We start from the raw sequence: 138,575 nt of genomic DNA, 5'->3' as shown, positions 1-138,575 counted from the left end.
TGAGCTCCTTGTGCCAGGCAATTCCCTGCCCTGCCTGCCAGTGCTGCCAGTTAAGCAGCAGATTCCCACCTCAGGCACCCACCCATGCACTGTCAGGGGCCTCCAGTCTCTCCTCCCTGTTCCCCTGACACATCACCCCATCTCTGCCCACCGCCCTGGCAGTGGTGCTGAGCCTGGCACTGCTGCCTGGAGAGGGGCAGGGAACCCCAGCCTTCATTCTGACCACCCCACTGGGGGTTGTTCCTCACAAAGGGAAGGGGTCAGTAGTGTTGCAGGGGTGAAACAACCAGCAGCAAACCTGCTGGAGTTGTTTTCAGGATGCAGCTTTCCATGGGAATGAGAATGGGAAGAAGCAAGTCCCAAGGAGGGAAGCACAGTGCTGGGTACAGCTTGTCCCTTGGGATCATTCAGTGCTCCTCAGCTCCTGCACTCTGAGAAACCCCAGAAGGATTTGGGTTGGAAGGGACCTTAAAGATCATCTTTTTCCACTCCTACACCTTCCACTAGCCCAGGTTGCTCCAAGCCCCATCCAACCTGGCCTTGGACACTTCCAGGGCTGGGGCAGCCACAGCTTCTCTGGGCAACCTGTGCCAGTGTCTCCCCACCCTCCCAGGGAACAATTTCTTCCTTGTATCCAACCTAAACTGACCTCGTTCAGTTTAAAACCATTCCCCCTTGTCCTCCAGTAACTAAAAAGTTTGTCCCCATCTTTCTTACAGTCCCCCTTCAAATGCCCCCACAGCACAGTCCAGAGCTGGCCTTGGCCTGGCCTTCATCCTGTTTTTCTTCCTAAGGTAAAAAAATGCTTTTTCTCAGTGTTTATTTCCCCCCCCCCCCGCAGCTATAGATCAGATTTGGCAACTCTGAGGTTGGGAAAGCACCACCACATTGTCTTGTGATTTCTCTTCAGTCCTGTGTTTTCCAGGCTAGGAAGCTGCTGCAGGCAGCTCGTGGACATGCAAGGAGCAGCATCCCAGGGAAGGACAGCCCAGCCCAGCACCAGGTTGTGTCCCAGGAGATGGTTCTGGACTGGGGGACCACATGGAGAGGTGAAAATCCACAGGGAGGTGTACCCTGAGTGGGGCTTCCCAGTGAAACATGGGAGCAGAGTGGTCCCTGCATGGGGGGTGGATGGACAGGAGCAGGCAAAGAGCCCGGGATGGGGGTGCTGGGGGTCTCCTTTACCCCTGAGACCTTCCTGACCCCCAGTTTGGTGCTGCAGGAGCCCCAAATAGTCCTGCTAACGGGACCCTGTGTGCTGAGAGGGGGTGGAGGATGGATGACTGGGAGAAAGGGAATTCAGGGGGTGTCTGGGGTTTATCCCAGGCCCAGGCTGGAGAGGCTGGAGGACTCTGTGCTGCAGAGCTGGCTCCTCTCCAGACAGTCCCTGGCCGTGTGCCCAGGCACTCATGGGAATTTCCCTCTCCAGCCTTTCTGGTTTTGGTTTCCAAGTGGTGAACTCAGAGGGCTTTTCCTTCAGTACCTGCCGTGGCAGAGGCACCAGAAGGTCTGGAGACCCTCATGGTGCCATGGGCAAAGCACTGGGTGGTCTGGTTCTCTCTGGTCTATTTGAGAGCAGGAATCTGTGGCTCTCCCCTCCCTCCCAGCTTCACTTGGAGAAGCCCTGGGAAGAGAGAGGAGCCGTGGAGACCCTCAGACCCAACATCTGCATTGTCTCCCTGCTGGTCCCTGCTCCCAAATCCATCAGGAACATCCTGACAAGGCCTCCCTCTGCCACTCTTGGGCAGCTGATGGTTTGGACTTGGCCTCAGCCTCTCTGATTTCTGTCTTTCTAACCTGCGCTGGTCACAGTCCAGCAGCTCCACATCCCTCAAGAATCCTTTCTCCTAAACCCACCCATTTATATGTCCCAACACTGGTACTTCCCTGTGGAAAGTGGGGGCTGGATGGAGCAGTGCTAAGCACAAACATGGGCTGTGTGGCTGCCAAGCTCCTGATGGGAACTTGTCTCTCTGCTTCAGTCTTGTTTCTCTCCTTGTTGCTGCCCTCCCTTCCCAATCCTGCTCTGCTCCTGGTGAATTCACCTGGAATCACAGAATCATTCAGGTTGGGAAAGACCTCTAGGATAGTTGAGTCCAACTGTTCCCCCAGCTCTGCCAAGGCCACCACTGACCCATGTCCCCAAGTGCCACATCCACAAGTCTGTTAAACCCCTGCAGGGATGGGGACTCCACCACTGCCCTGGGCAGCTGTGCCTGACACCCCTTTTTGTGCAGAACCTCTGTCCTTGGGTTGTTTTTTTCTCTCCTGGAGGAAGACAGGCTCGTGATGGACCTGGAATGCCTGAGGAACAGGCTGATTCACATCCCCTTGGCAGAAGTTTTGCAGGAAGCACGTGAAGGACTGTTTGTACCCCCCCAGCAGGTGCAGCAGATCTGTGGGGATGGGCTCCTGCACGGGCAGGAAGCCTTTGGCTCTGCCCCATAAATCCTTCTCTGTCTTGGCACCAAGAGTGGGACAGGCTGGGGTGTTATCTGGGATTGGCCATGGCTCAGTCCTGGAGAGGAGAGACGACTTCCAGTGGTGAGGAGATGGCTGAGAAGGACCTTCCCACACTGATGATGGGGTGAGCCCTGTGGAGGGAGGATGAGGGGGTGTTCCCAGTGTCCTGTGGGGTGCAGGACCCCAGCACAGGTGAGGAAGATCTCCCAGCTGAGCTCAGTGTGCAGCAGGGCAGCACCCAGACAGTGCCTGCCCAGGGGCCACCAACCACAGGCTCCACAGTGGCCACTGGGGTCTGTGGTCTGTGGCCCTTCTCCTCCCTGCTGGAGCCACCAGAGAGTTGAGGCAGAGCCTGGTCTGACCAGGGACCCTCTCTGGTGTCCCAGCACCTCCCCTGGGTTGGCTGTCTCACCCCAGACAGAGATCACACAGAGGACACTCCCCAGCCCTGGTGCATTCCTCCCCCACCATGAGTTTTTCCAGTGTTGTTTCTCCACCACCAGGAGAACCACCAGGTCTGCCCTGCCCCTGGCTCTGGCTGGGTGAAGGCATCTGTGAATTTTTTGAGGATGTGCTTCCATGACCACCCCTGCCTGGTCCCCCAGTGCTCTGGGAGCTCAAGGCTAGCCCAGGTACTTCCAAAGGAACTATTTTGGTGTCATGGGCTGATTTCCTCTTGTTTGTGAGCAGCAAAGTGGGACCTGTGGCCCTCATTGGGGGGTGCTGGTCCCCTCAGCCCCTCTGACCCAACCTGACCCTGCAAAGGTGGCCTCATGCCTCAGTTTTCCCCCTATAATTGAGGGGTAGCTGTGCTTAAAAGCTCTCTGTGAAGTGCTCAAATAGCCACGGTGTGAAAACAAACCAACACCAGCACTGGCTGATTATTTTCCTGCTCAGGGAGATGTGGCTGATCCCTTCCCTGCTTCCCTCCACAGCACTGCCAGGCTGTGTCCCAGGGTCCCCTCTGCCACAGAGCTGCTTTGTAGGGATGTAAAATAGAAGCTTGACCCTCTCCCCTCCCTCTGAGCTCCCACCCTGCCCACCCTGCAGGCCTTGGGTCCTGCCAGAAATAAGAGACTTTGAGGCTCTTAAAAAGGAACTGCATCAGGAAATGCTGCTTAATTAACAGCAGAACTGGTGATGAGCAAGGAGAGATCAGGAGACAGCCTGAACATCTTCAGACCATCGTGGTACCAACAGGGCTTGGGGTTGTTTTGTGGACATTTTATCTCCTGCTGGTTTGCTTGGCCCTAATTGAGGGGGGTCATTTATTGCTGGCAACGAGGAGGGCCTGAGGAAACAGAGGTTTGATGGAGTGGAAAAGGGTTGAAAATGTCCTGGGAGGTGAAGACTTGACCTGCACAAGCTGCCAGGTGGGACAATCTTGGCCAAGGGGTGATACAAAAACTTCTGGGCTTTTGCTTCAGCCAAACTCTGATGGAGACAACCCCAAACAGTCCCCGTGGCCCTGCAGAGCCCCAGCAGAGGGAGGGGGGACCGGCAGTTTCGTTCTCTACCCACAAAGTTATCAGCCAGTTCTAAATGGCAACCACAGGCTGATAAAGTGCCTTTGTTGGTTTTACTTGGTGCAAAACGTCTCTTGTGCTTTTTTAAACCGAATTCAGGCTTCCTACCCCAAGAAGCTGCAGAACAAAAGGGAATTGGTGCCTGCCTTGAAATGAAACACTAATGGAGCATCGTCCCCAGAGCTGAGCCTGGCTCAGGCTGCATTCCCAGAGGAGCCTGTGCTGGGGGTGTGGTCCTGGCTGGAAAGCAGTGGGAAAGCCCCACCAGCTCCCAGCCTTGGCTATGATATGGTGGAAAGGAAAGGGGAAGGGCTGGGGGAAAGTTCTGTCTCCACATCAGAGCAGGGGCTGGGAAGGGACAGTGCTGGGAGGTGCTGTGATGGTGCTGCTCCAAGAGCAGGAGGCCAGGCAGAAGGGAAGGCTTTCAGGGCTAAGGAGGCTGAGGCACTTCCAGCTGGGAAGTTGGGGTTCTTCCCCTGCCTCTCCCCATATAGTTGTAGTGGGGTCCTACTGGCCCCATTTTCCAAGCAGGAGGGGAACAACCAGAGCTGAGACAGAGAGAAAACAACTTTATTCTTTGGCATTGGCAAGAGACAGAGGTTTGAGAACAAGGCTGAACATTGTGGTTCCACAACAAGCATCCTGTAAGTAACCAGGGTACCACTTCCTCCCCCAGGGAGACAGATCTTACCCACAGCATCTACTGAGCCATGACAAAACTCACCCGGCTTTAGAACTCAGCCTGGGTTTAGCTGACAGCTCTCAGACCTAATTCCAACAGACCACTACCCACAAAGAGCTCTGGGGGTGAAATTCCCCTCTCATTCTAGCAGTGGAGGCACAAGGGGGGCTCAGTTTAGCCACAGGTCACCCAGCAGGGGACACCAAGATGGGTCTGCAAGGGCAGGAGGTCCCCAGCAGCACAGCTGTTCAAGGGGGGCTGAATCCTCGTGGATAAATGACCCCTTTGCAAGGCAAAAGGAACTTCAGGGGTTCCAAGGTGGCTCAGCAGGTGCTGGTGCTCAGCAGCAGCATTTCTAAGTGTGTTCCAAGCTCTGCCAGGTGGACTGGCAGGAATTGTGAGCTCCCAGGGCTCAGTGCAGCTCCAGGCTGTCCACGTATTCCTTCACCCACCTGGCACCAGGGTTGGCACAGACTTCTCGGTTCTTCTGGGTGATGAACCTGCCAAGGCAGAAAAGGGATCATGAGGGACCTGGGTCACCTCTTTGGATCATCTCCCACAAAGCCCCAAGCATCAGGGAGCTGCTAAAACCCAGGGGGTAGGCGGGGATCAAGGCCCCTTGGGAGAACCCCTCATTCTTGGATGTTCCAATGCAGAGATGAGCCTGGATGCAGCGTGGAACGATCTGTGCATTGGGCTCATCACCACTGCAAAGTCCTGCTGGCTCCTGACCTCCTTCCCACGCCTTATTCCCAGCACCAGGACGGTCCAGGGAGACCAAGGGACCACTTATGTCTCAGCTGAGGAGGGTGAGGGCTCACACACTGCACAGGGGACCTGGGTGGCTGCTCCATTCCCTTCCTCCAGGTGTGGGATCTCACCCCACCCTGCTCCTGCTCCCATTGGATGGGAAGCCCCAAGGTTGGCAGAAGCTTCCCTGAGAGCCCAGAGCAGGAGTTGGTACTCACACAACTGCTGGCTGAGGGCACTTGCTGCTGGTGTAGAAATATTCCTTCACATGATTCTGGGGCAGCTTCCGTGGGGTGTAGCCAAAGCAGCAGATAGTGGTGTCAGACCCCACTGGAAGAGATCAGGAAATCCAGCCTGAGACCACCACTCAATAAATGAACATTCCCCAGCTGAGAGCATGGGCAAACCCCTTAATCACCTGGGTAGCCACTTCTCCTCCTCCTATTTCCCCAGAAAATCAGCAAGAAATTGCTGTGAACACCAAAGCTTCATTAATGCCGTTGCTGGGACAGGTTCTTAAATGTCTTATACTTAATTCCCATGATAAAAATCTCTTTGGTTACCCTGGGATCAATTTTAAAGTCCAGCAAAAAAATCAGGGGAGATGAAACCTGAAAACTTTGATACCAGTAAAATCCATCCCTAAGGTAAAAGGATGCTAGACAGGACAACCAGTGCCACTAAAGCAGGGGAAAATATCCACACAGGTTTCCAACCTTCGCAGCTGAATTTTTTCCAGTTCTGCTTCAAAATTACAGGCAGTCAGAGCAAAAATCCACCCCAAGAGAGCAGAGGGATGCTGTACTCACATGGAGCAGGAGACACCTGAGACAGGAGGGCAGCGACGAGGATGATGGAGAGGCAAAGGGTGGAGACCTTCATCCTGGACAGAGGTGAGCTGCAGGGGCAGAGGCAGGACCAGAGCAGGTTCCTCCTGTGCCTGGTGTGAGGTACTGGTTCAGCTCTTGCTTTTATAGGGCCAGTGGCCAGCCCTGTCAGTCAGATATCAAATCAAACACTCGGAATTTCCAAGAGCTGATGTCATGGCACCTTTGCCTCCAAAATGCTGAAAAAAAGAGGAAGCAGCTGGTCTAGAAAGTACCAGAATAGCCTTGGTGTGAGGGGAGGTAAGTCTGAGAAAATCAGCAACCACTGACTAAGACAGGATATGAAATCAGCCTCGAGCAGCAGGTTCACACTTCGATCATCCAACAGGAGAGCTGAGCTTATCAAACTGATCTCAGCATCCTCCCTGGAGCACCTGGAGGACCTCGGCTCAGTCAGGCACCCAGGCAGGGAGGACAAGGGTGCTGAGACCTTCAAAATGGCCTGTGGACAGTGCAGGTCCAGCCAGGGGGTCCCTGCTCCAGTGGTGTGGATGTGTCCAAGGTGGATGCAGGGGGACAGCGTGGGCAGCAGGAACACTCAGTTGTGCTGCCTGTGCAGGCAGTAAGGGTGGCTGGCACCCTGGAGACTGGCTGTACATCTAGGCTGACAATCTTGGCACCATAAAGCACAAATCCCTCAATGTTGAGCTTCCAATGTGGAGCTCAGGGCACCCAACCCCTTCCTAACACCCCCACTGAGGGAAGTGCCTGGGAATCCCAACTCCAAGGGCTGGCTCTACAAATTGCATCTTCTCCAAGTGCCAGTGTGGGTTTGGTACAGGGTGGGGTGCAGAGGGAAGAGCAGGAGCTTCCCCTGCCTGGGGAGTGGAGAGGGACCAGCTCTTGTGCCAGAGACCTCAGTCCCTTGTGCCCAGTCATGGTGTGTCTGCCCAGAGGCCCCTGGCACTGCCTTGGCCATGACGAGATGGGTTCCCCTGGATGTCCCAGGGAACATTTCCCCTTTTGCCACCTCTCTCTTCTTGGCAACAGGCCCCCAGTTTGCCAGCTCACTGTGATTCCTTGGGGTGTTTTCCTGCCCAGTGCCAGCCCAGCTGCTGCTCACGAGGCACCACGAGCTCGTGTTCCCGGGATTTCCTCGCTGCCCCGAGGCCCCAGGGCTGTACCAGGGACTGCAGGGCTGCTCTGCTCCCACCCTCCTCCCCAACACACCTCGTGGGTCTGTGTGGGGCACTCAGACACCTCCCAGTGTCTGGGTGTGTTGGATCTGCCTCCCCACAGTGTCCCCCTCCCTGTGGTGTCCCCGTGGGGTGCTGCAGGAGGGTCTCCAGGGCTGTGCCAGGGACCCTCTGGCAGGAACAAATGCCCATGGCTTTTCTAACTCATCCTCCCAGGGCTGGGGCTGGGGCTGGGGCTGGGGCTGGTGGTGTCCTGGGGACACTGAGGGCTCCGGCCCTCAGAAGCAGGAGCTGGAGATGAACCTGCCTGACACCACAAAGTTGTCACAGATATCTGGTGGTGGCACTTGGGAGCAGCACAGCAACAGGCTGCAGGTGCTCAGGCTTTGCAAGGGACTTAAAGCTCAGCTGGAATTTGCCAAGGGATTCTCCCACTGTTGGAGATGGGGAGAGGGGTTATTTAGTGCTACTCCCATGTTGCACATACTCCAGAACTGCAATTATCCTGTTGGACTGGCTAATTTGTTGATGCTCCACACCCATGTAGGGGTGCAAAGCAAGCCCACAGGTCTCCCCCTCATCTCCTCACCACAGCAGCAATTGCATTTGAAGCTGAGCCTTGTCCCTGCTGCCCCAAGGCTCATCCTGGGGCTAGGACTTCTCTTTCCAAGGAGCAGTGCCTGTAGAAAGTGAGTTTTTATGTGATCCCCACCTGCCTCAGCACGTGGCCCACATACTCCCGGGCTCCAACACGCAGCTCCTGGGCTGTGTCACCTCCTGGTTGCATTTGGTGGGTGGCAGTGGCTCCCCTCCCATCCCAGACAGAGACTGTCCTGCCGTGGGACACGGGAACTAACCTGTTTGCTGCGCCCAGATCTGCCGGCAGACGGAGGAACTGCCTGTGACATAACATCTGACAGGGCCCCATCGAGATCTAAGAAACCACAGAGAGACACAAACGCTCCCCCGACCGCAGCTCAGCTCTGTCACGGCTCCGAAAGGCAACTGAAACCGTGACATCGGATTGCGGCTGTGAAAGCGCGGAGCGACCGCACCTCAACTCAGCTCAGCTCAGCTCAGCCCGGCCCAGCCCGGCCCAGCCCGGCCCAGCCCGGCCCAGCCCATCTCAGCCCAGCCCAGCCCATCTCAGCCCAGCCCAGCCCAGCCCAGCCCAGCCCAGCTCAGCCCAGCCCAGCCCAGCTCAGCCCAGCCCAGCCCAGCCCAGCCCAGCTCAGCCCAGCCCAGCTCAGCTCAGCCCAGCCCAGCCCAGCTCAGCCCAGCCCAGCTCAGCCCAGCCCAGCCCAGCCCAGCCCAGCCCAGCCCAGCTCAGCCCAGCCCAGCCCAGTCCAGCCCAGCCCAGTTCAGCTCAGCCCAGCCCAGCTCAGTTCATCTCAGCCCAGCCCAGCCCAGCCCAGCCCAGCTCAGCCCAGCACATCTCCCTCCTGCCGCTCCCGACATTCCTGAGGGATGGCACAGTCCCCCTGCCCCTCACTCGGGAGAGGGTGGGTGAGTTTGCCCCGTTCAGGGTTTTTTTGGAGGCTCATTCTTCAAGCCCTGACCCTCGCGGCAGAGATACCCGAGCTTTGGAAATGTGTCAGACCATCCACCGTGGCTCTGTCCTTGCTCCAGGCCGGCTCGTGTGGGAGGGTGACCCTCCTCCCCGCTCTCCTCCTCCTCATCCTACTCTGCACTCCCCCAAAGCTGCCACGGCTTCCCTTTGCCCTCTCCTGCTCCCTGCGCTGCAGCTCCCCAGGGAAAGGTGTTGGCAAAGGTGGCAGCTGGGATCCACCAGGCACTGCAGGGAAACCTGGGAAGAGACCAGGGAGCGGGATGCCAGAGATCCCACTGGGACCCCAGAGCAGGTCGTGGAAGGGCTGCGGGAGGGGGAACCATGGTGGGGTTTAGCCTCGAATGGAGAGAGGAGCTACACTGGCCGTTTTTTGGCAGCGTCACGGGACAAGGCAGGGCACGGGGGAGGTTTCCCCACTCTGTGAAAACCGGAGGGATTTTTTTCTCTGTCCGTTTACTTCCCCTCCCAGCCACGCACGAGCATCCGAGGAGCACCGAGCCCTCTGCCGTCCTGCTCGGGAAGCGTTCCTGGAGCCTTTCCACTCACCTTCACTTCATCCACCTGCTGAGGAGCCCTGCCCCGGGAACATCCCCACTGGAGACCCCCCGTGCTCCCCTCTGGGGGTCTCCTCCCTGCACACAGCCCGCGGGGCAGGGACAGGTGGCACCTGTACTGTCCCCTTGAGCCTTGGGCTCTCCCTTGGGCTCCTTGTCCTGGGCAGGGATCTGGGGCTCTGCAGTGCCCTGTCTGCTGCCCATGCTGGTACCAAATCCCTGGGGAGCTGGGGGGCCATTTCCAGCCCCTTCCACCTTCCTGTTCATCAGGAAACCTCTTTATTTTCCTTCTGTGGGCTAAAGGAAGGCAGAAGTCCTTGCTCCCTCCAAAAACTCTCTGGAAACCAGGATCACCTACTGATCACCTGCTCCTCACAGCTCCTGATTATATACCAAAAGATGGTCCCAACCTGCTGCTTTCTCCTGGAAAAACAAGCTGCCAACATTGTTACCTCAAAACCAGCAGGAATGGGGACTCCAGACACACTCCCAGCCCAGTGCCAGGGCTCAGACCTGTTTCCCTCACCCAGGGAAGGCTCTGCTGACAGTCATTCTGCACCTACACATTGTTTTCCTCCCGAGGTGACTTTGGGGAAGCACTGGGACTGCACTGGGAGTCAGGATTGTTGTGAACATGGTACTGGATCACCTGTGCCTGGTGTGTGTGTGTCACATGAGCCTGGCAATGTAGAGCAGCACCAAGGGAGTCCATGATCCAGCAGCAGCAGGACTGAACCTCCCTGGTGAACCCCCAGAGGATGCTACGTCTTTTCTTGAGCCATTTGCCATCACTGCCTTCCCCAAAACTGCCTTTGGTGGTGGTCAGTCCCAGCATAACCACCTCCTGCTTCCCAGGCCTGCAGAGGTGGGACCAAGTGTCCCTGTCCCTTCAGGGCTTGCTTGGTGCTACCAGCAGGTCATCCTGTTGGTGGCCACTCATCCCTGGTGGTGGCCACTGATCCTTGTCGGTGGTAATTCATCCCTGGTCACCACCCATCCCTGGTGGTCTAGTGGTCAGGATTTGGCACTCTCACTGCCACGGCCTGGGTTCGATTCCCAGCCAGGGAAGGGACTTCTGCAGGTCCCAGTCTTTTCTTGGATATCTGCACAGCCCTGGAGCAGCTCCTGGGGTTCAGTTCAGCACGAGGTTCAGGAGCTCCCACACCCAGGACATGGGGCTGGGTCAGGGTGGGATTAATTTTGGGGGTTGGCAGGAGCCTCCTGTCCTCCCAGTGCCTTCAGACTGCACCTCCAAGTGGAAAAACACCCCGGAGAAGGGCAGCCATGAGCCTGTGGTGAGTTGTAGGGAGTAGAGTGACACTGCCATAGGGAGCAGGGTGACATGGATGTAGGGAGCAGGGTGACATGGATGTGGGAGCAGGGTGACATGGATGTGGGAGCAGGGTGACATGGATGTAGGGAGCAGGGTGACATGGATGGGGGAGCAGGGTGACACTGCCATAGGGAGCAGAGTGACACGGATGTAGAGAGCAGTAAAGAGTTGCATGGGTTCTACATATTCTGGCTTATGTGGGAATGCCCTGACACCTCCCCTGGGGAGGAGTTTTACACTCTCTGACACTGTGGAAATGAGTCTGGGGGTGCTTTTGGGGTCTTTGATGGCTTATGGAGCCTCTTCTAATGCCATGATGCTGTTTGTCCCTGTTTGGCCCTCTTTTGGTCCCTATTTTGTTGTGCCAGTCCGGTGTCATCATCATGGGAAGGGAGGGAGTTGTCACGACAAAAAAAATTACCTCATCTCCACAGGATCTGCTTCTTATTGGCCTTCCCCCTTATCTCTCTAAAACACTGTGTTTAAGACATTAGTGTCAGGCCATCAGGAACACGATAAATCACAGGGCTGGAGCAGTTTGTTTAAACAAAGTTTAGTCTGTCACAGCAGGGTGACACAGCTGTGGGAAGCAGGGAAGCCGTGGGAAGAGGGTGACAGAGCTGCAGGGAGCAGGTGACACTGTTGTAAGGAGCAGGTGACACTGTAGGGAACAGGGTGTGACATATGTAGGGAGCAGGGTGTGGGCTGTGGGAAGAAGGGTGATACACCTGTAGGGAGCAAATGTAGGGAGCAACTGTTGGGAGCAGGTGACACATCTATAGGGAAAAGGGTGATGTGGCTGTAAGGAGCAGGGTGACACATCTACAGGGAACAGGGTGACACATCTATAAGGAGCAGGGTGACACCTATAGGGACGAGGGTCACACAACTGTAGGGAGGAGGGTGACACATCTATAGGGAGCAGGGTGACACATCTGTGGGGAGTAAGTGACACATCTACAGGGAGCAGGTGACACATATGTAGGGATCAGGGTGTGGCCCATGGGAGGAAGGGTGACACAGCTGTAGGGAGCAGGGTCCCATGGCTGTAGGGAGCAGGGTCTATAGGGAACAGGGTGAGACGTATGTAGGGAGCAGGGCTGTGGGAAGAAGGGTGATACAACTGTAGGGAGGAACTGTAGGGAGCAGGTGACACATCTATAGGGAAAAGGGTGATGTGGCTGTAAGGAGGAGGGTGACGCATCTATAGGGAACAGGGTGAGATATGTAGGGAATAGGGTGACACAACTGTAGGGAGCAGGGTGACACATCTATAGGGAACAGGGTGACACTTGTATAGGGAACAGGGTGACACATCTATAAGGAGCAGGGTGACACATCTATAGGGACGAGGGTGACACAACTGTAGGGACGAGGGTGACACAACTGTAGGGAGGAGGGTGACACATTGATAGGGAACAGGGTGACACATCTATAGGAAACAATGTGAGACATATGTAGTGAGCAGGATGACACATCTGTAGGGAACAGGGTATGGCCTGTGGGAGGAAGGGTGACACAGCTGTAGGGAGCAGGGTCCCATGGCTGTAGGGAGCAGGGTGATGGTCTATAGGGAACAGGGTGAGACATCTGTAGGGAGGAGGGTGACACATTGATAAGGAACAGTGTTACACATCTATAGGGAACAATGTGAGACATATGTAGGGAGCAGGGTGACATATCTGTAGGGAGCAGGGTGATGGTCTATAGGGAACAGGGTGAAACATCTGTAGGGAGCAGGGTATGGGCTGTGGGAGGAAGGGTGACACAGCTGTCATGGCAGGGTGACACAGTTGTAGTGAACGAGGTGACACAGGTGTAAGGAGCAGGGTGACACATCTACAGGGAGAAGGGTGACACACAAGTGTAGGCAGGAGGGTGACAGGGCTGTGTGGGGTGGACATGCCATTGCAGGATTTCTTCCTGTGATAAGAAGAGCTGCTCCCCTGAACACTACCTGGTGGCCTGACATCACCTAAAAGTAAAGGGTGCCTGGGAGCTCAGGGCCAGGGCCAGAGTGGGAATACAGTGTCCCTCGAGGAGGGGTGACAGCTCTGTGTCCCTCTGTCCCTCCTGGCAGTAAAACTCCCGCTGTGAGCAGGACTTGAACCTGCGCAGGGAAACCCTATTGGATTTCAAGTCCAACGCCTTCACCACTCGGCCATCACAGCAGCTGGCACAGCGTGTCCCTGCAGGAGCCCCTGGCTGTCACCCGGCCCCAGGGGACACCACAGGACCTGCTCCCACCCTGGATGGGGGCTCTGCCATCCAGCACCCCCAGCACAGGTGCTGCTGTCCCTGCACAGAGCCAAGGCTGACACGTTGTCCCAGCAGTGCTGGCAACAGGAACGGGGCACCGACCACAGCACCAGTGGTGGCAACACTGGGTGGACATGGTGGGAGGTCTATGTCCCATCTCATCTCCTTGTATCCAACAGGAAACTTGTCCCTGGACGACCATCCCCAATCTCCTGAGAACATCCCAGCCTCCTCCATGCCCTCTCTCCCAAAATACCTACATTTGCCTCTGTCACAACATGTCCAGATGTTGCTGTTGGAGGCAGCCTGAGCCAGGGGCCCTCGGGTTCTGTCCTGCAGCTGGCAGGAGATGTTTCAGACTTGTGTGGTTCTCACCAGGTTGCTGCCTTTGGGCTTTTGGAACAGAGGAATGGGTAGAGCAGGGAAAAGGTGGGTGTTGAGAAGGAATCCTTGCTGAGCAAGGCCTCCTCTTTGGAGCGTAAATATCCTATTTGGAGGACAGTCCTAGAAGCACTATCCTTGGTTTGGTGGCAGCTGGCTCTGGGAACTCATCCAAAGCCCTCTTTGAATTCCCAGAGTTGTGTCCAAGAACTAGGAAAGTGCTTTGATATGTCACTGGCACCCCATGTCCCTCCTGTGAGGATTTACCATCAGGGACCTGCACGTTTCCAGACCCCAAAACGACATCTCTGGGGGGGTCCACAGGGCCTATGGAAAGGATGGGATGGGTCCAGACCCCAATGGAAGGACCTGGAGAGAACCAGAGTAGGAGTAGAGGGACCTGGAGAGCAGTGGTACCCTAATGGAGGGGCTTGGAGGGGAGCAGAGCTTGAAAGAGTGATTTGAAGAGGTTAAGGAGGGTGAAAGGTGTGGTCTGGAGAGCTCCAACAGAAGGGTCTGTAGGAGACTGGAGGACACTGTATCCCCAATTGGTTTTGCAGCCTGGCTGGACTCCCATTTTCATTACACTGGTCAGAATTTACTTCTCTAATCTTGTGTCATTGGCAGAGAACCTACAATTCCTGTGATATTTACAGACAAAACAATCTTGCCTGGTAGAAGGAACGGGATGTGTTTATAGAAAAGTCGGAGTTCAACAGAGAGCTGACAGCTCTTCTCTTGTAATAAATGACACTTTGCAGTGTTATGCAATATAGAAAACCACAAGGTGTGTCAGGAGACAGAGCTTCTTCCTCAACAAAAGGTTCAGACTCTCGTTTTCACTCTTTGTTCTTTTGAGTTTCAGAGAACAGGGACAGCCCTGCCCGAGCAGCGGCTTTGCTGGACCCAGCACACAGTGTTACAACTGGAGACAAGAGGAACCAGCTTCCAGCTGTGCCAGGGGTGGTTTAGGTTGGATATTGGAAAAAATTTCTGGTCAGGCACTAGAACAGTTTGCCCAGGGCAGTGGTGGAGTCCCTATCCCTGGAAGTATTTAAAAGCTGTGAAGATGTGGCACTTGGGGACATCATCAATGGTGGCCTTGGCAGTGCTGGGGGAATGGTTGGACCTGATGGTCTTAAAGTGTTTTTCCAGTGTAAATGATTCTGTGATTCCATGATCCACTGCTACATCCCATCACTTGGTGCCATGGTAAAGACGCTTTGCCCTCCCCATAAACCAGCACGTCCCTGGTTGCCATACAATGGCATAGGATGATCCAGAGGATTCACATGAGGATCAACATTTATGCCTTGGGAATACCAGTGAACCCTTGCAAGCTCTGTCCATACAGACATTCCTTCACAGGGGCCACCTTCTGCTTTGGCTTTGAAATTCTCTTTAGAGGAGAAATACTGCCTTTGAATGTTCACCTTCTGAAAACCCGGCCACCACGCGTCCTCTTTTTTTTGTTTTATTCAGATTTAAAATGGTGTCTTTTCAGTGGCAGCTTCCTTTCTCATATATTCTTTTTTATTTATTTATTTTGGGTTAATAAGAGCTGTGAAAATATTTAAACAGTAGGAAGGACTGGCTCCCTAATACTGAGAGATTTACAAGGCTGACTGTCAGTAAGAATCCAGCATTGTCTTTTGTTATCAGCCTCTCTGATGTCCCAAGGATTATGGGATTTCTGCTGCCTTCCCGTTAGTCCACTGAAGTACTACCCCTTTTCCTCCTGTATATCATTGAATCACTTGTTTGGGTTGGAAGGGACCTTAAAGATCATCTTGTTCCACCCCCTGCCATGGGCAGGGACACCTCCCACTCTCCCAGGTTGCTCCAACCTGGCCTTGGACACTTGCAGGGATGGGGCAGCCACAGCTTCTCTGGGCAACCTGTGCCAGGGCCTCCCCACCCTCACAGCCAGGAATTCCTTCCTAACCACCCTGTCATAATTCACATTGAAGTGCTCAGCACTTTGTTCCTTTCTGGGCATTGGCACAGTTGGAACTTTGGGATTGTCCATATTTCTGTTCACAGGATTTTCCTGGAGACCTCTCGGTCCTGCAGCTGCCTCGTTCTTTGTCCAGCCTTTGTCACCATCACTAATCAGCAGTTCCAATCAGACAACCAACAGGGAAAAAGAAGTCCCATTCCACCATTATCTTTTACCATCATAAAGTTAAGCTCATCTCTCAACTGCAGGTAAGAAATGAGTGTCTTTATCCTTCTTTTACTGATTTTTCAAAAAGGAAGTCAAGGTTTACTCAGAAGGAACGGAGAAGTGGGCACTTTTCAGCTTATTCCAGGAAAGCAAACCAGCAGATATTTCCTCTTGGCTCGCTGTGGTCCCAGTTTCTCCCTTTTTGGCCACGCCCAGGTCAGACCCAGCTCATTTCTGCCCTGGTGCAGGTGTATAAAGGTCTGACTTGTTTCCCAGCCCTGCCAGTGCTGCAGAGATGGCAGGTAAGATCAATGCCTTTTCATTTTATATCTGTATCTGATATTTCTGGTGTGGATATTGGTGCATTCCAGGGCTCCATCTCCCAAGGAGATGGGAGGCAGAGTAGAGCATGAGGAGCTGCTGGTCCTTCATAATTGCTTCTCCCCTGATATTTATTGAATTTATTGGGAGAAGTGAGCAAAGACAGCTTCCCTGCCTCGTGCAGCAATACCCTGCAATATCAAATTGCAAGAAATAAGCAGCTTTCAATCCCCGGGAAGATGGTTGAAGAATTTCCAAAAAAAAAAAATATAAGATAACCTTCCCCACTGCGAGAAAATCATTAGTTCTTCCAAATTTTGTTTGTCTTCCCTGATCCAAACAGGGTTTGACTGAATTACTTAAGCTAGATCTAATGGCAACGTTTTGGCTAAAAATCCCCTTTGAGGGAAGGCACTGGTGAGAGACCCTGAGGAGGACAGATTTCTGGTGTTTATGAGGGAAAGGAATAGAGACAAATTTCAGGGAGCAGCAGGAAGGCTGAGAGGGGAGGCTGGAGGCTGGAGGACTGGTGATAGGTGTGGTAACTTTTGTTCAGTAGCAAGACAGAGGGGGCAGAGAGGGATGTGTGGGGTCAATCTCCTTTCCAACAGCCACTTGTGGACATTCCCAAAGTCAGGCCAGCAGGACACTTCCCTCTTCCATCACAACTTCCCAACATTCTCCATCACTGAAGCTGGACTGAACTTGGCTGCCTCCTCTTTGGCAGCTCCTCAGCCCAGTTTCCTGAAGGTCCCACACCACAGGGATGTCCTTGTGTGCTGCCAACACCTCTGTAGGTCCTGCTGACGGAGCTGGAGAGAGGGCAACGGGATTTTATTCCTGGATCCTGAAAGAGATACTCAAACCAAACCTCTCCTGAAGCTTCAGTGAAGCCCTGCCCATCCAGAGGATTTGTGTTGCATTTCTCTCCAGGCATAAACCCAAGAATGACTCTCTTAGGATCCATCATCACCCTCTGCTTGGTCGGGGCCACGGAGTCCTCAATGAATGGTGAGTTTGTGTTTGTCCTTTGGCTGCTACTGTGCTGGGAAGGGTGTGAATGGAAACTCAGCCTGAGTTCCCAGTGAGATACAGCTCCAACTGCAGTATCCTGGGGATTGACCCACTGACACTGAAGTCAACACCTAAGAAACTTCCCAAAGGAAATTCCCTATTTAACCAACAGCTTTTCCAAGCGTATGATCATCCTTTAGTGACAGGAGCAGCTGAGGGAGCTGGGGGGGCTCAGCCTGGAGAAAAGGAGGCTCAGGGGGGACCCTCTGGCTCTGCAACTCCCTCACAGGAGGGGGGAGCTGGGGGGGGTCAGGCTCTGCTTCCATGAAATGAGGGACAAGATGAGAGGAAACGGCCTCAAGTTGTGCCAGGGAAGGTTTAGGTTGGATATGAGGGACAATTTCTTCATGGAAAGCATTGGAACAGTCTGCCCAGGGCAGTGGTGGAGTCACCATCCCTGGAAGTGCTCAAAAAGCCTGTGGATGTGGCACTGGTGGTTGCCTTGGCAGTGCTGGGTTAATAGTTGTACTCCATGGTCTCAGAGGTCTTTTCCAGCCTTACAGAGTCTGTGCTTCTAGTAGCTTCAGGGGAAAAAAGGATGAAAAATAGCTCCCTAAAAGCCTCCAAAAGCCACCAGAACAAGGACTGTGACTATCGGGACCTCAGCAATGAGACAGATGAGCAGGAGAACCACAGACAAGGGTGTGCAGGTGTCACTGAACACCCGTGGGAACAGCATGGGAGGCGGATCAGAGCACCACAACACCCAGCAAAGGTGTGGGAGCTGCTGCTCCTGGGGTACATTACATGGTACCCTCAAGTTCTGCTTTTTCTTCTCTTTTTTTCCTGAACAGAGGTCTCAGAGGTACTGTCAGACTCGTCTCTTCTGAGCCTCATCAGTGAGGCCAGGCAGCTGGTGGACACAGCATATTTACAGGCCCGAAGGAGGTGAGTCCCTTTTGCATGAGAGCCCCCATATTATAAGGAAATAGGATCAAATATATGTGTGTTTCTTCTCTTTTCCAATGCATGTTTCTTATGGAGAAGCCTTTGTTCCAGGGCTCTCCTTGGCAGAGTGGGAGGGATCCTTTTGCCCAGTTTGGCTGCATTCTAGTGTTCTGTCTCAGTCCCAGGGCCACTTATCATCCCCCTCAGTTATTACTTCCTCATCTAGACCACCATGGGCACCTCTCACTAGTCCATAGTGGAATGGACATTCCAGGTATGTGAGTCCTCTCCTGGCTGCTGGAGTTCTGCCCCTCTCCAGAAGGACCACAACTGTGTAGATGGACATCTTGTCACAAATAAGTGTCAGAGAAAGTCAGAGCTCAGGTGTCTTCTGTGTATTGTCCCAAAAGGCTGCTTCCAGGCAGCAGGATGGTTTGGGAAGGAGCCTCTCTCCACCTACCCTATGGAAGCAGCAAGACAAAGCCATGGGACCAGGAAGAGATGGAACAGGAGCGAGGTTGTCCCTCTGCTCACAGAACACATCTTGCAACACACTTAATGTAAAGGCTTATGCAGTCACAGTTCATTGGTCTGGATTTCCACTTGATATAACAAAATTTATTGTGACAAGGCAGTAATGCAGGCTCAGAGTTGGGCATCACAGTGATTTGTTTGCCCAGATTGTCTGAGCTGACGTGCTGATGCACAGACAGTTTGTCCCACGTGGGCAGAGCCTGCCTGTGAACCAGCAGTGCTGTCACGACTAATTACACCCAGCCCAGCCTGACAAAGGAGGTCTGATTTCAGAGAAAGCACTTCATGGGACTCTTTTGTGTTCAGCTTAAAGAAAAAACTGGAGGAAAAGCTTGCCAACCCAATGGATTTCCTGAAGCACCTTAAGGACCCTGTGGGAAGAACCAGGTCTGCAGTCCGGGCTGCTGACTACATGGAAACTACTTTGAAACTCCTCAAAAGGAAGCTGCATCTCTCTGGGGAGCAGAGATTCAATGTCACAGGTAATGTGGTTTAAACCAAAATGTTTTACAAGCAGCTGAGAGCAGAAAATGTGCCACAGCAGGAGTGTCAGGGAGCAGCTCTACCATGACCCAAATAACTGGGGATAAAACCCTTCCCCCTGACAGCCCCGGGGGAATAGAGGCAGAGCAGAGCCCTGGGTGTTTTATTCATCACCTTTGGCATCATCTCCTATCTTTGATGATAAAAACAGGCTCACAATAAGTGTGATAAACCTGGGACAAAATCCTCTGACTACCAGGAGACTCTGACCACTGAGAACCATCCATGGTTCACTTCTGGCCCTCACACCTGGGTTGTACCACTCTCCAAACTCATCATTTTGCTCCCAGCCTAGGATAAACCCTTGCTGGTGATGGTGCTCCCCATATTCCCCTGGAAAGCTGTTCCATGCCCACCCAGTTTCCCTAGTCCAGAGGTGAAAGCTGATCCACAAAAGGGTTTAGACTCCAAATTAACAGTTCAAACCCAGATGTTGGATACCTACAGCTCTGATTCAGCTGATTCAAAGGTTCACCTGGAACACTAAGAAGCTAAAACAACAAAAAAAGAGTGAGATCAGATGTTACTTTCCATGGTTCCTCTTGCAGACCTGCTAAGCAGAAAGCAGAAGGAGATGATTTTCAGAGGCACTGGTTGTTACTCTCAGACTCGTCCCATTAAATGCCCAAAGCAGGACATTTATCGGACCATCACCGGGGAGTGCAACAACAGGTGGGATTTGTGTGTGGACAAGGAGGGTCTTAAATCACTACCTGACCCAGGGGAGGTGGCTTAGGATCATTTGTGAAAGGGCAAGAAGGGTGCCCACTGCTGATGGCCCTGCTGTGAAGCTGATTTTGTGGGGGACAGAGATGCTACAGAGATTTAAATGCCAAGTAAAATTAATGTAGAAATAAATACGAAATAAAATTTATATAACGGCATGAGGAATGTTGGGGTTTTTTAAATGTCAAAATGGTTAATTTTTCTCTGCAGTAATTAACATTGGTGCAATTTTCTTCTTAGTATTTTCCTGCTCTCACCTGTGTGACCAGAGTGATCAGACATGGAGTAAAGGGCTGTGAAATGTTAGTCTGTACAAACCTTTTGTGTTTGAAATGATAACAGTGTTTGCTTTCCCGGTGATGCTGCAGAAGACACCCTCACCTGGGGTCCTCCAACCGTGGGTTTGCCCGCTGGCTCCCGGCAGTGTACGAGGACGGAGTGTCTGTTCCCAGAGGAGCAAGTGAAGGAAGGCACTACAATGGATTCCCACTCCCCCTGGTGAGAGCCTTACCCTAATCCAGCTCTCAGGATGGACACTGCCCTCACTGCACCCATCTGAAGGGAAACAGTGGTAACATCTAGAGTGGGAACTGTTGATTTTTGAGCTCAGGAGCTGCTCTGAGGCTGGTTTTCTAGAACTGAGTTACGGCTTGGGGTGATATTTTTTGTTGGAGACAGACATGGGCAAAAAGGTGGGGAACACTTCACCAAGTGATTTCCAAAGTGCACAGCCCAGGGATTGCTGCAGGCAGCACCTGCAGCTCAGGTACACAGGACACTTGTACAAACCACAAGGCCGGGGTGTTCCTCAGCCATCTCCTTGACTTCCTGGATGTGTGCACGAGGAAGTTCCAGCCATAACAGGCTTTCCATGAAACCAGGTTTGGCTGAAGGACTGAGGAGTTAAGAGGGTTCCTACCTATAACACCTGTTTGGATAGAGTTGGGAATGACATGGATCTGTTCAATGCCATAATTAACTCTTATGAGCTTATCTAAGATCATCTCGTGCATGATCTACAGCTGCCAGAAAGGAGGTCGTGGAGAGGTAGGAACTGGCCTCTTCTCTCAGGTGACAAGTGACAGGACAAGGGGAAAAGACCTCAAGTTGCACCAGGGGATGTTTAGATTGTATATCAGGAAAAAATTCTCCCTGAAAGAGTGGTTAAGCATTGGAACAGGATCCCCAGGGAGGTGGTGGAGTCACCATCCCTGGAAGTGTTCAAAAACCAGGCAGACATGGCAGCACTTTGACAGGGTTTAGTGGGCATGGGGATACTCGATCCAAGGTTGGACTTGATGATCTTGGAGGTCTTTTCCAACCCAAGTGACTCTGATTCAGTGATTCTGTGGTCTCACAGTGGGTGTTTGAGGGGTGAATTCACCATGGCAGAGACAGTCACACGTATTTTCCCTCCTGCAGGTTCGGAAAGTGTCCAACGAAATCGCTCACACGGCCAACGAGAACGTCACTGCAGACCAGGAGCTCTCTCTGGTCTTCATGCACTGGGGCCAGTGGGTCAACCACGACATAGACCTGGCCCCTGCCAGCGGGGAAGGAGCCAGCCTGGAGCTCCTGTGCCACACTGACTGTGCCTTCAAGCCCCCCTGCTTCCCCATTAAGGTACTGACCCTCTCTCCACCGCACGCTCTCCTAAGGCAACAGAAATAAAGGCACAGGACTTCCTGAGGCACCACTGTTAGACACCAGAGGAGTAATTATTGGGTCAGAACCACCTTGTGGGGGTGTATGTGGAGGGGGAAGGGATGGGTTCAACCTCAAGGAGATGGGGTGGCCTCATGTCCCTCATGGCAGCCCATGGAGAAGCCCTGGAGTACTGCCACTCACAAACAGGCCCAGAAAATCGTAACACCCCACAGCTCCTGGAGCACCTGACCTGGCTCAGATTGGCAGGGACAGTGAGGACACTGTCCTATAACACCCCACAGCTCCTGGAACCCCTGACCTGGCTCAGATTGGCAGGGACAGTGAGGACACTGCCCCTCACCCTGCCCTGGAACCCCGGAGTGGCCAGTGGGACCTGGAGGGTCTGGCCATAGGGACTAGAGCAGATGAAACCAAAGGCACATGTTTGCCACATGTCCCTGCCATCTGGACAGGTGAGAGCTGGTCTGCCACGAGGTTCCAATGGCAGCTCCATGATCTGTTTCTCTCTCTTTCTCCTTCTCTCTTCTTGCTCCCTCTGCTTCTCTTTCCTTGCTCCTTCCTTGATGCTTTGGGTCGCTTGGAGCTGGAGGGGTTGGATCTTCACTTAAGTGTCATGGAGGGACTGGATTCTGACTTTAATGTTGCGGATTAATAATGTGCTGAGTCAGTATTGTGGTGGAACATTTTTTGCCCAGCTTGTGTGGTGTCCCTTTGGACTTTTGCCAAGTTCCCCAGTCAATAAAAGACACCCCTTGGGAACAAGTCCGTGGCTTATTTTCTTAACCCTATCTTGAGGTGTGAAAAACCCCTATTTATATTTATATTTATATTTATATTTATATTTATATTTATATTTATATTTATATTTATATTTATATTTATATTTATATTTATATTTATATTTATATTTATATTTATATTTATATTTATATTTTTGTATTTATATTTACATTAATATTTATATTTATAGGTTTGATTATATTTATTGATAATTATTTTATATTTATATTTATATTTATATTTATATTTTATTTATATTTAAATTTATATTTATTGATATTAATTTATATTTATTTTATATTTATAATGATAATTATTTTATATTTATATCATGTTTATATTCATAATTTTATTTATGTATATTTATTTTATATTTATATATTTGTATTTATATTTACATTAATATTTATATGTTTATTTATATTTATTGGTAATTATTTTATATTGATATTTATTTTATATTTATACTTTTATTTATATTTATTTTTATTTATATTTTTATATTTATTTCATAATTATATTGATATTTATTTTATATTTATATTGTATTTATATTTATTTTTTTATTTGTTTATATTTATATTTTATTTATTTATATTTATACTATATTTCCATTTCTATTTTTATGTATAAAATATATATTTATAATTTTTATATATAAATATATATAAATAAATATATATTAAAAATATATATATTTAAGTAAGACTCCTGGCTAAGCCACTTATGATTTTTTGTGTAGTTCCCCCCCGATGACCCACGGGTGGTGAGGCCTGACACCTGCATGCCCTTTGTCCAGTCGGCCCCCGTGTGCAATCCCAGGGCGTTCTCCCGGGAGCAGCTCAACGCCGCCACCTCCTTCATCGATGCCAGCACCTTGTACGGCAGCGACGGCGCCCTGGCCAGGAGCCTGAGGAACCTCACCAGCCAGCTGGGCCTCATGGCCGTGAACCAGGATTTCACGGACGCGGGGCTGGAACTGCTGCCCTTTGAGAACGTGACAAAGAGCGTCTGTGTCCTCACCAACCTGGGCGCCAACATCCCCTGCTTTAAAGCAGGTAAAAGTGCAGATCTGGGGTGTGTCCTCAGAGTCTGAAGGGATTATCATGGTTGGGTGGATGAGGTGTGATATGGTTTGAAGCTGGCTCCCTGCCAAGTCTCCAAACCTTACCACAAGAAGCCCCCCCCTCCCAAACCTCAGGGAGAAGAGGGAGAAAAAAACAACCAAGAAAACCGAAATGAGAGAGAGACAACTAAAGCAATATATATAAATATATTTACACTTATGTTGCAGTTATATATAATTGAAATATATATACAATTTCACAAGGGAAAGGGAAGGGGGAAGGAAAAAAGGAACAAAACCAAAATAAAACATATATATATCCCAATTAGTAGCCCAATATCTAGCAACTAAAAGAATTGGCAAAAAAAACTATCTTACTACTCTCCTTGGGACAACGGAGAGTCGCTCTGGAACGATCACCGGCAACCTCCGCCTCCCAAGGTCGACAAGGCCTTACCAGGCCTCGCTCCCCGACACGGCAGACTCAACACTAGGGAACCTGCACCTCCAAGCTGCCAGAAGGAAAGAGAGCCAAGGTCTTTCCTCCTTTCTTCTTATAGTCTGGCTTACGTAAAAATCGTAGGGAATACTGGGTAAATCTGGGCCCTTCCTTGGTTACAAACTGGTCACCAAGGAAGGCCCAGACCAAACTACCACATGTGCTTCAAGACTCGATTGTGTGAGGTGGAAGACAAGGAGCTGCCTCCCAAACTAAAAAGAGAAAAATCAAGAAATAATCGATTAATTAAACATAACATTATTGTAATTTTCCAAAAGTTACAACAAAGCCTCCTCCTTTTTTAAAAGTCTTCTCAAAGGCAGGAGAATTTTTCAATAGAAATTTTCAACAGAATAACCACCAGTGCTTAAAACTTCTCAGGGACTTTTTTTTTGTCCTACCTAGAATTCACCATTCATTAATTGGATGTCAGTTGTCAGCCTGAGAAAGTTGGGGCTGTTCAACCTGGAGAAGGGAAGGTTGTATGGAAACCTCTGCAGCCTTCCAAGATCTGAAGGGGCTACAAAGAAGCTGGAGAGGGACTGTTTGCCAGAAACTGGAGGACAAGGAGTAGTGGGTTCAAACAGAAAGAGGGGAAGTTAAGACTAGATATACAGAAGAAATTCTTCCCTGTGGGGGTGGTGAGGGCCTGGCATGGGTTGCCCAGAGAATATTTTTATTTGTAGGGGATAAACGTGTGACTGAAAACCTGGGACTTTCTACCATGCACACGATCTTTCTCCGAGAGCACAATCGCCTGGTCAAGGAGCTGAGGGAATTAAATCCCCACTGGGATGGGGAAAAGCTGTACCAGGAGAGTCGAAAGATTGTGATTGCCATAAACCAGGTATGGTCACTGCGGGATGTTTAAACTCAGGAATGTGTTTTTCCCTCCAGGATTCTGCTTTGCGGAATCAGTGGAGTTGTTCATGGGAGCTGGAAATTGTGAATAAGGATGATCCATCTGAGACAGCATGGATACCCAGAGAGCTTTCTTATCCTTTATTTAATGAACTTACCAGCTACATATTATATTAAATGTATCAATTATTTATTTGATTTATTAATTCTGCATTTAAAAATAATTTTATTATATCATGCCACTGCTACATCTGTTTTTGTGAAGATCCTAATGAATTCTGCCACAGAGAGTCCACATTCGTGCTCTGATTTTTATGGCATTTCTGCTACAGCTTCTGGCAACTTACTCTGCTTTTGTGCTCTTTCAGATAATAACATACAGGGATTACCTCCCACTTCTGCTGGCTGAGGAGACCAGCAAGTGGATCCCTCAGTACCGTGGTTATGATGAGGAGGTGGATCCCAGAGCCTCAAACGTTTTTTCCCTGGCTTTCCGATTCGGCCACACCTCAGTGCAGCCCTTTGTGTCCCGCTTGGATGAGGGTTTCCAGCCTTTGGGTTCCTTCTCCCATGTCCCTCTTCATCTGACCTTCTGTGCTACTTGGAGAATTATAACGGAAGGTAGGAATTGGTGGGGGGAGGTGGGGACGGTCCTGGTCTGGTCCTGAGGCTCACGTGGAGGTCAGACAAAGAGTCACAGAATCATTAAGCCTGGAAAAGACCTCCAAGATCATCCAATCCAAACTTTGACCCATCCCCACCTGGACACCCAGCCCAGAGCACTGAGTGCCACATCCAGTCCTTCCTTGAATTGCTCCCAGCTCAGCGAGACCCGACAGGGTGAGTGTTGTACATCCATTGAGATGGTGCAGCTGCTCCTGTGCCAAGTGTCAGCCACCAAAATTTAGGTCAATTAAAGCTGTTTTATCCCCCTCTAGTTAGGAGGCATCTCCAGAGGGTGATGCACCCCATTTAACTGAGCTGAGACACCTTTGTCCCTTCCTTGTGGTGTCCGTCTCTCTTCATGGCTCTAAATGGAGCTGTGAGGTCCTGCTATTACACAGCTTAGGTCTCCCAACATGGGTTTTTCCAAGGAGGACAAATGTCTCTTCCAAAATGGGTTAATTATCTAATCATGGAAAACGTACCAAAATACAGATGTGCAGCCCATTTTCCTGTGTTTTAATTCTACTGTTTCCTTAATGGTTACAAAACAGACACAGACAATCAGACATGAGTTGATTCTATCGTTGCATTTAGTGTTTTAATAAATATCTGTCAATTAATAGCAAATTATAAAACGAATTCCATTGCAAAGCCTAAACCTTGACAGACCCCCGTGTATCGGGACATGCTGAGGACTGGTGGGCTGAGGAGCAGAAGAAAAGGACTTGGAGATCCTGGTGGACAACAAGTGGATTTAGGGCTGTGGAAAGAAAGGCTGAGGGATGGGGAGGGATAAGGAATTTAGTTGCTGTGTTAGGCCTCATCTGCTGGCATATGCAGACATGTACAGATCCATACACGTGCCTCTGTGAGGGGGGTGAGGCCCTAGCACAGGTTGCCCCATCCCTGGAAATGTTCAAGGGCAGGTTGAATGGGGCTGGGAACAAGCTGGTCTAGTGGAAGATGTCCCTGCCCACGGCAGGGGGGTGGAACTCAACCATCTTAAAGGTCCCTTCCAACCCAAACCATTTTGTGGCTCTATGATTCCACAAACACATGTCGAAATCTGGAGCTGGGAAAACCCCACCCAGCCCAAGTAAACTCTTCCAGCTGCGCAAAAGGGACCACCCAAAGCTGCAACTTGGCACAAAAAGCCTTTCCTTGGTTCGCAATGGCTGCAGGAGGCATCGACCCCCTGGTCCGGGGCATGGTGGTGGATCACGCGAAGAAGATGGAACAGAACCAGCTGATGGTGGAGGAGCTCCAGAACCACCTCTTTGAACAGCTGGAGGTCATGGGGCTGGATTTAGCAGCCATGAACATGCAACGGGGAAGAGACCACGGCCTGCCAGGTAAGGAGGCACAAATCCACCCCTGCTCTGAACAATACTCTGTTCTCTTCTGCTGTTTATAGCAGTTCCATGAATGTATTGAGCTTTTCCCATGCCAGTGGGAAGAAAGAGTGCCTTGATTTGAGGGTGAAGGGTGGGTACACAGGCAAACTCAGGGAATAAAAGGTCTCTGCATTATAAAATTTTAAGACAAGGACAAAAGGCTTGGAAATAAAAAATGATAGTTGGGACAAAGTAGTAAAGAGGGGGAGATACAGTGGTGTATTGCAAAGTGGGGATGTGGGATACAGAAGGTACCAAGTGACCAAGTTCAGCTTTCACGTGGCCTTAGACAGGCCACCAGTACTTTGTTCTTTGCCCATCAGTGCTGATTTGGTGCCTCCTGACAGCCCTGGGCTCTGAGCAGAAGTGACTTCAGGTATGAGGTGCTGCAGAAGAACAAGTACTCTTGGGTGAAGCACAACCAAATGCTGCTCTTTTCTAGGACTTCAACCCCCAAAATTTTGCCTCCCAGAGCTGCAAGGACTGGTGCACTCACCCTCAGCACCAGGGAGCTGTAACCAACAGGAGAGCTCTAACCTGTAGTCACGAGGACAACCCAAATTGTTAGTTTAGTGTGTAGACACAGAAAGGACCTTTGAAAACATTGTGACTTCCTAGCCAAGAGCAGCTTCCAGCTCCTTTAATGCCATGAGAAGAAGCAGATGTTGCCCACGGGCCAAGGGGTCCTGAGCCAAGGCAGGTGGTGGGGCCACGGGGTGGTGGGTTCTGCTCAGCTGCTGCTCCTGCTCTTGCAGGTTACAACGCCTGGAGGGGCTTCTGTGGGCTCTCCCAACCCCAAACTGTGGAAGAATTCTCTGAGGTGCTTGGCAATCCCAAACTGGCCAAGAAGTTCCTGGATGTGTACGGGACACCGGACAACATCGACCTGTGGATCGGGGCGGTCGCAGAGCCTGTGGTTCCCCAGGGCAGGGTGGGACCCCTCCTGTCCTGCATCATTGGCACCCAGTTCAGGAACCTGCGGGATGGGGACAGGTGAGAGCCAACATTCCCTGGGGCATTTATCAGGGGGGAAAACGCTGACATTGATCCAACCTAGTGCTCCCAGCAAGGCTCACATCTTGATTTTAGTCCAGTGGCCAAAGGACTCGTTTTTGCAGCCCAGATCCATGAGGCTGAGGAGCAGCAGCCCCAGACCATGGGGGATCTGCACTAATCTCTGCCTGAGGTGACATTTGCTCTCGGGGCACAAAGGGGAGGATAAATCACTGAATCCCAGCAGCCTGGAGCTGCTGTGTGGAAGATCTGGCCATGCTGGAGACACCTCTTCCCAAAAGCCTGTGCCTTCTGCCTGGTGGATCAGGGTGGATCTGAGCAGAGACTCACCTTGGTCAGGTCCCGTCTTGGCAGGTAACCAGAGACCACAAACTGCTTCTGAAAATATCCTTGCAGGTTCTGGTGGGAGAACCCAGGAGTTTTCACTCCACAACAGCTGCAAGCACTGAGAAAAATCACCCTGTCAAAGGTGTTCTGTGACACCACTCGTATCCAGAAGATACCCAGGGATGTGTTCAGGATCAACAGTTACCCCGAGGACTTCACTGACTGCCAGGAGATCGACGGGCTCGACCTCTCACCCTGGAAAGATGAACCTGAGGGTGGCACAAAAGGTACCAGTGGTCTGAGGCCTGTCAAAAATAATAAATGCCCTACAATGTCTCCTCCACACCTAAAAAATTAAGGTTTCTATGGTGACTCTGCCCCCAAAAAGAGGACTGTGCATTCAGCTGCACTCAGACAGCACCGGAGGCAGAGGTGCTGTTGGCTGGGTCTCTGTGTGATCCATCCCTTTCATCATCCTTTATTAACCTGCCACTTCCTGTTCAAGCAGGTGGAAAATCCCTGAAAATCCAGTCTGTTCTGGCCCTTTTGAATGTGTCTTTCTCTAATAAATGCCAGGATAACCATAGTCTTACCTCACAGGAAGGGTGTTCATGAAAAAATCAACTGGAATTGGTCAGCCTGCTCCAAATTCTTACTCTGCTGCTCCAAGTCCCTGCCCTCCCCTTGCTTTCCCTAAAGTTTTAAAGCATTTTAAGGTATATCTGGAGTAGCTTTGACACACCAGCAGTTTAACACACCCAGTCAGAGATGATGATGGGTCTTCATCTGAGAGATGTGGACACTCACTGTGCCCTCCTACAATTACACCTCTGGCACAGGCTCTCCCAGCTGAAAATTATGTGGGAGAACAAAGACTTGCAGAGTGGATTAGGTTTTTTTTCCTTCTGGAAACCCATTTATAGATGATGACAATCCCTGGGAATCCCCTGCTCTGTCCTTCTGCAAGGCACAGACCATGAAGTTCCTGTATTCAGTTTGACTAACTATTTGAGGGAAACACTGTTGTTTAAAACAGATATTTGCACTTGATGTAAAGGCTAAATTTTGGTGACTTCACCCCATTCTTTAGGAGCTGAGTCCAACTTACCTTCTCTCCAAACAATGTTGTCTCATTTCTTTTATTATCATAGTCTTATGGTCACTAAAATATGCTGAGCTGCTTCCTGTGGCTCTTTTATCACCAGTCCAGGAGGAAGTTGAAGTGTTTTCATAACCTGTTTTCATAACCCAGAGAGAGTGAAATTCCAGGGTGTCAAAAGCAGCTGATAAAAGTTTAACCTTTTCAAGCACCAAGAAATTGCCCTCAACCCCCCCATCCTAAGGGCTCTCTGATATCACCTGTTGACAAGGCTGGAAGCACCTCGGCCTCAGAGCTGCAAGGATACAGGGGTGACAAAAATGTAGGGGGAAACAGAGTGCCCAGGAAGGGCTTTCTGCCTCTCAGCAGCTTTTCCTGTTTCATTGGCAGATTCTAGTCCTGCTGCTCAAACCAGTGTTGGAAACCCCTGATGGTGGCCCTGAGCTGCTCCTGGGAAATTCCTGCCTGGCCATCGGGCTCCAGTGGCTGCTGTCGACTGAACCTCAGCACGTGGTTTCCCAGAGGGGAGCTCAAGGCTATGGCAACTGTTTTATTTCCTGTAGTGTGATTTTAATACTATTTATTTCTAAAAATTTCCGGTAATGTAAGCCTCCAAATGGAAGGGCAATGAAGTGTTATTTTATACTGCTCTAAAAAAAATTGATCAGAGGTTTTGTGACTCTCTAAAAACATAATTAAGACAAATTTTTTACTTTCCATCCTGAATGGGTGTCAAACCTGGAGGTTTGGCATGCTTGCATTTCAAAATCAAATTCCTTTTCCTTTGTACCTACTCAGAAATGACCAAGTTCATGTCACCTTTATCTAAACCTTCCTAATCTCGTTTTGCGCAAGAGCAAAAGCTGTTTTGGCTGTTTTTCATCAGCAAGATCAAAAGTCTCTGAAGACACTGGAGTCTTGAAGCCTAGAGACAAATTTATTTGAATTCTACAGTGGACCTGTATGGTTTGGCTGTTCTGGGCAGTAATAAAACCCATCTTGTGCATTCATCTCCATCTGGCATCAATGACAGGCTGGGGCAGAGTGGTTGGAAAGCTGGAAAAGGACCTGAGACTGCTGCTCAGCAGAGGCTGAACATGAGCCCAGGTGTGTCCAGGTGTGTGGGCAAAAAAGCCAAGGGCATCTGGCTTGGATCAGAACTAGTGTGGCCAGCAGGACTAGGGAAGTGGTTGTCCTTCTGTACTTGGCACTGCTGAGGCCACACCTCAAATTCCGTGTCCAGTTTTGGGCTCCTCATTACAAGAAAGACATGGAGGGGCTGGAGTGTGTCCAGGGAAGGGAACGGAGCTGGGGAAGGGGCTGGAGCAGCAGGAGCAGCTGAGGGAGCTGGGGGGTCTCAACCTGGAGAAAAGGAGGCTCAGGGGGGACCTTCTGGCTCTGCAACCCCCTGACAGGAGGGGGGAGCTGGGGGGGGGTCGGGCTCTGCTCCCAGGGAACAAGGGGCAGGAGGAGAGGGAACGGCCTCCAGCTGTGCCAGGGGAGGGTCAGGTTGGGCATCAGGAGGAATTTCTCCATGGAAAGGGTGGTCAGGCACTGGAAGGGGCTGCCCAGGGAAGTGGTAGAGTCCCCATCCCTGGAGGTGTCCAAGGAAGGACTGGAGGTGGCACTCAGTGCTCTGGGCTGGGGGACAGGGTGGGGATGGGGCACAGGGTGGACTTGATGATCCTGGAGATCTTTTCCAACCTTAACAAACCTGTGATTCTGTGTTTGTCCAACTTGAGTGCAAAACATTCTTTGGCTGTGGTTCATAGCTCAACATTTCAGCATAAAGCAGCAAACCATAAACTGGCTTATGTGTGTAAACCACAAGAATTAGGGCTAAAAATTCATCACCTGGCCGGGATGGTCACTCCAGGACACTGCAAGTCAATAAATACCAAAGATGCAAAAATCATATTAAGTTTCCATTTTTCCTTGGCATGACTGGGAGGGAAGGAGGGGACTGGGAGCAAGAAGGCAGCAGCATAAGGCAGAGTTATGAGTGAAGCTTGTGAGTGTAACGGGAGCCTCTGTGGTGAAGAATAGTGAAGGAGATGCTTGGTAGAACCCCAGGGCTGCAGCAACAGCATATGAGCTTTGCCATGGGATGTGCTACCAAGTCATGTCCATCTCAACCCCGTGCCCCACTGCCCACCCACGGCCTGGGGCACCCACAGGAGCTGCCTGGAGCTGCCAGGGCCCCGGGGGAAATGATGGGATTTGGGGACTGTGCAGCTCCACAAGTCCCCAGTGTGTGGGGAGCGGGGAAAGGCTGTGGTGGCCTTGGCAGAGGAAGGCAAGACATGACACTGTGAAGCCAGGGCAGAACCAGGCAGGATTCAGAAATCAGGAGCTGCAGCTCCCAGAGTGTGTTTGAGCTGAAAAATACACAGGTTGTGTTAAAAATCAGGAGATTATCACAGAATTATCACAGAATCATTCAGGTTGGGAAAGCCCTCTAAGATCAAGTCCATTAGTCCAGCACTACCAGGTCCACCACTAAACCATGCCCAAAAGCACAACATCCACATGTTTTTTGAATACTTCCAGGGATGGCGATTCCATCAGGGCATGGGAAGGATATTAGGCAACATATTCCTGCTGTTTGCCTCTGCTTTCTGAGTCCCCAGGCATGTTCCTCTCACACTTTCAAGATCTGGCCAACCACTGAAGGCAAAATCTTGTTTTGCTTGAAAGGAAGGCTAAAAAACCCAAAGAGACCACCAGGCCCTGCAGACATGTAAGGGCTTTAATTCCCCTCTCCCAAAGCTGCCTTGGCTTCCTCCCAAATCCTCCCCACGGAAAAGGTGGGAGATAGTGCCTTCTCCTGACTGTGTTTCCAGGGGAGTGGGGCAGCCCTCCAACCCCAAGGCAGCCGCTTCCTCAGGCAGGATGGCCACAGGCTTGGGATAAATGTCTCCACCTTGTTGGCTCTGAATAGGAAAAGGCGATGATAAGCAGGCACTGATGATCCCAGGAAGGGTCCAGCTCTGCCTGGAGTCCAGCTGGAGAGATGTTCCCATGGTTATGAGGGCAGGAATGTCCAGCTGCCCGTGGTGTGTCTGTCCATGCAGGTGGCACAGTTCCCTGGAAGGGACATGGCAAAACCCTCTCACTACCACCTACGCTTGGAAGCTTCTCCTCCTTGGTGGATGTTTAGCCCGTCTCTGGTACGTCAGGGTTGCAATCCAAGGCCGTCTCTGCTGCCAGACCTTCCTGTGGTTGCCATGGCCTCAGCTGTGGCACACACAGCTGGGGCTGGGAGAGGGGATCACTGATGGGAAGCTCCGTTCGTCATTCCTGATATCCCCTGGTAGATGGTGAGCATGGAGTCACGGACCTGCTCGGTGAGCTTGGGGACATCGTCCGGGCCCAGGCCGAGAGTCTCCACTTCTGGCAGGACCTGGATGATGAGTTTTCCTGGAAGAGCGAGGCAGGAGGGTGAGAGAGAAGGGGAAGGGAACGTGTGAGTGGTGTAGAGAGAGCAAGAGAAGATGCAGCAGGAGGATTGGTGCCAGTCAAGGAACAGGAGAGAAAAGAAGGGAAATGCCCTCATTCACACACTGAGAGTGGTGTGGGGACCCAGCTGTGGCCCAGGAGCACACAGCAAAAACCCACACCATGCTTTTCCCACCCACAAGAATCAAAAGTATGGAAATAGGTGAATCTCTGCTCAAATCCAATGCCATGTTTCACGTAGAATGGGTTTGCACAGTGGAAAGACCTCAGGGCCTGTCTAGATGGTGGCAGGGAGAAGGAGATGTGAGCGCACCTGAACTGGCCATGCTCTGATCTGTGCATAACAAATCTAGCAGAGTCCCTCCTTCCAGAAACAGGCTTTGGAATGAGGGAAATTGTGCCCAGGACTCCCTGGTGTGTCAGATTCCTCTGGGGAAGCAGCCAAGCGATGGACTGGTGCAAACTGGAAGAATATACTGAGGAGGTGTCATCGTGTGCTTCTGCTCTGGCACCAGAGGCCCTTCTTCTGGCCAGCAGAGACAAGACAGTGCCTGCACAGACACCAGACACCCACCTGGGGATCTGGGGAGTGTCTGTGGTGTTCTCTAATGTTCTTGCATGTCTTTACATGTGCATTGAAATAAGATCCAGCAGTGCTGGAAGCAGAGTCACGTGAAGGAGGCAAAAACAAGCATAGAGAGTTTCACAACAGAAAAGAGTATGTCAGGTTGGACGGGGCTTGGAGCAACCTGGGCTAGTGGAAGGTGTCCCTGCCCATGGCAGGGGGTGGAACAAGATCATCTTAAAGTCTCTTCCAACTCAAACACTTCTGTGATTCTGTGATTGTGTGCTCCCTGCCTGCACATCTCACACCCAAAGCCAGGCTGGCTCCTCACTGCACTTGGCCCTACAGAAAGGGCTGAGTGACAACAGGTCTGTGCTGAAAATTCAGATCTGTTGGGGCAGAAGAGACTTCCAGCAAACACCAAACGTGCTCCATGCATGGCAGTGTCAACACCAGGCACGGAGTGTGGCCTTCCAGAGGCTCATCAGCACACCCAGAGCCTCTGTGGACACAGTGAGCTGGCCTGGCCTGAGGACCAGCCTGCTCCACGTGCAGGAATCTTGACCACGTGTAGCACATCTTCAGGATCAGCCCTGGCAAAACTCGTGGGAGGGAAAAGTGGGAATGTGCAAGAAAAACTGACTGGGGTTCTGTCTCCAGCAGCGAAGGTCCTACCTGTTCAACAGCCACTTGGGAAAGGACTCAGGGGTCAGTAAAACATGGGATTAGAGGTCCAATAACCACGGGATTAGAGGTCAGTTATCCATGGGATCAGAGATCAGCTAACTATGAACTCCCAGGGGGAGGGAAGTTCTTACAAAGGCAAATGTTCATGCAACAGCAAAAAGTCTTTCCTAAAAAAGCTGAGGGAATTTGTGGAATCTCCATCCTTGGAGTTAATCCAGACTTGTCTGGACAAGGCACAAAGCAAATTCAACTGTCTTTAAGTTGGCCTTGCTTTAAGCAAAAGGTTCAACTGCTTCAGAGACCCCTCCCCACCTTGTTATTGTCTGACTTCCTAGAGCAGGGCTCTGAGCAGGGATGTGGTGGGGAGGAATCCTTGCTCTTGGTCCTATCAACCCCCAAGTGGGGGAACATTTCCAGTCCCCAAAGGTTTTTGTGTGTGAGGAACAGAGAGAGGACAGGCCCAGCAGGTGAATGGTGAGTGGAAGCAGCCAGTGCAGTGTTTAACATTCTCCCTTCCAGCTGTCTGCCTGCGAGGGAATGACTACACCCAGGCACAACAATGGGAGGGATGAGGATCCCAGATGCAAATCCTCCCCTTAGGAAACAGCAGGGCTGGCCTGGGGAAGGGTGGGAAGTGGTAGAAACCCAGTTTGGGGTAGGCAGCAGCAAAGGGAGCGCAGGAACAGGATGGAATGCTTTCCTCTCTTGGAATTTGTAACATTTTTTTCTGCATTTTCCTTCTGAAACCCAAGACTTCTGTCATTTTTTTCCCCCCATAACATTCTATCAGTGAGCAGCAGAAATTCTTGGATGAAACATGGTAACTGGGGGGACACATTCTCAGGGTGACTTCTGCTGGAGCTCCATGATTGTTTTTGTTTCCCAATTCCCCAAGAACCTGAGGGCAGAGTGATGGGGCCAGGACAGGACCTGCCCCAGGACTCTGCTGCTTCTCCAGGTTCCCTCACATTTTCCAAGAAATCCAAGGGGAGAGGCAAAAGTGATGCCTGAAATCTCCCTTTTCCCACCAAGAAGACACAAAGTGCTGTTGTTTGGCTGCTGTCTCCACATCACGGATCTGCCCACCCACCTCATGTCTCCAAGGACTGTGCTCTGCCAACACCCAGCCCCTTCTTTGCCCCAGGTCATCCTCACCTGGGGTGAATCTCTTCTCCTTCTGGTTGTAGAAGCTGTTGTAGGATGAGAACACTACAGGAATAATGGGGACCTGGAAGGGAGACAATCTATAGTGAACATACACATTTACAGTGAATATTCACATTTACAGTGAATTTTCATGTTTCCCCATGCCTCCTCCAAAATGCAGCTGCTGTTTTCAGGTCAGTTCTGCACCTTGCTGATAATCATCACCATCAGCTTCACAGCAGATACTCAGGGGGTTATTGGGATATTTAGATCATTTAATTGTATCACCCCACATCCTCACCATTGGCTTTTACATTTTCATCTCTGTATTTAAGCCAACAATTGCGGATTGGCAAATTAGGATGTGCCTGGGCAGGTCCAGGGCTCTTGTCAAGACCCTCCCCACACTTTTTTTTCCCCAACCTGTCAGGAAGGTTTTCCACTTTCCCCAGAAACAGCCCCATCCTGTGCCACCCACAAACTCCTCGTGGGCTCCTGGGTGCGTGTTGGATCCACGGGGAAACCAGGGACCAGCAGCCTGCTTTGCTGGTGGACCATGGCAAGGCAAAGCCCACCCCAAGGGGCAGGAGGCAGGTGGTCTCACCTGGGCTTTCACAGCCAGCTGGAAGGCCCCACGTTTGAAGGGCAGCATGGAGCCTCCGTGGTTGCGAGTTCCCTCGGGGAAGATCAAGACGCGCAACTGCAGCGGGAGGGAGAGGACGTTGAGATGGAGGCACCTCCAGGTGCTGCTCTGAGCCACCACGATCCCCTGGGACTGCTCTGTGTGCTCCTGACCTCCCCTCCACGGACACACAACGCACTGAACCCACCAGGGATGCTCTCACTCTGCTCTGCTCAGCGCCCAGCCCAGAGACAGCGATCCCTTTCCACCCACGCCAAGGCTTGTGTTTTCCAGAGGCTCCTCCCCAGACTCACATTGTCCTTGTGCAGGGATTGTGCCACCTCTGTCAGGGTGTTGATGGAGCCCTCCCTGTCCTTGCGGTCGATGAAGATGGTCCCCACCAGCCAGCAGGCCAGGCCGAAGGTGCCCATGTACAGGATCTCCTTCTTGGCAATGGGCACACAGCGGTCTGGCAGGATCTCCATCAGTGCTGCAAGGGGACAATGAGGGCAGGGCAAGTCGTCATCTGCACTCAGAGTTGCCCTAGATACTGGGTTACAGCCCTCTGCCCTGGGAGATGCCATCCCTGCAGCTTCATTGACCCTTAGAATCCCTGGGAATGGGATCCTGGGGGTCTCCAGACCAACCACAGGGTTAGAGGAGGACTATTGCTGGTACTGAAGGAGAGCAGCTATGACACAACTGTGGTCAGCTGAGAGTCTTGCCCTCATTCCTTGGGTGAAGCTGATGCAGCTTGAAAGTATCTCTAATACCCTGGAGATCAGACCTGCCTCCAATACCCTGGAGATCAAACCTGCCTCTAACACCCTGGAGATCAAACCTGCCTCAATACCATGAAAATCAGCCCTGCCTCTAATACCCTGGAGACCAGCCCTGGTTCCAATACTCTGGAGATCAAACCTTCCTTTAATACTCTGCAGATGAGACCTGCCTTTAATACCCTGGAGATCAAACCTGCCTCTAATACTTTGGAGATCAAACCTGTCTTTAATACTCTGGAGATCAAACCTGTCTTTAATACTCTGGAGATCAAACCTGTCTTTAATACTCTGGAGATCAAACCTGTCTTTAATACTCTGGAGATCAAACCTGTCTTTAATACTCTAGAGATCAAACCTACCTTTAGTACTCTGGAGATCAAATCTGCCTCTGATACTTTGGAGATCAGACCTGCCTTTAGTACCCTGGAGATCAAACCTGCCTCTAACACCCTGGAGATCAGCCCTGGCTTGGGTCTGGCTGGTCAAGGACTGTGTAACAGCCACTCCTGCCCCTCTGCCTGTGGCACTTGGGAGCTGGTACAACCCACCCCTCCAAACACCTGGGGCCAGGAGCAGGAGGCAGGATCAGCACATACCCAGAATGTCAAGGGAGGTCTGGTGGTTCAGCACCAGCACGAAAGGTTTCTTAGTCCTGAGGTTCTCCTTGCCCTTCACCACTATCTGCATACCAAAGATGTATTTGAGTGGCAGGGCCAATGTGCGAAAAAACCTGGAAAAGAGGAGCCAAAGAGATGCTGAAATTTGAATAAAACACTGCTCATCCAAACCATCCCACGTCAGGCAGTGCTCCTGTTTCTCCACAGACCCAGATTTGACCCAGAACTTGGAGAAGAGCAATTAGTGTGCCTCTGCAGCTTATCATTTCATTAGACAACATGGATCCAGCTATCAGGTTTCCTTCCAGCCGTGCAAGACCAATGGTTCAGCAACCACAGCTACAGAAATTCCATGGATCAACCAAATATCCCAATTCACAGCACACCTTCATACTCTGTTTCCCTGTACACCTTGCTGGATCAAACACAGGCTGCAATAAGCTGTGCCTAACTCTGCTATTGCCCAGGTTGTGCAAAGAGAGAGGTTTGCCTCTAGCTGCAATTCTAGGAGCCATATTTTAAGAAGTATTGGTAAAATGAAATAAAAAAAATAATAAAAGTTGGGCACCAAAGTAAAGAAGTGAAGCAAATTTTTCAAAGCAAGGGGCTGATGCTCTGTGAGGAGATCTGGATTCCTACTGGAGCACAGGACAGTGGAGCAGTAAATCCTGCCTCTGCAGCACTTCAGAAGGGCACAAGAATTACAGTGACATGCAGCAGAGTCAACTTCTCCTGCCCACTCAGCACACACCTCACCCTGCTGATGACACCTGTACCCTCACCAGGCAGCCCCCAGGGGAGTCTGCAGCTCGTTGTGGAGCCTGGAGAGAGGGGATGGGCAGCAAGGGGATGGGGCTGAGGGACTGCCAGACTTGGGGACACTGCTGCCATTGCAGTGGTGGGGACACCAGTGACAGTGCAGGTGCCAGCACTGCACTGTGGCAGTGTCTGCTCATGCCCACTCAGGTGGGCACTGGCTCACAAGGGAGTTAAGGAAGAGAAGAGCACCTGCAGTGGCTTTCACAACACAGCTTGGGAAGGGGAGCTCAGCTCAGCCACGGGGAGGGAAATACAGCTCCAAAGACCAGATAAAAAAGTTTTAATAAAAACAGCAACTTATTTTGCCTGTGCATTTCATGCAGGTAGTTGGCATTACCTACTTTGGTAAATCAATGTCACCTTTTCCATCCTTTCCTTCTGTAATTTGTTCTTTGTTCTATCAACCCAAACCCAGTATTGAAACTCACACCCCTCCACCGAGTTACAGGGTCTGTCATCTCCCCACACCACCACACAACTAATTCCTCCCTCCCACCCCCCAGCTCCCAGGACCCTCCAAAACAAAGCACTGGAGAGAGTGGACTCTATCAATGCCCCGAGCAGAAAGAAGCCATGGACCACTCACGTCGTGTTCTCCACGTTCCGTCCACGAGGAATACTGAGGATGACAACCCCAATGCTTATGGTGAAGAACCACAGCTTGTAGAAGGTCATCTTGCAGAAGAATCTGAATGCAGGTTTCACCTGGTAAAGGACCAGAAATGCGACGAACAGGCAAGTGAATGGGTAGTGAAGGAGGAAAAGCTCCATCCTTCCAGCCCGGAGCGTGCTCACCGAGCAGGGAATGAGTCACCAGCTCCTGGTGTTGTGGAGCAGAGTTGAGACTCCTTGGATCAGCTACATGTGGGTGGTGCACAGCTGGAAGGAGGTTTGGGAGCGATGCTGCAGCAGGGCTGTGCTCCCTGCTCAGAGCTCAGCTCACCGTGGGAAGCTGGTTTAGCAAGGACACACCAGCAGCTCTGAGTAGGAGTTGGGTGGCAGGAGGGGCAAACATGCAATAGCAAAGCTGCCTGGGGGCAAGGGCTGGGTGAATCTGGGCTGGAATGTGCCTTCAGAGCCAGCCCCCCTTCTGGGGGGCTCTGGGCATAGGAACCCTGAGGACTTCTAAGAAAATCTCTAGTGGGAGGGAGCGGGATGTGTCGGACAGCAGAGACCCTGCCCAGAGGCACTGTGGGTTTAGATGGGATATTGGGAAGAAATTCATCCCTGTGAGGGTGGAGAGGCCCTGGCACAGGTTGCCCCGAGAAGCTCTGGCTGCCCATGGATTCCTGAAAGTATCCAAGGATGGGGCTCGGAGCAACCTGGGCTAGTGGAAGGTGTCTCTGCCCATGGTAGGGGGTGGAATGAGATGAGCTTTAATGTCTCATCCAACTCAAAGCATTCCATGATTTTGTGATTCTATGACCCCAGGCTGTCTCACCTGAACTTCACCAACTGAGCTGGCTGCAAGATGTCCAGGAAATCAGAAACTGCTATTATGGAGGAGACAGAAAGGGAAAACCAGTGATGCAAGCACCACACATTCAGAAGGCATCGAAGGGACCAAGCTGAGCAACTGGACATTCTGCATGTAGAGTGGGAAAAGTGGGAAAAGTGCCACAAATCGAGACCAGAAGATAAACAAAGCAAGAGCAGCTCCTCCAAAGGTTTTCATGGCCAGAGGCAGGCAGATGTTCAGGTAGCATCTGCATAAGGAGGGAGTGAAGCAGGAAAACGCAAATTTAACCTGAGACTGCTCCAACTGCATTTCATCTCCTAAAACCACTGCCTGAAAAGGGTCTTTACAATGGATGGGACGACTGGGCTGGAAAAGAAACCTCGTGTGATACATCATCTGCATGACAGGCCTTGCTCTAGCACTTCAGAAGAGCAACAATATTAAATAACTGATATTTAATGGCATTGAATTCCAGCCAGGACTGAAAGCTGCAGATTCTAAAAAGGAAATGCTCCGAGGACCCATGAAACCACGTTGACCATCACCTGCAACCTAAAGAGCAAGGTCAAACCCCCCAGGACAATAAACTGGGCAAGAATGTGTGATATTTCATTAAGAAACACGATAATAAAAAAAGGCATTGTCTGTGCCCTCTGCTCCTGTGGCTAATCCAGGGACCATTCTTCTGTCTTTCATGGACAAACTGGAGAGGAGTAACTGCAGCCTCACTGCTCAGCTCTCCCAGGGCTTCCCTGCAACCACAGCAGAGGCAGCCAAAGGTTTTCCCACAGCCTCTGCACTGTCCCTGCCCCAGTACATGGAAAAGACAAGCATCCCACGTCCCACATGGGATCATGGCACTAGGACCCTCTGTACTGGTGCTGCAGAGACCAGCTCCTTTTGGAATTGGTTTATAGAGACCAACCACAGCTGCTTCGGGCTTCTCCAAGGTCTGATCCAGCAAAGAGTTCCCTTCCTAATGCCTGTTAACCTCTCCTATATCTCATCACTATAAATTATGGCCTTTTGCAATTGGGGGAAGGTTGATTTGCTCACAACTGGTTCATCCTGACCTGCCAGGAGAGAGGTTCCTAAAATGTAACCCCAGTGAAAGGAGTGCAGTGACTGTCCTGCAGGGATGGATGTGGCTCCCAAACCAAGCTGTGTTCAGGTTCCTGCTGCAGAAAAACCTCTGACACAACCCTGCACAGCCAAACCCACCCAGAATGTCTATGGACAAGGGAGTGTGTGAGTTCACAAACCACTGAAAAGCTTTTTTGAAGTCACTGATAGCAATTTTGAAAGACTTTCACAGAATCACAGAATCATTTTGGTTGGAAAAGACCTCCAGGATCATCGAGTCCAACCTGTGACCAATCCCCACTTTGTCAACCAGCCCAGAGCACTGAGTGCCACCTCCTGTTGTCCCTTGGACACCCACAGGGATGGGGACTCCACCACCTCCCTGGGCAGCCCCTTCCAGTACCTGACAACCCTTTCCATGAAGAAATTTTCCCAATATCCAACCTAAACCTCCCCTGGTGCAGCTTGAAGTCATTTCTTCTCCTCCTGTCCCTTGTTCCCTGGTAGCAGAGCCTGTCCCCACCCCCAGCTCCCCCCTCCTGTCAGGGAGTTGGAGGGAGCAAAGAACTGTGATCTGGGGCTTCCAAGAGCTGGTGAGTGTCTCTGATGGGAAAAGCCAAGGACACAAAGCAATAATAAAAACCGTGCCATTCCCAATTCACCACGGAGAGATCGTGAGCTCAGCTCTGACACAACATTTAGGCTCCAAAGCCACAGACGCCAAAATCCTCCGCTGTAATTTTGCTCTGTCGCAAACATCCCCAGCACCTGGATCCACCCCACTTCCATTTCAAAAGCAGGCAGCTCTTGCCTAACCTGCAAGGTGTTTTCTCAAACTCCAGCTCTAACGTAGTTCCCAGTTCCCAGACTAAGTGTATCCGTGCCCAGTTAACTCCCTTTCGCCCCTGGGTCTTTGCACCTTTTCCACAATCTGGTTTAAGTGAAGCTGAGATAGGGAGAGGAGGGACTTGCTCATACCCTCAGCTTTCATCACTCAGGTTTAATGACTCTCCTACTCTCCAGCTCTGCTCAGCCACACATTGGCCAGAAGAGAGAGGAGGAGGCAGGGAAAGGGATCTAATCTGATGGGAAAAGGCAAAGAAAATTGTCTTGTTCACCATAAGCAAATGAAGGCTCAAAACAAAATGTCCCTGGGAGAAGGTGCTGAGTGGGATGGACTCGGGATGGACATCCAGCTTTGAGCTGCAACAGCTGCAGGTGGGAAAGAAAGTGAATGAGAGGCCCTGACAGAGCCAGGAGGGAGAACTGCACTTCTGAAACCTTCAGCAGAGGCTGAGCAGGACAAACAATCCCACCCCAGCTCCTGCAGGATGAATCCCCCACCTCAGCAGCTCCACCAGCCTGGGCAGGGATGTGCCGGGCATCCCGTGGCACAGCCCCCCTCCTGCTGCACCAGCATTTCATGGCCTTGATCAGGCAGTTTGATCAAGTTGATAAACCAGATCAAAGTGCCCAGATTTCATCTTTGTGCTTGGCTAAAACCGGGAAAATTGGCTCCTTGTGCTTCGTGCACACAGGGGGATCGGGGGTGGGTTTGAGCCACTTCCTCCCCCACAGGGGAGTTGCTGAAGTCAGCAGGTAATGAGCGAGACTTTCTCTGTTCCTGAGGGGCTGAGCAGACACAGGTGGGTGTTATTTGACAACTGAGAGGGGAAAACCAAAGCTGGAGAGCCCAGGACACCCCCCACGCAGTCGGGCACCCCACACCCATCACTGTTGACTCCCTTGTAGCTCCGGCACCAGGAGCTCACCCAGGGGACAGAGGGGACTTCTGCCCTCTCCAGGGCATGGCTGGTGCCTTTTGCTTTCCAAACGTGCCCTGGATGGTGTTTCCCAGACTACACCACCCTCAGCCCCTCCACCCTGACCGGCAGCAGTTGGTCTCCATCCCTCTTCTTCCTCTCCAAGGTTCTCACAGAGACTCTCCCCATTTTGGGAATGATAAAGAGGAATTGTTGCCAAGTATTTGTTGGGACTACCTCCTGCCCTGGCCCTTCCGTAGTTCCATGTCACACAGGAGGTGGGGTCAGAGATTTCTGCAAGAAATTCTTTCTTTCATTGACAAAAGACAGGTTCTGGAGCTGTCTTTTCCCAGCATTCCCATAGAAATCCTACCACCATCCTCCACTCACCTGTGGCTACTACACCTCTTACAAAGTGCAAGGAACATTTTGGCCTCAGCCCAAAACTGCGGTTTATTGAGCAACAACAGGAATATAACAGGCTATAGAGGGAGGAGAAAATGGGTTTCATCCCTTTCAGGAAAAGATATTGAGAGGACAAAGCTGGAGTGAAACCAGAGTAGCTTTTACTTTCTTGTGTGTTTAGATTGTTCTTATCTTTGCCAGGACACATCCCACCTGCTCCATAGCCCAGGGATAAGTCACTCTGGCTCGTGCCAAGCTGCAGGAATAACTTGTCACAGATTTCTGTCTTAATGCCTTGGGTATTCTGGACTAAGGGCACAAAAATGATGAGAAAACAGCTCTCTCCACGTGGACAATTCCTTAATTCCATATTGGAGCAAAACCTGACATGGGGTATTTTAGACAAGCCTGGTTTGGGGTGAAGGACAGTTGCTTCTGCTTCCCTCAGGGGCACCCTGACATTAGGAGATTTTCTCTGGAAACTAAAAGATGTCTTATTTTAAACAAAAAAAAGTTGGAGAGCAAGAATCAGCTGCCATTCCAATGCCCTGGATATTTCTGGTGGGGGTTGCAAAATTTGAAAGTAGGGTCCAAACCATGTGCTGGTAAAACAGTGTGTGGTTCTATGGACCAAACCAGCAGCTGGTGTGATTTGGAATCAGCCTCTGGAGAACTCATTTCACTTGGCTTTGTGATATTGAGTGATTTCCCAGATCTGGGATATCTACTCATGAAGTTTTTTCTTGCTGGGCTCCATCCCACTGGAAAGGCTTCGTGCAAACTAAGCTGAGTAAATGACAGCAACAGTGCAGGCAGTAAAAGCACAAAGCCAGTAAAAAATAATAACAAATCCCACCATCTTCCCAAGTCCAAACTTCTGGGGAGTCCTCAGTGTTCAGCATTTAAAGTCACCAGAATTTTCTTCTAGAGGAGATAAAAAACAGTGTGTTAACAGAGAAGGACCTGCCATAGCTATGGATTCATTTCCATGGGTTAAGCTGGAAAAGAGGGATTGATAACTGGAATTACAAGAGCGTGACAGGGCCTGACTGTCAGCAAAGGAAGGATGATGTTCTGTTAGGAAAAGGCATGGCACTGGAGCAGTCTGCCTTTCCCAGGGGAGAACCACCCTTCCCTACGTCTACTTCCCAGGGACTTCAGAGAATTTGGAAGGAAAGCATTAAAGATCAAAACTTTACAAATCCTGAAGGCAGAGGGAAATAATGGAAATACAGGCAAAAGCTATACAAGCAGAGATCAAATTCCAAGATCTCTTCCATAGAGTGGGAATCTCTGTTCCAATGAAGAGCTGCTTTTGGCCTGACCAGGATGTGCTGACAGACAGCTCAGAGCTGTGCTATAAGAGAGGCCAGCTGGACAGACAGACAGACCAGCCTTCCCAATTTGGACATTGCTTTCCATGCAGAAGAACATGGGAATCAACAGCAAAGACCTAAACTGGAAGGTCTTCTAGTCAGAAAACATCACACAATCCCAGGGTGGGTCAGGCTGGAAGGGACCCCAGTGGGTCACTGGTGCCACCTCCCTGCTCAGGCAGGGCCAGCCCAGAGCACAGGGCACAGGATTGTGTCCAGAGGGCTCTGGAATATCCCCAGGGAGGAGACTCCAGCCCCTCCCTGGGCAGCCTGTTCAGAGCTGGGGCACTGCCCAGGGAAGAAGTTCTTCCTCCTGTCCAGCTGGAGCTTCCTGGGCATCAGTTCCTGCCCGTTCCTGCTGGGCCATTGCTGGGCCCCCCGAGCAGAGCCTGCTCCATCCTCTGCCCCCTCCCTGCAGCCCCTGACACACAGTGGGAGGGCCCCTCTCAGGGTCTGCTCTGGAGGCTGAACAGCCCCAGCTCCCTCAGCCTTTCCTCAGAATCCCAGAACAGGGCACTTGGCTTGGTCTTGCACTGCCAGGGCTGCAAAATCTGCACTTTGGAGGAGCCACTCCCAGTGCACCTGATAAAATGGAGAGTCCAAACATGTCCCAGGGGTCTACTTGGCACACAGGTCCAGAGCCCCATCAGGCAGCTCTGGTTGAAGCCCCTGGCTCTGGTTCTCTCCTGTGCCTGCAGGCAGGAGCTCTGGGAAGCTCTTACCTTGCTCCTTGGTGCACGGCGACTTCCAGGGTCTGAGGTCCAGCTTTGGGATCTGACTGCAGCTCACAAAGTGCTTGGGGTACCTGTTAGCCCTGAAGATGTGCCTTGAAACTTTAGTGATGCCGGTGTTGTCACAAATTATTCGTGACAGGGAGATTTTGGCCAGTGCACGGCGTTGCTGAGGAGTGAAAACCCCGGGGTTCTCCCACCAAAACCTGCAGGAGAAACAAGTACACACAACAGATTTTTGCCTTCTGGCTTCTTCACATTCAGGACTCCCACATTAACACCAATAACACAGTTCTGTTGCCAAGAACAAATTCAAATTTCTGTCATTTAAATCAAGAGCCCTGACTCACCAGCTGGATAATTTAATTTGCCTTTTTTTTTTTTTTTTTTTTTTTTGCCCATGGACTTATAATAAAGCTGCAATTGAATTAATTGCCCTGTGTTCCCTCAGATGAGGCACAGGCTCCTCTTTCAAATAGGAAAGGCTGCACAGGCTCTGGTTACAGCCACATGATTACCGTGCTGGAACCAGCCCTGTAATTACCCATTTTTTTAAAAAAAGCACTTGTTTCCTGCCATAAGAAGAGGATTTCTAGATGTGCAATGGACTGTTTGTCTCTATACTCCCAATACTGGGGTCTGAGCTCGTCCTAAGTCTTTCTAGGCAGAACTGTTTCCCAGAAACAGGGGTTGTGATGCCATTTTCAGGCAATATTGCTGGCAGGTACAGGGATCTTGCTTCAGAAATGCAGCTTAACATGGGGCACTGCTGCACCTGATGACCCTGAGCAACCTCAAGGAGGAAGAGGAATTCAGGGATGTTCAGAGCTCAGTGCTGCTGAAGGGATTTTGGTTGACAAGGAAACCCCAACCCACATCTTGGTGCAAGCAAAGACCAAACCCTGCTACACATCAGATCACGGGGTTCCAGCTCAGAACTGGAAAGAAGAAACAGTGAGAAATCACCTCCAAGACCCCTGAGAAGTACAGAAGACACTGAGATGGACAAAAATGTGTATTGCAAGCTCAGAATTTGGGAGGTGAGCAGGTGTTTGAGTTTTACAGGTACAGCAGGGAGGGGACAGGGATGCTGCCAGTGCTGGGGGAGCAGCTTGGGCTGAGCTGGGACCCAACCAAGAGAGAACATTTCACCTCTTTTACTCCTTAAAAAGCCTGGAAGTGTGTCAGTCCTTCAGCACCATCCCTTGGTCTGCAGGTGAATTTTCAAAGCTCGCCAAAGTAGGAACCACCACCTCAGCAGATGCTGAGCAGTTGCTTCCAGCACAATATGTTTGGACCTGACAGATCTTGCTCCAATTGGACGAAGTCAATCCATCCAGATCCTGGTTTTCCCACCTTTAGAGCTGTACCTGTTTCTCTTGCTAAGATTTTTGAATGTTCCCCTTCCTGCTGGAGGGAGTTGCTGGTTGAAGACACAGTAAAACCTTGAGAGCACCGATCTGAGGGAGGAAAAGGGCTCCAACATTCCCACATGGAGAAGGGCAACCCAGTTTGCACAAGTAATGACTGGTAGTGAACAGGCTGAGAGTGAAAACACTCAGCTGGGAAGGGATCTTAGCTCAGGATCTCAACCATTAGACAGGGAATATCATCAGAAAGGGAAAGAAATGTTTGGAGTTGTAGTGAAAAGAAGAGCAATAAACAGCTGGAAGTTTCCAAATCTGCCTAAAGAAATCTCCATAAACTCCAGCCTCCCTGTCCTTTGGGGTTGGGATTACCAGCTCCCCCTCTTACCTGTCCCCATCACGGATGTTCCTGAACTGGGTGCCAATGAGACAAGCCATGAGAGGCCCAACTCTGCCTCCCTCCACAAAGGGCTCTGCAAGGGCCCCAATCCAGATGTCAATATTATTGGGGGTCCCATAGAGCTGTAGGAACTTCCTGGCCAGATCCCGATTCCTCAACACTCGACCAAGGGACTTCACTCCAGAAGGCTGTGAGAGCCCACAGAATCTTCTCCAGGAGTTGTAACCTGTGAGTGGTTGGGTATCAGAGACAGATCAGTAATGTGTTACCACCCCCTGGAAAGACCTTATCCTCTCTTTCCCAAAGCTGGGACACAGGAAGGGCCCCAAAATGTTTAAAGCATTTTTTTTTATGTTTCTGCTAATGCCATTGACTTCCCATTCCTCCAGAGCCAGTTCCTCCTGCCTGGCCTTTCAATGCTGTTTTGGGAGGGCCGTGACTTTGCAGGTGATCTTTGCTGGTGGGAGATGTTCCACCACCTTCCAGTCACATTCTGTTCCATTCAGCAGGGATGCAGCTGATGTTGCCTTCAACCTGGACAAGATGCTGATGGTCCCTCCTTCTGAACAACAGGACAGTGGCCAAGTGCTTCCCCACAGCTGGTCCCTGTATAGTCACAGGGACAAGCCATCCCACACCACACAGCCCAAGTTACTTCAGCCATCAGACTTTGCCAGCTGCATTAATTTTTCCTGTACTGCAACCAACCAAAAATCCACTGGGCCACAACTGGTGCATAATTCTGCTCCTTGGTGGACAAAAAACCTCTGCTGTGAGCACAGAATGGTTTGAGTTGGAAGCCAAAACACTACAGCCCATCTTGTTCCACCCCCTGCCATGGGCAGGGACATCTTCCACTAGCCCAGGTTGCTCCAACCTGGCCTTGGACACTTCCAGGGGTGGGCCAGCCACAGCTTCTCTGGGCAACCTGTGCCAGGGCCTCACCACCTGAACAGGGAACAATTCCTTCCTAATATTCCATCTAAGCCTACTGTCCTGTGTCTAAAAACTGGGGAGAATTTGGAGAAGAAGACACAGCTTATGGTGCCTGGATGACACCACTATCAAATAATTCCAGGAGACTGAGAATTTTCTTCATCCAAAAATCAATTAGGAAGGTTGTTTTGACCTTGCTGTGCCATCACCACCTTCGTGGTTGACTAATACCAGGAGTACAGTAGAACTCAGGGTGGCTGAGACCCAAAGCTAACCCCACGTTCACCAATTCAGAAACTCACTAATTCACAAATTCAGAAATACATGTGACTTCCACTAGAGCAGGTCTGGAGTCAGAGCTAGAAACTCAGGATTTGTGGTTCAGAAGAGGTTCTGCACAATGATGTTCCTAACTTAAAGCATGGAAAAATCACAGCCTTCTGTTTCAGCCAAGGCAGAGCAATCCTGTGTGACCTGGCCATGCCCCTGGATGTGCTGCAAAGCCTCCGACTGGGCTTCAAACCTGTGGATCCAGCTCACTTTTCATCACAGTTTCAAAGGATTTACTGACACAGCAGCTCCAGGCCCTTACATCAGACTAATAACAGTGTTGGGCAACAACCCACCAGGAGCCAGCTGTGGAGTCCCACCAACAATCTATTTCTCAAGAGCATCTTGCAATGCCATTACACTGGTTCTGCCCCTTGCAGAGCCCTGAGAGTGGTTCTGACATGCCTTTTGTTCTGGGACATGGTCTTTGTAGAGAAATTACCATGAGGTTTTCCTCACATATTGGAATCTGCTCTTCCAGTCACATGTGGCTGGGCTGGACCACTACAGATGCTTGGAGAGAAACCACGGGGGACTTCTGGCCCCAATTCCACTCCTGCAAACTTGTTGCTGAAATACTTCACCAACTTTTCTATTTGAAAAACACGAGTCAGTCCCTGAACGGCAAACTTTGGTCTGTGCAATGCCCCGTGTTCTGCCTCATGTGTCTCCTCCAGCTTCATCCAGGCTCTGCCTGCATTGCCCGACCTCCACCCACTTACCCGTGGTCGTCCAGAAACAAGGAAAAGGTTTGGGAAAGAGCATCAGGGAATCACAGACTATCCTGAGTTGGAAGGCGCCCACAAGGATCAGATCCAGCGCCGAGGTAATTTCAGTCAGCCATGGGCTGGAGTTGTTTCTCAGTGCCCAAGCAGAAGTGCCTGATTTCCACGTCCTTGGGCAGCCCTGCTCCCACAGCAGCTCACCCGGCAGGCCGTGGTCTCTGCTCCGCTGCATGTTGAGCGCGGCCAAGTCAAAGCCAATCCTCTCCACCTGCTCGAAGAGCCGGTCCCGCAGCTCATCCACCACCATCTGCTGCTGCGTCATCAGCTTGGCCTGACCGGCCATCAGGTTCCGCAGGTAGGGATCGATCCCACCTGGAATGGTGACACAGGGACGCGTGAGCAGCGCGGGGAGACCGGCGGGTGTGTAACAGGCTCGAGAGAGCTGAGCACGGCTTGTATTTAATGATAAGCTTCTGCTATGTGAGAATCAGTTTTCCTGCCCTCAAAGAATTAGAAAGTGCTTTGAATAATGTTCTCGGAGGCGACAGCAATTAAGGGATCAAACCATGAGCTCCGTAACATGATGGGCTGCACTTGACTGCAGGGAACAGCTCTGTTGGGAAAACTCTGGCTGGTTGAAGAGGTCATTTAATACCAAATACATTTAATACAAAGTGCTTTTAAATTTGGCTGAAGCAGGAGCTCATCCAGAGAGGGCAGAAAAGGCTGGGTGGCATAAACTCACTGCAGGAAAGGCTTTACCTTCCTGAAGGATCCTCCAGACAGCAAAGAAGGAGGTTCCAAGTCGAATTTCGGGTGTTATGGGCTTGTAACTCTCGTTTAGGCGACCCACAGTGGGGGGAACTGAAGCGTGGGCGAAGCGAAAGGCCAGGGTGAAGACGTTGGATATCCGAGGATCCACAAACTCATTGTAGCCCCCGTAATGAGGAATCAGATGCCGGAACCTGCATCCCAACAGGAGAGGCAGGTAGTCCCTGTAGGTTATGATCTAGGGGGAAACAAGGAGAGGATGAACCATCAGTGTCTTGGCTGTCAGGTTCTGCAGAAGCAAAGTTGTTGTTCGTGTTGTCAAACGACAGGAGCTGTCATATGGAGCTGCTCTGATGGGATTGATGGACCACCCCAGGGCCAACCTGCCTTTCACCTCACCACACCTTCACCCAGCTGCTCTGGCAGCCCAGTGGGGATCCTCCCTGCCACTGTGGAGGGACATTTTTGTTTCTCCACAAAACCTCTTCTGCAGCTGCCCATGTGCAGCTCCAGACACGGACACAGGCACTGCAGGGCACTGCCCACACTCCTGCTTTCTCCGGCCAGGCATGGAGGGATCTCCACACCCTCTAACACTGAGGGGCTTTGCATGAACATGCAGGGAGCTGGGTGAAAACACAGCATGGACACCCCAGGACCACCAGGGAGCACGGACACTGCTCGTGCCTGATCCACACACACCCTCTGCCCCCTGATGCTCAGCACTCCGGCGTCCCCAGACACGGCCTCCGTTCCTCAACGCTTTGATAGGTCAGAGCAAGATAATAATTGGTTGGACTCAATGATCCGAGAGATCTTTTCCAACCTAATTGATTCTGAGAATGCCAAACCCTCCCAAATATTGTCTCCCATCAGCCAGGCAGAACTGCACCCTGAGATGGCACAGATAATGTTGGCAGCGTTGGCACATGGGATGACACCACCCACGGGCAGCCCCGAGAGCCCTCCCATAGCAGAGGACTCCAACCCTGCCCTCAGGTCTCTCTGAGATATTGAGGAAGTGCCACAATACAATTTAAAAAAAAAATAAAATTCTGTGCCAGGAGGAGAAGATGGATTAATTTTCTGGAAACTGCAGGAAAATGAAACCACTGATGTCAACACAGTGATGGAGATGATGCTTTTAGGACAACCCTTTGAGTCTCTCCACATTGCCTTACCTAATGTGTTTATCCAAAAATACTATAATATTTAAATTGACAGTTAAAAAAACTCAAACATTTTGATATTCCTGGTTTTTATTGCTTGTTAAGTCAGCTAAGAAGACAAGTTTCCAGCTAGGTCTGACTAAGCACTGCCTTTGGGAACTCCATGTCTCCCTCTCATAAGAACCAGCCTTTTGTGTTGCCTGTGAAACCTCATCGGGCTTTGAAGCTGGTCCTGCTCCAAACTGGAGGTTGCACGAGAGACCTTGAGAGGTCCTCCCCAAGCACAGAAATATTTTTGTGACCCTCAGGTCTTGTTCAGGGTGAAGTCTGGGGTGCAGCACAGTCCCAAGGGGCTCTTTGCCCCAGAGGACAGAGGAACACCGTGACAGGCTGCACCCACCAGCACATGGGGTTTCTTCATAGGATCCCAGAATGGTTTGGGTTGGAAGGCACATGAAAGATCATCTCATTCTAGCCCCCTGCCATGGGCAGGGAACCACTGAGACGAGGAGACTGCCAACCCAGAGGAATTTTAATCTGAATTTCCAGCACCATTTTTATCAGGTACCAAACAAACACTGGTTAGAAAAACTTTTCCTCTGACTGCTCTGCCTGTTTCTCTAACAAAAAAGTGCAGTTAGAAACCACCAAGCAATTTTTGAATTTAACAGCAAAGGGACATCCCAGATCTGGGGGGGACCCCTCTGTGCTTGTTATTTCAGGGATCTCCATGTGATTTTGCCTTGGTTGAAAGGGGCTGTTGGAAAGAATTTGGGCCTTTGCACCCCAAAAACCTCACACCCTTTGGCCACCCCATCCCAACAGAGCCTCTCACGTTAATGCTGTGAGACTGCAGGCAGAGCCAGGCTGTGTGAGATGGTACCTGGATCATGGCTCCCAGGATCTTTCGTGCCTCCTGGTAGAGTGTCTCATCATCCCAGTGGGGATTGAGCCTCTTCAGCTGCCCGGCCAGGCGGTTGTGCTCCCGCACGAAGAGCGTGTGCATGCAGGCCAGCTCCAGCATCTCGCTGGCTCTGGTGTCACCTAGGAGGGTCACAGCTGAGTGGCAGTGCCCTGTGCCTGGCTGCTTCCCACTGGAATGGGAATATCCCACTGGGAAGTGTGCACAGAGCAATTTTTAGATGTGTGGAGACCTGTGCTGTGGAGAAAACGGGGGAGAAACACAGAGGAGGAGGAGGAGGAGAAGGAAAGCGAGGTCGGAGTGCCCAGGATTGGGCAGCACCAGGGAAAAGCCAAATTCCTGCTGAGGCAGCAAAAGCCAAGATGCCACCATGGTTGGGCTCAGCATCGCAGAGAGATGGGGAAGGGGAAGATTTGTTTCAATTAAGGGCTGGAGCATTTACTTAAGGAGTTAAATACAAGTAGGTGTTATCCAGGCTCCCATATCAGACAGACATCAGAGCTCTCACAGTTAAGAGAGAAATGTAAAATGGGCAGAGGGAAGCCAGGAGGGCTCTGAAAGTCAGAAGGTCTCCTTCAAACAGGCCGAAACTGCGACCAAAGCAAGATGACAGTCCCAAACAAGCTCCCTGGGGAGGAAAAGTGAAAGCTAAATGAGTCACAACTCGAAGGAAGAAATTACAAACAGCAGCACAATGAAACATCAAATCCTTCTTCAAACATCTGGGGCAGGAAACCCAAGAGCAAGCAGGTGATGGGAGGATAAAGAAGCACTCAGAGAAAAGCAAATATGTCGCGTTCAGTGCCCTTGTCCCCTAGTAAATAGAGGGATTTACTCCTGCTCCCAGCACAGAGCCCTTTTCATCCACTGTCAAAGGCTCCCTGTGAGGGGCTGCGGAAGGACAAACAAAAGCAGCTCTGTGAGGTTTCCATGAGCAGAATTCACCCAGCCAGGGCTTCCAACAGAGCTCCAGGAGGCAACGCTGAGCCCTGGTAGGCGACAGCACATGTGAAATTCCCCCAGTTCTCAGGGACCGGAAAAGTCCCAAATAAGACACTGAATTTTCAAAGACACTTCTGAACCAGCCATGAATGCATTGATGGGAATGTTCCAGCTATGGAACAGGAACTGCCCCTGCAGTCCAGAGGGCTGGAAAGTACCTGATATTTCCACCTTGGAAAGTATCTGATATTCCTGCTCTGCTCCTCACTGGGCATCTGCCTTTGGCCACAGGTCCCACGTGGTCTTCACCAAGGGGAGCAGGTGAAGACATGGAACAACAGATGGGTCAGACACAGAGGTGTGAGAGGCTGGAGGGAGCACAAAACACCAAAAACTTCACAGGAGGAGCTGGAGGATGGCATCAAGCAGAGGTGTCCCACCGGTCCCACCACCAGGTCCTGATGGTATCCAAGGACCTTGGGGATGCTGCACAGGGGATCTTGGACAAGATATACAGGGGGCCAAGGGAATAGAAAGCAGCTCCACAGCTGATGAGATCTGCTGTGCCCTCAAGTTTTTTCCAGCAGTGCCAGAGCTGCTCAGCCTGGCAGAGCCAGCAGAGCCAGGAGGTCCTGCTTCCAAAAGAAAAAAACCAGAGAGCGAGACACTAATCCACAAAGCGTGTGAGAAACGTCCCTGTTGGGGTTCCCCAGGCTTGGATCCTCACCAGCAGGGCCAGGGAGAAGGGAGCAATGCCCAGGGTCCGAGGGGTCACTTCTCTCTCTGTGAGCTGGGGACAGGAGAAGATGGCAAAGGGCAGCAGGTGGGAAGGGGGTGGTGGCTGTGCAGTGATGTGGCTGGAAGGGGGACACGGATCTGGGAGGCTGTTTGGATTTTGGAGCCCGTGCCCAGGATCAAAGGAGTTCTTTTGGGTTGAAGAAGTGATCAAGGGGATACCAAAATCATGACAAAGGTTAAATGAAGCCAGAGCCTGTCCTGATGGACTGTCCTGGCTCCCAGTGCACCCCCAGCCTTCTCAGTGGTGGGGACACATGTTAGAAGGTCACCATGGTCTGGAGTTGGCCTCATTCTCATTCCATCTGGGATCTCAGCTCCTCTCACAGTGCAGCAGGAACTCTGATGTGCAGCAACACAAGCAAATGCTTCCAGGAGCTGACCCAGCCCAGCACCTACACACCTGTCCCCATCCTGCCGGAATAGAGATGGCCATGGAATGACAAATATGGACAAACCATTGCCTCCAGGCTGGGTTGCCACTGCTGTGCCTGTTTGGTTGCACCATGGCACTGGTTCCCAGGGCACTCTGGACCCTTCTCTGGAGCACAAATGGGACAGATTCACTCCAGGCCTATTGTCACAAAGAAGACTTGGAGGTGGTGAAGACCTTTCTCCTGCCTAGCACAGCCTGTCTCAGCCTTTCATGACTTGCTACACTCAGTTTCCTCCTTCAATAAGAAAAACATTAAAGAAAATAGGAAGAAGAAGAAAAAGAAGGAGAGGGAAAGGGAGAAGAGAGAGAGAAAGAGGGAGAGAAAGAGAAGATGAAGACAAGAAACAGGAGAGGAAGGGAAAGAGAAAGGGAAAGAGGAAGGGAAAGAGGAAGGGAAAGAGGAAGGGAAAGAGGAAGGGAAAGAGGAAGGGAAAGAGGAAGGGAAAGAGGAAGGGAAAGAGGAAGGGAAAGAGGAAGGGAAAGAGGAAGGGAAAGAGGAAGGGAAAGAGGAAGGGAAAGAGGAAGGGAAAGAGGAAGGGAAGAACAAATAAGAAAAACCTGAAGAACCAACCGAAGCCAGTGGAATTGTTCGCTCTGGTTTTCAGGTCAAGGGTGAAAACACCCAATTTACCTGCAAAAAAGCAAGGGATTCGAGCTGCCCCACTGGCCTTGAGACAGGGCTCCTTCCTCATGGGCCCAAAGGGCATGTAGGCCCTGCCCCTGTCGGTGAAGTTCTGGTTCACAGCCAGCAGGCCCAGCCCGCGGCTCCGGTCCCGCAGCCGGTTGGCCACGGCCACCTCGCTGCCGTACACCACACTGCCATCCAGGAACGAGGTGAGGGCATTGACCTGCTCCCGGACCCCCCTGCCAGGGGTGCAGGCAGGGGCGGAGCGGAAGAAAGGCAGGCAATCCCTCCTGTTGGTGATTCGGGGGTCGTTGGGTGGGATCTGAGGGAAGAGAACGGGAGAATCCGTCAGCACAGTTGTGGTGCACAGCATGGTGATGCACAGCCATGGCTGAGCCACCTCACAGGTAGGGTGGAGATCAGTCATTAAGCCTGATATGGAGGGTCAGATGGACAGCAGAGGTGCTGCTTTAGGACTTCAAGTCCCAAACAGCCTGGAGACACCTAGATTTCCATACAGTCCTATGGATTCCTAAAGTTTTTCCCTATGACTTATATATATATTGGATTGAATCATAGAATATGCTGGGTTGGAAGGGACCCACAAGGATCGTTGAGTCCAACCCTCAGCCCTGCACAGGCCCATCCCCAGAAGTCCTGAGAGTATCTTTGTGACTGTGCCTGACACCCAGGGACAGTGCCCAGTGCTCAGCACAGAGGGTGTTCCAACCCCCTTGGCCAGCTCTGGGAGGATGTTCCCCCATGGCCAAGGGACTGGGAGAGCCACCACCATCTCCTGCTTGGAAGTCAGATACCCTCTCCCTGTCTCCACCATCTCCTGCTTGGAAGGCAGATGCCCTCTCCCCGTGTCCCCTGGAAGGGGAAGCTGGAAGGGGAAGCTGGCTGTACCTGGATGGGGAAGCAAGGAGGCCTCTTGGCACAGCTGGTGTCACAGTCTATCTCACCATGAAAGCTGAACCTGGCTGGGGTTTCTGGACTGAAATCCAGGTCGTGGTCAATGAACTGCCCCCACTGCATGAACATGAGGGACCTGCGCTGGTCCAGCCGGAGCCGCTCCGGCGGGAAGCGAACGATCTCGTTGGACACCCGCCGGACCTGCAGGGATGGAGGCAGGACACGTGTGTGGGGAAATGACCTGGACAAAGGGGGGCACCAGGTCCTGGGGTCGTCAGCAAAATTCCACAGGGCATTTCTTGTGCTTCACAGACAAAAAACCCCCCAAATCTGTCAGCGCTGGAAGGTGTCACCGAGTGTCCCTTCACTGGGCACTGCACTGGTCTGGCTCCAGGTGGGGTTCTGAGCCTCTAGGCCCAGACTATCCCCTGATGGACTTAAGGAAGCAGCTAAGCAAGCCTGACAAAGGGAGACAAAACAAATTGTAAAAGACATTTCTGAAATAGAAGTGTGGAAAAAACAGTCAGTGAGAATTTCTTAAATTATTCCAAGGCTGCCTTCCCTTCTTATCTTTTCCCCCACCCATCACAATTCTCATACCGGTTCTTGCTTCATTTATTACTGCACAAAAGTGGGCACTGTGCTGTGCCCTGGAAGAGGGTTAGGAAGTACAGTGGACATATGAGCATGAGGCACAACTCAGAAAGGCATAGAGCTCCTCATTAGTGCCCTTGTTGCATCAAATCCAAGTGACCAGAAGGCACATAATAATGTCCCTGCTCCCACTCAGGTGCCACCAGAGCCACACACCCAGATCACCCACGCAGGGACCCCCCCCACAGAATTTCTGGTCAGATATTTTTAATTCTGGGGGTTCCCTTGCTCATTTTGTCCCCTGGCATGTTGCTTTTCAGGAGACAACCTGCTGCCACAAACCAAATCAAAAAACAGGTGAGCGAAATAATTTGGCTTAAGTGCACTCAAAGAAGGCATTGCATGATTCTTCATCTCGTGCTTCTGCATAATCAGGTTGATTTTCCTTTGCTTTTCCTGAAGGCTAGAGAGCCCTTCTGGTGGATCCCCCTGGATGTTCTCATCGGATCGCTCTGCAGCTGGTGAATCCAAGTTCCTCCTCCAATCCCCCAATCCAGCTGGTGGGTGAACACTTTGCTGCCTGTGATCTGCCCAAGAACTGACAATCCCCAGGCCCTGACTGTGCATTCTCAGGTGACTGTTACAAACATTACCAGGGGAAGAGGGAATCCATAGAAGCGCCTTCCCTCTGTCCACCCAGGGGGGATGGACACGCCGTCCTCATACTGTGCTGGCAGCCACCTGGCCAGGGCTCTGTTAGAGGCTCCTAGGGATGGGTGCCTCCTGCCAGAGGGAATGGAAGAAGAGCAAACAATTAGTGTCATCAGGATCATGGCAGAGCCAAGAGCTCATGGGTGTGGAGAGACGTGGACCTTGGAATGGGACCGGACAACGATCCGGGAGCTGCTGCATCAATAAACCTCAGGATTAATAATGATAACAACAGTGATCATAGAATTGTTTAGGTATGAAAAGACCTTTAACAATCCACCCCAAGCCTCAGTTTCTCCCAGGCAAGAAGTCAGGTGACCCTTGATGTCATCTGGCCTGAAGAAGAGCCCTCAGAGTGTGGAAACTAAAGCTGGAGACTTAATGCCAGGGAAAAGGGCCAGAGGCTTCTGAATGGCATTTCCAGTGACCTTGAATAGAAATTGGGGGATTTGGATTGGGAGTGTTCCTGTGCTGTGTGGTTCTTTTGAAGGCCATCACTGAATGGTAATTACTGGATGGTGACTCCACCATCCGGGCAGCCCCTTCCAATGTCTGACAACTCTTTCCATGAAGAAATTCCTCCTGATGTCCAACCTGAACTTCTCCTGGCTCAGCCTGAGGCCATTTCCTCGTGTCCTGTTGCCCCCCAGCCCTCCAGCTCAGCCCCTCACCTGTTGTTGCACTCGCCGGTGATCGTTCGGTAGCGGGAAGAGGCACAATTTATTTTCTTATCCTGCTGGTCACATCCACTGGCCTTGAAAATCATCCCCAGCTGAGCTGGAGTCAGCAAATCTGCCAGGGAACAAGGGGAAACAAGCCCTCAGGAACACACTGGCCCAGGGTCAGGGAAAAGTTTTCCTTCTTGTACCCTTGGGATGGTTTGTTGTCACAGCATCACCTGTACGACCACAACGTGCTGTTGTTTAAGACCTTCCTGCTCAAAGAGGTGCTGAGGAGCAACAAAGCTGCTTTTCCTGGCTTGGAAAGCATCAAACCCAGCAAAGCTGTGGTTGAATCTCATTTATAATTACACATGAGGCCTGCAGCAGAATGATTTTCTAGCATTATATTTTCCTTCCCCTCCTCACCCTTTTTTTCTCCACCATAAAATGCAAACAGCTCCAGCCATCCCAGCAGGGTGGTACAAGTTTTTCCCCCGGGAAGCATCACCAGTGAGTGTCACCACTGCTCTGAGCTTGGAGAAGAACCATTCCATGGCTGGGCACACCAGGAGACTTTGCCTTTGTGTTTCCACTGTGGAGATTTCCCCTTGCCTGGGAGTTCAGTGGCTGAGTTCAGCCAGCAAAGCCTTAATCACAGAATCCCAGAATGGTTTGGGTTGGAAAGGATCTTAAAGCTCATTTTATCTCACCCCCTGCCATGGGCAGGGACACCTTCCACTAGCCCAGGTTGCTCCAACCTGGCCTTGGACACTTCCAGGGCTGGGGCAGCCACAGCTTCTCTGAGCAACCTGTGCCAGAGCCTCCCCACCCTCACAGAGAACAATTTATTCCTAACATCTGATCTAAATCTCTCCCTTTTTAGTTTAAAATTTAATTCCTCCTTGCCCTTTCACTGTCTGACAGTGTAAAAAGTCTCTCTCCTTCCTCTATAAGCCCCCTTTAGGCACTGGAAGGGGCTCTCAGGTCTCCCTGGAGCCTTCTCTTCTCCAGGTGAACACCCGCAGCTCTCCCAGCCTGGCTCCAGAGTCTCTGCTATTGCTGCTCAAACAAGTCCTGAGTCCCTCACAGGTTTCCTGGTCACTGCTGCCACCAACAGTTTGGGTCGCAGAATGGTTTAAGGAGCCTCTGGGCTTGCAGCTGAGGGGTGGCAACCAGCTGGCCTGGCAGGTCTGTGGAGCATCATTCCTGGATGGAGAGGCTGGAACTGAGCACCACCAGCCCTGCCATCCTCTTCCAGCTCACCCCATCCTGAAGCAATGCTGGGACACCCCAGGATGTGTGTCCTGGCCTGCCAGTGCTTTACTGGAATGCTGGGGAAATGCCCAAGGCCGGGTTGGATAGGGCTTGGTGGAAGGTGTCCCTACCCATGGCAGGGGTTGGAATCAGATGATCTTTAAGATCCCTCCCAACCCAAACCGTTCCATGCTCTCCATGAGTTCACCTTTTATGGCAGGAGCCCTCCCTGTGCCTCCCTGAGCTGTTTCTCTTCTTGCCCCTAATCTGCCTCCTGCTCTCAGCAGCCTGACCTGGCCAGGGAGCCACGATTCCACCTCAGGGAGGACACTGCTCCCTCAGACACAGCTGAAATGTCCTCTCACATCTCCCCATTCTCCATTTGGACCTTCTCCAGCACCCTGTCCCTGGTGCAGCACAGTCTGGCAGTGACTTTGGTGCTGACTGAAGCCTGGCAGAAGAACTGCCTTCCTTGGGGTTGAGCTACTTCAAGTCACATCTCTGGCTTTGCTCATTCCCAGCTCAAGCAGAAGAATAATATCTGCCAAAGTGCTTCAAGCTTTGACCCATTGGTCCACAAACCTCTATATTGCAGAAAGAGCCAGGGACGTGCCCAAAATACCTTCATTAACTGATAAACCCCCAAATGATTTTTTTTTTTAAATAGAAAGAGAGCACAGAAAAAGAACTCAGCTTTGCCTCTCTGCAGCCACGTGGGAGAGGTTTGAGTCATGGTCCATCACAACCTGCTTTCCTTCCCTCCTCCCACAAAGCCCCAGTGACCAAGCCTGGTGTCTTCCTCCTCTGCCTCCCTCCCAGCACAGGGAGATCCCCACCTGTGACGTTGAAGTCCCCCCTCACAGCCCATCTCAGCTTCTCCTTGAGGAGGCTCAGGGTGGTCTGCACATAATCTGCCGCCCGCACGGCCGCCCGGGTCCCCTCCACGGGCTGCTTGAAGTATCTCAGGAGCTCTGCTGGGCTCAAGGCATCGTCCTGCAGGTGCTGCTTGATGCTGCAAGGGAGAAGAAAACAGAACCTGACCTGGGGCAAGGCCAGCAGTGCTGCAGGTTCCACATCTGAGCTCTCCTGATGTGTCCCTGCTCTGAACTGCAAAGGTGAAGTCACCAGGAGAGGCCAGGGCTGCTCCCAGCACCCCTGACAGAGGAGCAGAGGGAGCTGCAGGAAGGGAATCTCTCAAATTGCCCAGCCCACCTTTGCCAGAAGGCAAAGTTTAGATCTTTAGATCCTTGAGGCACCCAAACCTCGCTCAGCTGTTATCCAGACCATCCATATCTGCAGGTGTCTCCATCCCAAGGTCCCAAATGTCTCCAGCTCACCCTGTCTTAAAGCTGCTGGGACCTCCTGTCAGCTGGAGGGGTCCCTGAGCCAGCAAGGGGTTTCAGAGTGTGGCTGCAGGAGGAGGACAGCTATGGGCTGGTGGGAAGCTGGACACTCCCAAACCATGGCTGGGAGTCCCACAAAGTGTCCTCATTGCAGCCTTTTGCTGTGTCCATGGAGGGAACTATTTGAGATCAACACCTGGTACCACCTCAGAGCTCCTCTGAGGAGTGGAACAGAGCCCAGCACAGAGTCAGGTGATGCTGTGAGGGTGGTGAGGCCCTGGCACAGGTTGCCCAGAGAAGTTGTGGCTGCCCCATCCCTGGAGGTGTCCAAGGCCAGGCTGGACAGGGCTTGGAGCTACCTGGGCTAGTGGAAGGTGTCCCTGCCCATGGCAGGGGGGTGGAACAAGAAGATCTTTAAGGTCCTTTCAACCCAAACCATTCTGTGATTCTGTGAACACCGAGCTGGGAGGAACAGCCTGCAGGGAGGAGGTCACAGCTCTTGGTGCCCCAACAGCCTCAGAGACACGGTGTAAAACCAGGGTGAGCAGGAAAACCCTGGGTCACAGCCCTCTGTGCTCCAGAGCTCCTCATCATCCAGACCTGTGCTCAGGGAGGAGGAGGAGAGGGTGAAGGTGCAGTGCAGGGGTCACACAGGGGTCACACAGGGTCAGACACATATCACATGGGTGTCACACAGGGGTCACACAGGGGTCATAGAGGTTACACAGGGGCCACACAGGGGTCACACAGGGGTCCCACAGGGGTCCCACACATGTCACACAGGTGTCACATGGGGTCACACGGGGGTCACACGGGGGTCGAGGTGTCACACGAGTGTCACACAGGGGTCACATGGGGGTCCCAGGGGTCACACGGGGGTCGAGGTGTCACACAGGGGTCACACAGGAGTCGAGGTGTCACACAAGTGTCACATGGGGGTCACACGGGGGTCACAGCCGTGCCCCAGCCCCAAATCTCACCGGTCCCGTGTGCGCTTGTAGGCGACGTCCACCAGGCGCTTGGCCTCGGCCACACTGCTCAGCAGGGATGTGTCTGACAGCTCCTCCAGCACATCTGGGCAGGGGACAGGGAGGGCAGAGCTGAGGGTGCTGTCAGGAACCCTGTGTTCGTGTCTCCAGCACCCAGGGCCTGGGCACAGCAGTGCTGGAGGCAGTTGCTGCTCGCTCTCGAGAGATCTGGGTATAAACATATTCCTCAGCGGGGTCTGACAGTTGTTCCTGGGCATGAAGAGGTGTCTCCACCAGTGGAGGCTTCAAACAGCCACAGTGAGAGATGCAGGCACCATCCCTCCTGCTGTTGTCCCATCCCTGGAAGTGTCCAAGGCCAGGTTGGACTGGGCTTGGAGCAACCTGGGTTAGTGGAAGGTGTCCCTGCCCATGGCAGGGGGTGGGATGAGATGAGCTTTAACATCCTTCCCAACCCAAACCATTCTGTGATTCTATAAACAACCCAATTTCCTCATGGCTTTCTTCAGTCCCTCCTGCAACCTCCTGCCACCCTCACTGCTCCCCTTCCTGCCTGGGGGAGTTCCCAAAAATGAGTTTCATCCCCATCATCTTCTGGCTGTGGGTCACAGAACAGGAGGGGACAGGCCCTGGTGGGCTTCTCTGAGGGACAGCACTTTCCTGCAGCTTCCAGGAAGAAAGAAAACATCAGAAAATCACACAGAGGAGGTAAATATCTCCAAAAGCTCCCCAGAATTTTTAAAATATCTTCCCTGATCAGCCCAGAGTTTATCTCTTGGATGATGTTGATGAGAAAAATTATTGCCTGAGCCACTATTTGAGACAAATGAAAGACCAAGCATGTGCTTTCCAAAAGGACTTGACACTCTAAGTTAACAGGTGGGGGTCTCTAGATGTTTTAGAGCAGTGATCCAGGGCTGGAAGAGAGGAGTGACTGCTCCATCCCCAAACTTCCAGGCCCTGGAAGCTCAGGGAGCAGGGAGGGAAACCCTCATACCTGAGAACTGACCTCCTTTAACCTGATTTAAGAAACCAGGAAAGCCATGAACTGGTAAAGACCTGAAGCAGCCAGGATTGCTGCCACAGGAGGGACAAACTGTGCTCCTTCTGACACCTCTGCAGGGCTGTGCTGCCACAGCAGAGCCATTCAGGCTCTTCCAGGCTGAACTTTTATCTTTCCTGCTCAGAAATTCCTCTGATCTGCAAAGCCTGAGGGAAGGACAGTACCGTGGGAAGAGGATACAGGTGCCTGGAAGAGGCTGAGGATCACCAGCAACCCCGGGAAGGTTCCTGCCTTCATCCCTGCAAAGGAATGCAAGAAGTGAAGAACACCAAGAGCCAGTGGATGGGAATTTCCATGCCCACACTGAGGATGCCAAGGGAGCTCAAGGGGCATCCCCTTCCCAGTGCAAGGGGTTGTCCTGCCTGGGAGGTCCTTGTATTGCCACACGGGGACCTCAGGTGGCAATACAAGGACCTCCCAGGCAGGGAGCAGGGAGCTGCCTCCTGTCCTGGGGATTCCCAGCACTGCTGGGAACATCCTGTTTGGGACTTTGGGGGCAACAAAAAGGGAGCAGAACGCGCTGCCAGTGCAGCTTGGCAGGGAGCTGGGCAGCAACACGGGGAGTGCAGGGGGCTGGAAGAGCTGGAGGGGAAGAGGGAGCAGCCAGGGCAGCATGGCAGGTCCTCCACACGCAGAAATTTGGGATGTTTTTCTCCCAAAGCTGATGCACTCACCTTCCGAGGCTGCTCCAAAGCAACCAGAGCCGTGGGCTGAGCCGGCTGCTCGTTGCCTGACCCCCGCCGTGCAGCTGCCTCAAAGGCAGCCCAGAATCCACCCTAAAACGCCCGGCTAAACCCTTTCCCTGCGGAGCAGCCCCTGGCCACAGCAGTAGCACGTTCCAGCCACATCCTTGCCGTGCTCCCGGCTCTGCCAGCCCCGAGCCAGCGGGAATCACGAACCTCAGCTGGACGCTCCAAACCCAGCCCCAGCCCCCCACCCACGGCACAGGAACGAGCCCCCCACGCCCAGAGAAGTGCCCCGGGCAGGCTCTCACCCGTGATGTGCCGTGTCCTCCCTCCCCCGGCCCCTCCGTGCCAGGCTTTTATCTGCCCGGCGTTATCTGCAGGGGCTGACCCGGCTTTTGGGGAACTCCCCCTCGGGGTGTGAGGCCAAGACAGCACAGCACCCACCCCAGCACCATGGCAGGGAGGCCCATCTGCACCCCACTGCACACCCAGCTCCAGTGGAGCTTCCCCGTGTTTTTTTCCAGAGGGAGACGTGAGGCAGCACTTTGTTGTGGCTTGAGAGTGTGGAGTCCTTCTGGGGGTGTTTTACAGGGACAAGATTCCTTACCCCGTGGTGCCCTTCATCCTTCCTTTCCATACCATATCCCAAGGGTGCCTGTGCTGCCCAACACTCCCCATCTCACCTCCTGCTCCGTGTCCACCGTGGTCTGGAGGGATCCGTGGATGCTGCTCCTTGTGCACGTCCCTGCAGCAGGAGGAGGCACCTGGGTGATGGTTTGAACAGGTGTCACCAACCTCCAGCTGCTGGTCTGGAGCCCAGGGAAGCCCAGGCAGGGTCTCACCCTTTCCCAAACTTCTGCTGCACTGGGAAGTGCATCTGGCAAAGCATCTCCTCTCCCTGTGACCAAAGCTCTTTTCCCTGTCCAAGTGCAAATGGACAAATTCATCCCCCAAACTAGGCTCCACCATCCCTGTCCCCAAAGCCGGGCTCCACCATCCCTGTCCCCAAAGCTGGGCTCCACCACCCTTATCCCCCAAAATGGGCTCCACCACCCTTATCCCCCAAAATGGGCTCCACCACCCTTATCCCCCAAAATGGGCTCCACCACCCTTATCCCCCAAAATGGGCTCCACCACCCTTATCCCCCAAAATGGGCTCCACCACCCTTATCCCCCAAAATGGGCTCCACCACCCTTATCCCCCAAAATGGGCTCCACCACCCTTATCCCCCAAAATGGGCTCCACCACCCTTATCCCCCAAAATGGGCTCCACCATCCCTATCCCCCAATATGGGCTCCACCATGCCCAGCCCCAAAGCTGGGCTCCACCATCTGCATCCCAGAGCTGGGCTCTGACATCCTTATCCCCCAAAGTGGGCTTCAACATCCCTATCTCCTAAACTGGACTCAACCATTCCCAGCCCCAAAGCTGGGCTCAACCATTCCCAGCCCCAAAGCTGGGCTCAACCATTCCCAGCCCCAAAGCTGGGCTCAACCATTCCCAGCCCCAAAGCTGGGCTCAACCATTCCCAGCCCCAAAGCTGGGCTCAACCATTCCCAGCCCCAAAGCTGGGCTCAACCATTCCCAGCCCCAAAGCTGGGCTCAACCATTCCCAGCCCCAAAGCTGGGCTCAACCATTCCCAGCCCCAAAGCTGGGCTCAACCATTCCCAGCCCCAAAGCTGGGCTCAACCATTCCCAGCCCCAAAGCTGGGCTCAACCATTCCCAGCCCCAAAGCTGGGCTCAACCATTCCCAGCCCCAAAGCTGGGCTCAACCATTCCCAGCCCCAAAGCTGGGCTCAACCATTCCCAGCCCCAAAGCTGGGCTCAACCATTCCCAGCCCCAAAGCTGGGCTCAACCATTCCCAGCCCCAAAGCTGGGCTCAACCATTCCCAGCCCCAAAGCTGGGCTCAACCATTCCCAGCCCCAAAGCTGGGCTCAACCATTCCCAGCCCCAAAGCTGGGCTCAACCATTCCCAGCCCCAAAGCTGGGCTCAACCATTCCCAGCCCCAAAGCTGGGCTCAACCATTCCCAGCCCCAAAGCTGGGCTCAACCATTCCCAGCCCCAGAGCTGGGCTCCACCATCCCTGTCCCCAGAGCTGGGCTCCTTGCAGGTACAGCCTTGCACTGCCACTGGTCCTGGTCCTTCAAGGTTTTAAAGGAAACCAGCATAGCAAACTGCAAATCTTGTGGTGGGTCCCAGGTGTTTGCAGACCTCTAATCTAAGACTGGTTTTGACAAACTGGAGGGAATCCACCTGGAGCCCAGGACGCAGGAGAAAGCTGGGTTTGGTCAGCCTGGAAGGAGAAGGCTCTGGGAGCCTCACCATTGGCTTTGGCTGTCTCCTGGGAGGGCTGCAGGCAGAGCCAGGGGCTGCTCAGGGTGCACAGGGATAGAACAAGAGCCAATGGCACGTGGTGCTGCCAAGAAAATTCCCAAGAAAAACCCCCATGAGGGTGGTGCAGTGCTGGGATGGGGCCTGGAATAGAGGTGGGATCTGCATCCTTGGAGACAGAGCTCACTTGAGTAAGACCCTGAACAACCTCCCCTGGCCTTCCAAGGGGACCCTGACCCAAGAGACCCAGGAGGTGCCCCCACCCCACCCCTTTCTGTGTTTGAGACAGGAGCAGAGGATCTCCTGAGCTGCCAACACCAGCACAGCACCAGCAATTTGCACAACAGTGACCACAGCTCTTGTGCAAAGAGGGCAGAGTCAGAGGGTTTCAGAGCCACCACCTGAGTCCTTCCCCTGCGGCATCACCACCACTCAGAGGAGCAGGAGGAGGGTTTTTCAAAGGCTCCCGAGGCAGTTGGTGGTATCAGAGCTGATAACTGTCACAATGAAGGACTTAATTAGGAGAATCACAGGATGGTTTGGGTTGGAAGGGACCTTAAAGCTTATCCAGTCCAACCTCTCCCATGGGCAGGGACACCTTCCACTAGCCCAGGTTGCTCCAAGCCCCGTCCAACCTGGCCTTGGACACTCCCAGGGATGGGGCAGCCACAGCTTCTCTGGGCAACCCACGCCAGGGCCTCACCATCCTCATAGGGAAGAATTTCTTCCTAATATCCCATCCAACCCTGCCCTCTGGCAGTGGGAAGCCATTCCCTGTGTCCTGTCCCTCCATCCCTTGTCCCCAGTCCCTCTCCAGCTCTCCTGGAGCCCCTTTAGGCCCTGCAAGGGGCTCTCAGGTCTCCCTGGAGCCTTCTCTTCTCCAGGTGAATACCCACAGCTCTCCCAGCCTGGATCCAGGGCAGAGGGGCTCCAGCTCTTGGAGCATCTCCATGGCCTCCTCTGGACTTGCTCCAAGAGCTCCACGTCCTCCCTGTGCTGTTCCCCAGGGCTGGAGGCAGCTCTGCAGGGGGGTCTGCTGTGGGATCAGCCCAGGGCACGGGGGGTTTCTGGGCTGGGTCATGTAGAGCTTCTCATCCACCAACATCCCCAATCCCTTCCCCCAGGGCTGCTCTCCCTCCATTCTCCCCCAGCCCGGATTCACACTTGGCATTGCCCTGACCCAGGTGAAGCACATTGCACTTGGCCTCCCCGAGGTTTGCACAGCCCCACCACCTCTCCAGCCTGTCCAGGCCCCTCGGGGTGCCCCATCCCTTCCCTCCAGTGTGTGACAGCACCCACAGCTCGGTGTCACCGGGACACCTGCTGGGGCTCCATGGATCCCACTGTCCCTGCCACCATCAAGGATGTTAAACACACTGACCCCTGAGAAGCACCACTCCAAACTGCTCTCCAAAAAAACTGCCCTCAAACCGCTTCAGAAACCACGAAAGTGGGAGGTTTGGGAGATGCTCTGTCTCTTAAATGTTCGCTTTCCCTGGAGACCATGATCCTGCTCCCAGATCACAGTGTGTGGGAAAGGCCATGGGTCTGGCTGAGCCTTCTGCTGAGCACCCCCACAAGCACCAAACCCTTATGCTCCTCACCTTGTGCTCAGAGGAGAGATCAGATGCTGCTCCTCTGGAGTATGGAAACAGGAGGTGCCATCCACCACTGGGCACAGTGATTAAAAGCAGAGGATGCGAAGCAGAACACCTGGATTATATTTGAATTTTACCTTTTTTGTTTGTTTGTTTGTTTCCTTTTTTGCCTTTTGTGTTCAGCTACAACAGCCTGAAGGTCTCACACCTTTCTCAAGGAGAATTCTGTGAGCTTTGCTGTGCAGCCTGCCTGGTGCTGGGGAACCAGCAGAATTAGGGAGAATTTGCTAAAGGATGGGTCTGTGACTGTCACAGTTACATTTTCCCAGAGGCAGAGAAACAACACACACCTGGTCACAGCTCAGCTGAGGAGGGAAGATGGAAGCACCAGGAGAGAGGGAGCCAGGCAGGCACCAGCTTCAGACATGGACCCCGGCTCTGGGCAGACCCCAAAACCTTCCAGTTGCTGCTTCTCTTCCTAAAGCTCCTGTTCTTCAGTTCATGCCCTGATGAACTGATAAAAGCAACGACAGTTTCTTTCAAAAAACCTCAAACAACTCACTTAGGAAACTCCAGCTGGTAAATTCGGTTAGAGAGGCAGCCCACTTCCCCAGGGGGAGGGCAAGTGCAGATAAAGAACTGGGTCACTGAGGAGTTTCATCACTGAATTCTGCCTTGGGAACTCCCTCAGAGCTGCAGCAGCTTCATCACTCCAAAGCCTTTGGTCTGTCCCTCCCTGACTCCCGTCCAGCACAGGACCTGGTGTCTCACTGCAATATCCAGATCCTTGTGAAACAAAGGAGCAGCAGCTTCCCAAAGAGTCCCTCCTGCCATGGGAATCCTGCAGAATCCCCACAAAAGCTCAGAGGGATTTCTGCCACCTTGGCTGGATTCCCAGAGGCTCAAGGTGCACAAGCACTCCACTGCCCCAGTGTTTAGGCACCAGTGGCCTTTGCAGAGCCCCCACAGAGCCCAGTCTTGAGTGTCTACAGTTCCACTGGTGGGACCATGAGGCACCAACCACCCAGTGAGCTGTAGGAACAAGGTACAGAGCCAAGACCTGTGGTCTGACCTCAGAGCTTTTGGGATTTCCTTGTTTTTCCCTCTTTTAGCCAGTGTGTATTGAAGCTGTTCCAGCTGGAGGAGAGGGGAAAACCACCTCTTTCTTCTCCTTTCCTGAGGTCAGATGTCTCAGAGAGCAGCTTTGCTCAGTTCAACACCTTCGAGGCAAACAGGCACAATGACTCAGTCTGTCTCCAGCATCTCCCCCCTCCCTGGGCAGATCAGAGACCACAGAAGGGAGCTGGAGCAGGTCCACACAGGAGGATTGGACAGGGAGTAGCCCAAAACTCGTGTGCCTGCCGTGGTGGCACCACAGAATCAACACCAGTAATAATGGCATTTTTGGTAACACATTCAGACTTTTGCAGCAGCCCCAGAACAACCCCAAACTGGGAGTCACAGAGACAGCCAAGCCTCTCCAGGCACAGCAGCGACTCAGGGCTCCCAGCAGCAGTTTGGTATCTCTGGGGTGTGAAAAATGGAAGAAGACGCTGCAACAACATCTGAGCAGCTGCTGGCACTGCTTGCACAGGTCCTGCTGGCTGGACAGGGCAGTCACTGCTGGCACAAAACGTGCCTGGACTCTCTGGAAGTTGCATCAGATGTTTCAGAAGCCTGTGAGTGACTGTGGATTCCACCCACCAGACTGCTGTGGTGGGGCTGGTCTCTACTGGGGACATTTGTCCTGACAAAGCAGATGGTTGTGTTCGTCCATCACCTGGACAATCCCGGCCTGCCCTGTCAGCACAGTAGGAAAAGAAGCCAACATCTGCCAGGGACACACTGATGTTTCTCCACAGGCACGTGCTCCCAGCCTGGATGAGGGGGCTCATTGTGGAGGAGCCAAATAAAACAAGGAAAGCACCAAATCACAGAATCATGGAATCACAGAATGCTTTGGGTTGGGACTGTAAAGCTCGTCTTGTTCCTCAGACTGCCATGGGCAGGGACACCTTCCACTAGCCCAGGTTGCTCCAAGTCCCGTCCAACCTGGCCTTGGACACTTCCAGGGATGGGGCAGCCACAGCTTCTCTGGGAAACCAGTGCCAGGGTCTCACCACCCTCACAGGGAACAATTCCTTCCTATTATCCAACCTAAACCCACCCTCTGTCAGTTTGAAGCCATTCCCCCTTGTCCTGTCCCTCCCTCCCTTGTCCCAAGTCCCTCTCCAGCTCTCCTGGAGCCCCTTTAGGCCCTGCAAGGGGCTCTCAGGTCTCCCTGGAGCCTTCTCTTCTCCAGGTGAACCCCCCCAGCTCTCCCAGCCTGGCTCCAGAACAGAGGGGCTCCAGCCCTGGGAGCATCTCCATGGCCTCCCCCCCTCAGCCCTGTGCCCTTCCCATCCAGGAGCACCACACACGAGTCTGTCCCACTGAGAAGGTGACAGAAAAGGTGCAGAATGTTCCATGATTGGGATCATTTCCCTCTCTGCCCTCCCCAACCCTCCCCAAAGAAGCATCACCGAATCCTTGGCTTTTTTAAGGAAAATGTATTTTTGTGAAAATAGACTTTATTATAATAAAATTTGATATTAAATAAAAACAAACTGTACCACCACCACTCGTGGACACTGTGCTGGCACCACCCACGTACCTCACCTTCCAAAAACAAGGAACTGGAACATGCAACGGAAGAAACACGGGAAAGGGCAGGAACCATGTGGTACAAAACCCTTCCTGGCTTGGAAAGGGATGTGTCTGAACTCCAGGAGCACATCATCTCCCAGGAAAACAGCTGCAAACTCTCTCCATCCATCCCCCAGCCCCGCTCTTCCCAGCGCTCCGGGTTCCAGAGCAGCCTGGAAAACAACCCAGGGGAACCGTGGGAAGAGGCGGCCGGGAAATAAATAAACAAACAAACAAACAAACAAACAAATAAATAAATAGAGAAATAAATAATGAGCTCAAGAAACCCATAAATAAACTGATAAATAAATAAATCATAAGGCGGAGGCCCCAGCCAGGCCGTGGTCAGGGTGGACCAGGCGGGAGCAGCTTTCCAGTAGCCCAAGCCAGAGGCTGAAGGACCAACTCCCAGCAGGGCACTGCTCCTTCCTCCATGGGAATATCCTGGTGCTGGATCCTGACTGAGGCAGTGTGGGATGCTCTAGGCACAGCTGCATATTTACAGTTTACAGTACAAATCAGAACTCACTCGTCAGCCCAGAGACAGCAAAGGGGAGTCAGGGAACAGAAAAGTGCAACTTTTCTTTGCGGGAAGTGAAGGAGTTGCCACGAGCTCCTTTGGAGCAGAGAAATACCAGGGGGTGGAGTACAAGGGGTCTCTTCCTAAGGGGCTTTGCTGGGAAAAGCCAGTTAGCTAAATTACAGCCAGAATAGAATTCTGAAATGAAAATATTTACAGGGAACCAGCACACGGAGGGAGCTGCACCCCAGAGCTCAGCCCTCACACCCCCAGAGCCACTGTCCCCCCGGGGGGGCTCTCAGCAGGCACAGCTCCCACACCCACTCCACAATTTTCTCAAGTCACACTTCTTCCCTATGAAAATAATCAGCTTATTGCAGGGGGTTTCTCCTGAACTCTCAGTCTCTGTGCAGAATAACCCCCCCTTGTTAGTTTTTCTTATTGGACCCAAGCTTTTTGAAGAGGTTTTTCCCTTTGAAGAAGAAACTTCTCTTCTTTTTACTCTGCCCGGGGCCGTCGCTGCGGGTGAGAAGGGGCAGCGACGCCTGCTCTGGGCACGGGACAAGGCAGGAAGGTGGTGGAGAAGGAGGAGTTGGGGAGGAGTCACTCTGATCAACACATCCATCTGGGTTCAGCTGGGGGGGGGGGGAAAACAGAAAGCAAAAGAAAAAAGCAGAAGTTAGAGCTGCTGAAGGATGTCACACCAACATAAACTCGGAGTTCTCTAACTCGGCCTTCTCCCCACCAGTCTCCTCTGGGAAGGTGCAGGTCCACTTAGGAAGTTTCCAGTGGATTCAACTTTTAGTACCCAAGGCCCAGGCCCTGCCTGAGCTCTGACATCCTGAAATTCCTGAACTTTGGGCTAAGAACAGGAGAGCAGAAAAGCCCCACTAAAAGACTTGATGCTGCTCCACAGCTGAGCGAGTGAAGCAGCTCCCGGGAGCGCGGATGGAGACAGGTACTGATGCATCCATGGATCCCTGGGCCAGGGAGCCTGGTGGGCTCCAACAGACTCTGAGACAGAAGGCAGGACATTAACAAAATCAAATTTCATAAGAACAAGGGCTGTGCAAGACCTAAGGCAACAGGCTCCTGCTCTGCAGATCCAAATTCAGAGCCAGTGCAAGGGGAAGCTCTGTGGGATCTCTGGCATGGACGATTGGAGACAAATGGGAAGGGCTGAAGGGAAGGCAAGGCTGAAACATGGCTGTTTTACAGGGGTTGTTTTAACACACTTAAAAGGCATTTCTGTTTTAAAAAGTGGCATGAAACACAGGAAGAGTTTCCAGCCTTCAGCATGCAGGGATATCTGGGCCAAACTGCTGCATCCAGGGGATCAGTCGCCCCTGAGCAGCCAGAGCAGGGGAGGCCCTGCCCATGCACCACCGGAAAACACTTTCCTGGCAAAGGTGGAACACTTTCAGGGCAGATCTGGTGGCCCAACAGACAATTTCTCCTGTAGAGTTGTGGATGGAAGGCCCTGTGCAAACTGAGAGGCAGGTACCCAACCCAACTCACAGTCACAATTGTTTACTGTCATAAGGACACTGCAGCATCAATGTTGTTATCAAATATCAAACAGCTCAAAGGCAGCGACAGGCAGTGTCCTGCCTGTGGCTGGAAGTCCCATCCTGCTGACTCCCAGCTGTGGAATAGGATGCCCAGGCAGTTCCACACCTGAGACACTCTCTCCCAACACAATCACGTATTCTGAGAGGTCTCTGTGTGGCAGAAAATCAACAGAACCAGTTCAAAGAATCACCTGGTAAGAAACAAATGATACTAAAATTGGGGTTTCTTCTCCAAGAAAAAAATAAAGGAAAAACTGTTCTGGCAAGATCCTCATACAAGTTATCAGAGCTGATAAACAGAAGAGTGATGTCAGTTTTCAGGGGGTGGTTTCAGTGCTCTCTCAGGTATTACTGACTTGCACAATTTCTAGAAAACAACAGAAAAAAAACAGAAAAGAAAAACACAGATCTGCTCCCACTGCCCCCCGAAACCAGGGGTCTCACCCACCCAGCCCCAAAGTTGTTTAAGTGTTGACAGAACAATTATCCACACAGGGTTGGTTTTGGGGACTAAATCTTACTGTTTTCTTCAACTGAGGGTGTGCAGGGGGGGTTCAGGACTGCTGTCAGGAAGGAGCAAAATCAAGAAGGCAAAAAGTCCAGGGTGAGTGTGCTCAGCCTGAGCAGGAGCTCGTAAGGGCCAAACAAAGTTGATGTGGACAGTGGTAGAAGGGCCAGGCAGAATTACAAAGCAGGTCTTTCCCAAACCAGAATATCCTGGTCCCCAAAACCACCTGATAATTGTTCCAAACAATGTGCTGAACAGATCATGGCTTGTCTTTGACACAGAACCCATCTGGCAGGGAAAGGTCTGACATGGGAGAGGATCTGAAGGGGGACCTGCCAGCACAGCCCCAAACCAGCCTGTCAAACTACAAGCAAGAAAAGGAGCAAACTGCAGGGGCAGGACCCTGTGAAGTGCTGGGTGGGAGGTTGAAGGTCTTCTCACACACACTTACATGGTTGCTCTCTCTATGTATCATTCATATCTATCACTGGACTCTTCTCTTCCTCATTCTCTGAAGAAAAGAACCGTCCCGGGTGCGTAACACAGGCAGAAATAAATACATGACATCAATTAGAATCAAACACTTTCTGAAGGTGCTTTACAATCAGTCTTTGACAGAAACTGCAAGTTACTGATGCAAAAATAATCCTTGGACAGCCACAGCATTAAAGCAACTGCTCTGAGCTGGTGCCCACGAGTGTTTTGGGGCCCTGCTTGTGACCAGAACTTCTTGGATCCTCCTCTTTCTGCTGTTGTTTTTTGTTGTTTACTCAAATCCCTGAATGTTGTCAGTTCATAAGTTAAATTGCTTCACTTTTTCAGTTGCCAGCATTTTAAGATTTACTCGGAAATCATTCAAAATGGTCCACCTTCCCCAAGTACCAATTTGGAAATAAACTGTCCTTATTCTCAGGCCTTTGGAAAGGCAGCAGGGAGAAGGACAGGGACAGACAGGGGGAAAACATCAAATCCAAGAAGTTACAAGTGATTTCAGAAATCACTCACATGATCATGCTGGAGAAGCTTCTGGCTGAGCTTTAACCAATTCCAAAGCTGTGCCATGGTGCACACACATGCCCCCTGAGTGCCAGGGCTCAAGCTGGGATTGGGAATTTGCTGGGAGCCTGTTTTGCCAACAGCAGATTGAACAAGCAAGTTCCTTAACTCTGTGGAGTGAATAGGCCCCTGAAGTTTGGAAAGCCCCAGGTATGGCTCTATCACTGTGAGAGTTCATTCCAGCTCAGGGATGGATATGGAATATGTTTGGGTTACAGAAGGAGGTATTTCTTCCTTCTGCTTTCCCCATCAGGTGTTCTGCCCACAGGTTGGGATGCTGGGTTTGCTGTGACTGAGCCCAAACCTCTGTGGGCTCAGATTCTGCCTCCTCAGTTATCACTAAACACATTTAAATGCAGTTCATTAATACAAGTTTGGTTCTGAGCAGGGTAAATGTACCACTTTTAAAAGGGGGAAAAGGTGCCCTTCACGTTGGGAAGGGAAGCTGTTTAGACAGATCTGGATTGCAAAGCACAAGCAGGAGGAGTGCTAAGAGTGCTAAGCCAGAATTCCTCAAGACAGGGATCCAGGTGAATCAGGGATGAAGCAGGACAGGAGTCAGGCTGGCACAACACACAAGCAGCCAAGGCACAGTCATGTCTACAGAGTTCAAGTTGATTCCCACTGAAATAAAATCATCATCAACTGAATTTTCCAAGCCTTCAGAGTACAGAGAACAGCAGTCCATGGATCAGGAGAGTACCAAAAGTACCAAATCCATCCTAAACTAAGGCAGCAGGTTCCTGCTCTGCAGACCCCAAGTCAGAGCCAGTGCAAGGGGAAGCTCCAATAGATCTCTGGCACAGAGGACTGGAGACAAATGGGAAGATCTGAAGGGAAGGCAAGGCTGAAACTTTATATGGGCTGTTCTAACACACTTGAAAGTGTAAAAAGTGTCCTGCATCACAGGAAAAAAAGCTTCCAACCTTCAGCACACAGGGACATCTGGGCCTGCTGTGTCCAGGGGATCTGAGCCCAGCAGGAGTGCAGAGCAGAGAGGAAAGTGGTTTTGGCTTTACAAACCCTTCACACCTGCAAGTGGTAGAAAGGTTACCTGATTTCCCCCCCTGGTTTCCAGGAGAACCCAGGCTGGGGCTGGAATAATGACCCCCAGCACCTGAAACAGGCCCTTGTGCTGCTGGAGGGAAGGGTGAGATCTGCAATAAGCTACACTGAGAATTCCACCTGGTTTAGTTTTGCTAGTTCAGGTCTCATTTGGCACCCTCTCTTCCAACAGATGAGTTAATTTGAGAAGAGCAAATCATTTTGAGAGGGAAGCTGAAGAAGGAACCCCAGAAATTCAGACCTGTGTCACCTCAGGGCTCTTAAACCCCGGCAGTAACAGCTGATTAACCTGTGATTCCCCAGCACAGACCAGGTTCCTAAAGAGGGAAGCACAGGGCACCCAGACAGCTGCTGAGCTCAGAAGATGATCCAAAAAGCTGCCCACAAATCTCATCTCTGAGCCAGGCCTGCTCTGTGTGAGAAGGCATCAAGGCTGGGGTGCAAATCCTGTACCCACAGAGCCTGGAATGCCTGGAAGCAAGGGATGGGGCTGAGGTGGAGCCTAAGGGAGATCAAACAGCATTTGAAGATTGAGAGGGGAGGTGGATACAGAGAAAAGAAGAGCTGAGAAATAAGCCAAGGAATTCTGCAGAGAGCAGGGAAGCTGGGGTGGGACCAGTGGAACGTTCAACAGAGCTGGGTGCAGGGTCACACATTCCCTAAGGACTGGCTCAGAGCCAGCCTGGGCCTGCTCCAACACTCCTGTGGGTCTGGCACCACCACACAGTGCCAACAACCTCCCAGGAAGAACTGAAGGTTGAGCACATGTGAGCTGGGACTGAGCTGGGTCTCCCCCTGCCTCCCATCCTGGAGTGACACAAGGCCCTGGAATGACCAGGGAGCTGCTTTTGGCCTCACCCCCTGAGGACTCACCGAGCCTGGGAGATGACCCAAATTTCCTACCTGAGCATTTGTTCCAGGACTATCAGCAAAACACTACAAGGGGTTGGCTTGACCTCTGAATTCCCTGCATCTGTGGGATGCTTTCAAAGCTCTAGGATCCATCCCACAGATCTGTTTGGGAAACTCCTCAGCGTGTTTTGAATTTACCCAGGAGCACCTCGGCCTGGATTAAGATATATCTGCCTCAGGGTGGGTGGAAGAGCATTGGTGTTTGGGTGTCACTAATTCCAGAACTCTCTGGTACGGATATGAGCATAACTGAGGAATTTCCTGTGTCTCGGGAGCTGCTGAAGTGCTTTGCTTGCAGCACGATTTTACCACTGACCACCCTGTGGACCCAAACAATTTTGTGGTGGGATTTGGGATGCTCTTCGCCCACCTGACCACAATGAGACTGAGGCCTCAGCAGGTTTTACTGCTTTGTGCCTCCTTTTGCACTACAAGTCTTTGGGAAGAGCTCCCAGCACTCCCTCTAAACTCCTGAGTGTCTCCCATGGGATGAGCTGGGTTCATGCAGCAAGTTCAGCGATTCCATCCATCCTGCATGCTGTGCAAGGCCAACCCCAGCCACATCCCAGCCTGGATGTCTGTCCATGCAGCCACACAGCTTACCTGGCTCTCAGCACTCAGAGGAGAAGCTTCTTTATCTTTTGAGTGAAATTCCTCCCCCACGTCTCCATCCGAAGGAGCAGCTTCCAAGAAGTTGGATGGGACAAGCCCCCTCTGTTGGTTCAGCTCTCCCTGCAAGATGAACATTCAGTTCTCACATCAGGTTTCCTGGCTGCTGGAGAAATAGTAACCTGAGATGCAGAGAAGGCTGGGAAGTAGCCTGAGAGAAGCCCAGAACACTCCCCTGGTGGAAGGATCCTCAGCAAATCCCAGAGCTCACATCCTTGTTAGCTGTGGAACAACTCAGAGCCCAAAAACACAGGAGAGAGTAAAGGAAGAAAAGCAAGGCAGGACAAAGGTATTCCAGCAACATGGTCCCTTCTACAAATTCAAGAAATGTCCACTGCCATCCTGGAAGCAACTGGAAGATGACTGTGCCAGTGGCTTTCCAGAGGCCTTTGTTTTGCTCTGGGATTTATTAATGTTTTTAAAGAATGAAGCACTACTGGTTCAGTGTCCTGTAGGTACTGCACCCCTGATCACTGAGCTGCATTATTTATTCCTAGGAAATTGTTTCCAGTTTAACAGGAGGTGGTTGAGTGAGGTAAAACCCACCCTGGCAACATTGTTTGTCCAAGACTATGAAAACATTCCCAGTGATCCCCTCCAGCCTTAACCTGGAGTTGGAACCTCAGCTTTGATGTGTGAGGACACACAGCCTTCCATGCAGGAAGAGGTGGATGATCCAAGGGTCGTGTTCAGACAGAGCTGGGGGACAGGCACAGCCCCCAGGGAGGTGCTGGTGTTCCTGGGGCACCACTGCTGCCTCCTGCCCAAGTGTCCCAGTGCCTGGTGATGGACCAGCTCAGAGAAGGAGCTGCTTCTGCCCAGATGTGCATGGAAAAATGTGTGGGAGGCTTTGGGAAACCTGCAGGCAAGTGATGCCAAGAAAGAAACTCAGAACCACTGGGATATTTAAGGGCCACGAAGATGATTTGAGGGCTGGAGCTCCTCTGCTCTAGAGCCAGGCTGGGAGAGCTGGGGGTGTTCACCTGGAGAAGAGAAGGCTCCTGGGAGGCCTGAGAGCCCCTTGCAGGGCCTAAAGGGGCTCCAGGAGAGCTGGAGAGGGACTTGGGACAAGGGGGAATGGCTTCAAACTGACAGAGGGTGGGTTTAGGTTAGATAATAGGAAGAAACTCTTGGCTGTGAGGGTGGTGAGGACCTGGCACAGGTTGCCCAGAGAAGCTGGAAGTGTCCCCATCCCTGGGGGTTGCTCCATCTCTGGAAGTGTCCAAGGCCAGGTTGGACGGGGCTTGGAGCAACCTGGGCTAGTGGAAGGTGTCCCTGCCCATGGCAGGGGGTGGAATAAGATGAGCTTTACAGTCCCTTCCAGCCCAAACCATTCCATGATATTGGGTTTACAGCAGGAATATGGATTGCCAGAAACAAACTGCCCTGCACTGAGTAAAACTGGGATTGGTTCTTTTCCAAAATCAGAATCCTTTGCTCCCTGATTTCTGCTTTCCTGCCACTCAACAGACTGCAACAACTTCCAGTGCAGCCACAGGACCTTCCCAACCCCTGCACTTACATAATAGAATCCATCATCATCCATGGAGCCAAACACAGTGATGATGTCCCCAGCACTGAAAGTCAGTTCAGCCTGCAAAGAGTGAGAGAACAGAGGTCACAGGAGAGGCTCTGCCTGGGATTTCCCTCCAGGAACACAGGCTCCCCTGGGCTTCTTGCACAGTCACCCTGACAGAGGGAGCCCACTGTATTTAGTCTTGCAGGACCAGGATTCAGAAGAGCAACTGAAGTGGATACCTGTGGAATTTGCTGCTAAGGAAGCATTTTGTAAATTAAAAACAAGCCTGTTTCTTAAAGCAGTTTTAATAAAGCTTCAAAATAGGACCTACCATCTGCTCTGGAAAGGTGTGTTGAGGATAAGCTGAGCAAACAGAAATACCTTTAATTTCTTTCAGTATAATTACAAACCCTGCTCCCTTGGAGGAGCCTGTCTGTGTGCAGTGCTCAGGGATTAGTCACTGGCAGGAATCCACACAAACAGGGAGACCTGACCTGGAGGGAGAACCTGCCCATATCACAGCACACACTGTCACACCCTCTGTCCTGTCAGACACCCCAGCACACACTCTGGGGGGCACAGGGCCAAAGACAAAAGGTGTCAGCAGCCTCTTCTAATGGAACAATCTGCCCAGTGGAGGCTCCAAACAGGTTGTGTCCCACCCAAGACACTCTGGCACTTCCCAAGTGTCAGCTGGAAGGCACCTACTTCCAATATTACCTTATAACATCCCTAGTCCTCACTTTCTCTCTGGAGGTTGCAGATTCCTCCTGTTGGCTGAGAATTGTTTTGCTCCAGAGAGACACTTGCAGGGAACTTCACTCACAGAACGGCAGAGCTGATCCTACAAGAGTCTGGTGCAGTTCACAAGCAGCAGCTGCCCCCTTCCTGCACAACAGGTGACTGAATATCCTGGGAGGGAGGATCTCCAGTGGAACTGCATCAGGTTGGTCCTAGAATTTGAGCTCTTGGCCATAAGGAAGGTTCTAGGAAGACCAAATCACTGCAAAAAGTACAGTTATCTTCCTGTTGACAAGAGTTTATAGTGTTCTTTGGCTGGATACGAGCTCTCATGGTCTCTCCCAAGATATTCCACCATCCCTAAAACACTCTGTCCTCAGCTGCAGGATGTTCTGCTCATGACACACTCAGCTTGGGAGGCAAGCATCCCCTAAACTGTGCCATGTCTTGGCCAGACACTCCTTTCTGGATGCACGGAAAGGATCTGAATCCAAACCCCACGTTCATGTTTGCTCAGAGTGGACTAACACAGCTATGGGGGAACAGAGAACAGGGCATGTACTAATCTCCTTTTTGAAGGAAGGATTCTGCACTGCCCCCTTTCCACCTGGAACAGGCTTATCCACAAAAATACTGTTTGGGTTATATCCCTTCCTGTTTAAATTATATTCCTTCCCATCCCTGGAAGTGTCCAAGGCCAGGCTGGACAGGGCTTGGAGCAACCTGGGCTAGTGGAAGGTGTCCCTGCAAATGGCAGGGGTGGAACTGGATGAGCTTTAAGGTGCCTTCTAACCCAACCTATCCCATGATTCTATGATTCTACATGGAGGGACTGCTTGAAAAAGAAGAAGTCTGAAGACTGATCCATTAAATTGGAGTTAAATCTTCTTGCTACATTGCTTAAATACCTACACAGGTATTTAACACAAAAGTCACGCTCATTAAGTACCAGAAGTGCTTTCAAACCCTTAAGCAGCTTTTCCTTTTCCCAGAGGGTTTCCTGGATCAGCTGGTAAGAATTCCTCCTGCCCCAGATCTGATTAGTCATTAATCATTAAAGGATGTTACAAAGCCATGAGACACTAACACAGTTTCACTGAAACTCTGGTTGGACCAAAGTGTTCTGGGATAGAAGGAAAAGAGAGGAAAAAGAACCCTATAAAAAGGGTGAGCAGCTGGTGGTTACCTCCACATCTGCATTTGGAGAGCTCTCCTTGGGGTTATAGTCAAAGACAGCCACCATCCTGCGAGGAGTCAGCAGTTCTGCTTCAATGTCTTCCTGTTTCTGTCCTGCAGATAAGAAATGAAACATAATATCCTGAGCTGGAAGTACCAGGACAAAATCCCCGACCACAACAACTCCTTCAGCATTCCTGTAGTGAACTGAGCAAAAAGAACAGTGGGGGAACTGAATGGAGAGAGACCTCAGAGGCATCTGGTGAAGCAGTTTTCTGATCTCCTCTATCACCTCATAAGCACAGAAGTGGGGACATCTCCCCATTCCAGCATCCTGGTGTTCTCCCTATATATAGGAATGTTTTATTTTATGCTTTCAAATTATTCACACATATATATATCTGTGCATATATACACAGAGCACAGCAGACTCCTTACAGTGTCTCAAATGGACATTTCTCCTCCCACTACACAATGATTTGCTGTAGAGCTACAAAATTGATCCTCCAAGTGCCAGAGGAACAGCACAAAGGGATCTCATCATGCAGGGAACACACTGCACTTCCACCCTCACCTGCCTGCTGAGCCCATTACTGACAAGAGCCAAGCCTGGTGTTCCAGAAAACACACACTGTCCAGCATTTCATCTCATGGATTTAAACTCTGTTTCAGGTCAGAACTGGATGGGCTGGCAAAGGGTTTGCCTTGGCTTCTCTGGACATCAACAGATGATGCACCAGATGAAGCAGAATGAGCACCCTCTGAAAGGACCTTGGATCCTAAGGATGAGTGAGGGATTTCCCTGCTCCTCCACAGCACAACCATGTGTGCCCTCCCCCTGCAAACACTCCCTGCTTATTCAAAGGCCACTGCACCCATGACTAAATCATAAGAACTAAAACTCTTCTTTTCTTACAGTCTCAAGCAGCACCACAGGCCCTTGACCATAAAACAAGTCTGTATTTCAATCAATCATGGTAAAAAAAGAGCAATTCTCACCTGGCTGAGACTTGTACTTCTCCTGCTTATCCAGCCCTGCTGAGGGGAAGAAAATGCCTCATCAGTGAGAGCTCATCTTCCCACAGTGACCACAAGACACAAGTGACAAACCACAATAAAAAGAACAAAGACCAAGGCAGCAAACAACAGAAGCAAACTGGTCATGCAACTCAAAGTCTACGCCAGTAACCAGGACTCAGGGACATAACAAGAAGCAGAGGTCAAGCTCCAAAACTATAAAAGACATCACTGTTGTTAAAAACTTAACACCAGCACAGGGATGGGCTCTCTTTCCACTTCCTAGCAGTCGTACAGAGACAAACATCTGGGGGTCCTGTAAGCAAGTAGCAAAAATTCAATGCAGTCTGTAATCCTAGTGCAGAAAGCAAAGAGGAAGCGGTGGGTGACACAGACCTTTCTTGGAGCGTCTGGGTTTTGGAGGAGGGACGGTTTGGCGGCGTGGAGGTGGAGAAAATGTGCCATTTCCTTCGTAAAAATACCAAAAAAAAAAAGCAAATAAACAGACAAGAGAAACAGACAGTGAATAATGGAAAGTGAAAAAGCACCTTGAAGAGTGAACAGGGAACAGAGTGGCGGGACGTGCCTCCCCCGGGAAGCTGACACTGTGATTTCTGTGGGCAAAGCCCAAATCTCCAGTCCTTGTATGTGGACTCGGGGGAGGCATGATCCACATCCCAAATACACACAGAAATCCACACTGTGCTCATGCCTTTCAGCCATTCCACAGGCCACAGCAGACAGGCTTTGCTGCAATTTAACTTTCAGAAGCAGGATCACGAGGACAAAATAAAACCTTGTTCCGTTAACACCTCAGAAGTGCCAGGTGAGGTGGGAAGGGATCTAGGGAGGTCTCTAGCTAAAGCTTCTGCACTGAGCAGGGTCAGTACTGGATGAAATGCCCAAAGAACCTGCAGAAGGAGTGCCCAGACCGGAATGTCCAAGGCCATTTCCTTATTTACAAGGCTGTGACAGGGGTTTATGGCAGCAGGAAAACAGCAGAGGGACAGCCAGCCCAGCTGCCAAGGGATCAGAGAATCCTTAAGGTTGGAAAAGACCTTTAAGATCATCAAGTCCAACCCCCTCCCCCCTCTCCCTTCCTGTCAGGGAGTTGCAGAGAGCAAGAAGATCCCCCTGAGCCTCCTTTTCTCCAGGCTGAGACCCCCCAGCTCCCTCAGCTGCTCCTGGTGCTCCAGATCCTTTCCCAGCTCCGTTCCCTTCCCTGGACATGCTCCAGCCCCTTAATGTCTTTCTTGCAATGAGGGGCCCAAAACTGACCCCAGGATTCAAAGTGTGGCCTCAGCAGTGCTGAACCTGTGGTCACTCCCTGCACACACACACAAGGTACATCTTTTCCACTACCACCACCCTACTGAAGACTTTCACACCCTCCATGTTTCATGAAGTCTCAGAGCTATTGAGTTCCTTGATTTTTTCAAGAGTACCCAATAGGGCAGGGGACAGAAAGCCTTCTGTAATCCACAGAGGGACAAAGGCCACTACAGGGATCCAGCCATCTCTGGGCACTGGAGGATACACATGGGAAAAAAAGAGTAGGGATATGAAAAACACCTTATTCAAATCTCCTCTTCCTAGACATGAGAGAGGCTGAAGGACAAATCTACCAAAAAAAAAAATCACACAGTGAAAGCATCAGGCTCCTCTGACCCCTGTGCTCCTCAGGATCAACCTTCCAGAGACTCAGGATCAACCTTCCAGGGACCCACATTCAGGAGCTGGGCAATGTCAGCCCTTTGGAATCACAGAAGGGTTTGGATTGGAAGGGACCTTAAAGATCTAAAGACTTATTGGGGCTGGATACTGGGTCTCCCTGCACAGAAATGGGAACAAGTTGGACTGCTGCTTTTTTTCTTAGGTGTCCTTATTCTTGGATTGGTTGGGTTTTTTCCTCCACTGCCTGTAAGAGGTAGAGGAACAGCCCAGGCAGTGTCAGGGCTTTCCTTTACCATGACCCACACTTGTGCTGCTTCTCCCTGCAGAATTGGTAGGGAAACAGGGATTCCAAAATAGGAATTTCCTTGTGTTTTAACAAGTGGAGCAGGTCCAACAATTGGCACTGGTAGCAGAGGGTACACAAGAGGGTGCAGGATGAGATATGAGAGGGATAAGGGACAGGCACTGGGACACCAGCGGTGACAGCAGGGGCAGCCCCTGAGCCTGACTGAGCCTGAGCTGTGCTGGCTGCACATCCCAGGGCTGGTTCCTCTCCTCTCCTCTCTCCCAGTACATGAGTGGGAAGAAACACAAAGCACTGGGCCACATACTCCAGGGAGTAAGTAAGGAGGAACCCAAGGACCAGCTCTGCTCCCTGTACACTCCTGACTGCCTGCCTTGTCTCACACCTTTCCCTCCCCATCTTCCTCCCAAGTCCCAGATTCTCTCACCCAAGAGCAGGGTCACCCCCATGGGTTCAGTGAGTGAAAACTCTCACTCATATCCTTCAGCTGCCTTCCAAACCTTTTTGTCTCCCCCTCCCTAGTCAGGATCAGCCTCACTCCCTCTCTGCTGAGTTCACACACCTCAAGCACAGGAGCAGCTCCAGCAGCTGCAAGTGCTGCAGCGGAGTCAGGAACGAACTGAGAGCTGGGAACACCTTCCTCCTTCAGCCAGAGAGACCTCCCTGCTTGTGCAGCCACCAAACCAGGTTGCAGATCCCAGGACAGCCCTATGGATGGTTTTGGTGGGCTGCACTGGCCACACAGCACAACTCAGCTTTTCACAGTTCAGCAGCAGGGCACACACAGACCCAGTACCTTGGCTCTCCGTGGCTGTGTCAGCAGGCAGGAACCCTTGCTTCAGGAGCTGCTTCTTGAGTTCATCATTGTCCACCTGCACTTCTGAGACCATGTTGCATGGGATGTATCCCTCCCTTCCTGCACATTCACCCCTGTAAAAGCCATCAGCATCCTTGTCTCCACACACCTGCAAGGGAAAGCACAGGACAGACACTGTTGGTGCTGCAGGGACTGAGATGCATAGAGAAAGAACCGTGGAATATCCTGAGCTGGAAAGGATCCACAAGGATCATGGAGTTCAGCTCCTGGCCCTGCACAGGCACCCCAACAATCCCACCCTATCCCTGAGAGCGTTGTCCAAACACTCCTTCAGCTCTGGCAGCCTTGGTGCTGTGCCAACTGCCCTGGGGAGCCTGGGCAGTGCCCAACCAGCCTCTGGGGGGAAGAACCTTTTCCTAACATTCAACTTAATTCTCCCCTGACACAGCACCAGCCATTCCCTCAGGTTCTGTCACTGGTCCCAAGAGAGAAGAGATCAGTGCTGCCCCTCTGCTTCCCTCCTGAGGAAGCTGCAGACCTCCCAAGGGTTATGATGTCCCTGGAACACCAGATGGATCCATACAGAATAGGAATTCACTACTCTTTTACCTTCAGGATCTGTCCCTCCTTAAATGGCAGCTCCTCTTCTGCTGCATCAGGGTTAGGAGACATAGAGACAGGGTCATAGTCAAAGAGAGCCACAAATATCCTAATGCCATCCTCCTTGGCAGAGGTTTCGGGAGCGGTGCTCCTGGGAAGACCTGTGCACAGAGGGGACACACCACAGAGGACATCAGTACCCTGCCCGTGCCACAGCCCTGCATGGCTCAGGTGCTCCCTGCCAGCCTCTCCCTGCCTCTTCCAGGAGCTTCCCTGTCTCCTGCTGCCCACCTCTCTTCCCCATTCCTGCTCACCTGCACTAGAGAGCAAAGGTTTCTGCATTTGGCTTCTTCTTACGCTCTTGCTCCGTCTCCTGCCGGGAGCCTGCCAGGCGGCTGTGCCGGCCAGCTCCGGGCCCCTGGAATCTTTATTACTGGATGCCTGCAATTGGAATCACCAGAGTTAGTAGCAGCCTCTGCCTTGTGACTCAGTGAGCAGCGCTCAGCCCAAAATGCACTCCACAAAGAGCAGAGCATCCAAATGCAACATTCCTCTTCAGGGACACTCTAGAGCTGGAAAGACCAAGGGAGTTGGAAAACAGATCTGAGGACAGGCAGGAGCCCTGCCAGGCCCCAGCGATGATCCCCCCCGGGCGAGGGTGAGGAGGCAGGAAAGGGCATTTCCAGGGGAGGCAACGACATTACAGTCAGGATCTACACCAATGAGCTTATTTCAGGAGGGATTTTCATTTGGGTCCCTCCCACAGCCTCCTGCCGTGGGGAGGGAGAGCCAGAGTGAAAAGGAATACTGCATCGGTGCCACTCGGTTGGGGAGCAGGAAAAGCAGAAGCAGCTACTACAAGAAAAGCCACGGAGCAGCACAGAACTACAGAATCTCTCAGATATTCTTCCAGACAATCCTAGAGGAGGCTCCTTTCTCTCTGGACAACACTGAACAAAGCAAGATACAGGCAGGCCAGGGAAGCAGAGGGAAGCCAGAGCCACTGCAAGCTGCTTCAAAGCCAGAATAGGAAAAGTCACCCAACCCTTTTGTGCAAGGAGGTGCTACGTATCCCCTTCGAAGGATGTTCGAGCCTCCTTCTCCAGCCAGGTGACTTACAGTCCAGCTCCCAGCCCTGCTCCTCAGAGCTGCTCTCACATTCCTTCTCCCGGTGGAAGAACCGCACGCGCCGGCTCGGAGACGCGGCCCATTCCAAACCCTGCTCTTCCATCACCTCCAGCCTGGTCAGGTCCCTTCTGCCATCCATGTGGGGAGCCTCAGACTGACTGGAGCAATCACTCCAGTCGCCCTGAGAGCTCTGGGACCTCTCTGGCCACAGCCTGCTCTCAGGGGAGGAAGCACAGGTCGAATCCTGATCGTCTTCGGAGTCGTATTCGATGTCTATCTCCAGGCTCCTGGGGCTGGAGCAGCACGTGGCCATCACAGCAGGTTCTGTGCCCCCTGAACCCGCCGCCTTTGGGGTTTTTTTCCTTAGGGTGCCTTGTCTGGCACGGCTGTACAGATCCATCCCCTCCTTACCACCGGCACTGCTGACCACGTTGAGCTCCTCCCTGAGGCTGGGAGCTCTGTACAACCCACTGCCCATCTGGCTGCAGTTGCCCAGCAGGCGACTGCAGTGCTCTGTTAAATCACTCTGTCTCTTCCTACCCATCTCAGGCCGACTCCGGATCTTCTCTCGATAGTTATTTCCCTTCTTCTTGCTCCCAGAGGGACTTGCCCCACTCACAGGCTTTGGATCGTTCTCCTGGTAGCCCCAGTTCCAGTTTGCCTTCTTCTGAGCCCAGGCCAGCTGGCCAAAGGCAGGGTTTGCATGCTCAGCATCCCCTCTGCTCTCCTTAGCACCATGCTCCTCCCGTGGAGTCTGAGCAGACACCACAGAGGTGTTATTCCCATCTGCCTTTGGAAATGGCTCCTTGCTGTTGGGAGGCTTCTCCGTTCTCCCTGAATGGTAGGTCTGTGTTTCCAAGGAATCTTGAGGGTCTGTCTTTTCTTCTGTCACACACTTCTCATCCTCCTCTTCCTCCTCGTCCTCAGTCACTTCAGGGATGCTGAACAACTTCTTGCTGTGGTTCTTCTGAAGCGGGAGCTCCAGTATCCTCTCCAGAATCTCCTCATCGCTGTCAGTATCACAAAGATCCATCTGTACACCCAGACCCCGAGAAAAGCCACAGCCAGGACAAGCAGAGGAAAAAAGAGAGGAAATTAAACATTAAAACGAGAGGCACAGTGACCCTGGTTCCCTCCCAGCACAGCAGGATGGAGCCGTGGCTGCAGCCAAGCGAGGGGAAGGGGCAGAGACAGTGATGGATCTTCTGGCAAACACGGTCGGATGAACCAGCAAATGCAGCGGGAAGCGAGGAAGGCAAATGCATGGAAGAGCTCCCTCCCAGCCTCTCCTGTACACACACCACTACCTGCAGCACCTCTCCTCCTGCCACGTGCTTCCCACGGCTTCACCCCTGGGCTGGGATGAGGGGCAGGAATAGCTCGTCCCTCCATGTCAGGGCTGAGGGGGCTCCTCCCTCGGCGGGGCTGAGCTCACACACGGACCCACAGCCCCCCCTCCCCTCTCTGTCCTTGTGCTGGGGCACTAAAGACACCCCTTGGAGATGCTGCTGCTATGGGAGGATCTGCCCTGGGGCCCTTCCCATCACCTTCCAGAAGACCCACAAACACATAGGAAAACCCTTCACCTTGAAGGGTCACACAGACTGTGAGCTGGGTGAAAGCCTACCAGGTTACAGCAAATTTTGGGGAAAACACTGCTGAATTTTAACATTTGTCATGGACCAATTGTAGAATTTATGGCTTTGTTTCTTATTATATTTACACTAAAATAAAAGGGAGAATCCCAGGTGTAATTTCGGTTGGAAGATACCTCTGGAGGTCTCTTGTTCAACTTCCCTGATAATTTATATCATTATGTGTTCTAAAGACATTTTAGGCTCCTACCTTGTAAGCAGCAACTAGGAGTAGTCCAGTAAGACTTATTTTAGCTGTTTGCAAGCTTGTGGCTTCTGCTTTTGAGTTTTAAGATAATAAACGCTTTCAGAAATTAAACAATTTATTTGAGGTTAACCATTTTAAAAGCAGCACCTCTCCTTGTTTTCATCCTGCAGATCCTGAAAGAGTTGGCTGAGGAGTCCTGAGATAACAGAAAATGTAACCAAATACACAGAATCCTAGAACACAGCTCTGCTGGGACTTGGCCTGCTCCAGTCACCATCTTCCTTCACTCTATAAGGCAGTGTTGGGAGCTCTGTGCCCTAAAGCTTCCTGATCCTGATGTCCTCTCCCCATTCAGCATCTCGTCACCCCCACCCTGTCACTGCCAGGGCAGAAAACAATCACTTTATCAGGTCAAGAAGCACCAGTTTGCTCAGCTCAACAGAAAAAAACCCTAAACAACCAAAATCATTCAGGCCAATAAAACACTCAGGAAAAAAAAAACAACAAAGAATAGTGTTCTTGAATGTTCTTATTTCCTCTTTTCTCCTCTCAGGAAGCTGCTTTTCTTCCATCTTTTTCCACTGCAATCCCAACAGCTGGAAGCCCTTCCAACAACTCCTTCCCAGGTAGTCCCAGCCCCTCCAGCCACCAGGCTCTCCTGGAGCTCCAGATATGCTGCACTGCAGGTCCAACCCCTCACCTGGGAAGCAGAAGCTCCTTCAGAAGGAGAAAAGGAGCAGTAGCAAATTTATTCCAGAATCATTGCACTGTCTGCTACCATTTAGTGCTCAGCAGCCCTGTCCCTGCAGAGCAGCAGCCACACAGGGCACCATCAACTACAGGTGTTCTTTGGTTGCATAAAAAACCCAAAGATGGTGCTTTCTTGCCATCCAGACATACCACAGTTCCTTCAACTCCTTCTAATTTCCCAGTCTTTCACCCTCAGTACTTTCTCTCATGGATGTTCATCCCAACTGCTGTAATTTGTAGGATTTCAGAGCACTTCCCAGCCACGCAGTCGGAAGCACATCACCTGCCACAGGTGCATTCAAACCCATGAACCAGCTTGAACTCTTGGAATGTGAATTAATCTGGTCACTCAGCTCACTCAGGATTTCCTCCCTTACAGCTACTGAACTGCAAAGCCACAGCTCTGCCCCTACAAGCCATCCCTGGCTACACAGAACAACAAGGTCTAAGCCAAAATACCACAGAATCATGGAATATCCTGAGCTGGAAGGGAGCCACAGCGATCATCAAGTCCAAGTCCTGGCTCTGCATGGGACATCCCAAGAATCCCATGCCTTAAGAGGGAAGGTGAGCTGGTACAGGATGTATAGGTGGGTGGATTTATTGATCTCTATCTGTTCCCTGTTTATATCTGTGTTAAGAACTCGTTCAATAGGATCGATTTTAACCCTGGGCTCTAAAGTTCACATCACACTGTGTGTTTTTCCAACTAATTAAACCCCAGCTACATTCATTGCATATGAACACCCTTCCCTTTCCCAGAGAACTCATATTTCTACTGCCTTAAGCCTGGGAGTACAAACAGAGCAGGCAGGACCTTAGGAAAGCACTGTTGGGAGCACTGGGCTCAGCCCAGCACCTCCTCCTGTGAGCTGATGGCATGGGATGGCTGCACTGGCACCCCCCACGAGCAGTGCCCTGGACAAGTTACCTTTTCCCCATTCTCCTGGTTACATGGCTCACTCTGGTCCCATTTCTTGTCTTCCAGAGCTTCTGAAGACAGTTCATCTTCTTCTTCCTCTTCCAAAATATCTGACAGCTCAGAACTCCGGTTGTGCTCAGAGAACAGGGTCAGCTGCCGGCGGCCCATTTCAGCCAGTTTTTCTTCTTGCTATTGAAAAGCAAAACAGATTTTCTCAATCCTCCCAGGCTCTATTCCAGCAATAAAGGAGTGTTTTTCCTGTCTCTAGCACACACACAGCTCAAGAGTGGCAGGAAAAAAAGTGGGAAGCACCCAAGGCAGCAACATGTTGACACACACGCAACCATCAGCCTGCAGAAGAACAGCACTGCCTATGGCTGGAAAACTCGGGATGTCAAACACAATCCACATCTCTCCATGGACACAGACACTCAACCAAGGTTAAACAAACCTCTCTTTTCACTCTGGACATTTCTTTCATCACCTCCTTGCCAGGAGACAACCTGCAGCTGCTCCCGCCTGCGCTCCCGTCTCGGAAGGTGTCCTGTGTCCCCTCGGCCTGGCTGGGTGAGGACACAGGCTCTGGGCTCAGGTGCTTCTCCTCTGCCTCCTCTCTGTCAGCACTGGGACCTTTGGGGGACTCCTCCACGGAGCAGGTCTCCACATGGAGCTTCATGCTGCTGTCAGAGGGGCCTTCCAGCTCTGGAGCTTTGGATCCAGATTGTTCCATCTGGGAAACAAATCAAAAACCAATGAAATCAAGGGCAGGTATCTCAGGGTACTTAAGCACCAAACTCTGTGGCCCTCTGATGTGCTCTGTGTTGTTGGCTATGAATATTTTGGTAGTTGGGAAGGCTGGCCAGCCCTGGAGCAAGGGACACATGGTGCTTCTACTGCTGCAGCTCTGGCCACCACACCTGGCTCAGGTAAAGCCCCAGACCTGTACTGACAATAACTAGTTTAAAAATAGCAAGAAGAGCCCAAACTGTACAAAGTCATTCCCCACTCTCATAGGCCAGAGGAACGTCCCACACCCTCCCTGGCAGGTTGGTCTGTCACTACCCTGGAGCTGTCAAGGCTGTGAAGAAAAGGGGAATTAATGAAGAATATACACAGGAAAGTACAACAAGCTCCTGATTAGGTCACCTAGTTGGATTACAGGGATTTTTCATCTGTTTTCCAGCCAGTTCAGTTTGGGGTTTCAGAAAACCTCTGGGAGATGGAGGAATGGAGCCCCAGGAACAAGGAGGGTAAGGCAGATGGGCCTTCATCAACCCCCTCGTTCTCTCACTCCAAGGGAGCCTCCCTGTATTTTGCAATGGAGCACAATCTTGTCCTTATCTACTTTGAAAATACTGAAGATTCAAACACTGCAGTGCCAAGCTTCTAAATATCCCCTGGGCTCAGACAAAAGCCAGACAGGGCCTGATCTCATGTCTCATCTGACAGCTGTTTCCCTTTGTTGACAGCAAAGTGAACACTCACATCTCAAGTGAGAAGGACAATTTCCATCCTGGGACCACCCACTTCACTCTACAAAGGAGGGAACACTCTTTTCACCCTCTAACTCTGCAAATTCTTGCTTTCCTGGCTCTGTTCCTGATCTGCTTGCACAAGTGATCAAGAGGTGAGCCTCACCTGTACACTGCATCAGCCAAAACTCCCTGAGAGTTTCCCAACCACTGGATGATGACCCAAAGGCAAGAATGTCACAGAAAGATGCTCAGTGGCATTTGTTCCATTCCCCTTGCCAGCACACATGGCACTGGGCAGGAGATGGTAGCACTTACCTGCACCTCTGTGCCTTCTCCCAGACCTTGTAATCCTGGTTCCCTGGCAGGGCCAGGCTCCGTGCCCTCCCCATGGAGCACTGTGTTCCCAGCCTGCTGGGGAGGCACAGACAGGCATTTCTTGTCTCCTGCAGCATCCAATCCCTGTGGGGAAGTGCCCAAATCCTGCACCAAAGGAGCACTGGGAGAAGAGAGGTGTGGTGCTGAGGAGGTTTTCTCTGGCAGAGCCCGTGCCGGGCCGGCGGGGCCAGAGGAGACATCAGTCAATTTGGCATCTGAGCTCTCAGCAGGAATGTTCTGTCGGAGCAGGAACGCAGGAGTGGGGGGTGTGGATGGGCTGTGGGCAGGCAGGGAGCCCCTGGGAACGCCCCTGGGCAGCCTGGAGGTAACAGTGGTGGAGGCAGGTGAAGTGCAGGGATAGGCTCGGAGCAAGAGCGAGGAAATCTGGGCTGGAACTGAATCCACCGACTCCCCGTACTGAGACATCGTCCTCACCGAAACCTCCCGGCACACCTGGAACATCTGGAGCTGGGACAGGTCCACCAGGACACTCCCAGCTGTTGGAGAAGTAACTTCTATCACCTGAGAGCAAAGAACAGGGAGGAATTACTGTTTGTGCACAGCTGAGCCCTTCTGAGAAGAACAACTCCTGACCCAAAGCTGACAGACACCAAAGCTCTGGAGAGCAGGTGTGCAGAATTCTCACCTTCTGAGGGCAGAATGAACAGTAAAGGGAAATTGTTACCATAATCATATGAGAAACTGGATATTCTATAAAACATGACTACATTTGCCCCTCTTCTGGACTTGCTCCTTCTGATGTCGGTGCCCCAGAGCTGGAGGCAGCACTGCAGGTGGGGTCTCACCTGAGAGGAGAAAATCCCCTCCCTGTCCCTGCTGGTCACATTGCTTCTGATGAACCTTTCTTGATGGAGAACTACACCTCACTCCTCACAGTCCAGAGACAAGCCCCAGGGCTGTGTCCTTGAACTAGTGCTCTGTCCATGGCCTGTGGACTCACTGAGCTCCTTCCTTCCCCAAGGATCAGGCCAGTGCCTGAGGTGAGCAGAGGAGACTGACACTAATTGTCCTGTTTTGCTACTCCAAGGTCCTGCCACAGGAGGACCAGCTTAGCTACATCAAAACTACATCAAAAATCTGGAGAGATGCCTTTTCTGGTGTGTATCACACTCCCCAAACAATGTCCCTCCCTGATACCACTCCTTTCCAGGCCAAGGACTGGGATTGTCTCCTCAGGACACGCTTCTGGATCCAGCTTTCCATGCTTTGAGGCTGTGACACTGCCTATTACTCCATTCCCAGCCCCTCCTGCCCAGGCCTCAGCACCAACCTTCTGTCCATCGGCGTACACGGCGTAACCGGTGACTCGGACCCCGTTGGAAGACCCCTCGGCATCAATGGTGACAGGTAACCAGCTGATAACAAGGATACCTGGAGAGGGACCAGCTTCTACCTGGACATCCAAAGGAGCATCAGGTGTGCCTGTGAAAGACCAAAAACACGCTCCTCTTGCTTACCTGGCTACAGCATAAAGCTCAACTTTGGTTCGACTCAAAGAGCGAACTCCCACACCAGCTTTGCCACAGGAGAACTGAACTAGAACAGCCAGGTTAGTCCTGGGAAATGACAGGCAGAGCCAGAGGAAACAAGGTACTCCTGTTCTGTGAAAGCTTTAATGCACAGAAAACAGAACTTTGCAAAAGTAGCTGAGGCCAAGCTGCAGCGACCCTTTGAGCGAGGTCATGGCAAACCAGCTCTCCCCTGCCCTGCCTGGCAGGCATGCACGGGGGGGGTCTTTCCAGAGCAAACCAAAGCAAAGGGGGTAATAAAATTGTAAAAAAAAAAAAGAAAGAAAAACATTAAGACAAAACAGTACAGCACCTCAGGCTTTGGGACCTAATCAACCTGGCTTCCCTTCATCCCAAGGCTTCCCAGCAAGGGAACGGCCGAGCGCACGGCTCCGAGCGCTGCATGGGATACCTGCTAGTGGGGTAGTGAAGTGAATCACAGCTGAGTCCTGCTCCTGCCCCTCTGGCACCTCTTCCCAGGGTGTTTTCATGGGCCTGGCCTCCAGCTTGGCCACGTACTGGGTGCTGGGCTGCAGGTTGTGGAAGGTGTACCAGTAGACCCCGGGCTTGGTCACGTCGCACTGGTCCCCGTTGAGGTACACGGCGTGGCTGTAGTTGCTGTTGCAGGGGAGCCACGTGACCTCTGCTGACGTGGCAGTGACACTCCTGACTTTGAGCATGGTGGGTGCCACCCCAAAATCCTGCCCCACAAAGAAGGTGCAGCGCAGTCTGTCGGACCTGCCGCGCTCGGTCACCGCCTGCACGGACACGCGGTAGGCCTTGCTCTGCAAGTCCAGCTTCTCAATCACTGCTTTGGTCTGAAGGCCACTCTTCACGTTCTGACGTAGCTCTTCATCCACATAGATGTTGTAGCTTTGTATGTCTGGGCAGCCAGCTGGCAAAAGAGGTGGGTCCCAGCCTACAACTATGCTTCTGGCAAGCTGCTTGATCAGAGTCAGTTTTCGTGGGTAAGGCACTGCTGTGTGACTAACGGGCTCCTCCTGGTCTCCTTCTGCTCTACTGGCCAGCGGGCTGATGCTACTCTCTTCAATGGAGAAATCACTCTTATCTCCACTGCTGGTGCTTGCACTGACCAAGCTTTTCTCCTGGTATGAGCTATGGGTGAGATCATTCAGCTCCGGAGGCAGAAACGTCACGAGGTCATCATCTGAAACCCGCTCAACAAAATTGGAGGGGACCAGCCCTCGCCGGCCATCCATCAGCTCCCCTAAACAGAAAACAGGAGACCTGTTACCACTGCACCTGCCATTCAGCCTTCCAACCCATCTGTGAGGACTATGGGACAACGTCCACGCTGGGTCACAACTGCTCTGCGCTCAGGAACGAAAGAAACCTCTGGGAGGTTATTCCTGGCAATGTTTCCTGCACTTCCGAGGGCTTCCCTGTTAGATCCCAATGGCCACACTGAGAAGACTCACTGCTCCACACATTCCAGAGCCAACTAAGTGAAAAGTTGAGTTGTGTAATTAGCTAAAGGGTTTCTCCTTCTTCATTATCCCATTGTTCCTCACCACAGCTCCTTCACTAACTTTTCTAGCCTTCCCAAACCACGCAGATGGATGATTTTATGTCTTCTCCCAGCCACAGAGATTTGGGGTTTGTAGTACTTCCTCAAGAAAGTCCATCTTTCCAGCTCTGTATTCAGCACTGGCCTTCCTTTCAGCTCCCTCCTTTCTTAAGCTGGCTCCTGGACTAAAGGTGTCCCAAAAGCACCTGTGGGGACAAGGGACACACAGCACCTGGTCCCTGCAAGACCCACCAAACCACAGAGGAGTAGGGACTGCGCTGCCTTCCCCCTTCCAAACTCTACCTACAGCAAATCAACTGAAAGCAGGGAAAGTAGAACAGGTTAGTAAAGAATAACCTCTTTATTCTTTAAACAAGAAATAAAAAGACAAATAAATGAATACATGAGAAGCTTGGGAATAGAAAGAAAGAAAGAAAAAAAGGAGGCAGAGCAGTCACAGAGCAAGCAGTGCAACACCCATGCATTTGCCTCAGCTCTTGCAAAGCACCTCAGGAAAATTAGGATCCTTCAGTCCTTAAGTGGCTCCACAAAAACCCCAGTGCAAACTGACAGCCAACAATTCTTGGTTTCAATCCATCTGCCTCTTAATCAACCAGGATCATGTTTGCAAAGGGGCCAAAACAGAAACACGCTGTGTGACACCAAGGGGGATCACAACTGTAGTTTGGATGGATTGTCTCATCCCCTCTCTGCCACAAGAGCAGGAGCCAATGGAGACCATGACCTGCTGCAGCTCTGGCTCACACACAGCCCCCCTGGGAGGAGGGAAACAGCCCATCTGCCTGGGGCTGAATGTGTTCCTCTCCATGGAGAGGGAGGAACCATATGGGGATGAAACCTGGAGCTGTGCTGAAAGCAGTGGCTAAATTCCCACTGAAATCACCAGATCAGGATTTCACGTTTTAGACTTAATTTAATCACGACATAAATAGACTCTTTCCAACAGAATCTGCTCTTCCCTCTAACAAACTGACTTTGGGCAGAAAACCTTTATCTTGAGGTTTCAAGATTCACTAAATTCTCTTGTTTTTTGGAGAGAGATCAACTCTCCACAGGAGTTCAGCCACATTTCATTCTGTTCAAACACACCTTCAAAGAAGCCATCTTCATCCATGTCCCCATAGATGTAAATATATTCTCCAGCAGTCAGTGGAAGCTCTGCCTCTGGATTTTCATTAGGTCCATCAAAAGGATTGTAGCTGAAATATTTACAGTAGGAAGACTTAATTTGTATAGGAACTTGCCCAGCAACACATTTGAGCTGTGATGTTGACAAGCTTTCAATTCACTGGGAATTCATCCACTCTTGCAAGCAGCAAATTCCACAGGCAAAGGTCAAAGCTACAGTTTACACACAATAATAATTAAAAATAGGTGATTTTTCTGAGGAGCAGAACAGATGTCTTGTGACATCTGAAGGGATATGAGGATGATGAGGGGACTGGAGCATCTCTCTCCTGAGGAAAGGCTGAGGGATCTGGGATTCAGATCCTGGAGAAGAAACAACTGAAAGGGGATTTTATCAATGCACACTAATACCTTCAGGGTGGGTGTCAAGAGGATGGGGCCAGGCTCTTTTCACTGGTCCCCAGAGAGAGGACAAGGGCCAACAGGCACAAACTGAAACACAGGAACTTCCACCTGAACCTGAGGAAAAACCTCTTTCCTCTGAGGGTCACTGAGCACTGGAACAGGCTGCACAGAGAGGTTGTGGTGCCTCCCTCTCCTGCTCCAACTCCATATTTTAAACAGCAATCCAAAAGCTTCACTGGCATGACAGTTATAAATACACTGGTGATATGATTTGGTCTGCAGGTAATTCCAACCTGCCTGTCCAGGGATCCTCAGATCATCAGAGGGCCTCATGTCACAGGAAAATGCCTCATGAAAAACATCTTTACAAACACCTCCTACCAATTCCTGCTTTTTAGCCTTTAAAAGGGATTTCAACATGCCAAAGCAATGTTAAGGTCTCCCTCAGCTCACAGAGACCTTATGTACTCAAGACTCTGCCAAGAATTCACAGGTCAGATTTGATGTGTTCCTCACAAGCACAGAATCATCCCAAGTCTCTTCCTTCCAATCCCCAGTTTAAAAGCTGAAGGATATGTCAATGCTCTTTGAATTGCAAATAGTAATGAGTTTGACCATGATGCTCAGTGGCCAGAAACAGTCATTAACAGAAAAAAATTGAGTTTATTCTGTGGTTTTTTTCCCCTGTCCTTTAAAAATCACAGCCAGAAAGATTTTGGCCAAAAACTTCAGGCATTCTAGGCTGAAATTTTCTTAATTGCTGGAATAAGATTTCTTGGGAGAAAATTTATTGGACTATTCTGAAAAAAAAAAAATAGACATTTCAAGGAATATGACAATTCAAACTGAACTTTCAATACAGTATCATACTGAAAGAAAGGAAAAGTCTCACACAGGGCTGGTCACTGAACAGCTACTGAGCTTACTGTGCTTTTGTTGAGCTAAGCCTTGCTTGTGCAGGAAATGACAGGTCTCAACAAATCATATAATCCTGGAATGGTTTGGGTTGAAAGGGGCCTTAGAAACCATTTCATTCCACCCCTCTGCCATGGGCAGGGACACCTTCCACTAGACCAGGTGGTGCAAGACTGCATCCAACCTGGCCTGGGACACTTCCAGGGATGGGGCAGCCACAGTTTCTCTGGGCAACCTGTGCCAGGGCCTCCCCACCCTCACAGGGAAGAATTCCTTCCCAATAACCCATCTGTCCCTGCCCTCTGGCAGTGAGAAGCCATTCACCCTTGGTCTGTCTCTCCATCCTTTGTCCCAAGTCCCTCTCCAGTTCTCCTGGAGCCCCTTTAGGCCCTGCAAGGGACTCTCAGGTCTCCCTGGAGCCTTCTCTTCTCCAGGTGAACCCCCCCAGCTCTCCCAGCCTGCAAATCCTATGGAGGAATAAGATACATGGTCCAACCCAATATTATCCATTCCTAACAGGGTGAATTCAAGGGAAGAGTGTGAGGAAGGCAACTCTGAGATAACCTGTGTAACCACACAGACCACAAGAAATGAGCTCTCAGTACCTGTATCGAGCTAAGAACACCTGGAGCTTTGCAGGGCCTTGGCTGCCTGGCTCTGGCATGAGGGAGATGCTGTCAACATCCAGCTCTTCCATTTCACTTGCAGTGTCCACCTAAAAACATTGAAGAGAAAGGATCTGAGTAAAGGAACACTCAAGGGGGTCAAACATCAGTGAAAAAGTCCCCCAAGCTCATGTTTGGTGGCCCCTGGGCTAAGGGCCATCTGGAAGAATGACTTTTTAGGTGAAGAAGTAGTAATAGGAGGCAACAGCTCCAAGTTGCAGCTCCAGGGGTTCCAGCCAGACATGAAGAAAAACTCCTTGCCCAGGTAGGTGATGTAGATTTGGGAAAAGTTCCCACTGAGCTGTGGGATCTCCATTCTTGAAGAACTTGTAGCCTCAGCTCAGCAAAGCCATGGCCACACTGATCTAGTGCTGGTGACAGTCCCACTGGAGCAGGACTTTGGACTAGAGACTCTGGAGACCTCTCCCACCTTGCAATCCATAATTCAGTCTATTTATTTCTTGTACCTTGAAACATTAGTTGTCCCTGTGTGCAACACAAACCTGGACAGAGGAGACCTCAGAGCTCTGTTAGATGTTGAGGTCTCCAAGTGCTTTTGTTCCCCTCCAGCAACTGTAAATTTTCAATATGATGTTTATGTACTTTCACCAGCATCAGGCAGAGCTTTGGGTGGAACTGGTAGGGCCATCACACTGAACAAAAAGCACAGGAGACAGAGCAGGCACAAAACTCATCTTCCTGCTACAGCCTCTCCCTTCCCAGCCCTCAGTTACTTCTGGATTTCCTAAGCTGGAAGCTGCACCCTCAAGGCATTTGGTGGCAGAAGCACCTTTGGGAAATAAACCTCAGTCTTTTTGATCCCAGTAACATTTTGGAATTTTTCATCCAGTGGCAATGAGCTGTGTAACCCAGTCCTCCTTCTGGAGTAAATGCACTCGCCTGGGTTTGTTTGAAATGGTGCCAATGAACCAACTCAAGCTGCCTTTTGAAAGCAGACCTCGAGGCAAATGTGTTTTTGATGGAGACCCACTGCAGGCACCAGAATATAAAGTAGTTTTTCTAGTACATGAAGTACCAAAGTTAATCTCTGAAGGAGTCCAGAGCATCTTTTCAAGGCAGTGTACTCCTTGTGAAGCAATCCTGCCCCATGTCCTGGGACAACACACCTGTAACAGCCAAAGGAACACCCAGATGGAGCAGCTTTTAGTAGCCTGGAGTGTTCCAATAACTGTGTGTTGTTGAAGCCAAACGCTCCACACACTTTTCCAAGGATCCCACACTGACTCTGAAGGCACTTATCTCTCATGGGAGGCATAGGGGCTTCCAAGCTTTCTCTGGAGTTTAAAAGTAGGATTTTTTTCCCACTACAGAATTGAGAGTAGTTCCTGCCTGTTCCTCCCTTTGTCTCTGAACATGGCAATTCCCAGAGCTCCTACACAGTGGTGGGCACTGCCTCCCACAGCAGCCCTTCATTAGTGCCCTGCCCTCAGCTCAACACAGCAGTGTCCTCCACAGCTACAGTGAGACCAAGAAGGTTTCAGTGCCCAGGAAACACCAAAAAACCAAAAACTGCCACCCAGACCATCCCAGCACTGCTTTACCCTGAGTTGTCCCCTGAAGTGACGTACACAGAGCATCACTCTGTGTGAACCCACACCACCACCCAAGAGCTTCTGGGGAGGAGAAGCACCAACCACTCATGAGATCTTGGGGGCACAAACAAGCAAAGCCTATTAACTCCAGCCCTCTTAGCACAAACTTGGTGTCTTTTCATGGTTTCTTTCACCAGCAAAGAAGTTTGAGCTCCTCATCCACAGCTCAAGGCTAAAAGTAGTCTGGACACAGCTGCTCAGCATGCCAAGAACTCCAGTTTGTAGCCTTTTTGTGTTTTAGTGGCAGCTGAGATGGCACAAGGAAGCTTAGCAAGAGCTTTCCCACACTTCCCACCAATCAACCTCCCCATCCCAGTCCTTCTCACACAGTCCAGCCAGTTATTTCCTTCCAGGAGCTCAGTACCATGTTGAAATCAGCATTGTAGCCATGGCACCCAAGGCCTTTTCAGTACTTTCCTACAGCTTTTCTCTTGGTTTTTTTTCCCATTTTCTTCAGGCAGCCAGGAAAGAAGGAATGCAGCCTTACTGGGGAACCTGTGCAGCCTTACTGGTGCTCTCAGCAATGCATTTATTCCCTTCTGGAAAGCACAGACCACAGAGGGGCCTCCCATACTGACCTCTGGAGTCGGGCAGGATTTGGGGCTGTTGTGCATGGACTCTGATTTCGAAGAGCTGGACTGAGATTCCACTTTCTTGGCTTGTTTCTGAGCACTGGTGGGAGCAGCTGGGGAGCCCCCAGGGGTGTCAGGCACCCTAAGGGATGACTCCAACTCCTCAGCCCCTTCATTGTGAGCCTTCTTAGTGCTCTGGTGAGGGAGCAACCCAGGAACAGTTGATTCTGCAATGAAATCAGCCATTAGTCAGAGCCACAGGCAGGATCCAGGATCAGCAATGAGCAGCACAAGTCTCTACAAATGTGCCTCATTTAAGAGAACTGGACACTCTGGCCAGAGAAATGCCAGGTTCTCTTTATGACTACAAAACAAACCAAAAGTATTGACAACAGAGAGAGATGGAGATCCCAAAATTTAACTAAATGTTCGCGTTATTTCCTTCACCCCTTCTCGTTTCTAGGAACATCAACTCATTTGTGAAAACACTCACAGGCGTGTCCAGCACTCACCCTTCTCCCAGGGGGGCTGTGGGGTGGAGCTGCACAGAGCAAGGGGCAGCTCTGAAGTCACCAGAGTGGAGGTGAGAAGGTCGATTTTCCCCGTTTGGAGCCGGAATTGTTGGAGCTCCTGGGACAGGAGGCTGAACTGCTCCGTCTGACTGCGACACTGATCTTCCAGATCCTTCACCCGGGCCTGGCAGGAGAGACGTGGGATGAGGCACAAACCCACAGCAAACCCACCAGTGAGGCTCCAAACACCCTTGGCTGCGTCTTTCCAGTGGGTCCCAGACTTCAAAGGATGCTTTTAAATGCCCTGCCCAGAAACAGGATTTGGGAACTGGCAGCTCCACAGCTTTAGTACCTTTGAAAACTTGAAGTTCCTCATCTATGAGGGGACTGACTGCAAGCTCTGCTAGGAATTATCCCTGAAAAGCTGGGTTTGAACTTCAATATCCCATCCCAGCCCTGCATAAGACCAGAAGTGATAAGTCAGAGATGAATAAGCCTTGAAAAGAAAAGACTGGAGCATTTCTTGGAGCATTAAAGTCACATCACCCAGAGGAATTGCTCTCCCAGTGTTCTATCTCATCCATACTTCCAGAGGCTCCAGCAAGCTCCCAAAACTTTACCCTGCCCTCCCCACCATTCCGGGCAGGACTCCTGATTGTCCCTCCAGACTCTGGCTCCTCCAGGCAGCAGGAAGGGCAGAGATCACCCTGGCCTGTGTTGCAGAACATTCCTTTGATGCGGAAGCCCACACACTTTCCCACCAGGTCCCACAAGGAGGAATTGCTCCAGGAAAATTCATGCTGAGGCCCCGAAAGCTACATCTCAACAAGAAGAGATGCAGGGGAAATCTCTGGAGAGGGAAGGACACATTCCTACCATTTGTACTTTCTCAGATTCTCCTCCTACCGTCTCTAGAACTTCCCCTTATAAACCATTGCTGAGTCCTGGCTGTCCTTACACATCCCCACATTCTCCCAGTGGTAGGCACAGGGAATTCCCAGGACATTGCAACTGCTCCTTTCCCTCTTCTCACTCTTTTTTTGTAGGTAAGATGCTCCATAACAGACGACTGCACTGCGCTCCTCAAAATTTTCCGTTCTACGAAACGCGTTTGAAGTGCTTTTCTCTCCTTCCATCTCAAAAAAATAAATCATGCCTTGAAATATTATGTGAGGCAGAAAGCCTGGTTTTTAGGCAGCTCTAAAAATAACACACCTGACCTGGGAAAAGCTTTCTCTGTGGTCTCAGAGCAACACAAAACCTTTGGAGCCACTTCCTAGTCATGGGGGTGCCTGAATTTTTACTTCCCAGGGTTTTTTTTTATTTCCAGTTTATCTCTGTTTCCCTTCACGACTCCCTGGGTGCTCTCAGGCTTTAAGGAAAGTCTCTGAACTGAAATCAGATGCCACAAGTAACTTCCTGAAGTGTCCATGTTCTCCACTTGCTCAGAGTCAACTCCTTGTTTACAAAATCCCGTTGCACAGGATTCCTCTGCAATCCTGAGGGTTTGCATTTACTTACAGTTTAGATTTTTCACATAAATGCTTCTCTCCTATATATCTTAATAAAGAAAAGAGACCATCAACAGGAAGAACAGTTGCACTGGATCAAAGTAGGGCTTCCTCAAGTCCAACATCCATCCCTGATCCCACCTTGGGACACAGCCCACAAGAGAACAGAGAGGGATTTCCACTGCAGGACCAGAGAGGGATTTCCTGCCTTCTCAGGAGCCATGAGCCAGCAGATGCATCTGGATATTGTGTTTAACAGCATCACAACAGTACCTTGTCCTGTAAACTTATTAATCACACTTTAAATCCATTTACAGTGGTGGCCAAGCCAATAGCCCAGATAATTCACAGTTTAATTCCAAGATCCCTAATTAGTCAGGTGCCTGTTAGATCTGTTATTCAAAATAACATACAAACATCCCTTAAGTCCTACTGCCACACCATACACAGTCTATACTTCTAGCAGGCTACTTGCAGGGAATCACAGCTGGGAAGAGCAGGTTTCCAGGGCAGTGCTGGGAGAAATGGGGATAAGGAAGAGGGAAATAAGGCCAGGAGCTTCAGGGAAGCAGCAGGAATCAAGCCCCAGACACAGAAAACACAGGAGACTGCTGTGTCCATGCCCAACCCAAAATGGGGAGAAAGAGGAGCCTCACACAACTGGGCCTGGGCAGAGGGATTTCCAGAAGAGGCTGCAAGAGCAGGAGCAGAGCTTGGTGGGCTCAGTTTAGCCACTGATTCAGGAACTGAGATTTTCCACAGCCAACCACCAGCTCAGCCCTGCCCTCTGGGACTCTCTCCTTCTTGGCTGGTCTACTCCACTTCTCCAGGTGATGTTTTCCCTCCACATGTCCCTTGTTACCTTTCTCCATATCTTCTGCTCTGTATTTTTGAGATGAGAGAATCTCCACTTTGCTCAAGGGGAACTCTAGAGCTGTGCAATCCAAACTCCTGCTCCAGGCAGGGCTGATGCCAGAGGGATTAGAGGAACAGCCACAATTCCACAACAATGTGGGTGCAGCTTCTACAGGACGTGGGCACACCCCAGTAATGCCCTTCTCCAAAAGCTCCCAACACTTCACTTGCTTTTTTGACCAGAACTGTGGCTGATTTTTTTTTTAAAGTCCCCCTACCTCCAACCCTGCACCTCCTGCTCCAACAGGGAATTCCAAGCCCACCACTGGGCATATCTAGTCATAGCTGCTTCTCCTCCCACGTGCCTTTGCACAGGCAGTGTTACCTGGGATTTAATGTCCCTGTTACTCACAAGATCTCTGTCAGATCTGAAGGTGTTCAAGCAGTTTTCCACCAGCTACAAACCTCACCACTTCCACAGAAGCCTTCTTTCCAAATCACCAGCTAGCACAGCTCCCACACACTGGAATTTCGTTAGTTCCTACCTCTTCTGGGAAAACTATCATCCAAAATCCCTGCTTCCCATCTTCCATCCAATTACAAAGCCAGCAGGGCCTGTCTTCTTCTCCACAGCACTCACTTGCAATGGTGTCACCACTGCTTTTGGGTTCTGAAGGAAACACTTCACTCTTGGACTGCCAGTAGTTCCCAAAAGACATTTAAATGCACGTGACACGTGGAGAAGGAGCACAGCTGGGCAATTCTAAAAATCTGCAAGTGCCAAAAAAATTAAGCTCCTAATTCTAACTGGTCAAGGAAGCAAAGCATTTAAAGAGAAAAGCAGCTGCTCCATCAAACTCGTGGTGGGAGCTCCTTTAATCACATTTATTTCTTGGCAGTGACACACTCTTGCAATCTTTTCCAGAGTATAGCTAAAATAAGAATTATCAAGCAACTGTCAAAGTCAGGACAGAGGGAAAAATGTCCCATTTGACAGGATTATAGCAGTACCTGCATGCAATCCAAGGTACTCTGGGAGCAAGAAGAAAAGCAAAAAGAGATGTCAAACCACATCAGCAGTTACACTACCCCAAAACCAACACTCTCCAAACACAACCCAGCCCTCAGTCTCAATGAGATTGTTTTCTCATCACATCCAGTGTCTGCCTTGTTCCATACTGAGATTCCCACCTCATTCTTACCGAACAAAAGCCAAATCCCACGCACCAAATGCACAAATAAGAGAACCAGGCCCTTTCTGAGGGCCTCCAAATCATCATGTGCTTTGAGTTCAATGACTCTGCTAAATTTCAACAGACTGCACTCATCCTTCAATAATATCCCATCCAAAAGCAATCCAAACACATGGGAAAAGGAAAACACACAGCACAGGCACTCTACACCCCCTAATTCTGCTCTACATGGACATTCTGGGATGACTATGATTAGAGATAAGGAATTTAAATCAATGTTGCTGCACACTAAACTAGCTTTTAATGACAATTTCTCTTTCTTTGGTCTGCTTTATAAAATTCAAGGCCAGGTTGGACAGGGCTTAGAGCAACCTGGTCTAGGGGAAGGTGGGTGGAACTGGATGAACTTTCAAGGGGATAACACAGAATGTCACAGCCCCATGATACTCACCCAGCCTGCAACTATTTCAATCCCATTTAGCAGGAGTCCAGCACTCTTGGGTTCTACAGCTCAGACACAGGCCAGGCTCCCTCCAAAGTTGATGCTATTTGCAGCCATGGAGTAATCTCCTCCATCAAGGACAATCCCCATCCCAATCAACAACCCTGGGCTCCCAACAGCCCCAGAGCTGCACAGGGAGTTCAGCCTGTCCCCTCTGACTGTAAGTCACCACTGCAGCAGGAGATGCCACTGTCTGGGTGGACAGTGAGGCCTTCTGCTCCTCCTGGGTGTTTTAGTGCTCAGAAAACCTCTGAGAGAGCACAAGATGCTCCATTTCCCATCACACCCAACCCTCTGGCAGTCACTAAATCTCCACATCACAAGTTCCAGCGTTTGGTGCTTTGGCTTTGCAGCTCCAGGAACCCACAGCCAAGGTTTTCTCCAAAGTCATCCCGACTGACACCGAGCTAATGCCAAGCACACCCAAAGCAGTGCCCAGCACATCTGCCAGGCTGCACTGTTACCCTGTTGGTGTGTTCCATGTGGATGTCAGAGTAAATGGGACAAGGGAGTTGCCTCAAGCTTCCTCACTCAGGCAAAGGCCACATTTCTCCTGTTTTTCCCTAATAAAAAGCATAAAGCGCAAACATACACACACACAAGAGAAATTTCAAGTCCCATGGACACAAATATTCTTCCTCTCTTTACATGATCTCGGAGAAAGGAGGAGGCAGATCTGAGGCTAATTATTTAATGCATCCCTGAAAGATTTTTTGGGCAAAATCTGAATGAAGAAATCTATGTGAGGACTGAGCAGGCCAGGATTTAATCCCTCAAAACTCTGACCCCAGATATTACTCTGCCAGCACCACTGATACTTGTTCTCAGCAGTAACATGCATCTGATCAAGACATTACAGTTTTTTGCTCAAGAACCAACAAAACCCATCAAAGGCATCAAGAAAACCGGTAATAAGAACAAAAGGTACCAAAATTTGCAGCCACTAGTCCCTCTTGTTTCCTTCTGCCTTACCTCTAGAAGCTGTACTGCTCCTTCATGTTCCCTTCTTGCCTCTGCCTGTGCCTAAGGAGAAATAAGAAAGGGAGAAAATAAAAAATGAACCCACCTGAGCTCACTTCTGTCATCCCACCTCATAATCCTTCATAGGTTGGAGGACAAGTCTGATGAGGAGCAGCTGAGGGAGCTGGGGGGGCTCAGCCTGGAGAAAAGGAGGCTCAGGGGGGACCTTCTGGCTCTGCAACCCCCTGACAGGAGGGGGGAGCTGGGGGGGGTCGGGCTCTGCTGCCAGGGAACAAGGGACAGGAGGAGAGGGAACGGCCTCCAGCTGTGCCAGGGGAGGGTCAGGTTGGATATCAGGGAAAATTTCTTCACTGAAAGGTTAGTCAGGCCCTGGCACAGCTACCCAGGGCAGTGGGGGAGTCCCCATCCCTGGAGAGATTTAACAGATGTGTGGATGTGGCACTTGGGGACACGGGTTAGTGGTGGCCTTGGCAGTGCTGGGGGAATGGTTGGAGTTGATGACCTTAGGGGGCTTCTCCAACCTTAATGATTCCATGGTTCTATGATTTAAAGTCTGAAAGCACCTCTGGGCTTTGGACAAACAGCAGGGAGAGGTCAGAACTGATGTCCCTGAGCAAAGCCCTTCACTGTGCTCAGGTACCAGAGCACTCAGACACTGCCCTGGTTTACTTTATCCTGTAAACTCACACACACCTCCTCCGTGCACTGCATATCCAAGGAAACATATCCATTGTTTTCCAGGGATTTGGATGGTAAAATGTCCACCTCCCACCCCCCACACACCTGCTGCAGCCGCCGGACCTCCTCCTGCTTCTCCTGCAGGACTAGCAGGGCTTCCTTGTGCTCCACTTCCAGCTGCTGCCTGCGCTCGGCCACATTTCTCATGTGCTGCAGAACAAGGCACAGACAGGGACACTGCTGAAATCCTGTGTCCCACCAGCAGCCAGGAGCCAACCATGGCCTGGACTCCATGTCATCATTGCACAGGAGGAAGTACAGAACTCTCCCCACTCGCCAGAGCAACACAGAGACAATCATCAAAGCGATGGCCCCCTTATTGCCCCTCCCACCCAAATCCCTGAAGCAGCCTTTCCAAACCTCTTCCCACTTTGGAAAGCCACGTTCTAGGATCCTGCAGAAGCACAGTTCCCAAGAGAAGCACAGAGACAAGGGAATGGTGAAAAAAGGCAAAGAGACAACATGTGCCATCCAAAAGCAGCACTGTCTGGACAGTCCCCTGCGTGGATCCCACTGACCTTCAGCACCTGCTCTAGATTCTCCAGCTTGGTTTGGAGTCCTTGGTTCGTCTGAATCACTGAATCCCGTTCCTTGGTCACCAAAACAACCTGCAGTTTCAGGTCAGCATTCTCAGATTCAACCTGGAGAGAAGGATTTGCAGTTTTAGCACAAGCAGCCAGAGGCGTTCCCTGTATTTTTTTATTTGATTTGATTGAGGACAATTTATTTCTGTGTCTCAATAGGTTGATTTGCAGACCTGCTTTCTACTGGCAATGATATCAAAATGATGAACCTCCTCTCCCTCTGGTTTTTATTAATTAATTATTAATTATTTTATTATTATTCATAAATAAGCATTTATCAGGCCTCAGTGTGTAACACTTTATTTGCACACACTGTTTCTCTCGCTAGAATCATCTCCCCTCCCCATTTACAAGGAGGAAGGAACTGGGAGAGGAACAGGCTACATAATGAAGAGATAAAAGAAAGCACAAAGGTTTAAAAGCATTTTTCATCCTACATGGTAGAATTAAACACAAAGAACAGGACAGAAAATTCAGCAGCCTGTTGAGATCATCTTCACCTTCTTCACTTACTACAGGGAATTCCAGCCACATATTTTGATTCCAGGGGGCACTATGGCCTCAAGACTATTAGCAATGCAGATTACAAAGGCAAACATTTCTACTTACAACAGTTATTAAACAGTTATTTAATATTAAATATAATTATCAGCCTTATGCATGGTGGCAAATTGACACAGGTGAGTGACAAGTGACTTTTCAAGTCCTGTGCCTTATACTTGTCCAGAGAAGGAGCTGGGAACAGAAACCCAGATGAGCACAAAACCATTTTTCAGCTGGCAGCTTGAAAACTTGGCACACCAGCAAGCTCTTCCCAGCAAAATTTTGCAGGAGCCAATGCTCCACCTGACCAAGACACTGCTTTTACCTGTCCTGCCCATCCAGCCCTCTCGTTCAGCTGCAAGTTCTCCTCGGCCAGTCGTGCATTTTCACTCTGCACCTCCTGCAGCTGGATCTCCTGTTCAGAAAGAGTGGGAATTACTACACCAAGGCCCTCAAACTCCCCCAAATTATTCTGCAGAGCAGCTCCACTGCTCCTGTTTCCTGGTGCAGGATGTTGGTGGGATGTTGTTGAGGAGGGGGAGGCACTGCTCTAACAGCCCCCTGTGCCAGATGATGGAGTTGGAACTGGATGACCTTTAAAGTCCCTTCCAACCCAAACCACTCCATGATCTCTCAAGTTTCTTCTCTTCTTTTCTTAACCTCAAAGCCCAGAATCAGAAAGAGATTTCCTTGTCTAGCTCCCAGCTCCAGTGTCACATTGTTTACAAGCTGCTGCCTAGAACTCCATCTCCACCCACAGCAATTCAAGTTTCACTGCTGGTTCGAGATCAGAGTCTTCTTGACAAATATCAGTTAAGGAAGGAAAATTATTTGGGAAAGTGATGCTAAAGGGAGCCCTAGACTGCAAAGTCCAGAGTTTCAAATGGCTGACTCTGAAAGCAGGATTCAGTCTGGAGCTAAGAGCATGAGCCTGCTACCCCTGAATTAGGGAATGCTGCCTCTGAGCACAGGCTGTGGGCACACAGAGGGACACTGGATTTGTCAGGTCAGTCCATCTGCAACAACTCTGTACAGCACTAAAGGGCTTTAATTGCTGCATAATCACATGACACACACACACTTCCCCATTCCAAGGTTTTACATATCATCAAATATTTTCTGGCTGTTCCAGGAGCTAATTCCCTGTGCACACAGGCTGAGTCCTGGTACTTCAGGGTGAGTTGGTCCCTTCTTGACCCTCAAAAGTGACTGTCTACCAACATACAAAGACAAACTCATTCCTTAAACAACCCACAGCCATCAAACATCTATTCAGAAGGTCAGCACCCCTGGGGGAAGCCATACACTGTCAGCCCCTAATGCCACCAGAGCCGCTCAGCAGAGCAACAACAGAAGGGAGAAATCCAGGTGCTTTGCTAAGACCAGGAAAACCTCCCTGGAATTAAACAGAGGCAAGATTTCTGCCAACAAATATGAAACACAGGAAAACGACTGTGGGTTTGTGCAATGACCATCTTGAGGTGTAGAAATCTTTCAATATTTGGAGTGCTGGAGTGCCTGTGAAAATGCTAATTATCTCAAAGGCCATGGAATTTCATCCAGTGATTTATGTGGCTGCACTCAACCCACAGGTAACTGGAAGACTAAATAAACAAGCCCAAAATTTGTGACACTGTCCAAATAACCAGAAAGGTGGTGATTCATTACTAAGATGAGCTGGAGAATCCAAGAGAGACACACAGCAACCCAGCTCCTCTTCCCCCATCATGCTCACAGCAGCAGGCAACAAGAACACTTACTAGTTCTTTGCATCTTTTATGCTTTTTCCTCACTTCATGCTCAAGGTTTTCACATTTTTTGCGCTTTTTCTTGAGTTCAAATTCCTGCAGGAAACAAGCAGAAGTAGATCAGCAAGTGCACACTCTTACAATGCATAGGAAATTCAAGGCCAGCCTCTCAGACCCAGTGCTGCATTACCTGATTTTCTCATAAAAATCTCTTTGTGACAAACTCGAACAATGTAGAAACCAAGGGAGATTTTTATTTTTTTTTAAATGTAGGAAAACTAAAAAAATTTTTAAGTGAAACAACTATTTCTCTCTTCCTCAAGCCTTTAATCTTCTGGAAACAGTCCTGTTTCCCACTTGCACAGATTGTTCCTATTTGGAGAGAGCAGTATGGAGACAGGACGTGGGGGACAAAAAGGCAGAGCTGTGCAAAATTCTCAGCTTTAAACATCAGCTGTGCTATTTCAGCCCCTATTCTCATCCAAATGACACCTAACAGAGCACAGACATCCTCTGCTTATGTACCTTTACCTGCAGCTACTCCTGTAGCTACCTCTTGGCTCCTCAGATAGACAAGAGTTGCTAAACCTCCCTGTGAACTGTCATAATTTGCTGGAAAAATTCCCAAGGGGCATATTCCTCATCCACATCTGTCCCCAGTTCAAATAAGACTAAACCAAACACAGCACAGAACCTACTGGCATGTTTTCCTCTCATTTTAGTGTAACATATTCCCCTGCCAGCCCAGCACCTGGAGCTGCCACCCAGCAACACTCCCCATGCAGATGGCCTGTGTTTTCCCACTGATTCCCCAAGCTTCCCACTTTTGCCAGAGCAGCTGCACCTAAAAAGACTTCAGTCCCTGAAATCTCTACCTGGGTGGAAAACCCAAGAAAAATAAAAAAGTGTGGCATTCCTTCCCCTAAAACCAAGTTCCCAACTCACCAGCTGCTGGATCTGTTTGCTTCTCTCTTGGCCTGTTATTGCATTTTTGGGAGGGAAATTTTCATGTCCTTCAGAGGCAGGTCCCAGTGGTTGCACACCTGGTTCCACCTGGAAAGCAGAAGAGATGCCAGAGAGCTCAGGGACAGGCAGGATTGCAGGGCACACTCCTGGCAGTGCCACCTGGGAGAGCAACACCCCCCATGAGACTCCTGATCTCTGAGCTGCACCACTGGGCATGGGGAAAGCTGGACACTGTGCCAGGGATCTCTGTGCCACCAGAAACCTGTGCTGGGAGTCTCCTGGAGCCCAGTGCCAGCCAGTCCAGCTTGACTGAACCACCTCCATGCAACAGTGGCCTCCAGGAAGCTCTCAGATCCCAGTTCCCATTTGTGCCTGATGAGAGGCAGCAGCCACACCTTTCGTGACCCTCCCAAAGCAACACAAAGATGGTCAGATGGGAGAGCACAACCCTCAAAGGGCAGGAATCAGAGAAGATGTCAGAATCTAAAGGCAGGGAAGAGCAAACACTACCAAGAAACAGTGTCCCACCTCAGCTGGCAGCTGAGAGGGACTGAAAGGGCAGCAGTTGCGTGGATTATGTGCCATCACCAAACCAAATGAAAGGAAACAATTTTCTGTACACAATTGTACACAGGTTTCTAACAAAATGCCTTTTCATTTGGGCTACAGACAAGCAAACCTTTAATCCTCTGAATTTTCCCTCTCAACTGGTATTTGACTGGACATTGTCTGCCCAGAGTAATCCCTGACAGCAGAGCAAGGCCGGAGACACACAGAAGAAAGAGGGCTTTGATAATGCTTTAAACATTCAATTTAAAGTTATTTTTGCTAAGCAGATTTTAGGGACAGAGCTAAGGATCTCTCTCAAACTGAACTGTCTGTAAGAACAACTGTAGAAGCCAACAAAACACACAGTGTTACAAATCACCAAGATTAGATAATTAACCAAGATTAGATTAATAACACCCAAGAGTTCAAAAAACCCCCTCTGGCATGAACTGAATCTCTCTCTTCAGCAGGAACTGAATCAATACGTGCAGAGTGTCACTTCTCCAATACTGCCTTAATACAAATTAACTGGAAGGTGGCAAATGCCAAGTTTTAAGAGTATTCCAGAGTTTTAAGCATATTCCAGTGGGCAAATGTGGAAAGATAGACCACTACATTTGACACCTGTTCTGGGCAAACTGATAGAAATCGCAAGTAAGATAAGGCAGGTGCTTAAAATAACTCAAACTAACTTATACTGGGGGCAAGGACACATTCACAAATCTATACAGAGTTCTTCTGACAAAAAAACCAGCAAGCAAAGGGGTGTGGGAGATCCAGCAGGAACCTGCTTGGGTGCTCAGAACACCTTCACACCTTCAGCTGCGGTGCTTTAACGGGTTTTGGCGGACACTGAGACACCACAGGGTGAGGGGGGAAATGTTTTTTCCTCGGGTGAATATCTAATAAAAATGAAAGGACTGAAAAAAGGAGGGAGCAGGAACTGTGCTCTCCAAGCACCGATGCAGCAGAGACAAACAGCGACGAGGGCCTCGTGACACTGAGAGATTAGAGAGACAAGTGATGGTTTAATAGAGCCCCAGTGCTCAGACAAAAAGGCAAAGAGATCTATTGGGGAAGGGAAAGAAAACTTCATTATGCCACCGTATAAATCAACGCCAGAGCCCGGGACAGCGCCGCGCGTTGTCTTCCCCAGCACAAAACCGGCAGGGAAAGCACACAAAGGAAAGCAGACAAAGATGCTAGCACTGAATAATGGGAGAGGCTGGAAAAAAACAAACAAAAAAAAATGGCTGAAGGAGAAGGGGGTTATAAATCCACGGGTGACTCGGAATGGACGAGCGAGGAATGAATGTACTCAACACATCTGCCGCGAGGGCCCGGGGGGGCAACAAACGGGAGCAGCTGGTGCAGCCTGGGGGGAACACGCGTATCCCGAACCCACAGGGGAGTCTGAAAACTGGGGGGGGGAGGGAACCAGGAGAACCCGCGGGAGCAAAACCCCGAGGAGCCGCCCGGGGGCTGCGGGGGCACAGCGGGACCCGCGGCCCGGCCCCGCGGAGGCCCCGGCGGGCCCTGCCCGGGGGCGGCTCGGCCCCGAGACGGCACCGCCGCTCCCCGGAGGGGCCCCGGGCCCGCCCGGCCCGGCCCCGGCGGAGCTCCCGCGGGGCAGCCCCGGCCCCACACACGCACACCCGGCCCCACACACACACACCCTGGCCCGGCTCGGGGCCCCCGGCCCGGCCCCCGGCCCGGCCTTACCTGGCGGCTGCGCGGCCGCGGCGGAGGCGGCGCCCTGAGGCGGCCCCGGATCTGCGGGGCTGAACCACTGCGGGCGGAGGGGCCGCGCGGGGCCGGGCCGGGCAGCGGGACCTGCGGGGCCTGGGCTGAGCCCCGGCGGCAGCACAAGGCGGGGGTTCTGCCCTTCTGTGCCACCGCTCCGGTGAGACCCCCACCCTGGAGCTGCCTCCAGCTCTGGGGCGAGCAGGAGTGAGTCCAGAGGAGGCCACGGAGCTGCTCCAAGGGCTGGAGCTCCTCTGCTCTGGAGCCAGGCTGGGAGAGATGGGGGGGTTCACCTGGAGAAGAGAAGGCTCCAGGGAGAGCTGAGAGCCCCTTGCAGGGCCTAAAGGGGCTCCAGGAGAGCAGGAGAGGGACTGGGGACAAGGGATGAAGGGACAGGACAAGGGGGAATGGCTTCAAACTGCCAGAGGGCAGGGTTAGGACTCAGGTAGGGACCTCCTGGAGCAACAGGAATACACAAAAGGCGGGAACAAACATTGGGAGGGGAAATGGGCGGACAGTGATAGGACAAGGGGGAATGGCTTCCCACTGCTGGCGGGGCAGAGTTAGATGGGATATTGGGAAGGAATCCTTTCCAGTGAGGGTGGGGAGGCCCTGGCACAGATTGGGCAGAGAAGCTGTGGCTGCCCCGTCCCTGGAAGTGTCCAAGGCCAGGTTGGATGCAGTCTTGCACCACCTGGTCTAGTGGAAGGTGTCCCTGCCCGTGGCAGGGGTGGAACGAGGTGAGCTTTAAGGTCCCTTCTGACCCAAACCATTCCACGATTCTATGAAAGAGAAGCATTGCCCGGTTTCCTAGGCTGGAAAATGCTGCACAGGAGCCCTGTGCCGCGGAAAAGGAGCAGGACTGAGCCCGTGGCATGGTTCAGTGTCCCCACTGTGTGCTGCCAGGAGCATCTATGTCCCTCCTCACCCTCTGAGACCTGGCACTGGAATTAGTCCCTTTGGAAACCAGCACAGCACCGATGTGCAGCGGACGCAAACCACAACCCTCACCTCCTCCAAGTGAAACTCCCTAAGAACAGCAATTAATTGAGCAATTAAACATCAAAACTTTCCGATGGCTGACCCACTTGTCTCACCTCCCTGCGAGCTCTCCCTCCCAGTGCCGGGTCTCCCAAGGAGGCCTCCTTTGGCAGAGGTGAACCTTTGCTGCCAGTGTTCGGTCCCAGGCGTGGGGCAGCGCTCGGCCTGGCACTGCCTGGGCTCATTTTGGGGGGACGCAGGCACTCCTTGAAATTCTTGAGGGCAATCTGCCTCTGCAGCCTCAACACCTCCCGCTGGGACTCCCGCAGCAGGCGGTCGAACTCGATGACGTTGAGGCAGCGAGGGTCGTCCTGCAGGAGAACAAACACGGTGTTGTGGCACTGACAGGCTCCAAAAGCTGGGACAGGTCACATTTAACAAACACACACTCCAAAAGAGGAGAGGCTGGCGGAACCCAGCTACTGTGGCACACACAGATTGCTGATTCCTGGGTCTCCAAAGCCTCAAAGCTCACTTTGCGTCCTTTACGCAAATACATTTTTCCTCCTGAAGATAAACCCCAGCCTGTAATGGTCCTGTAATGCTCCTGCAGCTCTCCCGGCACGAAGGGCTTTGCCAAGCGTGTGCCATCTCAGCACATGCCAGCAGGGAGCGTGGCAGGATAATGTCACGTCGTGTCCCAGCCAAAGCAGAGCTGCTTCCCCTCCTTGACGTGGGTGGGTGCTGGCAAGCGCTCAGCCTCAGCGGTGATGAGGGCTTTGAGTGGCTGCAAGAATGAAGAACATCTGGGATTTGGTCAGTTTTCCCTCAGGATAATGTTTGGTTTTCAAACTATTTGATTTCTCTCCTTGTCAGAGACAGTGATAGGCGCCTATCTTTAGCACAAGGGGTCACTCCCATCCCGACCCAAACCCAGCAGCTTTTGAAGGAAACCAGCCCAATCTGATTCTCACAAAACTAGTGAGCATATGTCACCAGCTTGTTTCATTCTTCAAAGGTTTTCAGATTTCAGGAGGCTGAAGAAACACGTACCTGCATGTCCACATGTACAACAGCGGGTTATGAAAACCTGTCTTTACAAATCTGCTGCTGGAGGAGACATTGCTCATTCCCCTGGAAAGCTCCTAAGTTGGTGAATTCAAAGCAGAACTGGTATCCAGGACAAATTTAATCTTTTTCCCTGTTCGCTTCTTATCCCCCCTAAAAATAGTATATGCTTTAAAAATACAATTTGAGGAGAAAACCGTGGTTACTCTCATGGTGCAAGGGGGGAAACTGAGGCACCATTAAAGGGAACTGATTATAGATTCAAGAAGTGAGCAGCTGGGCCTCCTCTGTGCCAGCCCCCTGTTCAGGCTCTCAGGGTAGTAGTTCTTTAAGCAAAATTGGCTGTGGCTGTGTATTATATCTCCCTTCCCCCACCAAAAATAGGCAGCTATTCCCAACTGAGCCTCCAGAGCCTGGGGGAACAAGGGAGGAGGAAAAGAGCTCAGCCCTCCCCTCAGTTTCTATTATACCCATCCCCTGCAGCTGCCTCACTGCTCCCCCCATCCCATGCTTCCAAGGATCCACCCTGCAAGAAATTGCAGCCTGGATTTACCCGGAGCTGGGGTTTGGTTGGAAGCCACTCACTGGAGTGTGATCTCAGGAAATCATTTTATCCCATCCTAAGAGCCCTGGCTTTGCCAAAACAAGGCCAGTGTGTGTCCTACCACTGCAGGGAACTGAGTGGATCCATTTCACAGCTACTGAAAAATTAGTGCTGATTTAAATACCCGAGATTAAAACTGATTTGGTTACAAACTCTGAGTATGCCCCTCATATCTCTGCATAAAACCCCCTTCATTGGCCTAATGCATTTTGCATGCTGCAGACAGATTAGGGGAATTTGGAATTTTAACTAGCTGGAAATTAAAATTTAATGAGCTTGCTTGAGAGAAAAATGGGGAAAACAAGATCAGAAAGAATGATCTCCTCTCTTGCTCTCTTTTCTATGGATTCCCTGCTCGTATATCAGTGTCCCTGGTCCCTGGTGCCGTGGCAGTGACAGGGATTGTCTCTCCTTTGGGGGCAGGGTGGTCACCAGGTCACCCATGCCCTAGTGGCTGAATTTGTCACCCCTGAGGGTGGCACCCACATGTATTTCCCTGGCCAATACTGAATCTTGCTCACCCGCTTTTGTCCCATTCCTCCACAATTTGTCACTCCCCTGTCCCTGGCAGGGTCAGGTTGCCCAGCACACTCTGCTTGGAATATGAGAGGGCTTTGGAAAAGGGTCTGTTCCCCTTCCTGCAGGGGCCTGCAGTGAGAACTCAAGGGATGAGAAGGAAGTTTCTTCTTGCTGACACCACAGGGCACAGTCAGACCTGGATAAGTTTATCCTGTGGTTTAATGCCAGGAAGGATCAATGGAGCAGCTCTGTACAAACACCAAATACACCCAGTTGCTCTTATCCCCACTAGATCCACATTAGGGCAAGACTGAGAATCCCCCTTCGAACCTGTAGTTAAAATGAACATATGGGGAGCTCAGGAACAAAAATAAAGCTGCTTTCAGCAAGGAAGTATTTGTCACCTAAATATCATGTAAGTAGGGCAGGTAGAAATGCAAGGGTTCACTCAGCTCAGCTGGGGGCAGGGATGTAGGGTGGCACTTGGCCACATTTGCATTAGCAAAACAGGGGGAAACCAGTGGGAGCCCAAGTGTTCCTGAGCTGCTCAGGAGAGTTTGAACTGACCTGAACTAAAATGTCCAGCTTGTGAACAACAGATGTAGCTGATCTGCCCAAAACTTTATCACCTTGAGTGGGAACCATCTCCCCCAGCTTCAGCTGCCTGCAGAGGCTGCTTTCAGAGCTGTCACAGAGAAATGCTTTGGAGGAGCAACACACGTGACCAGTTTTAAAGTTCTGTCTCAGGATGAGCTGAATTATCCCTTTTGTCCCACCTTTTATATCCACACGGCCTGTGCTGGTGCTGAAGGGAAGGCAGATCACCAGCCCAGGTGCAGACACAGCACTGGGGATGGTTTCATGAACACCCAGCCCTGGCTGGTGGTTTGTGGCCTCGGTCACAGTCATCCCAGGACCCACTGAGTTATCACCAGTCTCGTGGTGGCTGCAAGTGCTCAGAAGGCTGCAGCTCAAGATGTGGGATCTAGGCTGGTTCTTGGGAATATGCTGGTTGGCTTCCCAAAGAAACGCTTTAAAAGGAGTCCCTGCTCCTACATCTTGGTTGAAGCTCAGCCTTGTGAAAAATCTGTGTATCTGTGGCTTTTCAGGGGTTTTCAGGGGAAGGGTTTTACTTGCTGCTGAAAATGAATTCACAGAGAGACAACTGGGATGCCCCCAACAGCCTGTTAGAGGGGTCCAGACACTGTCTCTGCCACACACTCCCCCAGTGTCCCCACTCAACTCACACATCAAATCCTGTCTGTTTTCAGCCTGCACTGGGGATTAATTGCCCTCACACCACTTCCTGGAGCCTGGTTTCCATCACTGCTGTTGCACAGCTTGTCCCAGCCCCTGAGTGATGTCCCGGCGAGTGTCTCACCTTCCCTGCCGAGAGTTTAGCCTGCAGCTCCCGGCATTCCTGCTGCAGAGCTTCAATCTGCTTGTCTTTGGCCAGGAGGGCACTGGCTTGCTCTGTCAGGTCCTTGGCACGCTGGCGGGCAAAGGCTTTCTTACACAGCTCCAGGCTGGAGCCCTTCAGAGCCACTGGAGCAGTGACCTACACAGAGAGCAGTGGGGAGAAAGGTGTGGTGGTGCTCCTTAACCACCACTCCACCACCCCATCACTCCTTGGTGTTCTTTAACCACCACCTCACCACCCCTTGCTGTTCATCAACCACCACCCCATCACCCCTGAGTGTCCCTTAACTACCACCCCATCACCCCTGGGTGTTCATCAACCACCACCAATCACCCCAACAGCCTGGCCCCAAAGGACAGACAAGCAGTGGAGGAGGAAGGGCTGGATGGAGAAGTGGGTCAGAGAAGAGGTGGGAAGGAGAAGGTGGCTCAGCAGATGGGCTTAGTGGGTACAGCCAGAATAGGGGCTGCAGGCAGGGCAACAGTGTGGGGGGAAGAGAGAAAACAAGGATGAGGGCAGAAAAACAGGAGAAGATAACAGAGAAGAGGAGGGGAGGATGGCAGGAAAGATGGGCATGGGATAAAGAACAGAGGTGGTCAAACCAGGAAGAGAAATGGAGCATCTGTGGGTTTCTAGGCAGCAGGAAAGAGCTTCAGCATGGTTGGGTGGAGGACAGAGGGAAATGGAGAGGCAAGAGAGAGCCCAGCAAGGACCAGCACAGCCAGGTAAGGGCTGGGAGATGTTCAGCAGAAGAAGCAGGTCAGGTTCACATGCTCCCTGTGAGGGAGGGAAGAGCAGGGGTGGGGGTGACAGGGCTTCAGGGGGAGCAGGCTAGTCAGGGACAGGCTCTGTCTGCCCAGCAGGAGCTGAGGCTGCCTGGCACAGTGTCCCTGGGATTCCCCCATCCCTGGGGTGGGCTCTCCCACTGGGTATCAGCACCACAGAGCTGGATAAAGGGGCAGCTCACACCCCCTGCTCATCCCAACCCTCTGGGCAGTGAGGACACCTCCAGTCCCTGACTTTATTCAACCCTTCCTCTCCCTGCCCAGCTATTGTCATCTGCACAAAGCCTCACAATCTGGGGAGGGGGGGGACTCTCCCCTGCCTGATCAGGATTTGCATCCTCTGTGCAAACTTCTCCTCCCCAGCTCTTCCTGAGCATCTCACCCACGTGCAGAAGCTCCATGGGACCTGTGCACCAGGCACTGAAGGCAACCACTGCCAGATTAACCCCAGCTCCTCAGGGCCCCTCCTCTGCTCCTGCCTCCAGCCCACCCTCCACCAGCCTCAGCCATCCGAGCACTTGGACACCTTGGCCAGCACAGGAGCCCAGCAGGTTCTCCCAGGGCTCCCACAGGCCTTACACTGTCACCACCCCAAAGTTTCACTGGAGAAACAAATAAACCAGTGTTTGTATAGGTGCTGGGGGGGCTGCAGAGCTGTTGGGTGTATATCAAATGGTTTCTCTTAACATAGTATCTGACAAGTCCATCTGTTGCCCTGCAAGTACCAAAACCCCGTGACAGACGGGCCGCGCGGTGCCTGGGGACAGAGAGCCAGGAAAACCCCCTACCTTCCCTCCAACACAGCTTTCACTTCCTCCTTTCTGTCCTAGAGGGCTCGAATTCCCCATCACAATCCCTACTTTCCTTCCAACAGAAGGAAAGTGCCTTCCTCCACTGCAATCCCCCTTTAGGAACTTGTGCCCAAGATCCCACACTTGCTGCTCCTGCAAGGTGTCAAACACTACAGGCTTCACAACAAGCTGCTGTTAGGTTGGAGAAAGCAAAACCCCTGTGGCTTGTGCAGCCCTGTGAGCGAGGTGTGGATGGGGCAGAGCTGTCTCTCACCCCTTCCTGTTTTGCTTCACCGCACTCCTTTTCTTATTCAAATCCTTCCTGTTTCTTTCTGGTGAAGTCAGATGAATTATTTTCATGACTTCAGAGAAAGCCGCGTTAATTAACTTAAACTATCACCTTATGGGGAGAAACCAAGCAGGAGGAAATTCCTCAAACCAGCTCCCTGAGCAGGAGCAGAGCAGCTGGTGATGGCTGGGTTTGGTGATTCTTGCAAAGCGTGTTTGCTGGAGGTTTAAGAAAAAGGGAAAGAAAAGGCCTTTCTAGCTCGATGGAAGTGGCAAACAGAAGGTCCTGGTGGTGAGGTGCTGTCCCAGCTCAGCTCCCCAGCCAGGGCAGGTCCCAGCACCCACCACTTTGAGGTTTGCCTCCTGCAGTTTCCGGGCTCTCTCCTCCAGGCGCTTGGCGATCACCGCCAGCTCCGCGTTCTTCCTCTTCAGGTGCTTCACCTTCTCCTCCGTCTGGGGGAAGCAGCTCCTGCGCTGCAGAACAGAAAAAGAAGCTGGAGGTAAAGCCCCTGATCAGGAACCAATGTCCCTGGTCCTGCTCGACCTGTTGTAGAACTACCCAAACCATCGAACACCAACCTCTGCTGTTGTTGCCTCTCCAGTCACTGAAATTTAGGTTTTCCTGCTATTTTTGTTAATGTGACCTCTTGCTCCCTATGAGATCCCCAGACCATCCCACATGGTCGCTCCCCATCCACAACATGCTCGTTGCAGGCTCTGCCAGGACTCAACATGTCTCCAGCATCAGTGTACCCTGGCCTCCCACCCTTTGGGGCTTTCTCCTCCAAAGTCTTCCCAGTTTATTTCCCCGGGTTTACAGGACTCAGCACATCCCTGTGGATTTGTACTGCACCACCAGGACAAGCTTATCCGTGTCTTTTCTCTCCTGACACCAAAGCACGAGCTTCGGAGGAAGCGACAAAGGACTTTATGATATTTGCAAAGCAAATTTCCTTTTTCTCCCTATTGATTCTGTTCACTCTTAATCCCCTTTTATTTGTTATCTGTCCGTTCCAATGAGCCGCCTCTTGCCGACGGCTCCTTCTCCCAAGGTCGGACCCAGATGTGTTGTGCTGTCTTTTCACATCAGCAGAAATGTCAGGTCAGCTGAGGCTCACGATTATTTCCCTCCCTACCCCTGTGAGACCCCACCAAGGGCGGCTCAGCTGTAAGGCTGAGGCTGGTTTTCGAGAGTCCAATTTGATGAGAGCTCACACGCTTCGCTAAAACCCAGAGGACTGATAAGGGGTAACCCCGGGGTGCAGGCCACGTGGAATTTATGCTTTTAGTGTAAGAAATTTATCTACAATATGCATTTTGAATGTGGTGATAGAAATCTGAAATGCTGAGCAATCAAATTTGCAGGGGCCCAGGGTGGCTGCATCCCCACACTGCGGGGCTGGGCAAGGGGTGATGCTCTCCAGGGAGGATTCGGGAGGGGAATATCCCCTCTTTGTGCTTCCTGATGGGCCTGGAGAGCCAGGGATGGGGGAACAGGGCAGAACAGGGCAGAAGGCTGCTGTGGCAGCCTGGCTTGGTGTTGGGTGCCGGGGTGCAGCTGCGGAGGATCGGGGTGCTGAGCTCCCGTGGGAGCAGGGGGCAGTGCTGCACTGTCACGCCGAGACCAGGCCGAGTGAATCAGTGTTTCTGCTTTTCATAGAATCAAATATAGTTAAAGAGGAAATAAAGGCTACTTCCCCTCCCCTGCCTGGCTCTGCTCTGCAGCTCGAGGAAGGGGTCCAGCTCAAGCTGATGGGTGCAGTGTGATGGCACCCAGAGCACCCAGAGCCCCTGTCCCCTCTGGCCCTGCCCAGATGATCCCGTGTGTGGCATCTCTTGGAATTGGCAGCAGACAGCAGCTCGCCCTGGCCAGGACTCCCTCCCTGTGGAGCATCCCGTGCCAGCACCCAGCCAGGGTGCAGGATGTGCCCTCTGCTCACCAGCAGGCTGTTCTCCTCGGCCAGGCTGGAGCAGCGGTGCCGCAGGTCCTCCAGGGCACTCAGGAGCTTCGTGTTCTGGCTCACGAGGAAGCCGTAGTCAGCCCCGCTCTGCAAAACAGCACAGGAGAGGCACAGCAGGGCTTCACCTGCCCAGGAAGGGGTCCTGCAGGTCCTCAGAGCTTCACCTGCCCAGGAAAGGGGTCCTGCAGCACCTCACAGCTTCACCTGCCCAAGGCACAGACCACAGGTCCTGCAGGTCTGCAGGGCTTCACCTGCCTGAGGCACAGACTACAGGTCCTATTGAACTTTAGAGCTTCACCTGCCAAGAGCAGGGGCAGAAGGGTCCCAGCCTCATGCCCAGCCCTGCCTGGCTGCGTGGAGGGCTGGCAGGGTCGGGGTGCAGGCAGCAAAGGGGCACGGTGGGATTTGGGGGCTGACTGCAGGAGATGAGGAGCTACATGTCCTCTGGGGGACAACTGGCCTTTGGGGCCAGGCTTCATCCCCTGTGGGTGACATTTGCCATCTCCATGCATTCAACTTCCACCCAGGGAAAAAGCCCAGACCCTCCTGGAATCCTCAGCCATGGCACCATCCAAACTGGCTCAGTGAAACCCTGGCAGGAGCCGGGGGGGCAGAGCACAGCCCCTGACACTCCAACACGTGGCTGCTCCCCACGGCTCAGGGACCCCGTGGCCTCCAGCACCACGTGGGTTTTGGAGGTGACCAGACCTCCTCACCCACTTCCCCATCCCAACTCTCCTGCTGGAGCCCACCCAGGAGCCAGCCCCAGCTCTGCCCTCTCCGTGTCAGCTCCGGAAGAAGGCGACACGATGGATTTTTTTTTGCAAAACACCAACTTCGTTTTGTCACATCAAAAGCAGCAGCAGCAGCAGCTCTGCTGGGAGCTGTATATATAGTTCTGTGGTTACTGCTTCCTGCCCAGAGCAGCTCAGCACGGGCTCCCAGGCAGGATTTCTGTGCGTTAGCAAAGCTCGGAGCAGAGCTGTTGCCTCACAGCTGCCATATGGCAGCAGCACCCCGTGTGTGTCTCGGCAAGATCCAGCCAGATGTTTTCCCAGCAGCCAGGCAGGTCTTGCAGGACCTGCTCCCAGTGCCCAACAAGACTCTGCTGAAGGGCCATGACCTCCCCAGTGCACAGAGGCTGTGAGGGAAACATCTAAAAAAAATGTCGCCCAAGCTTTCTGGGGAGCAAGGACTCAGACAGGGACCCAGCTCTAGGACATCTGAGGCTGGGTAAAATTCATGATGCTCTTGGACAATGCTATATTTTGGTTTCTCAATCATGTCCATTGGATAAACATAGCAGGAGACCAGTTCCACAAAGTCCACCCCCAATCCCTCGGCCCGTGGCTCTCCCAACCTCCCACACCCATATGGAAATGCCTTGGCAAAGCAGGGAGGGAAAAGACAACTGAAGGAGGCTGAAAACAAAAACAAACCCTCAGAAGATGACACCCAGCCCTCCCCATCAGCTTCAGGTGGTGGCCCCAGTTCCCACCAACCCCCTGAGACACCAGGATGTGACGTGCCATGAGCAGAGTGGTTTGTAGGCAGAGGCTGTTGGCACAGTGGTTTGTAGGTGTCCACGCTGCAGAAATCCCAGGGTTTGAGAAAGCTGGAGTGAAATGTCCCTTGGAGAGAGACTGTACTCCTCTACACATGTGGGATTTTTCTCCCCTGGGCGCAGAGGTGCCATTACTGCCACCATTCCTGGGGACATCACACCTCCAACAAGTCGGGGCTGTTCTCAGGGGTTTCAGGGTAGGCCCAGGAACCAAGGAGCTTCCCAAACCTCAACATCCTGGCAATGCCAAGAAGCTTCCCTGGGAGCCCTGTGCACAGCTCTGTGCCCAGCACCAGATCCTGCAGCATCAATCCCATCCCTGCAGCTTTACAGGGACAGTGAGGTGTCCCAGGGAGCAATTCCCCCATCACCAGCTCCAGGAACATCAAAGCCCTTTTTCAGGCTGGGAATCCATGCAGGGGACACTGCTGGTGCTAAAGGGGGGACAGAACAGGGTGGGTGCACGGGGAGGGGGGTCCCAGCAGCACCTCCTGTGCCGTGCGTGGCAGCGCCTTGGGCTCGTTCCCTGCTGCCATCCCCAGAGCCAAACAGGCAGCCCCTGGGAAGAAGTCAAAGGGCATTATTTCCACCTCCTTGCCCCTGCCAAGAGGCCTCAGAATTCTTGTCTGTGGTTGCTTGCACTGAGCCAGTGTGAGCACACTGAGCCAGCGGCCTCTGTGCCTGGGATGGGAGCTGGAGAGCTTTCCTGGAGGAGCTGATGTGCTCCTGCCTCTCCCCACCAGGCAGCCAGGATCTCTGACATCAGCAGCACAGAGCTTCTGCAGAGGACAGTCAGCATTTCCAGCATGGCAGGGGGGTCTTTTGGGGACCTACATCCAAATTTCTGCATTTAAACCCCCATTTCTGTAGCCATAAAACATCTTCATCTGGGCAGGACCCAAAGGCTCACAAGTTCTCGCCCCCACCCTGCCAGGCTGTCCCCAGGTCAGCCCAGGTTTCGTGTCACGACTCCAGAGCCCATGACATGGCAAAGGCTGGGATGTGCTTTCCCATTCCCCAGGCAGCAGGGGAGTGTGGCTGTGTGCTCCAGGCTGGGGCCAGGCACTCGGCCAAGCCTCCCCCTGCCAGCACGTCCCTCTGTGGCCACAGATCCTTGGGGCTCTGCCCAGAGAGGCACGAGGGGCATCTGCAGCGAGAAGACGTGGAGGCAGGAGCTGCTTTCTGTGCCAGGGTGTCTGTCCCACACGGGGACCTCAGCGCCCGGGAAAGCTCTGCCAAACCTCCCCCTGGGCTCTGAGCCGGTGCTGGTGCGTCAGCTGAGCCCTCCTCCCAGAGCCTGCAACCGAGGGGCTGTCTAGACGTCATCCCACGCTCATTAAACATTCATTTCCTATAATGAAATGGCTTTTAATTTCCGAACTGCTCCGCTGTTCCTCAAGGATCCCGCTCCGCACGGCGCAGCCGCGCTCGGGGCTCCCGCGGCGCCTTTCCCGGGGAGCTGGAGGAGATGGTTAGGGAGGAGAGGCAAGAGGCTCCCCCCAGGGTGACTCAGCCCGATGAAGTGTTCAAGTGTCAGCAGGAGCCGAAATCCAAGCACATCCCTCGGTCAGGGGGGTTTCAGTGAGCAGAGGCCGAGCTGACACCACGGGGAGGGTCTCCAGGCAGCCACATCCCCCAGGTCAGGAATATTCTCAGCCACTAAAAAAATGAACCTGAGTGACGTGTTCTTTGGCCACGGGGAAAGTTTCTGCAGGAGCAGAGCAGCAGGGATGCTGAGGGAGGAGAGCAGCAGGCACATGGCTTTGAAGCCTCTGTTACACGGGAATTGGCAACATCTGTCGCCTCCTTTGGCAGGTAGAGCCCAAAATACAGTTTCTCCAGGATGCATGAGAACAGCAAACAAAGAGAAGCCCTCAGCATGTCAGCTGCGAGAGAACTGCTGCTTTTTCACCTGAAAGCTTCAAAAAGCAACGCAGAGCTGCAGCAGCTTTGGCAGGGAGAGGTGCCCAGCCAGGCTGCTAAATGGGTCACGCAGGCAAAATCCCTCTGGAGCAGCCAGAATCCAGCACAGTCCTGAAAGTCCTGCGGAAAACTTGCAGGAGGCCGTTGGGGGACAGTAAATCACATGTGGCGAGGACGACGGGAGCTGCCTGAACCCGGCTCTGCAATGCGGCTTGGGCACAGCCTGGCACAGCCCAGCCCCAGGGGCTTCCCCCTGCCAGCCCTGGGGAACTGCCAAAGCCTAAAGCCAGCCTTGCTTTAAAATCCCTGTGGAGAGCCAGACAGGGAGGGTGGCCCCGTGAGCGGGAGGTCTCAGGTGGCCTTTGGAAACAGGCGGGCTCGTGGCTGAATTTTAAACCATGCCCAATTTGAAGGTGTGTAAACCACACACAATTTGAAGGGGAATAACCCACACACAGTTTGAAGAGGAATAAACCACACACAACTTGAAGAGGAATAAACCACACATAATTTCAGGATGTCCCTGCAGTGACTTCCCCATCTGCAGCCCAGCCGGGTCCAGCTGCTGGGTCTGCTTTGCAAAAGCCATCTCTGAACACCAACCCCCACTCTGCAGACACCTTCCCGGGTGAAGTTATCCCGACTCTCCTGCTATCCTGGCTGTATTAAATCCCCCACGTCTCCTTCATTTGAAATCATTGTCACCAAGCCTCCACCACGTTAAAGCCCTTTAGCAGCTCGTTCCACCTGACTCTGGTAATTAGCTCCCTTAACTTCTCAATCCTCCCCGCTTGGAAATGAAAGGCTGTCATTGTCAATCCATTTGCTCCTCTTCCAGCCCGTTTCAAGGGAATCGGCCACCTCACAGAACAAAGTTATTTTCCATAGGCTGCTCCTCTGCAGTGCCCTCACTGCCTGGCAAAAGCAAGACAAAAATAGCATCACCTCCTGTTCGGTCAGTGAGCAGAGCCAACCCCGCCGCCGGCACAGCGAGGGGCAGGACCATCCCTGCTGAGGGAAAAGGGACAGTGCTGTCAGAGGTATGGGAGAAGGAAGAGCCATGCCTGGGATGAGGCCGTGGTTATCCTGCCGCTCCCCTGCCTTGCAGCCTGTGTCCCACTGTGCTTGTTCTCCTCCCTCCCTGAACTTTGCGCCAGTTCCCGGTTTCAGACACAAACATCTCCCTTCTGCCGTTGGCTTCAGGGCACTTCCCCACAGCCCCGCGTGTTGCCAGCTCCCCTTTCCATCAGTCAGCACTTTTTCCTGCTGCCCATCCCTCTCCCAGCCTACTACTCGCCCTTATTTCCGTGATTTCCTCATTTATCTGATTTTTATCACCCCGTGTCACAAATTCACGGAAGAAAAAATCCATCCAAGGCTATTAACTTCAAAAATCCTGCCTCTGGCGTGGGGAGTGCTGGAGCCATGAATTGGAAGATATTGAGGGGAATATTCAGGGGAACAGTCACTGTATATTTGCTGTTCTTTACATTCCCCCAGGCTTTCTCTCCTGCACACCCTCTGACCACTGCCAGCTCTTCATATGCTCCTCACAGGGCCTTTAAAATGAGATGCAGCTAAAATTGGAGTCTCACAAATTCAGGTCCTCTCTCTCTTTAAACCCTCTGTGGAAGCACCATTATGAATCCCAGGAAAACAAACCCAGCTATTCCAGGAGAAGGAAAATCCGCTCAGTGCCCTGATGGCCCTGGCTCGCTGTCCTTTGATGAGCTCAGCTTCTCCAGCCTCCCCAACCAGGGAGAAATTAATGTTCCTGCAAAACTGAGGCAGGGAGGAATGTGAGTGGAAAATAAGCTCTCCAGGCAGAGGATCAGCTCTCCAAAATCCAAGGCTGCAGCCGGGTCCAGGATGCAATGCAGCACAATTCCTCACCTTTACCAGCAAATCCAAGAGACAGGAGGATTTGCAAGGAGATGAGAGAAAATGACACTGAAATTCCTCCCAGCTGCTGGGAAGGTGGCTCTGAACCGCTCCTGAGGTGCTGCACACGTGATTCTTCATCCCTCACAGCTAGAGAGAAATCAGGGCAGGCAGTTGTGAGGAATGGAGGGCTTGGAGAAACCCAGGGATGGAGCCAGTGGGAAAAGGTGCTGCTCAGAGTGCAGGTGCCCATCTGGCTGAACACTCCTGGTCTCCTCAGTGCTCAGTTTGCTCCTGGCCCTGCTCTCCTGTGTGCTACAGAGACCTGGAACTGCTCCCAGCTGGACACTGCCTGTCTGGAGCAGAGGCCTGACAAGGTGTGTGTGGCCCCAGCCAGGCTTTGCCCAGCTGTGACCCAACTCTCTCCGTGTCAAACACAAATTGTTTTGCAATCCCAGGATGTGTGAGGCCACAAACTGCAGCTGATCCATCAGATAACCTGCAGCAGGGGGTTGTGCAACACTCCTCAAGTACAACATCACCCTCCTGCCCTTGGGTCACTGTGTGACCTCTGGGCACCCCCGTGTCCCCTGCAGGGCCTTTCCCACCTGCACACCTTGTGAGAAAGGTTTTGCAGGGCAAAAAGCAGGTACGAAGCCTGTTCTACCAACCACCCTTTTAACATCAGTGTGCAAGTGTCTCTTGTCTCTTATCAGCTTCCAGAAAGATTAGGCCAAGCTCTGGTAAAGCAGGACTGTGCTCCATCCCCACCACACTCAGGGGACAGTGATGGTGTTGGTGTTCCACTGCCCAGCCTGGGAATGTGTGAAAGCCAGGCTGTGCCCCATAAAACCTGCCTTGGTTGTAAAACTTAGAAGCCAAGACAGCTAAGCTGTCTTTTTTTTCCCCCTAACTGCAGAATATTCTGGGTGCTGCTGAGCGAATCATTGAATCTGCAGAGAAGCAGCTCATGCATTGGTATTTCCACTAAGAAAAAAAAACAACAAAAAAAGCAAAATGTAGAAGATGTGGGAAGAAAATGTGTGAACAACTTCAGTGCAAACACAGAAAGACTTTGCAACCTCTGCTGCTTGTGTACTCATGCACATTGCCAATCATTTGAGCTAAAACATGGGCATTGGCATCCTATAAATATTTTGGGGTTTTTTTTGTTGCTTAGCTCTGAGCAAAGGTCAGTCTGCAGCTCCCAGCACTGCAGGCTCAGGCCCAGACCACCCCAAGGTCTTTATGAAGCATCTGGACTTGTTTTGGATGCCACGTGTCAGATAATTCTATTTTGTGAGCATGCAAAAAAAAAAAAAAAAACAACCAAAAAACCCAAAAACCCTGGGGAAGAATGATAAAATTGAGTGCTTTCCAGGTTTGGTATTTGATGGCTGGAGTGGGGGGTGATTGTTCTCTGATATCTCGTCTTTCTTGTAACAGAAAATCTAATCCAAAGAAACACTCCCAAGGAAGGCGTGAGACTTCTGGCTTCACCCTGGGAAGCCACGGAGCTGCAGCTCAGTAAATCCCCTGCCCATACAGAAGTGCCTCAGCCCTTTAACAGGATCACAGCTTGGAAAGTCACTCCCCACCAGCAGCAATATCCATGGTCACAGGTCTCCTTTCTTTGAGTGGAAAGACTGGATTCCCCACCACGTTCAGCTCTGGAGAGGCAAATGTACTCTTCCACCTTGGAGGGTACAGCAGGGAGCTGCAGGGGCAGATTTGGTGTGCACAGCAATTTTCCCCCCCAGAAATCTGCTCTGCAGTTCTCCCCCACCTCTTCCTGTTTTCCAAATCACTTGAAGTTTCCCAGGGGCCCAAGAGTACCTTTTCTTTTGGGTAGCATTGGCTTAAAACCTGCTCTAGTTCCCAGGCTTTGGCATGATTAGTTATTAGGAAGGAATTCTTCCCTGCGAGGGTGGGGAGGCCCTGGCACAGGTTGCCCAGAGAAGCTGTGGCTGTCCCATCCCTGGAAGTGTCCAAGGCCAGGTTGGACAGGGCTTGGAGCAACCTGGGCTAGTGGAAGGTGTCCCTGTCCATGGCAGGGAGTGGAACGAGATGAGCTTTAAGGTCCCTTCCAACCCAAACCATTCCAGGAGTCTGTGTCAGAATCAGTTCCTTGCCCCTCTTGGTAAAGCAAGAACTCACTTGAGATATTTGTAGGATTTTGTGCTGGACTGAGAAGCCCCAAATCTCCAACAGCTTTAACAAGAGATAAAGGGGAAAATCATCCCCTTGCACCCCCTCACAGAGCCAGAGGTGCTGCTCAGTGATCCATAAGGAAACGTGAGTGGCAGGAGCAGCAGCAGACAAACCAACTGATGCTCCAAAGGGTGTTTTCCCAGAACTCTGAGCAGATGGCTGGGATGCAGAAGGCCTGCACTCACAGCAGGAGGAGGGCAACAAGGCTGCAGCACTGCACGTGCCATTTCACTTCACGTTACTCCAGCAGGAAGGAACGTTACAGCCAGAGGACCCCAGGGAGCCAAGACATCGGTGAGTCCCCTCAAAATATCCAGAGGGTGAAATGAGAAGGATTCTGGGGTGAAGGATCACAGTGTGGTGATGAACAACACCAGCATGGTGGGACAGCCCTGTCCCAAATCCAGCAGCCCAGAGGAGCCAAGGACACGGTGAGGAGGGAAAGGCTGATGTCCCTGATCCTCCACATCCCTGGCCAAGCCATTTGGACGTGTCTTTGCACAGAGAGCGTGAGCTTAATTAGTAAAAGAGCCAAAATGAGCATTACCTTCCCCTTCACAGCCTCACTTTGCCTTGTTTTCCATTCACTCCTGGCTCTTCCTGGCAGACAGACACCTGAGGGTGGCTGTGCATCCACAGTCCTACAGCAAACAGCACTAAGGCATTTGCATGAGGCTGAGCACTGCCAAGTCAAGAAAAATTAATTTACTCAGGTTTTTAGCAAGATAGAACACAATCTTCTAATTGGGATTGCAGGAAATGGTCTGTACAGCAAGAACTGGCTCAGTTGCCTGAGATCTTCTTGTCCCACTGGCATCTTTTATTCTGCTGATCTACCCTTCCTGGCCAAGGGTGCAGCTCTACACACCCTCAGACATTAAATTAACAGTTTTCCAGCTTTGCCAGTGGAAAATTTGAAGCTCTTGAAAGGCCACAAATTCCTGCAAAAGACACTGAGCTTATCATTAAATGCAGCTTGGCCTGAGTGCTTGACATGGAGGATCTTTACCAGCATTTTATAATTCTTCCCGTGTCTGTGCTTTGTGTTATTAAGCCCCACTGGGACCAACAGGTTTTTTTGTGGATATTTAAATTCCTACCCACTGGAGGGCTCCTTGGTTTAAGCATTTTCAGTCGGGTTTTACGGATTTATAGAATATTCACGGCTCCACATGACCTCAAGGGAAGCTGAGGCTTGGCTTTTAAGAAATGCAAATCCAGAGCAACCTCTGGAGATTGAGAAGGAGCCACAAGAGCCAACTCAGAGCACCCAAAGTGTGCCCCTTGCTCGTGTGGTTCCTGGGATGGGAACAGGGATGTGGTCAGCAGCTGAGCTCATCCCTTCCATGAGTGGGGCTGGAAAGGCTGTGGAGATGAGTAATCCTGGAAGGGAAGATGCAGGGAATATGCAGAAAGTGAATGACCTTGCTGCTCTCCCCTCCTCCAATGAGCCAGGAGGGAATGCAACATTCCTTCAGCGACCCACTCTCAGACCACCCCCAGTTTTCCAGGGCCAGGGCAAATCCCACTGGAGCAGCATCCCATAGGAGATGCAGGCAGCTGAGCTCTTGTGGGAAGTGCTCTAAAATCCATCTGACAGCATTCTGGGAACTTTCCAATTTCCAGCCAGACTGTATCTGTGCCACTGTAACCCCGTTCTTCCTACACACACAACGTTTTTCTCCTTCTCTGTTATTCATTATTTGGATTGGGATCCTACCCCTGCAGTGCCTGGAGATTCTCAGCAGGAAAGTCATTTCTTATCTTCTGTGTCCACACAGAAATTTTGGAGAGCAGGACCAGAGCGACAGGACAAGGATACACTTGTGACAGTCCCCAGAAGGCTTCCAGTGGTGCCGTGGTGGGATACACTGCTCTGCTGAGGAGCTGGGAAACCCTGCCCTGCCTTAGAGGATGCAGGGGCATGTGGAAAATGGATGGGAAGATGTGGGCACAAGCCTCAACAAGGAAAACTCCCAGCAGACCTGTGCAGAACATTCCTCTCCATGGGAATGCTGCAACCTTGGGACAGGGTAAGAGAGGTGGTGCAATCCCAGCCCTTGGAGATACTCAACACTTGCCTGGTCAGGATATGATCAACCTCTTCCAGCTCTGGAGCCTGCTGGGAGCAGGGGCTGGATGGGAGGCTCCAGGAGTGTCCCCAACCCACCTCTCTAACTCCAGAGTTCCCTTCCCACCTCCCAAAGGGAAGAAGAGCAAGAGCTCTCCACCCTCTGCACTCAGGAGGGACCCAGGCAAGAAAACCAAGATTAACTTGACCTCCAGACAGCCTTAATGTCTATCCATGGTCTGCCCCTGAGGGAATGGCAGAGCAGCAGTGGCAGAGGCCGGGACACACGGCAGGAGCTCCATCATAAAATCAACATCTTTAATGAGCTCTGTCAGCCATGAGCCCTCAGGAGGCTCTTCCCCACACCAGGAGATTTCTCCCTGGAGGCAGCTGTCCTGTTCACAGAGTGCAGCTCTGACATCCCAAGGACAAACACCCTAAAGGAAGCTCAGCTCCAGCAGCAGGACACACAGTGCATGTCCCCACCTGGCCAGGGGGAGCTGTGCTTTGAAGGGGAGCTGTGTGAGCCCCCCCTCTCCCAGCTGTGTGAGCCCCTCGTTCCCTAGGAAGTGGATTTGAGGATGTGGCTCCACAGCCCAGCAGCACCAGCCCTTGCTCTGCTATGGCTGGAAGCCTTTCCCACCCCTAAAGCCACTGGGCTCCAGGAAGAACTGCTGGATTGATTTATTTTTTTCCAAGAAAAGACAAGGTAACCTTTCTGGGGATCACATCAGTGTTAAGGATGGTACTGCCACGGTACCACCAGCACCACCACGGTGCCACTGTGGCACTGCCACGACACAGCAGAGTGACACCAGGTCCAGCAGCACTACCCCAGCACCACCAGTGCCACCATGGACTATGATGGCACTACCACGGTGCTGCCACAACCCCACGGGAGCGGGAAGGGAAATTGGAGTCACCCACCCAGCCAGGAGCCTCCAGGATCACGGGAAACACTCAAAGCAGCCCAAGGACCAAGCCCAAACTGGATGGCAGGTGCTCAGCAGTCACCACCACAGACACCAAGCAGGGTCCTCACCCCCTCCTCCACCACCCCTGGATGCACAGCTGGATCATGGGGGACTCACTGCAGGGATCATCTAGAGCTGGTGCACAGCCCCCTCCCCAAAGGTGCTGTTCAGCTGCTGGAGCACCCACAAACACCCCTCTGAACCAGCCACCTGCCCCTCTGCCACTCCCAGCCTTCCCACCCAGGCTCCCACCAGGACACAGCACCTATTCTGACTCTCCTGAAGGAGTGTCCTAGGCTGGGTTGGACAGGGCTTGGAGCAACCTGGTCTAGTGGAAGTTGTCCCTGCCCATGGCAGGGAGTGGAAGCAGATGATCTTGAAGGTCCCTTCCAACCCAAACCATTCTGGGATTCCCTGAAGACAGTAAGTCTGGCACAACCAATTGGACTCCCGGGATACAAAAGAGGGGAGGGAGCAGAAATCCTTCCCATTCTGCAGCCCCATTTTTTGGCTGGGCTGCTCCTGGCACAGCCAGGGCTGGGGTCAGAGGCAGCCCAAGGGTGCCAGGTTCAATGTGGCCTTTCCCTAAGCATCACAATAAACAGCCCTTCAAAACAGACCCATAGGAAACTGTGCTGGACTGAAATCCTGTTGTCCCTTGATGTGTTTCCAGCGGCGCCCTTTCTCCCGCAGGCAGCTCCAGCTGGGCTCAGCTGCACAGCACAGCCTGCTCAAAACCCTCCTGCTAAACCCCAGCCAGCTCTGCTCAGCCCTTCTCCCTCCTGAAGGCCAAAAGCTGATTTCTCTCCTGTTTAAGAGCACTCCCAGATCCCAGGGGACCCCAGGAAGATGGCTGCTCTTCCCCACGGGAAAGAAGGGCAAGCTGTCCTGAGCAGGGTGAGCTGGTGAACTTTTGTGACCTGGATGGAGGAGGTGAGACCCTGAGGAGCTGTTTGGGCTGTCTTTAGGGAGATGCTGCAAGGGGCTGACCCTGCACTGCCCCGAGGTGCCCAAGGCTGTCTTCAGGGACAGGTTCCCCCGCAGTGCAGGTGCCCGAAGCCCTCCGGGGCTCCCCGGAGTGGAGAGGGGATACTTTGGAAGGGGGTGACAGTGAGTAAATCATGTCCCTGCCACGACCTGCAGAGCCCTTGACGCTGCCGGAGCGAGGAGATGCCGCAGGGACGGCTCAGCCTGGGCTGGTGCAGCGGCTGTGTCTGCTCCGGGTGGGCTCAGCGAGACCCCGCACCAGCTCCAGCGCCTTCCAGGCAGCTGGAAATCCCTGTGGAAGGGCAGCGGAGGCAGCAGCTCTTTCTCTCCTGGGGTGCGTGGCAGTGGCTGTGGCAGCTCCCAGCCCACGGGGAAGGTTTTGGGGGTGGCTCAGCCGCAGCCCAGCGCACCCATTGCCCGTGCCCGTCTCGTACCCCGCGGTGCCTCGACGCCTCTCGCCCCAAAATGAGCCAACGCACCGCCACCCCCGCCTTACCTGGGGGGGGTCTGTCCGTCCGCTCCATCGCTCGCAGCGGCCTGACGAGCTCCGGTGCGGAGTGAACCCGCTGCGGGTCCGGCGGGGGAACGCGGGGGGTCCCGGGGGACTCCTCCTGGGGCTGGGGCGCTCCGTCCCGCTCCGATCCCGTGGGAAGCCGGCAGCCGACCGTGTCCGTGTCACCCCCCGCGCCGTCACGCGTGTCCAGGTCCGGGCAGGCGGGGGCGGCGGGGGCGGCATCGCCCGCGGCGGGGGCAGCGCTGGGCACCCCCCGCTCCGGCTCCTGCATGGCTGGGGCAGCGCTGGGCTCACTCCGCTCCGGGCAGGGCTCCGCGGGGCTCCGGGAGCCGGCACGGGAGAGCCGAGGGCATCAGAGCGGCGGCGCTGGGAGCAGCCCGGGCCGCGCTCCCCCGCGCCGGGGCCGGGGCCGGCGGCAGCAGCAGCAGCATCCCCGCACCGGGGCTGGCTCGGTCCCGCACCGGGAATGGCTCGGTCCCGCACCGGGAATGGCTCGGTCCCCGCAGCCCCGTGCGGTCGCTGCTCCCGCCGCCCTCAGCCCACCGCCGCCCCCGGCCCCATGACGTGGCGGAGGGGCCGGGGGAGCTGGCAGCCCCTCAGCCCGGGCAGCCCCCGCCGCAGCCGCTGCCGAGTCATCAATACGGAGCCGGGCCGGGCCCCGGGGGGGCCGCGCCGCGCCCCGGGCCGCCAATGGCGGCGGCTGCGCCGGTTTCCACGGCAACGCTGCGGGAGCGGGGTCTGGTGCCTATTGATGAGGCGGCGGCAGAGGGGGGGCGGACGGGCCGATCCCGCATCCCCCCGCACCGCAGCATCACCCCCCGCACCCCGCCGGCATCGGGGTTTGGTACAGCACCGGCCCCAGCCCCTGCTCGGCTCTGCCCCGGGGATGCTCATCTCTGCCCCAGGATGTCTCTGCTTCAGGGATACCCGGCTCTGCCCCCGGGATGCCTGACTTTGTCCCGCGGATGCTCAGCTCTGCCCCAGGATGCCCATCTCTGCCCCAGCAATGCCCAGCTGTGCCCCAGGATGCCCAGCTGTGCCCCAGGACTCCTGGCTCTGTCCCGGAGATACCTGTCTCTGCCCCAGGGATGCCCAACTCTGTCTCATGGATGCCCAGCTCTGCCCCAGGGACACCCAACTCTGCCCCAGCAATGCCCGGCTCCGCCCTGGTCATACCCATCTCTGCCTCATGGATGCCCAGCTCTGCCCCAGGGATACCTGGGTCTGCCCCAGGATTCCTGGGTCTGCCCTGGTCATACCCAGCTCTGCCCCGGGGATGCCCAGTTCTGCCCTGGGGATGTTCACACACCTTCCCTCTGTGTGAGCTGAACCTCAGCCCCTCACTGACACACTGTGCTGGAAACAACCCTCTGCTGAAAGCTGCTGGACCCTGCCTGCAGCATGAGCAGGACAAGAGGCAGAGGGTGGTGTGGGCAGGGAGGGAGGGCTGGGGGGCTGATCTGATCCAGGGAGACAGGAGTTAGCAGCATAACGCTCCAGCAAAGCGGGCACTGCCATCTCTGAGCACACAGAGCGGGCTGACGTGCACTGTCTCTGCCTCCTGCCTGCCTGGCTGTGTCTTTGATGAAGATCACATCATCCATCAGACTGGTCAGCGTTCGTGTTGCTCAGGGGAAAGCCAATGGGCCACCCTGGGGGACATCTGTCTGTCCCCTGCTCCTCAGCCCTGTTCAAAGCTTGACCCACTGCAGAGCAAGGCTTGCTGATCCCAAGCCTAAGAGGGTTTGATGATCCCTGAACCCCTGAGTAACTGGGGACAGGTCCTGCCTCCCCACGTCCTTGTGTGTGGCAACAGCTCCCAGTCCTACTGCTGGTGTCCCTCTCCTGCAGGGTGAGGGTGACATTTGGCATCTCACATGTGCTGCTCCCTCCATGGACGTGGAGCCACCAGGAGAACCTGCCTGGGGCCACTTGACCCAGGGGAGGTACCCTGGGGGGGTCTTTGATGCCTCTTTCAGACATCTCTTTGCATGCACCTCCTTTGAGCAGCTTCATCAGCACATCCAGATGTGTCCTGTGCAGATGTGTCACCTCTTGAACTGGATGCCATGAGCCAAGTGTCACCTCTGCCTGAGCCCAGGCAGCACAGGCAAACCACCACCCAGATATTCAATTCTCTTCTGGCTGTGAAGGGTGTAGATGACCCACTCAGATGGGTCCTGTGATGTGGGGAGTTACCACCACGCCAGGCAGTCTCACCTCTCTTAGCAGGACTCTGCCATCCCACCCAAATCCCAGATCTCCAGGCTGCCCATTCCTAAGGAGTGTGTGTGTGTGGTGGGGGGAAGCCCCAAGCTGGTGATGAGCAGTGGATGCAGCCAACAGACCAGAGGGGAGATTCCAGACAACTGATCCCACCTTCCTGTGTTTTCTAGTCTCATTTACCTCCAAACCACCAGTTTAAGTGACTCCTTCTGCTCCAGGAACAGGTCAGGATAGATCCCACCACTGGAATCCCCCCGGTTCCTGCCCACAAATGTTTCCCCCCGGGGAGGCACCAGGCAGGATCTGCAGGTGCTGTACGAGTGTGGAAGGAGGCCCAGGCACTGCTCAGCTCCCGGACAAGACAGAACAGGCAGGTTTCGTTAGCAGGAGGCGAGAGGCAGGATGGGAAGTGCTCCCTGATAAGATCTCATGGCTGCGGGGAGCACGGTCCCCTCAGAACCCTCCTCAGAGCCCTCCTCTGAACCCTCCTCTGAACCCTCCTCAGAGCCCTCCTCTGAACCCTCCTCTGAACCCTCCTCTGAACCCTCCTCCAAACCTTCCTCCAAACCCTCCTCAGAACCTTCCTCTGAACCCTGGCTCCAACACATTTGTCTCCCCTGGGACATGCTGTAGCAACCAGCTACAGGCTCAGTCTTAAGCTGTGCCGGGGGAGGTTTAGGTTGGATATTAGGAAGAGATTTTTTACAGAGGGAGTGCTCAGCCATTGGAATGGGCTGCCCAGGAAGGGGGTGGGTTCTCCATCCCTGGAGAATTGAAGGTGAGAGTGGATGTGGCATCAGTGCCATGGGCTGGGAACCACAGCGGGGTTGGAGCAAGGGTTGGACTTGACGATCTCAGAGGTCTTTTCCAACCCATTTGATTCTATGATTCCATGATTCCTACACCCACCCTGAGGTCAGGGGGTTGCTCTGATGTGTCCTGGAGCAGGTCCAGCGTCAACCAGGACCCAGATGAAAGTGCCCAGGTCCTTTGGAGAGCAGGAGCTCACCCCAGTATGGGCAGTACATGTGCCTTTATGGGAACCTGCTGAAACGCCTTCAGGATGGAGGGAGGGCACTAAAAAATGGAGGGTTTGTGGTGGTTTTTTTTAAATAGGAAAAAAGTAGCAGTTTCTGTTTTGCTGCTCTCAGCAAGAACCACGTTCCCCAAGTCTCCCCCAGCAGTCACCACTGAGTAGCTGTAATATATAACCACAATAATCCTTGGTCATGAACACTGGGTATTTACCTTTCCTAATACTTGAACATTCATTATTAGGAGGTGAATTTTTCAAAACTTTTGCATATTAAAAACTTGAACTTGCTTTTCCCTCCCAGAGCTCACAAACCAAAAGCTGCTCGGGGTGTTGAGCTCTGGCTGCTTGGGGGTTTTTTTTTTTAGCCCTTCTTCATTTTTGCTGTTTAAAAACTTGTCTCCTTGTGACCATGACGACAGTTTTGATTTGATTTTTTTTTTTCCCTTCCACATCCCCTTTGAACAGCCACAAACCCACGGAACGTGGGAAAGCTGGGACAGTGAGGAGAAGTAAAACATCCCTGTCCTTTCTGGCCAGCCCAGGGAGGGGGCAAAGGGAAAAAAACCTACCACAGACTCAGTAAACCCCCTCAAAATGATCCCAAAACCATCACAAGAAGTTATACAAAATGTGGAAACTTTCCACCGATGTTTGGGCTCAGAAAAGGAAAAAAAAGTGTATTTTTGGTATTTTTTTTCTATTTTTAGATGCTCTCTCCCACGGGCAGGAGATGGAGAGACAAAGCCACAGGGGAAGGTGCCTGGAGGGGTTTGGGAGCTGATGTTTGGGAACAGGGACCCTTCTCCTGCATCCCTGGAAGCCGGGTTGGTTTTAGGACCCCCCCCAGGAAACACAGGCCAGGGGTTTGTGGCTGGAGGGGGACTGGGATTGTAGGAGGGTCTCTTGGCTCCATGTGGCCTTTGACCACAGCTCTCAGGGGCTGAGGTTTGCCAGCCCCCATCCCCACCCATGACCCCCCCAGGGCCTCCCCAGAGCTCTGAAAATGGGCAAACTGGGATGCCCCCTCTGCACGTGGCCCTGGGCACTGCAAGGAGTTCTTCCCCAGTTTTGCATTTCCCAGGAACTGAATACAAAAATCCACAAAGTCAATGCCAGAAGAGTTTTATTTAGCAGTCCCTCGCCCTGCTGAACCCAGAAATTATCAGGAGCCCTCTTCTGCCTCCTGTGCCTGTCCCCACTGCACGTGGGGACGCTGCCCAGCTCTTCCCAAGGCTTCACCACGTGGGAAATGAAGATGGGGGGGGAAAGAATAAGAATTGGAGGCTCTGCTGCCTACCTGGGCTCCCAGCGTGGTGTGAGCTCCGACGGGACGGGCCCCTTGGCCACACAGCTGGGCCACTGGGCCACGTGGCCCCTGTCCCCCCCAGGTGCTGGAGGGACAAGCAGAGCATCTGCAGCCTGGGGAGGGTGGTGGAGCTCACGGGGTGGGTGGCTGAGCGTGGACCCCCTCCCGTGAGCCGGGCACGACCCGTCCTCTGCTCTCGGGGCGCACGCAGCTCGTGACGGGCACGTGGTGGTGGCGGTGCTTCTCTTCTCCGTAGCCCACAGTACACTCATCCATAAAGTAGGAAACACTACACCCTGCAGTGCTGTTTAGTAGTGCTTTCTACTTTATGGGTGACTGCACTGTCTCTCAGCCGCTGTCCGGTGGCCGCTCTGCTCCAGCGCCGTGTTCGCGTCCGCCCGCGCGGGGCCACCGCCCGCACCCCCCACGTGGCCCTGCCCCAGCGTGGCCAGGGAGGCAAACTGCAGGTCTGGTCTTGCCCCGGGGACAGAGAGCCTCTGGCAGTGTCACCTCCTGCCTCACAGAGCTGTGCCAGCCTGAGGGACATCCTCCTGCCCACCGAGGAGATCCTGCCTTGCCCTCCCTTGTCTCCCCAGAAACCCCGTCCTGAGCACAGGGGACATCCTCGCCTTGTCTCCACGAGGGAGATCCTACTTCATACCACATCCTCCCACCTCGAGCCCTATCTGAGGCACAAGGGACGTCCTCACTTTGTCCCCAAAGCAGGGAAGCCCCCAAAACCCCATCCTGGTCATAGGGGACAGTTTTGACTCATCCCCAAAGGAAGGACCCTGCATCAGATCCATCCTGGTCAGAGGAGTAAGCTTTCACTTGTCCCCCAAGGAGGGGGTCCACCTAAGACTCCATCCTGGTCATAGGAGACCACTTCAACTTGTCCCCAGAGCAGGGTCCCCACCTCAGGCCCCATCCTGATCACAGAGAACCCAATTGCCTTGTCCCTGCTGGTGGGGGCCCCATGTCAAGCCCCATCACCCCCTCTCATTGATCACCCTGGGACCAGAGGCTGTGTTTGCTTTGCCCCCACAGGGAGACATCCACCTCATACCCTCTCCCATTCACAAAAGACCCCCTTGCCTTGTCCCTGCAGCGGGAGGTTCCACCTTGAACTCCATCATTGCCCTTCAAACCCCATCCTGCTCTCAGAGGACCCCCTTGACCAGACCTCAAGGGTGAGATCCCACCTCAAACTCCATCTTTGTCCCTCAGATCCCATCTGCACCACAGAGGCCCCTCCTTGCCATGTCCCCATGAGGGCACCTCACTTAAATGCCACTGTGGTCAAAGGCTCCTTTGCCTTGTCCCCAGCGTGGGGAGCCCATGGTGGAGACCCCACCTAAGTAACACTCTGGTCTCAGAAGACTCTCTTCTTGTCTCTTTGGTAGAGATCCTGTGGCAATCCCCAATTCTGTCACCCTTGAAATGTCCCCATGGGGACCACCCCTCATCCCTCTATCCTTTACTGAAGACCCCTTTGCCCCATTCTCCTTCCCCTGAGGCCACAGGAGCTCCACATCCTGGGGCTCCCCTTGGGACCCCCCTCTTGCCCCATCTGCCAGCCCCCTGGAGACCATTTGGGTGCCCCCATAGCCCTTGGGGCCATGTGTTGGGGGTCACTTGGAGGCCTCCATGATCAAGCCCACCAGACCCCAGCCCCGACAGCCACACCTCACCTTCCACTCCAGCCTCCACATCCACCCGGTCCTGCTTCTGCTGCCACCGAAAACCCCCTTGGGTGTCACTTCTGCTTCGGGCACTTCCCGCCTCCGCCCTCCCGCCAGCGTGGCACCTCCTCCCCCCACAGCAGGGACTGGGGGCACCCCCTTACCTGCCATCGGCCCCCAGCACCCACGGCCCCCTCACGGCGAGATCGGGGCCGCTGGCACCCCGGGAGACCCCACAGTGCTCCACCAGCACCACATGGGTGCCTCGATGGGTCCCCCATTACCAGGTCAGGGCGTGGTGGCCTTCGCTGGGTGCCGGTGGCCCATTCTGGGTGCTGGTGACCCACCACGTGTGCTGGTGGCTCATTCTGAGTGCTGATGGCCCGCTCTGGCGCTGGTGGCCCGCGCTGGGTGTTGGTGGCCCGCGCTGGGTGCCGGTGTGGTGGGTGCTGCGTGGGGTGCCGGTGGCTGCCGGGGAGCAATGGGGCCCTGCGGGGAGCGGGGCTGCTTTTAACCCCATCCTGCCCACGTGGCCACGACCACAGGAAGAGCCGGAGCTGCCGGGGAGATAACGGTGCAGGTCCCACCCAGCGCCGCCCCGCAGCCCGACCGCAGCCGGCACAGCCGCGCAGCCAGGAAGCACCGGGGGCCGGTTACGCTCTCCTGGGCTTTGCTGCTGACGGCGACAAACATGTTTGTGCAAAAAAAAAAAAAAAGAGAGAAAAAAGAAAGGGGGAAAAAAAAAAAAGGTGTTTGCACAGGGTGACAATAACCGAATTCACCTCCCACGGACGTGTGGGGCCAGCGTAGCCCCATGGCTCCACTGTGGCCCCACAGCTCCACCGTGGCCCATCGCCACATCCTGGTGGTGGGACCTGCGTGGGAGCAAGGTGGTCCTGCCCACAGAGAGCGTAGCAGCCCGTGGAGGGGGTCTGCAGGGTTCAGGGGCTGCCTGGTTGTAGGGGTGAGGCAGGTGTGGGCCCTGAACGTGCTCTGTAGGAAACGTGTTGTCCAAGAGAACTCCTGGAGCTTCTCACCCACTCAGGGCTCTGCAAGGCCAAACCTCTCCTGTTTGCAGCCTCCCAGGGATGTGAGGCCCCTGGAGGAAAACCAAAAGCAGCGTTTTTGGAGGTTTGCACACCCAGATCACAGCACCAGGGATGGACTCGGGACACGCACCAGGGGGATTTGCACAGACAGCAACTCCCTGTCCCGGTGCCAGGGGAAGGCCACCATTAAACCAGATCAAAAGCTACACACCAAATCCCCCAAAGTGACCATAAATGGGACCAGGTCTGTCCCTGCAGTGGTTTTCATGTGCCTCTGCAAAAGGTTCCTTTTTGGGCCAACGCGGTTCACTCTCACCATTGATAATCTGGACGGAAATGTACAAAAAACCCCTGTAC

General features: G+C 52.1%; 5 protein-coding genes and 2 non-coding genes across 15 annotated transcripts; 2 read left to right on the top strand and 5 right to left on the bottom strand.

Annotated features, from left to right (window-relative positions):
- Positions 1-4,547: 4,547 nt before the first annotated feature.
- On the bottom strand, positions 4,548-8,172 carry LOC116796694 (C-C motif chemokine 5-like). The gene is made up of 4 exons (XM_032707501.1): positions 8,157-8,172; positions 6,231-6,487; positions 5,640-5,751; positions 4,548-5,171 (listed from the first exon to the last, which is right to left on the bottom strand). Exons 2-4 carry the CDS (start codon positions 6,301-6,303, stop codon positions 5,084-5,086), a joined length of 273 nt encoding a protein of 90 aa, XP_032563392.1. The 5' UTR covers positions 6,304-6,487; positions 8,157-8,172; the 3' UTR covers positions 4,548-5,083.
- Positions 8,173-10,564: 2,392 nt separating this feature from the next.
- TRNAE-CUC lies at positions 10,565-10,636 on the top strand. The gene has a single exon. It is a non-coding gene; the product is annotated as a tRNA-Glu (tRNA).
- Positions 10,637-12,990: 2,354 nt separating this feature from the next.
- TRNAS-UGA lies at positions 12,991-13,072 on the bottom strand. The gene has a single exon. It is a non-coding gene; the product is annotated as a tRNA-Ser (tRNA).
- Positions 13,073-16,976: 3,904 nt separating this feature from the next.
- On the top strand, positions 16,977-29,631 carry LOC116796871 (myeloperoxidase-like). Its single transcript, XM_032707856.1, has 13 exons — positions 16,977-17,040; positions 17,898-17,991; positions 18,832-19,007; positions 19,617-19,740; positions 20,163-20,292; positions 21,217-21,417; positions 22,985-23,300; positions 24,494-24,654; positions 25,037-25,289; positions 26,516-26,686; positions 27,484-27,721; positions 28,139-28,356; positions 29,559-29,631. The coding sequence occupies exons 1-13, from the start codon at positions 16,977-16,979 to the stop codon at positions 29,597-29,599; spliced, it is 2,187 nt and encodes a 728-aa protein (XP_032563747.1). The 3' UTR covers positions 29,600-29,631.
- A 2,800-nt stretch (positions 29,632-32,431) lies between these two features.
- On the bottom strand, positions 32,432-38,648 carry LOC116796718 (1-acyl-sn-glycerol-3-phosphate acyltransferase alpha-like). Its single transcript, XM_032707555.1, has 6 exons — positions 38,452-38,648; positions 37,026-37,159; positions 35,962-36,137; positions 35,630-35,725; positions 35,035-35,107; positions 32,432-32,588 (listed from the first exon to the last, which is right to left on the bottom strand). The coding sequence occupies exons 1-6, from the start codon at positions 38,634-38,636 to the stop codon at positions 32,440-32,442; spliced, it is 813 nt and encodes a 270-aa protein (XP_032563446.1). The 5' UTR covers positions 38,637-38,648; the 3' UTR covers positions 32,432-32,439.
- Positions 38,649-42,601: 3,953 nt separating this feature from the next.
- LOC116796870 (eosinophil peroxidase-like) lies at positions 42,602-63,191 on the bottom strand. Its single transcript, XM_032707854.1, has 16 exons — positions 63,157-63,191; positions 62,998-63,059; positions 62,623-62,688; positions 61,793-61,867; positions 60,560-60,653; positions 59,073-59,248; positions 56,992-57,112; positions 56,263-56,392; positions 55,010-55,216; positions 54,107-54,422; positions 51,264-51,424; positions 49,203-49,449; positions 48,642-48,812; positions 46,438-46,675; positions 44,674-44,888; positions 42,602-43,499 (listed from the first exon to the last, which is right to left on the bottom strand). The coding sequence occupies exons 1-16, from the start codon at positions 63,189-63,191 to the stop codon at positions 43,471-43,473; spliced, it is 2,343 nt and encodes a 780-aa protein (XP_032563745.1). The 3' UTR covers positions 42,602-43,470.
- A 5,597-nt stretch (positions 63,192-68,788) lies between these two features.
- On the bottom strand, positions 68,789-131,320 carry TSPOAP1 (TSPO associated protein 1). Of its 9 annotated transcripts, XM_032707294.1 has the most exons (31): positions 130,906-131,320; positions 118,774-118,884; positions 117,179-117,307; positions 114,931-115,107; positions 111,475-111,729; positions 108,065-108,172; positions 107,132-107,215; positions 105,697-105,786; positions 104,763-104,885; positions 104,290-104,394; positions 103,498-103,548; positions 98,465-98,648; positions 97,959-98,179; positions 95,708-95,817; positions 93,744-93,853; positions 91,518-92,333; positions 90,868-91,019; positions 89,517-90,098; positions 88,178-88,456; positions 87,736-87,915; positions 84,130-85,245; positions 83,399-83,525; positions 83,094-83,245; positions 82,464-82,632; positions 80,086-80,157; positions 79,672-79,707; positions 78,683-78,786; positions 76,759-76,830; positions 75,171-75,299; positions 71,986-72,045; positions 69,980-70,090 (listed from the first exon to the last, which is right to left on the bottom strand). In XM_032707294.1, the coding sequence occupies exons 1-30, from the start codon at positions 131,188-131,190 to the stop codon at positions 72,019-72,021; spliced, it is 6,156 nt and encodes a 2,051-aa protein (XP_032563185.1). In that variant the 5' UTR covers positions 131,191-131,320; the 3' UTR covers positions 69,980-70,090; positions 71,986-72,018. The 9 variants fall into 9 exon arrangements, with proteins under 9 accessions (XP_032563181.1, XP_032563186.1, XP_032563187.1 ...); XM_032707290.1 differs by lacking the exon at positions 71,986-72,045 and having other exon boundaries at positions 68,789-70,090; XM_032707295.1 differs by lacking the exon at positions 80,086-80,157 and having other exon boundaries at positions 68,789-70,090; positions 79,672-79,710.
- Positions 131,321-138,575: the final 7,255 nt, after the last annotated feature.

This window comes from Chiroxiphia lanceolata, chromosome 20 (assembly GCF_009829145.1).
Source record: "Chiroxiphia lanceolata isolate bChiLan1 chromosome 20, bChiLan1.pri, whole genome shotgun sequence".
Lineage (NCBI taxonomy): Eukaryota > Metazoa > Chordata > Aves > Passeriformes > Pipridae > Chiroxiphia > Chiroxiphia lanceolata.
This window is presented reverse-complemented; position numbering and strand designations above follow the sequence as displayed.

Excerpts from the sequence above, each read along its gene's own strand:
- LOC116796694 (XM_032707501.1), bottom strand. The coding sequence starts at position 6,303 with ATGAAGGTCTCCACCCTTTGCCTCTCCATCATCCTCGTCGCTGCCCTC. Across the intron at positions 5,752-6,230 it reads TCAGGTGTCTCCTGCTCCAT|TGGGGTCTGACACCACTATC; the intron begins GTGAGTACAGCA and ends GATCTCTTCCAG. Across the intron at positions 5,172-5,639 it reads TGCCCTCAGCCAGCAGTTGT|GTTCATCACCCAGAAGAACC; the intron begins GTGAGTACCAAC and ends CTGCCTTGGCAG.
- LOC116796871 (XM_032707856.1), top strand. The coding sequence starts at position 16,977 with ATGACTCTCTTAGGATCCATCATCACCCTCTGCTTGGTCGGGGCCACG. Across the intron at positions 23,301-24,493 it reads CATCCCCTGCTTTAAAGCAG|GGGATAAACGTGTGACTGAA; the intron begins GTAAAAGTGCAG and ends TTTTATTTGTAG. Across the intron at positions 28,357-29,558 it reads ACCTGAGGGTGGCACAAAAG|ATTCTAGTCCTGCTGCTCAA; the intron begins GTACCAGTGGTC and ends TTTCATTGGCAG.
- LOC116796718 (XM_032707555.1), bottom strand. The coding sequence starts at position 38,636 with ATGGAGCTTTTCCTCCTTCACTACCCATTCACTTGCCTGTTCGTCGCA. Across the intron at positions 36,138-37,025 it reads GACCTCCCTTGACATTCTGG|CACTGATGGAGATCCTGCCA; the intron begins GTATGTGCTGAT and ends GTCCCCTTGCAG. Across the intron at positions 35,726-35,961 it reads AATCCCTGCACAAGGACAAT|TTGCGCGTCTTGATCTTCCC; the intron begins GTGAGTCTGGGG and ends CTCCCGCTGCAG.
- LOC116796870 (XM_032707854.1), bottom strand. The coding sequence starts at position 63,191 with ATGCACTTCCCAGTGCAGCAGAAGTTTGGGAAAGG. Across the intron at positions 57,113-59,072 it reads GGGGGACTTCAACGTCACAG|ATTTGCTGACTCCAGCTCAG; the intron begins GTGGGGATCTCC and ends GTTCCCTGGCAG. Across the intron at positions 43,500-44,673 it reads GCCGTGCACCAAGGAGCAAG|AAGAAAATTCTGGTGACTTT; the intron begins GTAAGAGCTTCC and ends TATCTCCTCTAG.
- TSPOAP1 (XM_032707290.1), bottom strand. The coding sequence starts at position 131,190 with ATGCAGGAGCCGGAGCGGGGGGTGCCCAGCGCTGCCCCCGCCGCGGGC. Across the intron at positions 98,180-98,464 it reads ACAGCCCCCCTGGGAGAAGG|AATCAACTGTTCCTGGGTTG; the intron begins GTGAGTGCTGGA and ends ATTTCATTGCAG. Across the intron at positions 90,099-90,867 it reads TGTACGCCGATGGACAGAAG|GTGATAGAAGTTACTTCTCC; the intron begins GTTGGTGCTGAG and ends CTTTGCTCTCAG.